Raw genomic sequence first — 144,179 nt, 5'->3', positions numbered from 1 at the left:
CTTGTGGGGAGGACAAAAAGGTCACTTTCCAACAGCCTTTGCTCCCAGGCTCTGATCTGAATAATTCAACTCATCCTTGGAGAGAGCACCAGGCTCTGGGATGATCTCAAGCCACTGGACAGGCACGGTGCTGATTTAGGCTAACAAGGGGTCATTGTCTGAGCACAAGAATGGCATCCTTGCTTCTTGGTGAGCAGAACCAGGTATGGGAAGATAGAACAAGTCCAAATGACTCATCATCACAACTTAACCGGCGGCAGTCAAGTGCCTTCCCAAATTCCCTTTTTTAGCAGGACCAAACCCTTGAGGAGGAGGAGGCATTTATTGGGGATTGCTACAAATTCGGCTTTCCTGCCACTGCATTTATAACCACCATATAAAGTAACGCCCACAACACAGGGAAGATAAGCTCTTTAAAGAAAATATAAAAGCATTAGCTTGGCAATTCACCCAAACCTCATCGTGCACCATAGACATTTTTGAAGTTTAACAAAGAAAAGCACATCATTAAAGAATACTGCTCTATCACCATTCTTATGCAAATCCTTCCAGATAGTTGGGTGGAAAATTCCATCTAACACACAGTAAGAAATAAGTGTTGCAGGGTAGAAATTTCAGCTATACTGAGTGCATCTATCACTTGTATAATCCAAACTACTGTATGTGCACTGACTACAGAATTAGTATTGATCCATTCACCATGTAAACATCAAGTACTTTCTATTATTACTTGAAATAGCATGCTATCACAATTTCTATTTCCTCCTTCTATCTTAAATAGAAGTATTGCACATTAGCCCTTTCCTTCATGTACTTTTTTGCACAGCTATCTAACTACAGTGTTCAGTGTGGTGCTGAGTTTCCTGCAGACATCTGCAGTATTAACATTAAAGCACTTTATTTTCAAGTCATCTCTGATGGAAGACAGTACAACTTTCATTTACCCAAGAAACCTGTTACCAGAGCTTCTCTTAGAAACAAGCACATTCTCCTCTCTCTCTCTCTCTCTCTCTCTCTCTCTCTCACACACACACACACACACACATCATCATCCTTTGTTTGCTACTCATCCCCATGCTGAGATCACCACCATCAGTATGTACCTCCAGCCCCACCCCCCAAGAGGACAGGATCACCAGGTCTCTGGAGCCCTGAGGTAGTGGGAAAATATTTGCCAAGGCTGAGAATGGTACTCGATTTCAGGATGACTTGCTATGGAAGCTCAAGATTTGACTCTGGGTTGCATCGTTCAAATGTCTGGATGCATAAAGAAAAATTACTTTGGAGAATCAGTTCTGATGTTTGAAAGCATATAAAAACATATCAAGGGGTGAGCCTTCTCTTTTCCCTTTCCTGCATACCACAGCATGACAGCAGGAGGAAATTTGGACTGGGTCCTGGACCCTGGAGGGTCAGTTTTCACTCAAATAGCTCGGAGCCACACGTGGCATAAATTCGTGTCCTCCGGTGCCTGGGGCATTCCCTGGGTACTACAAGCATCCTGACCCAGTGCACAATGCTTCTTGTTACCTTTGCCATGAGGGGAATGACACACACTGCGTGTGACTTAACTCGATTTCCAGTGTCTTCAGAGCCCAGCAAGCAGCCCTAGTCAGGACACATACAATTTCATTTCTGTCAGTGGGAATCTATACATTGCAACCCTCACCTGCCACAGAGCCAACTTTGACGAACGCATGTAATACCCCTTTAGCATGATCCAAGTTGGACAACACCGTTGTTCTCTTTTACCAACATGTGAAACCTGCAAATTTTCTCCTGAAAAAAACAAAAGCTGTGGCTTCGTTTAATGGAGAGAAAATATCCAGAACCAGCTGAGCACTATTCAGCCACCGGCCTCATGTCCAAACTCCTCTCAACTAATCTAAAAAGTAATAATAATTAACTAATTAATTGAAATTCTTCTTAGTAAATGGCAGCTTTGTTGCCAAAGTCAACGGATGTAAACTCAAACAGATGAAATTGTGAAATTGGATGGTGTGTGTTAAATATTCAAAGAGTGTGAGGACATTATAAAGGAACTGTGCACCTACTTCTGCCTCTCATAAATCTCCATCTTTATTTCTTAACACCAACTATTCAGTCTCTTGAATGCCAAACTGTGTTCAGAGCAACAGAGTTTTATTCACCGCCCTACGAAGTACCCCTTCCAGAAGTGGGACCAGATTTAAGATATGCACATGTGCACTCTCTCATTTGAAGTGAACTGTAAAACCTCACAATAGTGAGTGGGTCAGGTTGCTCCAACAATAATCATGTTAACGTTTGGGGAAAATAAAATTAATTAATTAATTAATTAACGGAGTGGTTAAAATAAAAGCAGTATCCTAGCAACCACTGTTGGTTGCCTCTCCATTCCTTCTTCCTTGTTAACAACACCCTCTCTGATTTTGACCAGGTAACCACCCCTCTAGAGAAGGTGACCCTCTCCACTTCTCAGGGTAAAATCGTGAACAGGCAGTCACTGCTTGAACTAATCCCATTCTCTCGGCAGTGACTGGTCCAGGAGCAGACATGGGCCTCACCTCTGACAAACAAGACACGAGGGAATCGGGCTGGGGCCTTCAAGAGAAGGTTTCTTCACTCTTAAAAAAGAGGTTTGAGGGAGAGTCCACCAGCAGTAAAAGCACTGTGCAGTGCTGGATCTGCACATGACCCCTGAACCCCAACAGTCATATTATGCAAGAGGCAAAAAGTCATCGTCCTTGTTGAGCTGCTGAGTTAAGCAAGCCTAAAGCAGCCCTACCTTGGGCTTCTTGTTTTAAAAAAAAGATACAATAGTCCCCCCAGCCCTTATCAGAAGGGGATTTCAAGACCCCTGGTGGATACCTGAAACTGTGGATAGATAGTACCAAATCCTGTGCATACTATGCTTTTTCCTTTCCATGCATATCTATAATAAAGTTTAATTTCTAAATTGGAATTTAGAATTCGAATTGGAATTTAGGCACAGTAAGAGATGAACAACAATAACTAATAATAAAATAGAACAATTATAACAAGAGACTGTAATAAAAGTTATGTGAATGTGGTCTCTCTCTCTCTCTCTCTCTCTCTGTCATTGCACTCACCCTTCTCCGTGTGATGATGTGAGGTGACAGAATACTTCCATGATGAGATGACATGAGGTGAGTGGCTTGATAGATGTTTGGCTACTATTGGCCTTCTGAGGATATGTCAGAAGAAGGATCGTCTCTTTCCAGCCTGCAGCTGACGGTGGGTAACTGAAAATGAGGAAAGCAAAACTGTTCAGGGGGTGGGGGGCACTACTGTCATCATTTTCCTCGTGGCTAGGGTTCCCATTACTATAATCAAAAGCAGCATTTCTGCTACAGGTCATTATCATCCTTATAGATTGGTATGTTGAGAAACGACCCTGCACTCACTTCCTCTCTTGCTGCACCCTTGCCCCAGATGAACTTCTTGGTTGAAATGGGCACATTTATGTATTTGAGAAGACACGGGTTAATGTTGCTCTAAAAAAAATAAGAGATACTAATGAATCTTACCACTGAGTACCTTCACCAAAGAAAGAAAAATTTCATGATGGCCTATTAACCGAAATCTGCCCAGCACACCCAAGAGCATCCAGCTGTATGTTGCTACAAGAGTTCCAAGATGGCTTCATTATTAAGAGGTGAGGGACTGATTACAATAAAAAAGAAATGCATTCTTTGAAAGCCCTGGAGCTTCACAGCTTTTAGAAAATAAAGGCCTCACTTGACAGTAGCATTTTCCAGGATTGCTTAGGCACAGAAGCACATGGCTTTCTTCACCAAGAAGGTCATGCAGAAGTACTCAGGTTGAAGAGGGGCCGGGCCTCTCCTCCACCCTCTCAGTCCACACCCCATGACCACCCCTGAGTCATTTCCCCTGAATCGCTAGGACTCCCTGGAGTTGTTTCAGAAATGATGATCTAAACCTAGGATGAGGGGCCATCCGTGTTTTGAGTAATAGAATATTTTAACCAAGAGAAAGACATGAAGTCCTAAAGTTTACACAAACAAAAATGCTTTTGTTTGTAGGACAATGTGCGAAGCAATGATGAAGTGCTCTATCAACAAAGGAGAAATGGCCACAGCAAGGCCAGTGAAGGATGACTCCTCACCTCTCGGTCAGGATTCACCTGCAGTCCCCCAGACTAGGATCACCTAAGACTCTTGGCTGGAAAGAAACAGAAGAGGTAGCTAAACATAGTTTGAGACATCTACAAAAAGACATTAGGGAACTATGGTCTACACAGGAATTGTAGTATACCTTGGGGTCAAAAAGTTGGGGTTATACCATAAACAACGTTAAAAGACTAAAGACAGCTTGGGAGAAAATATTTGCAGCACATGTAACAGACAAAGCTTAAATATTCATACTATATGGAATCTACAAGTCAATTTAAATCTTTTAAAAAGACAACTCAATATAAAAAATGAGGAAAGAATATGGACAATTTATAGAAAAAAATACAGGTGACCAATAAATATATGAAAGGATTCTCAGTTTCACGGCTAATTAGGAAAATGCAAAATGAAACAATGCAACACCACTCTCAGCCTTATGTTTGCAAAAATTTAAAAGACATAATAGCCAGCGTTGCAAATAAAGTAGAGAAATGGGCACTCTCACACATCTGATGGAAGTGTGAATTGAAACACAGTTTTGGAGGACAATTTGGCAATGTCTATCAAACTTAAAATGCAATTCCATTTTAGGAGTCTGCCCTACAGATATATTTGCACATGGCTGTAAAGATATAGCTACCAGGATACTTGCTCTAACATTGTTTGTAACTGCAAACATACAGGAAACAATGTAAATGTCCATCAGTAAGGACCAAATTAAATATGTTCCGATCTATGCATAAAATAGAACCATGAGCAAACATTAACAACAATGAGGTAGATATGGATGTGTTATTATAGAAGCATCTGAAATGTAAAAAAAAAAAAAAAAAAAAAAAAATGAATAAAGAAAAGCACATGTTCCAAGAAAAATTTTAAATAAAAGATAATGTGCATATATCCTCTTTTTAATATACCTAGTATGATGCCAGGAATAAAGTAAATACCCAATACATATTGGAAGTATAAATGGCTTATAATTATTTGCTAGAAGAATGAATGGCTGATGAATAAATGATGAATATACATGTAAACATGAAAAATTTGAAAAGATACCCAAGGTTAGCTCAGTGTAATGGGAGGGAGAATCACTTTTCACGTAATATCTTTTTATAGGTTGTTTTAAAATTTTTGCAGTTGCAATTTTCACATTAACAGAAATAGAAAAGTTAAAGATCCATCTCTGTTTTTGTTTAAAGATGTTAATTTCTCAATACTGAAAGATAAAGGAAAGACATAAGGAAAACATTTGCAACATACGTAACAAAATTAACTCCACTAAACATAAAGAGATCTTACCAATTAATAAGATAGAGACAAACAGCAGACAAAATAATAAATAGCCAAATGCTACGTGGCCGACATTGGTAATTGTCTACCTATAATCTATTCTTTCTTACAAATAGAACCATATTAGAGGGTGGGGCCAGCACTGTGTTTATTACCCCCCCAAAAAAGTACAAATGACCAAAAATCTTGTGAAAAGATATTCAATCTCATATAATCAGAGAAATACAAATTAAACAAAGTAAAATACTTGGTTTTTGCTCATAACATAGGCCAAAACAAGAAAAAGATTTTTATTATCCAGTGTCGTCAAGGACTTGGAGAAAGGCATTCTCAAAGTCAATGGGAGTGTAAATTGGCACAATAATTTGGGCAGTAACTTGATATATCTATCAAATTTGAAATATACCATCTTCAAGCTAGAAATTCCACTTCTAGGAATCTGTCCCACAGAATCCCTTACACAATTACCCAAAGATCTATGTGCAAGAATGTTCACTAGAGGCTTGTTCATTAGCAACAATCTGGAAACACTTTCATATATCCATCAGTCGAGCTGTGAACACGAACAGGAGTCAGAATCTTTGCCCTGAGAGAGCCTTTGTTCAGTCGGGGGCAGAGACAGACGATAAACAAGGACAGACCATAAACAAGGAAACAAATAAGCAAGATACGTTCCAATGACATAAGTACTACATAAAGGAAATAAAACTAGGTGATATGATAGAGCATGTTTGGGGGTACAGAGGTGGACAGGGCAGAAGGGAGACTATTGTACATGAAGCCATTAAGGGATGTCTCCCTGGAGGGCGACACTGAGTTAAGATCAGAACGATGACAAAGAACTAGCCCAGCACGTAGAAGGCCCAGAGACACCGCAGGAGGGAGACAAAGGATAACCAATAGGAAGGAGAAAGGGACAAGCTGAGACCAGAGAGGAGAGTTTGGGAAGCCACTGGGGTGTTAAGCAAGGAGGGACATGACCAGGTTTGCCATTTTTAGAAGATCATTCTGGCTGCCAGGTGAAGAATGTATTGTAGGCAATACATTGATGGATGGAGAGCAGTTAGGAGGTCCTGGCAGGATGGACTGGTGGCTGAGAACAGCAGAGTGCGAGAAGTGTCCAGATAAGGGCATACTTAGGAGGTAGAGCCAACAGGATTTGCTAGCGGATTGCCCTTGGCGTCTGACAGTAAGTAAAGAAGGAATTGAGGATGGCACCAAATCTTGGGGCCTGAACAACTGGGTGGGCTGGTGGTGTTATTTACTAAGATGAGAAAGCCCAGGGGGAGAAAGAAGTTTGGTGGAGAAAGTCCAGAGTCCATTTGGACTTGTGAAGCTTGAACGTTCTATGAGACAGGCAAGTAGAGATAAAGTGGGAAATTAACATATATATTTGCAAATGCACAGAGAAAAATCTGGGAGGTTATCCACCTAACTGAGAAAGGGATTCTCTCCCGAAGTGCAGTTGGGGGTGGGGGGAGGGGAATGAAGAGGAAAGAAGCTACTTCTACATTTGACTTTATATACATTAATAAGGTTTGAAATCATTACAATGGATATGTGTTACCTTTGAAATTTAAATAAAGGAATATAAATAAAAGACTGAGTGATTTTCAAATTTTTCCGCAGAGCTTTTTCTTCAAACAAAGTCTTATCCAGAATGCCCTTCCCATTGTCATCATTCAGGCCTCAGCTCAAATATCACCTCACAGAGGCCATCCTTAACACAGGATCTAAAGTAGCTCCACTGCTTCCTTCCCCCAAGTCCCTCTGTTGCATGCCCTGTTTTATTGTGTTCGTATCACTTACAACCCAAAACTGACTTGTCTGTTTGTTTACTTGTCTTCTATAGTGGTCAAGAACAGGGATGTTGTATGTCCTGGTCTCCAAATAGCTCTAGAATCTGGAACAGTGAGTTGCACCCAGTAGGCACTCAATAAATACTCCTTTGATTAAAAAAAAAATGAACTCCAATTTGTCCTCAGGATAGAAAGCTGAGCTGCTTCAATTGAACCAAGGCTAGGGGTCCAGAGTCTTCTCTCTCCCTCTCTCTCTCTCTCCACTCCCTTCCCACCATCACTGGCTGCCCTAAGGTATGTCCCAGGAACCCCCAGGGCCCTGAAGGAAACTGTAGAAACCACAGGACTGTCTGATGGCTCAGATCTTTTCCAGTTCAGACAATCTACAAAGGTCTGCCCTGCGCGCTCCTTCTCAGGAACTCCACCTCCTCAGTTTCTACCCAAGGTCACCAGAGCAGGTCTGGTCCAGACTCAGCTGGAAGCCCCACCCATCTCCACGTCACCTCCACTAGCCCCCGTGCCCTCACACAGGCCGCCCTCCTACCAGGTGCTCCAGGCTGTGCCCACCGGCCCCGCACCGCACCTGCTCACGGAGTCACCTGTGAGTGCGGGCCCCGGCTTGGCCCTGGCTCAGTTCTGCACTGGGTACGGTGGACCCAGAGACAGGCAGACCAGGGGCCTGTCCTGCAGGAGCTGCACGTGGGAGATAACCCAGGCCATCGTCAATTCCCTGGCATCCTAGTGGCTCTCACAGGAATGTGGTCAAATCCAACTCGGTCCCTAGTTCTTTCTCAAGCCTCCCCGATTGTCCTGAGGCCACACGGTCAAAATTAAATAAAGACTGGCTGTCTTTGTTCATGCACCGGGTTGCTGTCTTTATGAGATATGGGTGATGGAACTACCCCGCCTCCAAGAAAGGGAAATGCCATCTGTCTGCCTTGCTTGGCCTCAATGCCACTTCAAGCAGAGGTTAGCAAGCATCCCTAGGCATTGTCTTCTGTCCCTTCTGTGGCCCAGAGGGAATAGTTCTCACCCTCAGATTGCACTGCTCCCCACCCTCAGCCAAGGCCAGGGGCTTGCCTAAGCATCTGCTCTCTGCCTTGGTCTAGGGCCAGCAAGAGTCCCGTGCAGAACCAAGAGCAGTTACTCATTCACTCTACATAAAGGTTGAGTCCCTGCCATTCTCCAGACCTTGCCACACGTCAGAACCATCTTCCTTATGCTCCCTTGACTACTGGATGTGTCTCTGCTTCCAGGTGGGCTGAGGGTGGAACTTAGGGTAGGCAGAGCCTCAGGGATAAAGCCTGAGACACCAGAGCAGTGAGGAGGATTCTTGCGGTGCTCACTGCAGTGATTCTCAGGAAGGAGAGGGCTGGAGGAACACTGCTGGCCCCCTTCCCCAGAGCCCAGCACACGGTGCTCAGGGGCCACCTGCTGGCAGCTGGGGGCATGTGTGACTCTGGGGAGAGGGTTGCATAGACCCAGGGCTCCTACAGGGACACACACACAGAGGCACCCCAGTACATGGTGTGCACGCATGCGCCCACACAAAAACATACATCCCACATGCCCCAGCACACGTGTGCATACACAGAGAGCCACGCGTACATACACACGCACATGCAGACGTGAGCGCAAGCATGCAAGCCGACAGACGTAACAGAATTACATGTTGCTCGTCAGCGTGCACCTGCACACCCCTACAGGACACAGGTTGCATATACATTAAAGTGCATATATATTAGTGCATATACATTAAAGCCCCTGACTGGCCCCTGACTGAGCCCCTCGTCCCCAGGGCCCTTTTTGCAATTCCCTTCCTCCCAGCCATCACCTAGGGAAAGACAGAAACCCACATGGCTTCCACCCCTCTGCTCTCCTGCTCTTAGCGGGTAGGCAGTGCTCACTCCATGGTTCCATTACCAGGGGCCCCTCAGAGGACCACAGCCCCACCTCTGCACAGGATTAACCTGCCAGCTGTCAGCTCTCCTCACCTGGGGCCTGCGAGTGTGGACAGCAAGCATGTGGTGACAGAGGTGTGCCTCAACAGCATGAGAACAAAGATTCCAGGGCCCTGGTTGACCGTGATGGCAAGACGGGGTGCAGAGCAAGGTGGGCCGCAGCTGCACAGGCACGGGGTCTACAAGGGTGGGGGGTGATGCTCTGGAACTGTCTGAGAAGCTGAAGCTGTAGGCAGACACCTCCAAGGGTTGGTTCAAGGGCTGACAGAGCCTCGGAAGCCCAGGTTCAAGGACGAGGAGGGCAACGCACATTCACTGACGGCCTGCTGCCTGATGAGTGCGGGCACCGTTCCCACGCTCATTCCGCTCTTCCTTCTCTGCGAAACAGAGAGGCGCATGGGTCTTCCCATAACAAGACATCACCAGGTCCCATTCTTTTCCTTCTTAAATATCCCTCCGTTTGTCCCAGGGATGCACCAACAGGTCCAAGCTCCCCTTAGCTCTCGTCTGGGCCAGCGGCACAGCCTCCTCCCTGCGCCCCTTCCCTACTCTCGGCCCATCCAATCTGCCCTCCATAATCCAAACAGATCAGTTTTAACAACACAAAGCTGGAAGTCTCTTACTGGCTTCGATGACTTCTTGTTCTAAGGACCAAGAACCAAATCCGAATCTCTGCTTTGCACCCTCACCTACTTCTTGCCTCTCGTGCCTGCCATTCCGCACCGGTCATTTTCATCCCCTCAAACGCCCGCTGCCTCCTCCCATACCAGGCACTTTGCACATGCTCTTCCCTCTACTGCCCCATCCTCACGCCCTCGCCTGAGAAAATCCGCCTTCCACTCTCTCCTCAAACATCAGTTCCTCCTGATGCCTTTCTTGCCCCCTGATCTTCTCTCTCTGCTAAACACTCATAACTCCCCGTGGTTCCATTACAACACACAGCAGCACTTGCTGTGACCTATTCGTGCTGTTATGTGGCTTCCCTCGGTCTGCTCCGTCCCCTAGGCTCCGAGCTCTGCCAGGGAAGAGACCTCGTCTCTTGCTCATTCTTTTATACCCAAGTTCCCAGGAACTGCACATGCTGGAGAAGATGATATTCAAGCCAGGTCCCTCTGCCTCCAAATGGTGTCCCCTAATTCAACAAGCGTCTCTGTGTCTTGGAGGAACAGAGTTGGCAGGGCTATGCCAGGAAGGGGGACTCGTCCTTTCTGGATCCTAGGACCCCTGACCTTATAGGTTAGTCCCTGGTTGGAATGATCCAAGCCAGCCCATCCTTCCATCAGCCCTGGCTACTCAGCAGAAGAGACTGTGCATTTGTCTCTACCTTGGCAGGCCTGTAATATTCTCGTTCTTGAGCAAAATGATAACGATCCGATTGGCAAAAGGCAGTGCTTACGTGCAATCCTGGATAAATGGAAATAAACCCACTAACTGAAGAAAAAGCCCAGCAGATATGAATGTCTTCTCGGGAAGGCAGGGGAAGCATTTTAACGTGTGGTACCAAGGGCATACATAATAAAGCACTGACCAAGTGAAACTCAAACTGCAGTACATCTTTTTAGATATTCACCACCCAAAGGACAAATCAGGCCCTCGGAGCTCCTGAGGGCTTGTGGTCAGAGAACTCTGGGGTAGACAAGCCTCCCTCATCAGAGCAGCCCTACAACCCGTGGAGCCTCTTCAAAAACTATTAAGAATTTCAAGGCAGTGATGGCAGAGCGTCAGCCAAGTTCAGGGCCTACAGCGGCGGTACATCCATGCAGCTGGTCCTGCTCCCTCACCCTGGAAAACTGGGCAGCCCAGAACCACCCACACACAACTGAATTCTGGAGACATTCACTTCCTAAACACCTCACCTGTGCCCTGTTCCTGCCTTCATGGAGCTCAGAGCCTGAGAGCGGAAAAGCAGTCGGGGCATAGCTGCTAAAATAACTCAGTGGATCTTTACTCCCCCGGAGGCAGGCGAGGAGGATGGGCTCCCTTCCAGGTCCCAGAATCTCAGGGGTGAACAATGACCTGCTAAAGTGAAAACATGCCCTGGAGATTGTCTCACGCACGGTGCCCTGAAAATTACTTTACTCACTCTGCAAAAGCCTGGCTGCATTTTGGTGGGGGGTGTTAGAGAAAATCTGGCTAACAACAGCTAGCCCCAGTGCTGTAAGGAAGGAAGTTTCTTTAGAGAGCCAGACGTCCCCTTGACTGTTTCATGACAGTAAAGTACACTCCTTTAACAGGAATTTTGACTGATGCAAAACTGCCTCCCTGAAAATCACCCAAGATGATTCTGCTTCTCTGTGCCAACGGGAGTGGGAAGCTTGAGGGCTTCCTCTTCCAGAACACTGGCTGCAGTATTTTTGCCAAAGAAGGGCCAGGGAAGAGATCAAGGCAAACTTCAACTCCCCACATGCAATGAAAATAAAAGCCCCCACTGGTTGTCTAGCAGCCTACAGCAAGCCTGTGTCGTGAGCTTTTGTGTTTCGCCCTCACATGAGTGTCCTAAGGTATGTGTCATCCTGTCTTGAGACGCTAGGAAGGCTGATGATTTTATTTGTGTTTTAATTTAACGCTCACAGAGTACTAGCCATGTACCAGGCACCGTTCCAAAAGCTTGACAGGTATTAACTCATTAACCCATGTAGCCACCCCATAAAGTAGGTACAATGGATATCACTTCCACTTTACTGATGGGGAAACTGAGACAACCACAGAGCGAAGTTCCTTCAATGCCGTGTAGACAGTCATTGGTAGAACAAGGATTCAAACCTAGACTGGCTCCAGAATCCATGCCCTTCGCCGTTATGTCCTTTTGTCTCTCTCGGTTCAAAGGCAGACAGATGAGAGTGCAAGCTTAATTCCATAATCTGGACTTTGGGTTTTAATTCCATAGGTATTTGCAGATGCCAAGTCACTACGTCATTCTTTCAAGGAAGTAGCTAACGTGGATTAAGACTTTGAGCTTTGGATTGAGACAGACCTGGATTCAAATCCTAGCTCTGCCATTTGCCAAGCTGGGAAGCTTGGATGACTGATGTCATCTATCTGTGCCTCAGTTTCTTTGACTGTAGAATGGACATAATAATGGCACCAGCCTTTGGAGTCGCAGTGAGGATAAAATGAGTTAGTGCAAATAAAACTCTTGGCACAGGACCAGGGCCAGAGTGAGCATCCAATACAGGTTTGTAGTGACTTTTCTTAACACTATCATCTTCATTTCATCAACAGCGATTGAGAGATGGTGGGGCACAGTCAGAAGAAGGTGGAATTTGGAGACAGGAAATCCTGGATGAAAATGCAGCCACATAGTATCCAAAATCTGTAAAAAACTTATCAAACTCAACATCCAAATAATCCAATCAAGAAATGGGCAGAAGACATGAACAGACACTTCTGCAAAAGAAGACATCCAAATGGCCAACAGACACATGAAAAAGTGCTCAACATCACTCAGCATCAGGGAAATACAAATCAAAATCACAATGAGATACCCTCACACCAGTCAGAATGACTAAAATTAGCAAGTCAGATGTTGGCGAGGATGCGGAGAAAGGGGAACCCTCCTACACTATTGGTGGGAATGCAAGCTGGTGCAGCCACTCTGGAAAACAGTATGGAGGTTCCTCAAAAAGTTGAAAATAGAGCTATCCTATGACCCAGCAATTGCACTACTGAGTACTTACCCCAAAGATACAAATGTAGTGATCCGAAGGGGCACGTGCGCCCCAGTGTTTATAGCAGGAATGTCCCCAGTTGCCAAACTATGGAAAGAGCCCAGATGTCCATTAACAGATAAATGGCTAAAAAAGATGTGGTACACACACGCACATGCACACACACACACAATGGAATATTACTCAGCCATCAAAAAGAATGAAATCTTGCCATTTGCAACAACATGGATGGAACTAGAGGGTATTATGCTAAGCGAAAATAAGTCAATCAGAGAAAGACAATTATCATATGATCTCTCTGATATGAGGAATTTGAGAAAAAAGACAGAGGATCATAGGGGAAGGGAGGGAAAAATGAAAAAAGATGAAACCAGAGAGGGAGACATACCAGAAGGGACTCTTAATCTCAGGAAACAAACTGAGGGTTGCTGGAGTGGAGGGGGGCGGGAGGGATGGGGTGGCTGGTGATGGACACTGGTGAGGGTATGTGCTATGGTGAGCGCTGTGTATTGTGTAAGACTGATGAAGCACAGACTTGTGCCCCTGAAACAAATAATATATTATATGTTAATTAAAAAAAAAAGAAGTACTTCAAATGGTGGAGCCTATTAGGTGGAAAACTAGGCGGACAACAAAATGAAAATACAGCCACATAATTTGTCCCCGGTGTGGCCTTGCACGAGTCACTTCTAGCTTCCTTTCCTCCCGCGTAAATGGAGATTGTAATAGAGCTACCTCGCCCAGCATTTATCAAGAACACACAAGCTCATATGTATCAAAAGGGTATGGTTATCTATCAAGAAACGTACATACGGTGGTCATCATTTGTGTGACATAAAATAGCCTATGTATAGTGGATTGAATATAGTGGACTGGAAAACATATATCCACATCCTAACCCACAGAATCTGGGAATGTGTCCTTTTTTGGAAAAAGCGTCTTTGCCAATGTAATCCAATTATGGCTCTCAGGATGAGACCATCCTGGATTATCTGGGGGAGCCCTAGACAAGCGTTCCTATAAGCAGCAGGAGAAGACCCCGAGAGAAGCGGGAGGAGCCACGCGGGGAAGATGTGAGGGGCCCAGCCAGAGGCCAAGGACCAGCTTGGAGCCACCAGAAAGGGGAAGGGGCCAGGAAGGGCCCTTCACAGAAACTTCGGAGGCAGCGTGGCCCTGCCAACACCTTGATTTCAGACTTCTAACCTCTGAGACTTGGACAGAATACCTTTCTGCCGCTTTAATAAAGCCACCAAGTTTACAGTCTTTTGTTGCTGGAGCCCTAGGAAACGAATGTGTCGTCCCTGGGGGAAGAAAAGGAAAAACAAAAATCCACAAGGAGGCTGTATTCGTTTGTTTGAGCTGCCATCACGAAATGCCTCAGACTGGGTGGGCTTCAACGGTCGACCTTTGTTTCTCACAGTCCCGGAGGCTGGAAGTCCACGGTCAACGTGCGAGCAGACTGCACGTCTAGTGAGGACGTCTTCCCGGCGGGTAGACACCCACCTTCTCACCGGGTCCCCACACGGCCTCCCCTGCGTGCATGCTCAGAGAACGCGGGTGTCTCTTCCTCTTCCCATGAAGACACCGGTCCTCCTGGATTAGAGCTCTACCTTCATTACCTCCATAAAAGCCTTCTCTCCAGATACAGCTATGTTGGGGGTTGGGGCTTCACCATAGGAATTTTGAGGGGGACACAATTCAGAGGCCATGTGAAGAGTGTGTTCGAGCCCAGAGCAAATAGCTACAGCTCCGCCATGGCAAGTGTTTTGGAGCCCAAGCTAGTGCCCTGGAGTGGGGACCCCCAGAGCAGGTGGCAGCAGAGGGAGGCCCGGGCGGACAGCCTCCTACACCCTCCGCCACCTTTGCAAGCCTGCCTCACGTGCAACTGATGCCAGGCCACTCTTATTCCCCTTCATTTTATTAGTAACGTGGTTGGTCCCCACAGCGAAACAACCATGAATTTTCATTTCTGAAAAAAGTTAATTCTTCGATTTGAAATACCTCCAAAGAGTATGTGAATCTCTTCAACATGTATGAGGGGTTGCGTTTATAAGTAAATATCTGGATAGATTTGGGTCTGAACAGCAAAGATGGCTGGAGTCATTTTCTTACAGAATTATGAAAAAGGAGTTTATCCCCAAGTGGGTGGGAATACACATCAAATCCAAATGGCAGAATTGTGAACAGGATTTGGGATTACACAGCAGGAGCACATGGGGTAACTGCTCTGAAAGTTGAAGAGGTTCAGCATGTTAAATTAAGTCCGCTGACATCTTTTAAAACCTGAGGAAATCAGTCTTAAGTTTCTCTAACAGGTTAGGTTTTGATGAAATAAGCAGTTCAAATGTTTCAAATCATCCCGGCTTTGAAAACAAACAGCTGATCACCATCCATTCCTGCAGAGCGGTTTCCCTTGAATGTTTACAATGTATTTTTTTTAAAAGATTTTATTTATTTATTTGACAGAGAGAGAGACAGCGAGAGAGGGAACACAAGCAGGGGGAGTGGGAGAGGGAGAAGCAGGCTTCCCGCTGAGCAGGGAGCCCGATGCGGGGCTCGATCCCAGGACCCCGGGACCATGACCCGAGCTGAAGGCATTTGTTCAAGAAGTATGTATTCAGTTCCTACTCCATGCCAGGCATAAGGCTGGATGTAACCATGAACAGAAATAGGCAAGGCCCAGCCAGAAGGTGGGTCCACAGTTGGCACTGGGGGCTCAGGAGCGGGGGTAACAGGAGACAGCCTTACAAACAGGGAGGTCCCAGCACAAGAACTTAGAAAGGGAGGCAGAACACAGGCCAATTACAGGGGACCCAGCAAGGTTTCTGCAAACTTAGGAATAGTAAGTGGTTATCCTGACTGAGGGATGGGGAGGCGTGGAGTGGGGCACATCTCAGGCCACATTTAGGGGGGTCCCAGTAGCCCAAGCCAGGTGCCCCTTCCCTGCTCTACCAAGGGGGTGGCTACCACACACACCCACCTGGGAGGAGGAGAGGTGCCTGACACAGATGCCCCAGATGGTCCCTGCTCCAGCCGGGATGGGACAGGAGCAAAGGAGTCCTGATACGGGAAGACCAGCACATCCGGCTGCAAGTTGACAAAGAGAAAAACAGCCCAGAAAGTGAGGCTGGAACAGACTCAAACCTACCTGGTGAAAACTGGGTGGTCAGCAATTCCCTCAAGCATTGGGATTTTAAAGCCCCCAAACCAAATGCACACGAAGGGCCCAAGCTCCCAGTGAGTTTGGACACCACCTCCAGACTTTCCTGCACTGTCAGTCTCTCACTAACGAACAGCCTCTAGGCTTCGATCATTGTCTAGCGTGTCTCCCTGACCTGCAGCTCATGCAAGACTGGCAGAGGAGGTGAGAAAAGAGGAAGTGCAGGGAGAGGGGAGCCCCCCACCCCGAATCATCACATAGACTTTAAGTCAATTCCTTTTCTCTTTGGATTTTTTTTCTACCTGATCTTATCTCTTCTGGAAACTTGCACTGGTTTCCAAACTTAAACGATGTCCAAAAAAAAAGGTAGGGGGCAAATAATCAGGCTTATTTGCCCTATATTAAAGAGATCCTGGAGTGGTGATCTCGGAAAAGCCATGGCCTCCCTCAGCCTCACTTTTCATCTTTGAAGAACAGGAATGAATGAGGATAAAAGCCCAGCTCACAGAGCTAATGTGAGGATGAGAGAATTTCCACGATTTGCACACGTGGGTGCATGAGTAATTGCTAGTACAGACACGCCAAGCCACAGAAGAGAAGAGACCCGAAGCTCCCTCCCTGATGCCTGAGTGTCGTCCCCTGCACTAGACCATGAGGTTGTCACCCCAGGTACCTGTCCCAGAGATAAGGAATCCATCAAGAACAAGAGTATCTGCCGTTTCCTGAGTGCACCCTAGGCCCTTGGCATTGCACTAAAGGTTTCCCCTGCACGGCTCACTGTCCCTTCAAAATCAGCCAGTGAGGGGGCGATGGTTATGTAATTCTGTGAACTTCCCAAAAACCACTGAATCGTATGCCTTAAATGGGTGAATGGTGTGGTATGTAAACTGTATCTCATTAAGCTGTTCTTTTTTTTTTTTTTTTTTTTTTAAAGATTTTATTTATTTATTTGAGAGAGAGAGAGCACATGAGAGGGGGGAGGGTCAGAGGGAGAAGCAGACTCCCTGCTGAGCAGGGAGCCCGATGCGGGACTCGATCCTGGGTCTCCAGGACCATGACCTGAGCCGAAGGCAGTCGCTTAACCAACTGAGCCACCCAGGCGCCCTCTCATTAAGCTGTTCTAAAAACAAAAAACAAACCCTCCATAAAAAAGGAGCTACTACTCTCCTCATTGTATCGATGAAGTAACCGAGGCTCAGACAGGGACCAGAGCACCCAGAAGTCACATAGCTCGCAAGGAGCAGAGCCAAGATACCTGCCTCCCAGGCTGCTCCCTGCCCCTGGGAGGGTACCTTACAGACGGCTTGCTCTCTGGGAGGGCTGGGGCCAAGCATGGTTGCGCCAGTTCTCCCCACAGCCTCTGAGGCAGCCTGCCCCTGTGTTGGATAATGTGGGTCCTCGGAGAGTTGCCACAGCTGCTGAGAAATCCACCTCTGTGGAGTTTCCATGCCTTCGTGCTGCTTCTCCCGCTGGAACCACGTGGAGTGAGGATGCTCTGCGCTCTAGGAGATGCCTTCGAGTATCAGAACACAGCAGTGGATTCCTCTTTCTTCTTTTCTCCTCGGCCTGAGAGATACATGGGCCCAACAGAAGCTCGCACACTACAGAGCTGGGAGACCAGTGATCCCCAAAAATCAGCCTGTGGATCCTGGCTGCACTACAATCACCAGAGGCTCTAAAAATCCCCAATTCCATGGAGAGAGCCCAAATCAGTGGGTGTAAACCCGGGAGTCCGTATTTTTTTTTAGTAGCTACCAAGTGATTTCTGTCAGGGGCAAGGTAAAAAACCCAAAACCAAAAACCAAAACAAAACAAACGTATTATTTTTAAGAAAGAAACTGAGGGTGCCTAGGTGGCGCAGTCAGTTAAGTGTCCACTCTTGGTTTCAGCTCAGATTGTGATCTTGGGGTCGTGAAATCGAGCCCCGCGTGGGGGTCTGTGCTCAGCATGGAGTCTGCTTGCGACTCTCTCTCCCTCCGCCCCTCCCCTACCTCCCTCTCTCTCACATGTGCTCTCTCTCTCAAATAAATAAATAAATAAATCTTTACAAAAAGAAAGAAAGAAAGAAACTGAAGCTCATAGAGGGACATAACTATCTCAAAATCACATAGTCATATTCAAACCAGCTCACTTTTGGACAAGCTCACTTCAGTGTCAATGATTCTAAGTCCAGAAACTGATATGAGACTGTAGATTATAATGCAAAGGGTAAAGGACAAGAATAGGTGATCCATACAAGAAGAGGTGCTATTGGGCACCTGGGTGGCTCAGCTGGTTGGGTGACTGCCTTCGGTTGAGGTCATGATTCTGGACTCCCGGGATCGAGTCCCGAGTCAGGCTTCCTGCTCGGCAGGGAGTCTGCTTCTCCCTCTGACCCTCTCCCCTCTTGTGCTCTCTCTCTCTCTCTCTCTCATTCTCTCTCTCTCTCAAATAAATAAATAAAATCTTTTTTAAAAAAAAGAAGAGGCACTATTAATCAGCAACTTAATCCTAATATCTATTTTTTAAAATGCAGTCAAAACAATGTAGGACATTTTATAGCCATCAAATTTAAGATGAACAACACCCAATTTGGGTGAGGTTATACTGAAACTGATTCATTTGCACATTGCATGTAACAATTTAAATTAATATAATACCTTGCAAACCACTGCAGCATGATAAATGAAGAGCATCAGGCTGAGTCCTTTACTGAGGGCCTACTTTGTGCCGGTGTTGGAAATACAGGTACAAGTAAGAATTGCTCGCTGCCTTCAAAGAGCTCACTATGCACTGGACAAATGAGAGAAGTGAATGCTTGTTTCAACATTAAAGGTAAATGGTAAGCACTGGGGATCATGACACCTTCCAAGGAGGACCTATTGGCCTTACCTGGAGGTGCAGGAAAAGGAGTCTTAAAAATGCTTGAGCAGAGGCACCTGGGTGGCTCAGTCGGTTAAGCATCTGACTTTGGCTCAGGTCACGATCTCAGGGTCCTGGGATCAGCTGCATCAGGCTCTGTGCTCAGCAGGGAGGCTGCTTATCTCTCTCCCTCTGCCCCCCCCCCCCCCCCCGCCCCGCCATGCGCTCACTCTCTCTCTCAAATAAAAAAATAAAATCTCAAAAAAATAGAAAAATACTTGAGCCAAGGCTTGGAAGCTTGCAAGAGGGAAGCCAGAGCTGCAGGTACTTGGAGACAGGTGGGTCTCTGCCACAGAGCCTTCATGGTTCTGCTAAGAGTCTAGGCTTTGTCCTATAGGTTATAAGGAAGCATTGAAGACTTTAGGCAAGGGAATGACATGCACATATGTCAGCTTTGAAAGGGTCCCTCAGGCCGCAGTGTAGAGTACAGCGGATGCACAAGAGCAGACAGGGAGGCCAGTTAGGGGGATGTAGCCACGGTCTGAGGGAGGAACAGACAATGGAGGCTCCCACAGAGCAGAGACAGTAGGAGGAGAGGAAGAGAGGGATGGGAGAGAAGGAAGGGCAGGAGACTTTCTGCATATTCTAATCACCCAGTCACCAGAATTTAGTAATTCTTTGTGGAGATTTAAGGGGGAAAGAAGAATCGAAAACAATCTCAGAGGAAGAACTGGAAACTGAGCTCACCAGAGGCCAGTGATGCCCCAAGTGTCACTGAAGGCAGTCCTGTGACTCAGGGGAGTGGGGACGTCCCACCTGCATTAGCATCCCAGGCACTGACCAGCTGCTGTGGGGAGAGCGGGGTCCAGGCAGTAGGGACCAGGAAGGCGTCACAGGTTTTCCCAGGAAGCCAACTCTGAGATGGAGATGAGTGCGCAGGAAGTTTATTAGGGATCTTGGGATTGTTGCCCGTGGAAGGAAGGAGCAGGGCAAGGAAGCCAAATGAGCAGAGGGAGCGGTAGGGCTGTGATGGCGCCCTGATAGAGGTCTCAGCCTGGAGGCTGGGATGGCCCCTCAGAGCTGTCCCAGGCTGCATAGAGACGGCCAGGTCTTTACATCCCTGCATCCGTCACGGAACTGGCTCAGGGAAGGGGCTTTGGCAAGGCACTGTCTTCAGCAGAGGCCATCCTGTACAACAGTGTGCAGAGAACAGTCCCGGAAGCTGGGGGGCCATGTCCTGCACTTTTAAAGAGGGATCTGTGTGGCCAGCACAGGGGCCACTGAGGCTCCACTAGTGAGGATGCCAGAGTTAAGCACAAGGGCTGGTGCCAGTCTCCCGGTGAGGGGACTGGAAACCAGAACAAAAGCCCAGGTGTAAGATGGAGCCACTCGGTGGGGGTTTGGGGGGCATGAAGGAGCCAAGCCTTCCTCCAGCTCTGTGGATACCAGTCCAAGGGCAGCAGGACTCTTTTCAGACCCACTGGAGTGTTCAAAGCCCCACAAACTATTGCCCTCAAACATGACAGACTCTGTCCAGGCCAGGGTCCCTGGCACCTGCTGCTGGCCTGTGGGAATGGGAGGGGTTGGCACTCAGTGGTACTCTAACCACAGATGCCAGAATCTGGAAACAACGTGCCTATCCAACACTAGGGAACCAACGAGTCAATCATCGTGTTTCTATATCCTTTCAAATAATTCAGGCAACTCTTAAATCACATGAAAAATAGTTAGGATTCATTCAGCAAAGAAAAGAACGTGAAATATCCACCTCATCGGTATAACTATAAAAAATGAGCTCTGCATATGGACAGACACGGGCAGCAAAAACAGAAAATAAAACCACTGTTTTTTATGACTGAGGGAGTAGGGATGGGTTTTAATTCCTATTACCATAGTTTGTCATAAATACTTTTTTCCAGCCTTGACCACCTCCCACAAGACGAGGCTACAGATGCGTTCATATTGGCGTGCGGCTGGCCCACATCGTATCCCATTTCGTCCTTACAAAGACATCTGTGCACAGCCCATACTTGCAGGCAGACCTCCAAGCCTGCTAAGAGATTGTCCAGAGGCAGCCATTAGCTATGTCTCTGAGCAAAAGGGGTTCAAAAATTGGCAATGAGGAAAATATTTCTAGGAGGCAAGAAAGAGGGTTTTATGCCTCCCAGTCCGAACAACTAGTAAGTGGGACATTAAAAGAGGCGGAGTATAGATCGATATTTAAGCGAAGTGTTTGTAAGAACAACTGATAGGCAGTTTTCAGAATAGTAAGCCCACTAGATTCAAGCAATGCTAAAAACTATAAAAATAAATAAAGGAAACCTCATGTACAATGGAGTCATGAAACCCTGCAAGGGGAGTTCTCACACACTACCACTTGTAGCAAGAAGAGTATCTCCCCTCATCCAACTGGAAGAAGACTTACTTTCCATAGCCCAGCAGGGGGAAGGAAGAATTTCTCCTTGCCCAGCAACAGCTCAGCCAATGAGAACTCAGCAAAACAGCTGCTCCCAGCTTCCTCCTTTCCCCTACAAAAGCAAGCTCATCTCCTCTGTTCTCTGGACTTGCCTATGGTTCACCATAGTTTGCTTGTCCCAAATTGCAATTCCTCTGCTATTCCCAAATAAACTCATTTTGTGGATAAAATAAGTTTTTTTAAGGTCAACAAGATCATTAGTCAAGAATGCTGTAGAAGAGTTTCAGGAGGTCAAAGACCCTGCCTTGATTTGTCTAATCAGAAGATTTTATAGATGGTAATTTAAATAACTCAAAATTTAACTCAAAGAAGGTTGGGTAGAGACCAGCTAAGTCAGATCCTCATAGATTCCTGGAGAGCCAAGTGAGATGGCCCAAGGTAGCCCACAGAGAAGGATGTCAAGAGAGCTTGTGGTGATCCACTGATCTGCATTTGGGCTGCAAAACAACTCAGACCTTTCAAAGCTGAGTCATTCAAGAAGCCACAAACTTCCGTCTCTTCCTCATGCTCAAAAGAGTATGGTGAAGAAAAACCCCAAGGTTAACCAAGTGTCCCTTATTTCAATCATTTTTCCCTAAAAGTACTTTTTTTTTTTTTTAACACCATGGTCAATGGTTTTTGAATGCAGGCTTTCAAGGTTTTTTTTTCCCCAAGGAGTTTTTATTACAAATGGTCAAGTAGCCCTAAACCCCATTTCACACATGAACTGGGCTTTGATTCACCCTACAATTCCGGAAGACATTTCTTTGTACCTTCCCTGAAGCCATATAGCAAGCATTTAGTGAACTTACTGTGTGCCAAGGAATTGTGTTAGCCATTGAAGACACAAAGATGAACTAAGCCAGGAGCAACAGGTGAAAGAAAGTAAAATCGCATATCACATGTGAGAAGAGCCGAGATGGAAGCACGGAGCATCATCCATGGGATTCTGCGGTCTTCAGAGTCAAGTGATATCTCACCTGGAAAGAAAAGGTTAGGAGAATTGCTCCAGATGGAGAAGGTGGCACAAGATATAACAGAAGCTGACATTTGTAGGGAAAAATGACAAAGCTGAGTTTCCCAAATGGCAGTAGGTGAAGGTGCGGAGAAAGGTGAACCTGCATAGGTAAAGAGGCTCCTGATGGAAAAAGATTTTGCATGCCAAGCCCAAGAGTTTGGATTTTATCCTGAGAGTCATGGAGAGCAATGAGGGTTTTCAGGCAAGGATCCAGTGGAATTTGTGATTTTCATTTTTATCTTTCTAGAGCAGCAAGAGGATGGACCTGAGGAGAAAGGGACACGGCAGGAAATTTGAACTCTCTGTTGTAATTTAATCTGTCTCATTTAACTCTGACATCACCACCACGATTACCCATCCCTCACCTGGCAGATGATCTACTGTGATATAGATCTGCTTCTGTAATGGAAAGATTCCGTGGTGTGGTTGAAAGAGCACCAGGTCTAGAAGTGGAAACCCAGGTTAGAATTATGACTTCTTTACTGACCAGCTGTAACCTTGTAAGAGACACTTCACGTCTCTGATTCCTAGCTCTCTCAACTATGGAGAAGGAACACCTGCCTCCCAGAGATGCTGTGAAGACCCTGAGGCAGGGATGTGACAGCTCTTGGCAAATCACAGAGCTCCGTGAAAATGCTAATTCCATTGTCCTCCTGCTATATTGGGATAGAAGGGGTTCTCATTTCCCCCAGCATTAGCTTTTTCCATGGGGGTCCACCCAGATTTGGATTCCAGTTTTGCACTGTATTGAGATAGTCTCAATAACGTATCTTTAGACAAAATTGTACTGCATAAAAGAGAGGGCCCATCTTTCTTTACGTTCCAGTATGCCCAAGAAACTGAGGTTGCACCAAACCATACTCTGTCACTAGAGGGAGCTCATCCTTTAGCATCAAAGTCATTTAAGCTCAACTTCTCAAGAGGTCATCTGTTAGAGGACACAGAAAGCTGGGGAAGGTTAGTTGGTTGGTTGGGGGGCGGGGGCAGAATTTTAATCATTATTCATCATTAGTTCAGATCTCTGCAGTTAGGCTAGAGTTCCATCCCAGGGCCACCATTTCCTAGTGTACAAATTTGGACAAGTGACTTCATTTCTCTGAACCTGTTTCTTCATCATTCCTATTCTTCATCATTCCTATCCTATCCATCATTCCTATCTTCATCATTCCTATCCAATGGACATGATTATTATGTGAGATACTGGACACAGAGTGTCCAGCAAGTACCAAGCACAGAACAGGAACTCCATAAATTCTAGAATCCTCTCCTTTTCCCATTTTGCTACAAATAACAATAATTGAGAAATACATTTAAATGAAATTGAAAGGCAAACAGGAGAAAACAGAGTGGAAAGAGGCACGAAGGGCTGGTGACTGCTCTTGCTGTCAGATGTGGGCATCCCTCATTCTCACATCTGTTGAGCAAAGGCATCCATAGATGTAGATGCTGTTTTATAAGCCCCATGGCTAGACGAGGCAGTCACAAACAGATGGGCAGCTAGAAGTAGCTGCAAAATGAAGCAGGCATATGGACCACAGACGAGGGCTCCCTCTCCTTCTGTTGGGGCCATTGCCTTCAATTCCAGAGTCAATACCCTGAGGTGGGAGGGGAAAAATGTTATTTAATCGATTTCATGTCACCCTACCTTAAATTTCTGAAATCACCATATTAATCCTGCCTTGTATTTCCACAGAGCCTTCTCTTGGTTTTCCAGCAAGTGGCTCTGACGAAGGCTGGGCCGAAACCATGCCAACACAACTGGTGGAAAAAGAAGATTCGAGTCAAACAACCAGGTTCCCTTGACCGAATTCCAAATCTCAGATGGGGTGATTCTTCCTCTCTGTATTAACCCTTTTGTTACTAAACCAACAGAATCAACTAGATCTTCTGATTTCTTTTAGACAAAGGGAAGTGGGAATTCACATTTGTAAAGTACCCGTCGTGTGCCAGGCTCTGTGCTGGGCACGTCACTAACACTCCCACATAATGCTCACAATCCTATACTGGGCAGGTGCTCGTCTCTGCTTTACTGATGAGGTGCCTGAGGCTCAGAGAGGTTGAGTAACTTGCTGGAGGCCACACAGTGAAGTGTGTGGGACAGCCGGGTCTGGAACTCTTTTGTGTGAGACACCAAAGTCAGCTTTCACAAATACGATAAAAGTCTCTCTGAAATCTCCCTCTTTAAAGTGTTCCTATGTGGGCGCCTGGGTGGCTCAGTCGTTAAGCGTCTGCCTTCTGCTCAGGTCATGGTCCCAGGGTCCTGGGATCAAGTCCCACATCAGGCTCCCTGCTCAGCGGGAAGCCTGCTTCTCCCTCTCCCACTCCTTCTGCTTGTGTTCCCTCTCTCGCTGTGTCTCTCTGTGTCAAATAAATAAATAAATAAATAAAATCTTTAAAAAAAAAAGTGTTCCTATGTGATGTGCCCCCTTTTTAGATCTCAGCCATCTCAATTTCTAAGTCTTTCTTGAGTTTTCCTTGTTATAAAATGGTTTCCATTTAATTCACCCTCAAACAACCTTACCCTCTTTATTCGCCATCACTATGCCCCACAAAAGGTAAGAATAGCCTGTTTCACACGTAGGGAAACTGAGGCTGGGAGTGACTTAACTATCTAAGGTCACTCAGTTGGCAAGTGAGGCTTCCGGGTGCAGAAAAACAACCTTCTCTCATGTAGACACCGCCTCTAGACTGAGCTGGAAGGGGTACCACAGTGCTCTGGCCCTCTGAATACAGAACTCCGGAGCATTATCCTCAGTGCTCTCCTGAGCTCTCATCTCAATACTGATTAAACATACCTTAGGTTAGTCGCCTTATCTCTGTCCCCACTGCCAGTGCCCTGGGTCAGGCCTCCACTGGCTCTCACCAGGATCCTTGAGAAAGTCAGGCACCTGCTGTCCAAATCTCCAAATCTCCTGCCTCATCAACCCAGCTCCTTGCTGTCAACAGAGGGTTCTTTTCAAAAAATTAATTCCGTGGACTCACATAGCTGATGAAAATGTTACAGAGACACTCCCATCATCTCCCAGAGAAAGCCAGAATCCTTTAACCTGCAAAACAGCCTCCTTTATGTGCTGACCCAGGCCGCCTCTGTAATCTCACTGATGCCACCCCAAGACCACGCCCTCCCTTACTCAATCACTTAACAAGGCAGTGTAGTATTGGGTCTATAATTAATGCTAATTCATTCGCCTAATGGCACCGCAGAGCTCTTGCTGAGCACAAGGACTCCCTTGCAGCTAGGTGTGACCATAAAACTAGGTTCTAGCCAATGGGATGTAAGGGAAAGTGACGTTGGCTACTTATGGGATGTAGCATTGAAAGAAAGCTTCTTGTGGGGCACCTGGGTGGCTCAGTTGGTTAAGCGTCCAACTCTTGATTTCGGCTCAGGTCATGATCTCAAGGTCATGATCTCAAGGTTGTGAGGATGGACTCCATGCTCAACAGGAAGTCTGCTTAAGATTCTTTCTTTCCCTCTCCCTCTGCCCCTCCTCCCTGCTCATGCTCTCTCTCTCTCTCTCTCTTAAATAAATAAATAAATCTTTAAAAAAAAAAGATAGAAGGAACTTGGGTCCCTGAGGGTTTACAGAATATGCCACCATTGTGCTTGGTTTGGCATCCTTGAAGATAAGGATTTGAGTGCATTTATTACAGAGGTGATGCCAAGGCAACACCAGGAGGGAGTGGGGGAGTAAAACAGAGAAGGGAAAGGAACAATAAAGTGTACATTACTAAGCCATTACCACCATGGGCAGCTGGCCCTCAATCACAGTGGGAATACTGGGAGAATGTGGAACATGACCCAGAATTATCCTGCCCAGGGGCAAGGATGCTGAGGGATTTATACGGCAACACCTGCAGAAATTGATGGGAATTTTGGAGGAAGGGGACATTCCTCTGCTGCCACCTTGGGCCCGCTTCACTCCAGGCAGAGAGTGCTCTGGGGGCAGAGAGGGCCCTCAGGGAGGCACGGGTGCCGGAAGATGGATGGATGGTCCAAGTGCATACAAATGGTGACTGTGCGGGGGTTTGGCCACCCCACAGTACAGACGTGTCTGCGACACTCACCCACCTCTCCATTCCTTCATTCCAGCTTAGACTTTTATGAAAGAGAAAAGGAAAACTTCCATTTCCTTAAGTGACCGTTATTCAGTCTCTTAATGCATGTATTTCGTTAACCAAGAGCGTGACATTGCCGGCGTGCAGAGCCCTTCTCGGCCACTTACCAGATGCAAGGGACTGAACCTCTCTGCCCTCAGTTTCTTCTTCTGGAAAATGGGTCTACTCATACTGCCTCAGAGGGCTGTTTTTTTAGGGTGCCTGGGATGCCACTTGCAAAGCACCCAGCACACTGCCCGCCACAGAGAGAAAGAGTTGCTATACTTATTTCACTGCTAAGAGCGCTTTTCAAAAGCTACCCTTGAATTTGCCTTCCTAGTCCGCAGAGTCTCCAGGACGGGCCCCTACAAAAGGCAGAACATGATGCACTGTCCCAGAGCAGTGCTAAAGAACGCTGTTAGCAAAGGTTCACTCTGCAGAGATGCTGCCCACCCCCCAACAATGAAATTGGGACCTGAAGCCAGAGCCAAAGATCAAAGCCAAGAAAAGACAGCCAATCTCTGACGAAAATGACCGGAAATGAGACCAGCCCCCCAGGGAAGCCAGGAGAGGAGGGAGAAGATACCAGCACTCCCAAAGCTTTCAGCAGAGGTTCCCTAGTCACCGAGCTCCTCTGGCCCCAGCATCCAGCCAAGCTACAGGGAGCCAGTGCCCCATCGGCGTCTGTGAATGAGCAGGGACAGGTCACCCAGGCGGTGGCCTGGCTCAGTTCCCAGCTCTGCTCAGTTGGCAACACCGAGGAAAGCAGCTCCCCCAGCAGGCACCCTGGATGTCTGCAGACTGTTCGCCCTCACCTCCTCCTCCCTCCCCGCCCCAGCCCCCCAAGTGCCGTAGGGAGCAGAGAACACACCCCAGAGCCAGAAAGCAGCAGCTCCTCCCTTTCAAAGATCAGTCTATGGGAACCTGGAATCCTTAACAATTGCAGGGCTGCCCAAGGTAAATATCTGTTGACTCCTGATGGATAGCAAGTGCTCAGTCATTAAGATTAGTTGAAATTGAACCTAGGGGGTTATTGTTTTAACTGTTACTCTCCCCGGGTGCTATCACACGCACAGAACCGGTCGTTAATATTAATTATTCAGTTGGCTTCTATGGAGTACTTCCCTGAGCCAGGCTCTCTTATTAGCCAGGGTCTCAGAAACTAGGAGACGGGCTCCATGACTTTGATTAAATCATGTCTAGCTGGGGAAGCCACTGAGCAACCAAGTAACTTTACGAGTGTGATCGTCAGCGATCTTTAAATGTTGACTGATAGGAATTAAGCTGACTCTCAGTTTGTAGCTTGCTGGGCCCCACTCTCAGGGACTTAACCCAGGGCCTGCATTTTTTTAAACAGGCTTTATTTGTTAGAACAGTTTTAAATTGACAGAAGAATTGAGAAGAAGTACCATGAGTCCCCATATACCCTCTCTCCCAGTTTCCTTGATTATTGACATCCTAGATTTGTATGGTTCATTTATTAAAATTTATGAACTAATACTGATACATTTTTACTTACCAAAGTCCATCAATTACTCAGATTTCCTTAGTTTTTTTTTTTAAGATTTTATTTATTTGACAGAGAGAGACACAGCGAGAGAGGGAACACAAGCAGGGGGAGAGGGAGAGGGAGAAGCAGGCTCCCCACCGAGCAGGGAGCCCTATGCGGGGCTCTATCCCAGGACCCTGAGATCAGCACCTGAGCTGAAGGCAGCCGCTTAACGATTGAGCCACCCAAGCACCCCCAGATCTCCTTAGTTTTTACCTAATGCCTCTTTCTGTTCCAGAATCCCGTTCAGGACACCACATTACATTTAGTGCATCTCCTTCGGTGGCTCCCCCTGGTTGAGACAGTTCCTCAGAGTTTCCTTGTTTTGCGTGACCTTCACAGTTTTGAGGAGGTCAGGTGATTTGCGGGGTGCCCCTCGACTGCATGTTTTTCTCATGATTGGACTGGGGCTGTGGGTTTGGGGAGGGCAACCAACAGAAGGAGCATGCCATTTTCATCACCTATATCAAGGGTACGTACAATCGGCAGGACTTACCACTGTTGATACTAACTTCAGTCACGGACTGAGGTTGTGTTTGTCAGTTTTCTCCACTCTAAATCTACTCTTTTTTTTTTTTTTTTTTTTTTAATCGCTTCCATACTCTACTTTTTGGAAGGAAGTCACGGTGCACAGTCTGCACTTAAGAAATGGGAAGCTGCCCTCCCCATCCTCGAGGCCAGAGTACCTACACAAACTATTTAGAAAACTTCTGCATGGGATATTTGTCTCTTCTCCCTATTGATTTATTCAGTCATTTTTATGTCAGTATGAACTAATGGCTATTTATTTTACACTTCAGGTTATAATCCAACGCTGTTGTATTTGGTTGCACAAACCGTTCCAGTGTTGGCCATTGGAAGCTCTGTTATTGAAGAGTGGTTTTAGTAACAAAGACTTGGGTGCTGGGTGGAGGGCCTGCATTTTATGTAACTTCTTGTTTGAATATAATTTCAAACTTACAGGAAAGTTACAATAAACCATTGCGTTTTGTGCCATTTGCTGTGTCATTTGCTCTTTCTCTCTGTATATAATTTTTCTAAGCCGTTTGGGACATCATGGCTCTCTACCTCTAAACACCTCAGTGTGTATTTGCTAAAAAGAATAAGGATGTTCTCTTACATAACCACAAAGAGTTACTGATTTCTATAAATTCAACATAGATGTAGAATTCTTTTTTCTAAACTACCACCCATTTTCCAATTTTGTCAATGGACCCAACAATATCCTTTATGGAATTTTTTTCTGCTGGTACAGAACTCAGTCTAAGATTAGGTATTGCATTTACTTGTCATGACCCTTTAACCCCCCCTGTAATCTGGAACAGTTTCCCAGCCTTGCTTTGTCTTTTATGACACTGACATTTTGTGAACAATATCATCTGCTTTTTGAAACAGAAAGTTCCTCACTGGGGATTTGTCCAACTGCCCAGAGTTGACCAAATTATGAAGTTTGAAGGCATAGTCCCCAAGTCTATCCTCACATCTGATACCAACTGCAAATTCAGGAAATTACCCAAACTACCCTCAGACTCGATAATCTGCTAGAAGGGCTCATGGAACTCACGGAAGGCTGTTTTACTTACAGTTGTGGTTTATTGCAGGGAAAGGACACAGATTAAAATCAGCCAAAGGAATATGTGCACAGGGCAGAGTCTTGGAGGGTTCCAAGCAGGAATTTTCGGTTTTCCTCTCCGTGGGTAGTTAGCACACATTGGCCTCCCAAGAATTGATAGGTGACAATACTCACAAGTGTTGGGTGAGGGAAGCCCACTCAAGCCTCGATGCATAGAGCTGATATTGGAGTTTCATCACATGGGCATGACTGACTGATTGACTGATCACCCACGTGGTTGAACACAGTCCCCAGGTCAACCTGTGTCACATGACCCAAGTTCCCCATTCTCTTCACAAGATTGGTCTTTCTGGTGTGGCCAGCCTCCACTGCTGTCAGTGATGACACAGAGCTTAGGGCAACAGCCAGATTTCTTTGGGCAAGGCCAAATTCTTTACTGTGTGCTAATGTTTTTTCCTAAATAGATCCAGGTTAGGCATTCCCAGCTGGGATAGCATCGAAGCCATGTTGTAGCCTTCTCAAAGTATCATATCTAAAGGCACACACTGTCACCCTGTCCATCTGCCTCATGCTGGTGATGTTAATTGTAAACATCCAGTCGAGGTACAATCTTCCTCTGCTGTAGAGAACCTATATTTTCCTTTGCTTCTAATAACCCATCTATTAAAAGGGGGGATTCAATTTAAGATCAAGCAAATATCCTACACCTAATCCCCTAGATTTAGCATCTATTGATGTGTCTTGCCTGAACCAATCTTTACAATGACGGTTGCCGAATGTTGCTGGGCCATCCCCAGCACCCCTCCGACTTCACCGGTAAGCACTTGTCAGCTACCATAAGCAAGGAGGACCTGCAGCTTCAATAAGCATCCCCAAGTGATTCTGATGCAGGAAGTTTCCTTAACATTCTCTGAGAAATACCCTGACAAGCTAATCTAATTTAGGAACAAAAACTAGAGTAAGTCTCTACTTAGTGGATGAGGACACATTCATCTGTAGGAGAAACACTTGCAATGGCCAGGGGTGTGGAAGAGTCTAGCTCATTTGGGAAAAGGCCAGGCTTGGGGCCTGGAAGAAAGAGGTCTTTCTTTCTTTCTTTCTTTCTTTCTTTCTTTCTTTAAGATTTTATTCATTTATTTGAGAGAGAAAGCAAGAGAGAGAGCACAAGCAGGGGGAGCGGCAGAGGGAGAGGGAGAAGAAGCAGGCTCCCCCCCACTGAGCAGGGAGCCCGACGCAGGACTCAATCCCAAAACCCCGAGATCATGAGCTGAGCTGAAGGCAGACGCTTAAGCAACTGAACCACCCGGGCGCCCTGAAAGAGGTCTTCTTTCGATTTTCTTTGCTTATTTTCCTTATCTTCTTTCCAACAGCTTCATGCTCCTGCCTAAAACCGTTCATTTTTACAGAATATAACCAAATCCTCTTCAATATCATACCCCCTTACTAGTCAAACTGATTCAGCAGCACCTGCTGCACTTGGGGGCTTGTGAGAAATGCAGAACCTCAGACCTCATCGCTGACTCACTGACTCGGAATCTGCATTGGATCAAAATCTCCACATGGTTTGTTACCACATAACATTTTGGAAAACATTGACCTTCAGGACCCCTTTAGATCTAGCCCCTGACTCTTCAGCCCTATCTCAGGCCATCCTTGCACCAGAAACCAAACTCCAACCATACTGAAGCATGTGCACTCCTCTGAAAATGCCTCCTACTCTCTCCAGCCTCCAGATAGCCTTGTTACCAGCTAGTCCCTTGCTGGAATGCCCTGACCCATCCCCAACCACAACACATTGAATGCTTGCTTCTTGCTCAACATTCTGGACTCCGCTTAGAATCATTTCCTGCAGTCTTCCCTGATTCCACCAACCAGGTGAGAAGCCCCCGTCATGTGCTTCCAAGGCACCCTCAACCTCCATTCTCCCAGCTTATATCCACTGTACAATAAGTGCCCATTCTCCTATCTTTCCCTCCACTGAATACTGCAAGCAATTTAAGGGCAGTGACTGTGTCTTATTCATTCATTCACTCATTCATTCCCAGAACGAAGTGCCTGAGCCCTAATGGGCGCTAGTAAAATTTGTTTAATTAAATAATAGATATACGCTTGATTGTAGTAATAATTAACATTTATTTCATGTTTACTGTGTGCCGGCACTGTTCCATGTGAGATACACACACCCACACCCATACTAATTATGCAAATATAATTATTATGTCCATTTTGCTGATGAGAACATTGAGGCACAGAGAAGTTTGGTTTCTGAAGCAGGATTACAGTTAGCAATTGCTGGAACTAGGATTTGAATCCAGACAGTCTGCAAGTTTCACACAATGTGTTTCTTGATTCAAAAGTATACTGGGAGGAATGCAAGCCAGTTTTTCTCTCAAAGTTCTCTGTGGATGGGTAAGTTCTAGCAGACAGACCCTCCCATGCACAGAACTTAACACCCCATCACCATCAGGGCAATGTGCCACTATTGTTGTCAAGGTATCTGCCAGATGGGCCACCGCTTGTGAGTGCTGAACTTGCAAACCCCAAAAAGGAGAAGAAAGGAATAAGGAAGTTCAAATGAGCTTTTAAGTGAAAAGGATAGAACTGTCATAGTCTGGCACAGTCTTTGGGACAGGGACGGGCCTTCTAACCATCTCAAAAGGTAAAATGCTCAAGGAAGTTTATCATAAAGAAAGGGACACGTTTACAAAAGTTGCTAAATTGAACTTATTCATTCCATACATGTGCAGAGTTCCTATTGCTATTAGCCAGGCATTGTACTGGTATAGATGATGAAACAGCAATGAAAGGGACAGACACGGCCCTGCCCTCAAGGGACTTCCAGCCCCTACAGATGTGCATAATAATGGATTATTACCATATACGTGCTGTGTCTGAGTCGTAACTGAAGAGAATAATGTCTCCTTGTAAGAACACATGCTTCAGGATGATACAGAGGCAAGAGTCAAGCCTGGCCTTTACTCTTACTGGCTATGTGAGCCCAAGAAAGTCGTCTCAGCCTGTGTCCTCTTTTGCAGATGCTAATAATCCCTTCCTTATGGGCACTGAGCCATTCCTTGATTCAACAAACATTACTGGTTATCTGCTAAGGGCAGGAACTGGGGGCAGAAATAGGAAGAATACAGTCTCTGGCCTTCTGGTGCTCATCGCAGGTGGGGGATAGATATATAACGCACTGAGAAATTCCCCGCTCGACCCCCAGGGCCTATCTGGCAGGTAACAGGCATGCACGAGGAATGCTACATGTTAAATGGATACATGTAAATTAAAATACCACAAGGCTATGTGGTAAGTGTATGACAGGCCCGCATAGCCATTCATTTATTCAATTTTCCATTCAAAGTTATTTACTGAGCATCTATTATGTGCCAGCTACTCTATTAAACCCTAGGAATATGGCAGTAGACAAAACGAAGATTCCATGGAACTTGACCCTGACGCAGTGTTCACTGTACTAGAGAAAAATAGATGATAAACAAATCAATCAATCAATGCGTAACTTCATACCAGGTAGTATGAAGTGCTATGAAGAACAACAGAGCAGAATAAGGAATCAGAGAAGGGGGGGAGGTGCTCTTGGACCTGTCAGGATACACTGAGCTTGCACGGTGGAAACAGACAATGCAACATCTCAGGGGCTTCGCACAACATGGGTTTACAGTTTGCTCTCATGACGCTTGAATGCTTCGTTCCTGCTCAGCCTTCCAGACGCAGCTGAGAAATCATTTCCTGTCCCTCCGTCCAGTTTAGAAGCCCCCACTGCGCACTTGCACACGGTGCTGCTTCGGGCCGGCCCACTACAGTGCTGCCACCTCAGCTCGAGGCTTCCCCGTCCCCCACGGCAGGTGCCGGGAGAAGCAAGAGGCAAGCACCTACAACCCCAGGTGATAAACAGCACTTCGGCTCCCACACCATGGGCCGGAGCTAGTCAGTGGCTCGACCTAAATTCCAGAACTCAGGGAAACGTTGAGTCCTCTGCACCACAGAACTTGAGAAGAAATCAATATTCTTTTCTTTCTTTTTTTTTCTTTCAGCTTCATCGAGGTATAATTGAAACCAGTATTCGTGCACATTAGTAATGGGCTAATGTCTACCAAAGACTTATTTTTTTTTTTAAAGATTTATTTATTTATTTTAGAGAGAGCAAGAATTGTGGGTGGGGGGAGGGGCAGAGGAAAAAAACCTTCCAGCCGACTCCCCGCGGAGCACGGAGTCCTGAGGCAGAGCTCCATCTCACGAGCCAGAGGCTTAACAGACAGAGCTTCCAAAGACTTATTTTTAAACACATGGTCATGAAGGCTTCTTGGAGGAGGTGATTTTTGAGCGAAGTCTGAACTGAAACGATGTCATGAATAAATCTGGGGAAAAAAGTGTTCCAACCTGAGACAACAGCTAATGCAAAAGTCCTGAAGCTGGATGTGCTTGGCATGTTCAAGAGCAGCAAGGCTGTCTGAGCCGCAGAATGCTGGGAAGTTCATAGGCCTCAAACAGAGGATAGCTGATCTGGGCTTCAGAGGATGAATCGGAATTGGCCAGACCTAAAAGGGGTGTTGCAGATAGAAGGCAGAGCAGGGCCAATGATGTAATGTGGACAAAATGAGATGATATAGGTGAAAGTACTTTACAAAGAAGACAGGGCTCCATTCACACTCGCTGTCATTACCCACCATATGTAAAGAAGAGGTAGCAAAAAGTATTAGGGCAAATGGTGAAGGAAGGTGAAGAATCTGGGAGGTAGCTTTGTCGGGAAAAAGAACCTTTATAAGAGAAGACAAGAAATCAGTGAGAAAACATTGGCATTAATAAACATTGGCAGCCTTTTTCTGATGAGCCCTTTTGGTATTCTGCAAACACTGGATGAAGTTATAGAATCTGCAAATACTTCATCAAAACCATTCTGTTGCTGGTTCTGCTACCATCACTATTACTGCCACTTAGGAAACTCACAAGAAAACTCCAAGAAAAATCATGATAGTAGATTACGCATCATACTAGAAATTAGCCTGATTAGATACGTATTAGTCAGGGTCCTCCAAAGACAGAGAACTTCCCAGAGGAGAGATGGATAGATAACGAAGATTGGCTCATGTGATTACAGAAGCCAAGAAGCCCCACGATCTGCCATCTGCGAGCTGGGGCCTGGGAAACCTGGTGGCATCAGTCCCTGTCGGATCCAAAGGTATGAGAACCAGGAGCACTGATGGTACAAATTCCAGCCTGAGAGTAAAATACAGATGTCCTAGCTCAGTCAGGCAGAGAAAGGATCTCCTCCTTGCTCTGCCTTTTCATTCTATGCAGGCCCTCAATGGATTGGCCGATGCCCACCCAAATTAGGGAAGGCAATCTGCTTTACCAAGTCCACTAATTCTAATGCTAATTGCATCCAAGACACCCTTATAGAAATTATTGTTTAATCTAGGCACCTCATGGTCTAGCCAAGTTGACACACAAAATTAACCCTCCCAAGATGCCAGTTTCCAAAGAAAGACATCACCAACTCGACCCATCCTTCAGAACCAAAGTTGGCAGTCTTGGTCTCAGGAAAGCCAGAGAACCTAGGTTGTCCCTCTAGGAACCCATCTCACCACACATGGAAAAAAACAGTAAGTGGTTATTTTTTTTTTTTTTAAAGATTTTATTTATTTATTTGAGAGAGAGAGAGAATGAGAGAGAGTGAGTACATGAGAGGGGGGAGGGTCAGAGGGAGAAGCAGACTCCCTGCCGAGCAGGGAGCCCGAAGCGGGACTCGATCCAGGGACTCCAGGATCATGACCTGAGCCGAAGGCAGTCGCTTAACCAACTGAGCCACCCAGGCACCCCGCAAGTGGTTATTTTTATGGAAGCAATAGAACATGGTAGTTAAGAATACATGGCGGATCTGGTTCTCATCTCATCTCTACCATGTGCAGTAAATATATATAGTATATGTGTGTCCTTGGGCAACCACATCCTTCTCTCTGCCTCTTCCTCATCTATAAATTAAAACAATAATAATAATAATAATATCTTCCTCAAAAAGTTGTGGTGAGAATTCAAGGAGAGAATGCATATAAAACACACAATAAATGTTAGTTCTTGTCTATACATTTAAATATTAGGAATCCTACTACAGTTAGAGAAGCGTTCGTGGAAAGCTTGAGAGGAAAATGTATAATGACAAGGTTAAATTGCAGATATTCACATTGCGACCAGAAGGAGAAAGGAAGAAAGAACTCAACTTTATTAAGCCTTAACCATGTGACAGACACTCTTAGACCTTAAATCCTTTGTCTCATTCATTTCTCACGACCTTCTCTGAAGAGTGAATTGGGCAGTATTGTCTTCATTTTTCAGAGACTGAGCTTCAGATAAGTTTAGTATCTTGCTCAAGGTCACTTAGTTCCTAAGTGGTATTTTTTTTTATAGCTGCAAAAACCTGTTCTCTTTCCATTACAGGAAAAATGTTTCTGCATGTTACCAATATCCTTGCTATTATTCTCAATACTAATGTTAATCATTAATCTCCCAAAGAAGCACATCTAAAGTCAACTCTCCAGATTCAATATCAATTCATTTTAGTTATAAAAGTGATTCTTATTAAGGGGGTTTTCAAGAAAGTCACAGCACTTACTAGTGTTATAACATGGGGTCAATTCCCTAAACCCTCAGCCTTTATTTGCTCACCAGCAAAATGGAGAGAACAATGCCTTGCAAAATCACGATGAAATTATATATGGGAAATCACCCAGCAAAGTGCCCAGTTTTTTAATCTAAATCTTCAAATCAGCCCTATAGAGATAGTTTGGAAATCCATTACTGTCAAAAACCATTGAAGTGATAATCTAACTTCTAATAGCCATGGTTACTTTTGTAGATGTAAGGAAATATTTCTTTGGGCAAATTCTTTTGTGGAATTAAAAAAGCAAGGGAGTTCATCTTTTTCTAGATTAAGAATAAACAGGAAGAAAGTAGACACTGACTGAACTTTATAACCCAATATTATAAATTTTTTATTTTTACCTACCAGGGAATATATTTCACTTTTGCTGTATATGAGGGGATATGCAAAAACAAAAAACAAAAAAACAAAAAAAACAAAAAAACAAAAAACACCCGCACACACTGGATTTGTTAAAATAATCTATAGGTTGAGCTTATTAGCTTTTAAAATTGACTTATTATTTGGGATTAAGAAAGGAATCCTAATACGAGTATTAAAAATATCTCCCAGATGTACAAAATCAGTGCATTCCAAAGTTGCCTGCTGATTCATTGGCTCCAGGAAGGGGACAAGAAAGCTGTGCTTTCACAGATCATTCCAGGTTATTCTTAAAACCGGGCAAATCTGGAAAATACTATTCAAACCCACCTTGCAAATTTCAAAATGTTTCACCTCCCCACGAGGCTACTAATTTGGCCTCAAGTATTTTTGGCCAATGCAACTACCAAATCATTAAACAATTCCCTAATGTGACTGACAATTAACCTTTAATAAAGTACTGCTATAATTAATTTCAGAAAAGAAAGCACTGCTACAAATGAAACCTGTCGGCCCATCTGAGCAATGAAGAAAGTATCAGACTGCATTAGAACGGAGTAGCCCACTTTGAGTAGGAAAGAGAAGGTGCTCCAATGGATCTCTTTGATCAAGTGATTGAAATCAGGTCCTACCTGACTTCCAGGAGCCCAGGAGCCCACACACAATCCCACCTGCTTGTGCGCTTGAGAAACTCCTGTCTCTGAGCATCACCGCACAGCCAGGCAGAAGATGATGAAGGGCGAAGAAATTATGAACAACCAGGGCACCTGGGTGGCTCAGACAGTTGGGCATCTTCCTTCGGTTTGGGTCCTGATCTCAGGGTCCTGGGATCTAGTCCCATATCGGGCTCCCTGCTCAGCAGGGACTCTGCTTCTCCCTCTCCCTTGCCCCTTCCCCCACTCATGCTCACTCTTTCTCTTTCAAATAAATAAATAAATAATCTTTAAAAAAAAGAAATTATGAACAACCGAACTTAATGAAAGCTAATGAACATTTACATAAGGCCACGGGATTGACAGAGCCCTTTCACAAACACCTTCTCATTTACCCTTCAGAACAACTCTGTGAGGTAAGTTACCTTCACTTTACAGTCGAGGACATCAGGGCTCAAGCTAATTATCAAATTGTCCGTGGACACTGCGATTTCCAGATTCTAGGTTCCTGGCTCTTTCAACACTCGGTGCTGCTTTGACAGACAATATTGAACTCGAGGGAAGGGGTTTCTGGGATGGAATGGAATGAAGAAGGCAACTGTTATAAATCAGGCAGAATAAAATATAAGTGGAAGAAAAGGATGAGGACTCTATCACAGAAGTCAAGAGGGCATTCGAGAGTTCAGAAAGCAATCGAGACCAATGACAGCAAATCAACCTCATAAATTTCCAAAGCTGTGCTAGAGTGAAAGCTTGTCAGGGCAGACCCAACATGGAAAGGTCCTTTGCAAGAGGGAGAATATTTCCGTTATTCGTCCCCAGGTGCCAGCCCCAAGAGCACGAGGAGTACAGCCAACCTACAGGGTCACTAGGGGCTCATCATGCTGAACTTGATGCCCTAGGCCTTAAGACCACACATCAGAGACAGGCATCCAAGCCTGCGGAGCCAGAAGTCCTTGGCTCTGAGATCGGATGTCTCCTCCAGGGTCTCCGCTCCAAGCCCCTGGCCATTGGCCCCATCTAGATGACTTCGCCTCTCCCCTGGTCTCCTGATTGTTCTCCCTGCTCCCAGCCTCCTTCACGCTCTGCAAAGTGCCATTTCAAACGGCAACCTTAGTCGACCCAGCCTCATTCCTCTAGCAAAAGACATTCAGCAACTCCCAGGATGCCTGAGATATGGGTAAGTGTTGCAGGTAATAATTTCAGCACTTGAGTCACGCTGCCTGGGTTTGAATCCCAGCTCCCCTCCCACCAGCTGTGGATCCGTAAGAAGTTACTCCTCTTCTCTGAGCTTCCTCAATAGTACCTGCCTCACCAACTATAGTGAACACTCACCACAGTGCCTTCCAAGGGGTAAGTGACCAGCAAACAGTGGCTATTATTGCTCTATAAAACACCAACCCGAGGAGGTATAATTGGAGTGCTTGACCAGCTCATCCTTTGCTAGGAGTTGTCCCAGTGTAGGATGGACTCCCAGCTATCGCAAAATAACTCCGTGTCTCCAAATACTAGTTTTCCATTTGTTCAACAGTTGCTAAGGGCCTACTCTGAGCCAGAAACTGTTGTCAGTGCTGGGGAACCTCCATCTTTTTTTCTATAAAAATTGTATATATTTAAGATGTTAAAAGGTTCTGTACCAAATTCCACTGTGTTCATGGGGTCTGGGGACCAATAAGCATTGCTCTGACACCAGCTGAGTATCCCATGATTCAGCTCAATTCTGACACTGTCTACCTGGAGATAGCATCACATCCCACAGGTTAAGGGCTCAGTCCTACAAGACTGCCCCCCTCCACATACACACTTCAGATGCCAGTCCCAGGCCCTCATTGTCACCTGGAGTTCCAACAACCCCCTCCTTGGATTTGATTAATCTGCTAGAGCAGCTCACAGAGCTCAGAGAAACATTTTACCTGTTAGATTACCAGTTAGTTATAAAAGAATGTAACTCAGGAACAGACAGATGGATGAGATGCACAGGGCAAATGTGGGGAAAGGGCACAGAGCTTCCATGCCCTCTCAGAGCACACCACTCACCCCAAATTTCCATGTATATTCACCAACCTGGAAACTCTCTGAATCCTCTGCATTTAGGATTTTATGGAGGCTTCACCACATAGGCATGATAGAATATTGACTCCATTTCCAGCCCTTCTCCCCTCTCAAGAGAATAGTGGGTGGGGCTGAAAATTCCAAGCTTCCAATCACGGCTTGGTTTTCCCAGGGACCAGCCCTCATCCAGGAGCCCAGGAGCCCACCCAAAGCTGTCTCATTAGAACAAACTGACACTCCTACCACCCAGGAAATTATAAGGTGGAACTCTGTGCCAGGAACTGAGGACAGAGACCAATATATATTTTCTACTATCTCCCTGGTATACAATATGATGTTCTGATATACATAGACATTGTGAAATGATTATTACTGCAGCCAGGTTAATTAACCTCACACAGTTACCTCGTGTGTGTGTGTGTGTGTGTGTGTGTGTGTGTGTGGTGTATATAATGAGAACACTTAAGGTCAACTCTCTTAACAAGTTTCAAGTATACAATACAGTATTATTAACTCTAGTCACCATGCTATATCTTAAATCTCTAGAACTTATTCATCTTGCATAAACTGAAACTTTGTACCCTTTGACCAACATCTCCCCATTTTCCCACACTTCCCCACTCCAGTAACCACCATTCCACTCTAAGCTTCTGTGAATTTGACTTTTTCAGATTCCATATATAAGTGAGATTGTGCAGTATTTTCCTTTCTGTACTTAATTCGTTTAGCATAATGTCCTCTAGGTTCATCCAAGTTGTCAAAAATGGCAAGATTTCCTTCTTTTTTCAGGCTGAGTAACATATATACTATACACATAAAAATATAAAACAACATTTATATTATTTATATAATAATATAAAGTAACATATTACATATAATGTTATATACTATCATATATATATTCTCACAATTTCTTTATCCATTCATCCATTGAAAGACACTTAGGTTGTTTCCACATCTTGGCTATTGTGAATAATGCTGCAATGAACACGAAGTGTGGCTCTCTATTCAGGATATTGATTTTATTTCCTTTGGATATATACTCAGAAGTGTATGGGCTTGTTTGGGTCATATGGTAGGTTTATTTTTAATTTTTAGGAACTTCCATACTGTATTCCATAATGGCTGTGCCAATTTACATTCCCACCAACAGTGCCCCTTTCTCCATATTCTCGCCAACAATTGTTAACTTTTTTTTTTGTAATACCATCCCAAAAGGTATGAGGGGATATCTCATTGTAGTTTTGATTTGCATTGCCCTGATGCTGAGTGATATTGAACACCTTCTCAACTACCTGTTGGCCGTTTGTATGTCTTCTACATGCCAGACGTCTATTCAAGTTCTTTGCCTATTTTTCAATTTGGTTGTTTGTTTTTATACTATTGAGTTGTATGAGTTCCTCATATATTTTGGATATTAACCCCTTATCAGATGTATGGTTTGCAAATATTTATTCCCAACCTGTAGGTTGCCTTTTCATTTTTTGGATCATTTCCTTTGCTGTGCAGAAGCTTTTTAGTTTGATATAGTCCTACTTGTTTATTTTTGCTTTTGCTGCCTATTCTTCTGGTGTCATATCCAAAAAATCATTGACAAGACCAATGTCAAGGAGATTTTCCCCTTTGTTTTCTTCTAGGAGTTCTATGGTTTCACATCTTAGGTTTGTCTTTAATGCATTTTGAGCTGATTTTTGTTTGGTGTAAGGTAAAGGTCCAATTTCATTCTTTTGCATGTGGATATCCAGTTTTCCCAGCACCATTTATTGAAGAAACTATCCTTTCCCCTTTGAGTATTCTTGGTGCCCTTGCTGAAGACTGACTCTGTATGGCTAGGTTTCTATCTGGGCTCTCTATTCTGTTCCATTGATCTGTGTGTCTGTTTTTATGCTAGTACCATACTGTCTTGATTACTGTAGTTTCATAATATAATTTGAAATCAGGAAGTAGGGTGCCTCCAATTTTGTTCTTTTTCAAAATTCCTTCAGCTACTGTGCGTTGTTTGTAGTTCCATACACATTTTAGAATTGATTTTTCTATTTCTGTGAGAAATACTGGGATTTTGACAGGTATTGCATTGAATATGTAGATCACCTTGAGTAGTATGGATATTTTAACAACATTAATTCTTCCAATTCATGGCAGCAATTTTGTATATCTGGGAGACAGATGCTAAGTAATTAAAATGCCATCTATGTCCTCTCAGAGCTTACGTTCTAGTAAAGTGGACGGAGCCCTCCTCCCCAAGACTTTCGACTTTGGTGTGTTCTGGCTGACCTCTTAGAAAACCTCTAGCAGCAGAAGGAACCAGAGTAGGATGGTCTGAAGGAGGAGAGAAGAATAAAGCAGTGGCCCCAAGAGGAGCCATCCTAAAGGGCAGACCTAAAGGGTAGGACTCCTGAGGTCTAACTGCACACTCCAGCCTCCATGCTCATGAGAAACTTTTGCACTATTACAACAGGTTCCTCCCTGGGCATAAGACAGGTCCAATACATTGATGTTTACATGAATCCAACCAGAAAAAAAGTCTGTGCATGGATGCAGGGTTGTCACAGCTAGGGACCAGTCTACATATATTACCTTAATGAACATTCTCATAGCCCTGTAGCTCTGTCAAAAATGTCACTTCATTTAATCCTCAAAACAAGCATATCAAGGAGGAGTTTTCAGGCTCATGTTACAGATAATGAAGCAGGTTCACAGAGGTGGTAAAATTGCCTGCTTTATCAGTAGCAGAGTGGCAATCTGGACTCAAGTAAATCTGGCTCCAAACCTGTGCTTTCGATAGTATATCATCTCACCATGAGAGATGATGGACTCTGAAAAACAAACTGAGGGTTCTAGAGGGGAGGGGGGTGGGAGGATGGGTTAGCCTGGTGATGGGTATTAAAGAGGGCACGTTCTGCATGGAGCACTGGGTGTTATGCACAAACAATGAATCATGGAACACTACATCAAAAACTAATGATGTAATGTAAAAAAAAAAAAAAAAAGTATATCATCTCATCCAAAGAACAGAGTTTCATCAGTTCTGCTTTAGTGGCCGGAGTATTCATGACTTCTCCCCTTCCTCCACCTAGAGTATGTTCACCTCCATGTCTTCAACTCCAGGCCCTGTCTCCAGCTATGGAGACCATAGAGATGAACGGGACATCAATTTCCATCACAAAATTTCCAGTCTATAGGGATGTATTAACCATGATAACAACCCTAAAATCTCAGTAGTGTATTTCTCACTGTTCTCACAGTCCCATGCAGGTCTGTGAGGTTTTTGTTCATGCCAGGATCCGGGATCTGGATCCTTCCATGTGTCATTCCACCAAATCAGAGTCCTTCACCTCCAATTGGTTGGACAAGAGAAAGAGAGCCAAGAATATTGCAGAGAAACTGTAGTGCCCAGGTGTAGATGTGGAAAACATCATTTCCAACCACAGGATACCTAGGAAGAGCATACACAATTGTAACCATCCAGCCAGGCTCTGCAAGAGAAGTAACTGGAAAACAAAGTAGCCGGTGTCCTGTTCTCTAAGAGGTGAGTTGAGTATGATACAAGTTAAGAGGAGGGCCAGTTGCCTCCAGCCCAGCTGTCCAGGAGAAGAAGAGGCATTATTTCTGTCTCAATGGTCAGGCTATATATTCTGGAGCAGTGAGGTTAGTTCTCTATCCACTAGGGAGAGGAAGGACTGGACAAGCTCTCCTTCTGTGGCAAGCTGAAGCCCACCTTGCCCAAAGGATTCTGTTCTTCACCAGACTCCTTCTCCCACAGGCAGGAGCCCCTGCCTTTAGCAACAGAAGTGAACAGTTCTCGCCGTCCTTCCCTGTCTTCATGCTTTCAGTGCCCCGGACCTCAGGTGCGGATGCTGCAGAATGGAGCTGTTAATCTTCAGGTGGAGAGCGACAGGAAGGTCAGCCTCCTCAGTGCAAAGGTTCCTGACTCTGATTCACAACCAGGACTAAAAATGATAACTCTAATACCCAATACTTAAAAAATAAGGCTTCGGCACTCACCTCTAATAAATTATTGAGTGCTTCTCTTTTCTCACCCTCAACCTCCATTTCTCACTCTTACTGCCTCTACTGGATTCCCATCCCCTGAGTATTACATAACATCATAGCGTCGATTTCCCAAACTTGACTGCTGATGTGAATTATCTGGAATACTTGCTAAATATACAGATCATCAGGCCTGTCCCCTAGAAATGCTAATTCTGGGAAGGAGCTCCCCAGTCTGGATTTTCTAAGAAGAGCTTCATGTAATTCTTACCTTCATAAAAGGCTGGGAAAACACTGATATAATGTATATGCCGTGGTGCATTACTTAACAGTGATTTCATACAGGTCTCACGGTCACCAAGGGGACTAAGTGGAAACTGGAAACAGGAAGGTAAGTGACTTGCCCAAACTCGTCCACAAGGAAATGATAAAGTTCAGATCAAGCCCAGGCTTCCCAACATCAAAGTTACACTCTTGCCCCTTCATTATCCTTCATTCCATCGTTGGACGAATCTTCATCCTGGGCCTCCCATCTGCCTGTGGCTATGACCGGGGTGGGAAGGCAGGCCGTGCTGACTAAAAAAGCCACAAAGCTTCTCTGACATCTCTTCCACCTGTGGCAGGTGCGGTGGGGAGGCAAGGATGCGGCTGCCGGAAGTTGGCTGAGGAGCCCGGCCGATATGGGAAGCAGGCAGGGGTGATGATGCATTCCTTTCACTGCAGGAAACTAGCACTGGGGGGCTACTCAGGAGGGGCCAGGACCTGGACTCCCACTAAACTAAACTGGAAATCATGAAAGGTCAGAGAAGGCAAGGAACCAAGTCTGCAGTGGTCAGCCAAAGTAGTGGTGAGCCCTGAGCCCTTGCCCACTCTTGGCCTTGGTCCGGTCTCCTCTCCTGCGGGACGGGAGGGGCTCTATTCCCAGGGCAACACCCTTTGTGGTTGTCATTGCTTCCTCCTCCTGAAACACTCTTCTCCAGGCACCGCATTTCCTAATCCCTTTTCGTGGAGCCCCAGGACAAATACCTGCTCCTCTAGGAAGCCCTTGTCAGTAGGTCCCAGGACCCCCAGTCGGCACTTCCTTGGAAGTAATTGGCACCGAACCCCTCATATTAGTGTTCTTTGGGACATAGACTGAGTCGCATGTGGTTGGGCAGGAGCCCAGACACAACGCTGCAGCTCAGCACTGAATGACCCACTGACGTGGCCCAGATGTGCCCTGGATACCCACAGCGAGGCGGCCGGCTCTGGGAGGCTGCCTTCCACCCAGCCGCTGGGGGCTGGCCGGAACTCACACCTCTTCACCTCCTTCTGGCTCTCTTGCTCTGAGTTGCATTCTCTTTCTCCTTCTCTCTCTTACTTTCTCTTTTTCTCGCTTTCTCTTTCCCTCCCTTTTCCTCTCTCTCTATCCCCCACCTCCCCTCCCAGACTCAAATGCTCTTCCAGTGGGGTTTGTCTTTCTGTTTCTCTCTTTCTTTCTCTCTCTCTCCCTCCCTCCCTCCCTCTCTCTCCAACACACGCACTCTCCATCATCACAGGTGGGGCTCAGGTGAGAGATGAGTCACACCTGCTGCTTCAGCACACTTGAGCACCAAGCTGTCTCCCGGTGGTACACACTTCCCAGTCACCGGGACTCGCTTTTGCCAATGAGCTTGTTTCCTCTTTATTCCGTGTCTGTGGCCCCACCATGGGCAGCCTTTCTTTTCAGTTTCTGCTCCCAGCTGGCTTCCCTCCAGAGCCCATGGGTTTAGAATGTGCTGGTGGAGACTCACAGAGCTTGGGTGAGCAGGGCCCACTACAACATCAGCTGCAGCTACTGGAGCTTCTCTGGGGAGTGAGGGAGTCTCAGTTCACAAATCCATGAAGTTCAACTTGAAGTTCAAGTCCCCTCCCGCAAGTTTGGATGATTCTTGGCTGGTACATTTTCTCAGTAGAACACCCCACAGGGTGTCTCTGTTAAATGGGCATTTCCATGGTATCTCCGAATTTTCATGGAAGCCCAAAGCTGACAGGTCCTGGATCTCCTAATTCGTCACCCACCTTCCAAGCTTTTAAGAGTCAGAGTAAGGGTGTCTTTGAAGAGAGTTGCCCATCTGGCAGGAAGCATCTGACATTTCCGTCCCCTCCCTACAAAGGAAGGAAGTGGGCAGGAGAGAGGGTACTCACCCCACCTCGGCCCACAGAGAGCTACCTGTGACTGCAGAGTGGAGAGCCGTGCAGGGCTGAGCTCCACCTCCTCAGAAGGTGAAGCAAGGCTGACGTGGGTTTTCCCATGGGTTAAGTGGACTTCCCCCAGAGTAGCTAAGCTGGAGCCATCTTCAAAGAAGCCCCACGCAGAAGGATGGGGCAGGCTGAAGAGATGCCAGCAGGAAGAGTCTGGAGGTATTCCTTCTGAGCCAGAGCTGAGGAGGGGTTGTTGGCTGCCAGCCGGAGAATGCATCGCCCACACCAGAGATCCCTGGGAGGGCCAGGGCTGGGGCTTCAAGGACTCACAGAGTCTCTCCTTGAGCAGTTGGGCATCTGCCACACAGACAACACCAAGGCCAATTATGCCAACAGCTGTCAAATAAGAATTAAGATTTCCCTCTCATTCCTCCTTCCCACTCATCCAGAAGCAGTAGAAAGGGAGCTAGCTGGGAGGCGAGGTAAAAGAACAGACCACGTCTGTCTCTCTTCTCCAAGGCCAGAAGATGAGTCCAACCTAATCTAAATCAAACTGAGCTTTTTAATACTCCAGAAATGAGTCTGGGGGCGCCTGGGTGGCTCAGTCATTAAGCGTCTGCCTTCAGCTCAGGTCATGATCCCAGGGTCCTGGGATCGAGCCCCGCATCGGGCTCCCTGCTCCGCGGGAAGCCTGCTTCTCCCTCTCCCGCTCCCCCTGCTTGTGTTCCCTCTCTCGCTGTGTCTCTCTCTGTCAAATCAATAAAATCTTAAAAAAAAAAAAAAAAAAAGAAATGAGTCTGTTCTGATACGAGAAATTGCCAGAAAAGCTAGCACTTCTGAGGTATTACCTAGGAATAGGAAAGAGATTCCCAACAGAGCTGGTTTAAAGAGCAGTGGTTGATAAAAAAAAATAAAGTAAAATTATTTTTGGATTTTACGCTACCAAGTCCAACCCATTCAGCTTATAGATCAGTTGTACTTGTAATTCAGATATGCTCAGGTGTAAGGCATATTAGACTCTTAGCGGAGGCGGGCATTCAGTGTGGACTCTGAGATGGGAAGAGAAGCCAACTGAAGGGATCTAGGGAAGCTAACCTGGCTCAAGACCAGGCTGGTGTGGACCAGTATGTAGGTCCCAGCCTAGCTCCCAAAGTCTGATCATCCACATGCCTGTGTTGGGCAACCTGCTCCGGAGGATGTTGCAGTAATGGGGGTCCAAGGCTCAGAGGGCAAACACTCAGAAATCAAGAGGCGGTGGACCTGGTTCTGGAAGATTCAGAAAATTGACAGGGGACCAGGCATATTCCATCACCCAGAGGGCAGGGTAGTGTCCAGAGGAGTTAAGCAGGGTACCTGGATTCTAGCCAAATTTACTGAATTTCAGGAGGCTGACTTCCACCCAAAGATGGAAGTGAAAAATTAGAAAGTACAACTGATAAAGCACAAGGCAGAGAACTAAGGCAGAAACTAGTCCCATAGAGGGAGGCAGAAGTGCTCCTTATGCGCAGGGACTCAGTTCCACGAGTTTGCTTCTTAGGAAATGTTCCCCGACAGCCGCCCCCCTGCTCCCCCCACCTCCTCTCTGCTCAGCCCCTGACTGGGTTAAAACTTCCTCCTTGTTTTCATAGCATTCTGTGCTTCCCTCTAATTTGGTCCCTATACTGTACTATACTATACTACATATAGTATAATTGTCCCCTTTTCTATTCCCATCACAGGGCCTGAGGAGAGCCTATCTAGGAGCAGGGATTCATTAAATGTGTCCTGAGTGAATGCATAAGTGAATGAATGCATGAGTGAGTGAATGAATGGATGAATGAAAAGCTACACAGGTGACTTGGACTAGGTCCTAGTGGCATACAAGTCTAAAAGTTAGTTAGCACGGAACAGACGTTAGCAGGTAGGTTAGAGTGTGGGTAAAGAAGAGACTAATGAAAAAAAACTAAAAAAATAAAAAAAAGACTAATGGTGGTGGCTAACTGGTGGGGCCTGGATCTAGGGTAGATGCTGAATTCCTTTTAAGGACCATAGTGTTAAGGGAAAGGAGTACAAGAGCTTTCCCAATAATGATGTGCTCAGGACTTGAGGAAGGAGAGGTCCTACCAGGCAAAGATATTGGAAAATCCAGTGGGACGTTGCTGAGGAAGGCAGAGCTCTGGGAAACAGGATGGCAGCTGATATCAAGATGGCAGCTGATACTGTGGTCTTTCTAGAGTGTTTCACAACTGACCCTGGAGTGTTTGTAACATAGGGGCCATAACAATGGGAGTCCATCTTCTGTATTAAATAACTCAAGCACAACCATTTGTCAGCAGTGCCCGGCACTGTGGTACTATGACTTGTAGGCAGAGGAATCCTATCCAGGGGGCAGTGATGCAGCTCCTACTGAATGCGGTTCCCACTGAGTTACAGCTAAGGGAGAATAATGTCATTTGGGAACATATGCTAAGAACACCTTCCCAATAAAATTCTTTAAATTAAAAGGCAGTGTTTAAATCAGAGTGAGCGTTATCAATATCAATGAGAACCAACTGACTCCAACTACCAGAGAAATACATCAAAACTCATATTACCATGTACATCCATATTACCACAAAAAGTAAAGCTGGACAGACAAGGGGAGAATGGTCAGACATCACACCCAACATAATTTCAGATCTCTGAGCCCCATGCCAAGATTCTGCCAAACCTTATGGCATCCAAGAGATGGGAGTTAGATAGAAAAAGCATATGGCTAGGGTGGGAGGGGGTTGAGGAGGAATTGCACAAGAAACAGACTTGCTTTTCCAGAGGTCTGCTTCAGCATCAGACTGTTGAGACAAAAATATGCTGTTTGAAACACACAAAAAAATGTCCTTAGTATTGCCTTTTAATACAAGGAATCATGTCCCTGGGGGCGGGCCACATCCAGCCTCCACCTTGCACACACACAAAGTGCAGACATGTGGAGGGCTACACACAGGAAATGTAATTCCCAGGAATCTAGACCTTTTGGGGTGCTGTCAAAGGCATCTGGCAGAAGTAACTTGATTACTTGATTCAAGACCCACACTACATGTTTTGCAAGTATAATTTTTTTATTATTTCTTAGGGGGTAAAAAAAAAAGTACACACATAAAATTAAGTTTTGGCATATTTTTAGTGTTTTTGCCAACTGTTACATGGGGGAGGGGTGTCAGCTTTGGTTCTTTAAATTATGTATAAAAAACAAGTGGTCATAAGTAATTTGAAAAGAAAAAAGGAAAAGAAAGCTATCACAGAAAGCCAAAAGGCTATTTCCACTGGGCGAGGAAAAGCCACACCAGGAATTTCAAAAGTGGATGGATATGGAGCTTAGAGAAAAATGGGTCAAGTCGAGCATATCCAAGCAACAGCCTGTCCTTCCGTATTTAACGTGAGACTGGGCCACAAATCTAACAATAGTTAGACACTGTGCCCAAAGGGCATTCCTTGGTTCAATAAGATGTGTGACACCAAGCAAGTTGCCGTCTCTAAATTAATTAAGAGTTTTGGGGGACCTACAATATCTGCTGCTATGCTAGTTTTCACAATTATGTCCTTTCAAAAATTCTCATCACATCCGTGAGGATGTAGGGATTGTTATTCCCAACTTCCAAGTGAGGAAACTGGGAGAAAGAAAAGTTTTAGAAACTGTCCAATGTTACACAGTGTCCTGGAACATCAAAATGGGCCAGGGGATGGAGTGTCTGAATTAGGGAGAATAATGCCAAACCAGGAAACCAGCAGAGGGAAGAAAGGAACCAGAGCAGATCAACAGCAGGGACCTGTGACGTTCTGCCCTATCTGGCCTCATTTTCATTTCATCCACCTGTTGCACTGACTTCCAAGGTAACTTGAAGGCTCCAAAAAGCTTCTGATGCTCAGAAATGCTGATTCAGGATCCAAACACAGGTAGGGATGAGGATAAGGATGACGAGAATGGTAATGACCGATGATGAAGATGACGAGTAACATGAAGGCAGTGGTGATAAATAAAGCAATACCACCTGTGGTGCTCTTTCCATGTGCTAGACACTCTTAGGTACCTCAATGCTTTATCTCATTTTATTCTTACTGCAACCTGTGAGATAGAGATTACCATTCTCCTCCATGTTACAGATGAAGAAGCTGAGGCTCAGAGAGAAATGAGTTTCCCAAAGTAACAGAGCTAGTAGTTGAAACCCAAGTCCGCCCGACAGATTCCCAAGGCCATCCTCTTCACCAGCACACCTGGTGGTCTTCACATAGCCCGTTAGTCACAGGTCCAGTATGGACCTAATACCCCACCTCACCTTGGAAAAAATTTAACCAAAGTAATTCCTAAGGTTCCATGTAGATATGCAATTCTATTACCATGACTTTGTCATTATCGTTACAAATACATCCAAAGTATGTTTACCTTCTAAATTTGGTTCTTTTTGTTGTTGAACAGAAGTTTTTCATTTTGGGGGTCCAAACTTGGAACCCTGTCTCTTATTTTTCTGTGACTTCAGTGCTTGGTAAAGTATTCTTTGGGGAAAAAATGATAACAACTCCATTTTACATTAGTCTGTTTTCGACTGTACATTCTTTTAACTCTTGAATCCATCTGGAATTCATTTTGATGTATGGTAGTAATCAGATTTTATATCCACTGGTCTAGCTAACACTATTTCTGACAAAAGCCTCCTTATTGCCTTTTCCTGCAATTACTAACACAAGATAAGTTGTTCTTTTCTCAAAGTTTAAGTTTCCAAATGATTTTCCAATTATTTGAATTCCTACCAATATGATTCTTAATCTCCCTAAGCTATGTATAGGTAATGCAACATTAAACTTTTTAGCAAATAAATTTGACCAGAAAGAAGAAGAGAGCGACTGGGGTCCCAAGTCCCAAGCCGACCCATAGCAAAAAGGAAGACTTCTGAAGGGTTTATTGACTTAAAAAAAAAAATCACCTTTATTTGAAATTTCCAAATAAACCAAGTGTATGCTTAAAAAATCTTTTTTTTTTTTTGACCAGAAAAAGATGGCTAAGATGGCAACTTAGAAAAGACATTTGAATGTCTCCACTCCCAAATTTCCATGAAAATGGCAAACATATTGAGTCAGCAATCCATTAACAATTTGTAGACTGACCCCAGTGAAGATTACTAACATCGGCATCACCCCAGGGCATGTACTACATTTAGCAAACAGCTAAGTTTATTTTCTAGAGGACAAGCAAAGTGCTGAGTCTTGGAGGTGAGATGCCCCAAGTCTTCAAACAGAGTAAAATCACCCCATCTATGAAGTAAGAATACTGCAGGTCAGAAGAAGAGGAAATCCTTTTTTAAAAAATTGCATTTATGAAATAGATTTACTCCAAGAAGCAGCAGAAATTTTAAAGCATTTATGAGTCATATGCTCAGCAAGATTCAAGAATATATTGAATCTATGAAACTAAAACAGAGTCATGAAAAAGTAACAATTTGACATCAAGAAAGATTGGGTGAACATGAAAATAAAACTGGAATTAAAACTGTAATGGAAGCAGACAGATACTGCAGAAAATTGGATTACCACAGTGGAAGAGACACGAGAAGTTTAAAACTCTAAGCAGGAAAAATAAACATTTTTTAAATGTAAGAAGATATGGAGCATACAGTGAGGAGATTCAGTCTATGTATGACCCCGATGTCCACAATATTCTAGTCTTTATAATAGCTTTATTGAGATATAATTTACATACTGTATAATTTATCCATTAAAGTGCACAATTCAGTGGTTTTTAGTATATGCACAGAAATGTGCAACCATTATTACCATCAATTTTAGAACGTTTTCATCACCCTAAAGAGAACTCCATACCCTTTAGCTCCTAAACTCCTCATCCTAGTATAGGCAACCACTAGAATACTTCCTATCTCCATGAATTTGCCTATTCAGGACATTTCATATAAATGGAATACTACAATATGTGATCCTCTGTGACTAGCTTCTTCCACGTAGCATAATATTTTTAAGATTTATTCACTTAGCATGTATCGATATTCCTTTTTATGACCCAATAATGGACATTTGGGTTGTTTTCACCTTTTGGCTATCGTGAATAATGCTGCTGTGAACATTCACATACAAGTTTGTTTGGCAGACATATGTTTCCATTTCTCTTGGGTATATACCTAGGAGTGGAATTGTCACTGGGTCATAGGGTAATTCTACGTTTAAATTTTTGAATAATTGACAGACCGTTTTCCAAAGCAATGCACCATTTTACATTCCCACCAGCAGTATATGAGTGTTCTAATTTCTCCACATCCTCGAAAATACTTGTTATCTGTCCTTTTAATTAGAGCCACCCTAGTGGGTATAAAGCGGTGCCTCATTGTGGGGTTGATTTGCATTTCTCGGATGACTAATGATGTTGAGCAGCTTTTCATGTGCTTATTGGCTATTTGTAGATCTTCCACAGAGAAATATCTATTCAGATCCTGTGCCCATTTTTAATTTTGTTGTCTTTTTATTATTGAATTGTAAGAGTTCCTTAAATATTCCAGAGATAAGTCCTTTATCAGATATATGATTTGCAAATATTTACTCCCATTCTGTGAATTATCTTTTCATTTTATTGATGAAATAAAAGCTGAAATACAATCTACAGAGGAATCAAGAGAGGGGAGACTGGATACTATTAAAAAAAGCAATTAAGTGAGGTAGAAGACAAACTTTAGGTGTTCTCAGAATGCAGAGGAAAAGGGCAAAGATATTAAAGCAGTATCAAAGAAGATGGCAACTGTCAGCAATAGAAAGCAGAAATTAGCTTCATGATTAATATGCATTCTAGAAAACGAATCCAGAACGAATCCGGAAGGCCCCAAGCCTTTTGAAGCACCAAAGTTTTTAAATTTGATGAAGTCCAATTTATCTATATTTTCTTTGGATACTTGTGCTTTTATTGCCATATTTAAGGAACAATTGCCAAATCTGGGATCATGAAGATTTATGCCTATGTTTACTTTAAGAATCCTTAGGGGAATACCTCTTACTTTTAGGTGATTAATCCATCTTGATTTTCTTATATTGTGTGCAATAGGGGTTCAAGTTCATTCTTTTGCATTTGGATATCCAGTTGTCCCAGCCCCACTTCTGGCCCTTTGAGTCACTGTGTTCTTTAATATCCAAGAGAAATAATTCAAAATCTCAGCCCACTTAGGTGTAGAAAGTTCAGTGTCATTGCCAATATTTGTTACGATTCCTTTATGAAGAAATGTCATGTTCCATCATCCTTCCTTCTGAACTCTTTTCTATCACAGATGCTGTATGGCTCAGAAAGATGCCCATGAACTGTCCACATTGCAAAAGAAGTCCTGGGAATGCCTTCCAGGTCACTTTCCTCCTGAAGAAGCATGCCCCGGCTGGAGTCATATGTGTCACATACATAATCTGCCACTTGAGCCATAGCTGATGGCACCAGGGAGCAGTTGCAAAGGTCTGAAGAAGGCCAGGAACTTATAAGATCGCTTGATAAAGACACTAGTTAAGAGGTATTCCATATAAATGGGGGGAAACTGACCCAATCAAGTCCTCTATTTTGAGAACTATAAATGTTCTCACTAATGTCATGAGATTAATGGGAACTCTAGATCACCATAATTGATCACCACCAAGGATGATTTGGGTTTACATAGAAACTCTTAATAATGCTAAGTTTTCTAGTAAATGGGTGTAATATGTTCTCTTTTTTTTTTTTTTTTTTTTAGGGATCTCTATGAATATAATGTTTTATTGTAATAAATTCCTAAAAATAATCCTTTCCTTTATGGGATAAACCTTCCTTGGTTCTAGTGTGTCATTTTCCACTCACTTTTTTTTGTTAAGACTTAAGATTCCTGAGAATGGTCTATGGGTTTCCTTTTCATCCATCTCTCTTGAGAATATTTAGATTATGCTACTTTTTGATTGGCTTTAAACTCATCAGGTTCCCTATTCTAGAACAGTACAAATGATAGTGAAATTTTTTACAATTCTTGTCAATTGAGGAAGAATTATCCATAATCACCTCTAGCCTGGACTGTGTTTTCCTTTTTTTTTTTTTGAGATTTAATAATTTTATTTTTATTTTAAAAAATATGTTGAAATTTGTTATTCTCTTATCTTCTTATATTTCCAATGGTTTTTGCTATGTATATTTTGATGCTATTCCTTAGCACATACATTTGCATTCCCATTAAATCTCCACTCTCAATCGGTGTTTCTCGGTGACTGGCAGCATCAGCCTCACCTGGAAATTTGTTAGCCGTGTAAATCCTCACGCCCCATCCCAGACTTAATGAATCAGAAACTCTGTGGGTGGGGCCCAGGGATCTCTTTGTTGACAGACCCTCCAGGTGATTCTGATGTACCAGTTAGAGAACCACCGATCTATATCAGCACTTCCAGCAGCATAAAATGATTCTAAAATGAGTTATTAGTGATTCCTATAACCATTCTCTTTTTTTGTTTCCATTTTCCTAATACATCCTTGCCTTTTATTTTATAGGTGAACATAGCAAACCACTGAATTTTATGATCAAATTGGAGGAAGTTTAATTTTTTTTAAACAGGAAATTTTAAACTACTTATATTTATTCTCAGACTTGTTATGCTCGTCTTTCTAATGCCATTTTATATTTTCTGTTTTTCGTTTCTTTGATATTCCTTTCTGTTCCAGTTTTCTTTATAGGTTAATCTTTGTTTCACTCTTCTACAAAAATTTGGAATTCCAATAATGAATTCCATGGAAAACTTTCAAAAGCACTCTCAAATCTATTTTTATCAAATACAGACTGTAATTTTTACTGTAATCTATTGAAAATATGAAAATTAGCACTTACATTTTCTCTTGCCTCTATTCCTTCCATTCTGCTTTCTTCTATTTTGAATTCAGATAATATTATTTTCTCTTTTAAATGTATATATAACATGTATAATTTCTTTACATATAGTCTTTTGCCTTCTGTCACCATTACTTAAATTATATCTGTGTATTTAACATAGTCAATGCTCACTGCAGTGTATGTCATCTCAAGGATCTGGGACACCTTGTGACCAATTTGTTAAGCAATATTATGTGGGTGGGATATTTCTCCAGACACCAAACATCTCTGAAGGTATCTTCCTATTTCCTTCACATAGGAACCATAGCCTTCTCCACTAAGTTCTACAGACATCGCTACATTGTTTCCTGGCATTCAGTGTTGCCAAGAATTCTAATATCAATCTGCTTTCTGCTCACTTGTCAGAAACAGGTTTTTTACTTTCTTTTCAGGATGCTTGCAGGGTTATTTCTTTTCTTTGAAATCCAATTTTTAAAAATTTTTAAAAGATATTTTAAAGTCAGAAATCCTGTTTTTATTTTTTCCCACATTTATTGCCTCCACTCCATTCATTCTGGATTCGTTTTCTAGAATGCATATTAATCATGAAGCTAATTTCTGCTTTCTATTGCTGACAGTTGCCATCTTCTTTGATACTGCTTTAATATCTTTGCCCTTTTCCTCTGCATTCTGAGAACACCTAAAGTTTGTCTTCTACCTCACTTAATTACTTTTTTTAATAGTATCCAGTCTCCCCTCTCTTGATTCCTCTGTAGATTGTATTTCAGCTACTATATTTGCTCATTTCTGTGCATCCTTTTGTTTTCTTACTCCCTTCCCTCCCAAGAACAGCCCAGTCAGTTTAATAGAAGCAAGTATCTTTGCATGTCTTTTTAGGAATTGATATTTTTTTTAAATGTGTTTTCAGTTTCTTATAAGAAATATATCTCAGAGGAAAGTGAATTTGCTTAGTCACAGTACATTACCATGCTTCTCTTGCGCAACAGAATTTTTCCATAAACCTTATATTGATTTTGTTCCATTATGAAGGACATATACACTCATCTTTATGAAGGAGATATACACTCATCCAAGACTGAGGCATTACCAAGAAAGAATTGCTTCAGGACTGATCAGAGTTTGGGCGAAGGGGTAGTAGAAGAGGGTGTCCTCCCAACTCCTTCACATTCCCAGGTGCAGATCGAAAGGAGAGAAAAGTAAAAAAAAAAAAAAAAAAAAAGGAGAGAAAAGTTGCAACAGGTTATAAATGCAGAGATTATTAAATGACCGTGAGAGGGGCAGGACCACCTGGGGGAGTCTCTTAACATCTGTCGGAACCAAAGGCAGGAAGAGGCCTCCTTCCTTGAATATATTCCTAATCCCACAATCTTTCGGGGCCAGAAGGAACCTAAAGCCCAGGGAAGTCAAGCTCTCTCCCCAGCTGTGAGATAGTCTGCACTTAAATTGAGGTGCCTGACCTCCAAACTCAAGCCATTGCACGTGGCCACACAGGCTCTACACGACACCATCCAGAGAACTCCATTCACACAGCTACAGCCCTGGAGCTATGCACCGCGGCAGCCCTGATTTAAGAATTACATTTTTTAAAATGCTTGGAATTTTCTTTGGTCACTAATCCAAGGCAATTGCCTCTTTATTATAATATACTCTTTTCATTTTATGAAAATATCATCTTGACTAATTCATGTCTTCAATAATCCTTCTAAAGTTTTCTTCTTTTCCCTGAATTATCTATATATGCTCTGAAGTCAGTTGCGTTAGTTCATTTTCATTTTCTCTTTCTTATTCTCTTCATGAGTTTGGCGATCATTGGTTATCCAACCCCTCATCAATATGTCATTTGCAAATACCCTCTCCCATTCAGTAGGCTGCCTTTTTGTTTTGTTGATGATTTCCTTCACTGTGCAAAAGCTTTTTACTTTGGTATAGTCCCAATAGTTTATTTTTGTTCTTGTTTCCTTTGCCTGAGGAGATCTACCTAAAAAAATGTTGCTATGGCCAATGTCAAAGAAACAACTGCCTATGTTTTTTTCTAGGATTTTTATGGTTTCAGGTCTCACATTTAGGTCTTTAATCCAATTTGAGTTTATTTTTCTGTATGGTATAATCAAGTTTCATTCTTCTGCATGTGGCTGACCAGTTTTCCCAGCAGCATTTATTGAAGAGACTGTCTTTTCCCCATTGTATATTCTTGCTTCCTTTGTCATAGATTAATTGACCATATAAGTATAGGATTTGTTTCTGGGCTCTCTATTCTGTTCCATTGAGCTATGTGTCTATTTCTGTGCCAGTACCACACTGTTTTGATTATTATAGCTTTGTAGTATATCTTAAAATCTGGGATTGTGATGCCTCCAGCTTTGTTCTTCTTTCTCAAGATTGCTTTAGCTATTTGGGGTCTTTGTGGTTCCATACAAATTTTAGGATTATTTGTTCTAGTTCTGTGAAATCATGTTGATACTTTTTTTTTCCTTTTTTTAATTAACATATAATGTATTATTTGTTTCAGAGGTACAGGTCTGTGATTCACCAGTCTTACACAATTCACAGCACTCACCATAGCACATACCCTCCCCAATGTCCATCACTCAACCACTGCATCCCTCCCACCCCCCACTCCAGCAACCCTCAGTTTGTTTCCTGAGATTAAGAGTCTCTTATGTTTTGTCTCCCTCTTTGGTTTCATCTTGTTTCATTTTTCCCTCCCTTCCCCTATGATCCTCTGCCTTGTTTCTCAAATTCCTCATATCAGTGAGATCATATGATAATTGTCTTTCTCTGATTGACTTATTTCACTTAGCATGATACTTTTAAGGGTGAAAGGGGTTGAAATGTTTGTGCTCAGTCTGCTCTTGGACTGAAAGCTAAATAGAAGTTTTCCAACAATTAAAATAAAGGTTGAAAGCAGCTGGGAATATTAAGAATATTGTTTTAAGAAACTTTCCTGAAGTGCCCTAAAATGTTTTTATTCTAAAATTTAAAAATTTATATTTATATGTTCTAATTCTGGGTAGAGTTTATAAGAATTCTATGTTTATATATTCCGTAAGTTTTATAAATTTTTAAACATTTTATTTTTAAGCAATTTTGACATCCAACATGGGGTTCAAACCTATAACCCTGAGACCAAGAATTGTATACTCCACTGACTGCGCCAGCCAGGCACCCCAAATTCTATAAATTTATATTTATATACATTTTATCTCTTCATGATTTATATTTTATATATACTTTAAAACTCTTTTTAAAGACTACTATGTATTTTTTCATAATGATAAAAGGATGTTTTAAGAGGGTGTTGGGAAAATATACTTATAAGAACGGTGGTTTAAAACTCTGTCCCTAGGGGCGCCTGGGTGGCTCAGTCGTTAGGCATCTGCCTTCGGCTCAGGTCATGATCCCGGGGTCCTGGGATCAAGCCCTGCATCGGGCTCTCTGTTCACTGGGGGGCCTGATTCTCCCTCTACCACTCCCCCTGCTTGTGTTCCCTCTCCCCCTGTCTCTCTCTCTGTCAAAATGAATAAATAAAATCTTTAAAAATAAATAAATAAATAAAACTCTGTCCCTAGGGCACCTGGGTGGATCAGTAGGTTAAGCGTCTGACCCTTGACTCTTGATTTCGGCTCAGGTGATGATCTCAGGCTTGTGAGATCGAGCCCCTCCCCACCCCCCCACCCCCCGTCGGGCTCCATGCCCAGCATGGAGCCTGCTTAAGATTCTCTCTCTCTCCCTCTCCCTCTACCCCTCTCCCTCCTCCCCACCCCAGTTGCTCTCTCTCTTTAAAAAACAAAACAAACAAAACAACTCTATCCCCCAAATTCTGTAACTATGTATGGTGACAGATGTTCACTAGACTTATTGTGGTCATCATTTTGCATTATATACAAATATTGAATCATTATGTTGTACACTGAAATTAATATAATGCTGTATGTCAACTATACCTCAATAAAATAAATTCAAAAATATAATAATAAAACTATGTCCCATTAAGATCTGAGGTCTGGCAGAGTTGGCTCAAGAATAAAGGAGGAGGTTGAGGGAACAGATTCCCAGTGTCCTTGCCATTTTTATCTATTTTATATATTTGGAATTTTGTATAAGATTTCATCTGGAAAATGATCACCATTGCCTTAAAAAATGAAACACATTATATTACAGACTTTATTTTTGGTTTATTTAGGTTTGCTGTGATTTATAAATAAGCTTTTTTATTTAACAATCATTGAAGAGTTGTCTGCCTTTAACAATCAGAATTTATTTTAGCTCTTAGAACAGCGCCTTCCTTGATTGCATCACAGGTTTCTCCTGCCACCTGGTGGCAACATATGTCTATTGCAGGGGCAATTTCTAAATTTAGTTGGCATGTGCTGAAGTTGCAAATACAACTTACTAAACAATGATTTGTAGAGGGCTTTTTTTTTTGAGTATAGTTGAAACACAATGTTAATTAGTTTCAGGTGTACAACATAGTGATTCAACTTCTCTTATTCCCCTGACCTATTCATTCCATAACTAGAAGCCTATATCTCCCCCCTCCCCTTCACACTTAGCTCATCCTCCAACCAACACCTTCTTCCCTCTGGCAACCATCAGTTTGTTCTCTGTATTATAGGTCTGATTCTGCTTTTTGTTTTTTATGTATTCATTTGTTTTGTTTTTCAGATTCCACATGTGAGTAAAATCATAATATTTGTCTTTTTCAATCTGACTTATTTTACTTAGCATAATGCCCTCTAGGTCCATCCACCTTGCAAATGGCAAGATCTCAACCTTTTTATGACTGTGTAATATTCCACTGTGTGTGTGTGTGTCTGTGTGTCACATCTTTTTTATCTATTCGTCTATCAATAAACACTTAGATTGCTTCTATATCTTGGCTATTGTAAATAATGCTGCAGTAAACACAGGGGTGAATATATCTTTAAAATTAGTGTTTTTGTTTTCTTTTGGTAAATTCCCAATAGTGGAATTATTGAATCATATAGTATTCTTATTTTTAATTTTTGGGGGAACCTCCATGCTATTTTCCACCATGGCTGCACCAATTTACATTCCCACCAACAGTGCATGAGGGTTCCTTTTCCTCCACATTCTTATCAACACTTGTTATTTCTTGTCTTTTTCATGCAATCTTGCCATTCTGACAGGTGTCAGGTGATATCTCATTGTGGTTTTGATTTGCATTTCCCTTATGATTAGTGATGCTGAGAACATCTTTTCATGTGTCTGTTGGCCATCTATGCAAAGGGTTTTTTTTTAACATCCATTATAAATTACAAGACAATTCTACATCCATTATCTCATTTTATCCTCCCACCAGCTTTGACAAGTGGATATTCATATTTTCTCCATTTTCCACAGAGGAAAAAGCAGCCTAAAAGCTAAGGAACTTACCTTAGGTGATAATCAAAAAATTATGAGATTGGGACTCACCCCCAAACTTGTAACAGTTATAAGAGAATGATGTGATTATCTAAAGAGTCCTAAATCTAGAGAGATATATGGGCTGGAAATACAAAATTGATAGCCATCCGAATAGAGGTGATATTTGAAGTTATAGATTGATAGACTTGGAGCCATGAAAATGACAAAAAGGGATTCCAGTACACAAACTAAGATCGTATGGCTTAGTAATGGCAGGTAAAAGGAAGATAAGGGAGCTCACACTCTTGGCAGTCTAAAGTCACAATCTGAAGGATGAGCAGGAAGAGGATGAGGAAGGAGAGGAGACATAATAGTTCTACTCTACACAGTCCAGATCAAACCTAAAATTCGAACTTGTTACGAGACACAGATGTGACACAAAAAATAATAAAGTATGACTATTCATAGCCTCTTTCCCTCCTTACCACTCAGTCCCAAAAGGATTCTTTCTTGCCCAATTATCTAATCAGTCCCTAGATGTTTTTGTGACTAGTGGGGTAATCAAGAAGAAAAATAATACAAGAAGAGGGAGAAGATATCAGGATTTAAAACAGAAAGGGAGGGCGCCTGGGTAGCTCAGTTGTTAAGCGTCTGCCTTCAGCTCAGGTCATGATCCCAGGGTCTGGGATCGAGCCCCCCATTGGGCTCCCTGCTCCGTGGGAAGCCTGCTTCTCCCTCTCCCCCTGCTTGTTTTCCCTCTCTTGCTGTGTCTCTGTCAAATAAATAAATAAAACCTTTAAAAAAAAAAAAAACAGAAAGGTAGAGAACTAAGGACAAGAGAAAAAGAATTAATACAGAGATGAAGAGACCTTACAGGCTGGGTTTAGAAGAGAATATTTTAGACTTTGGGATGGGAGAGAAATGAGACTTTGTTGTAGTTGCCTTGTATGAGAGATTAGTAGAGATAGAGAGAACAGAACTGGGCACAGCCTCAGATGGGTCATCAGGTAGAGATGAGCTGTCATAGAAGAAAGAGATTATAGAGCAAGTCACAAGTCCCAACAGATGAAAGAGGTGAGAAAGGGCCACAGGTCAAAACTCCTGAGAAAAAGCCCAAGACCAGTGTGATTCCAAGCCAACATCTATACCACCCATGACTGGCCTACAAGACAGAAACCAGAACCTCGGCATGCGTGGGTCCTGACCAGTAAATGCCAGAGAGAAAGGGCCACATGCCAGTGAATAAAGGAGACAAAGAAAAGACTGAAAAACACCTCTGGCATACTCAGGTGCAATAAGAGAGAACTCTGCCCAGGCTCAAGAGCCCACTCTGCCATTTTCTAACTGGTGACTTTGGAAAATTCCTCCCCTCTCTGGGCTTCCACACCATCCTCTAGATAGTGAGTGGATGTTGACCTCTAGGTGAGTGGGTAATCTCTGGGGGCTCTTCTGGCTTGGCCTGCCTCTGCCTCAGCATCCCATTTGGTTGCAGACACCCTACCTGTCTCCCTAGAGACAGAACAGGTGGGACTGAGGGAAGCAGATCTTCTTGTACTGCTGTGGCTGTTGCCGAGGGGATTTCCGACCCCCGACCCCCTTCTCACCACCGTGCCCTTCACAGTGGCTTCCCACCTGCCCTTGGGGCACAACCTCCAGCCACCCTCCTTCATACATTTGGCACCAAACACATTCGGCTTCCCCCTTGCTTGGCTCTGGGCCTCTCCCCCTGCCCCGTCCACCGTCCATATGGAATGTGCATGGCATCTGCCATACACTTCTTGTTTATGTTTGTCAAAAGATTCTATGATGGAAAGTTCCCTTTCTCAGTAGATTCTATGATGGAAAAGTGCGAGTTCCTTCCTTCTCTGGTTCCTTAGACTCTCCTAGAATTCTGGAGCTGGATGGGCTTCTGATAATTAACTATTTGTCTTCCATTTCAGATTGTCATCTCTGTGAGGGCTCAGTAAATATTCATTAAATCGTTTATTAAATGATTTATTAAATTAATTAGTGAATGAATGGATGCATAATGCTAACAAATCCACAGACTTCTAGTGAACAGGCCTCTGCGCTCATCCACCCGCCTCACTCTCTACACTATGGCCATAAGGCCTCCTTGCTGTTCCACAAACATGTCCTGGCACCAAATCTTCTGAGACTTAGCCTCAGATATCTGGCCTGGCTCACACCCTCGCACACCTCAAAGCTTTGCTCCCATGTCACTCTCTCGGAGGCTTTCCCAGACAACCATATTTAAAATTTTCAACATGTCCCCCACCCCCAATCTTGAAACTCCCTATCTCTCTCTCCTCTTTATTTTTTCCATAGTATTTACCACTTTACAATATATGACATAATTTACTTATTTTATTTACTTTCTATCTCTTCCAGTAAGTTTCATGAGTAAAAGGGCTTGGATCTGTTTTATTCACTGCTATATGCCTGGTAGTTGGCAGTGAATTATTTGTTGAATGAAATCCCTGGTTCTCAAGTCGTTGGATTCCAGCATGGTGTCTCACCCAAGTAAACTAATTCAATAGCCAAAAATAATTCAGACCTTTTATTGTGTTCTTAAAAGCCGCTAAAGGAGGTGATAATCATAACCCAAGTGAGCCTTCTCAAAATTGTCTTTCCATCCTTTTGCATTTCTTAGATTCCAGCAGCTGTTTCCTCTAAAAACTTCACTTCCATGTCTCTTGGTGAACTTTCCCCAAGTGCCTTGTCCATGCGGGTTCTCCACTTTTCCTTCCTCATAGGCCAGCACCCCCCCTCCACCCCCCAGCCTCACCAAAATTCACTGCCAGTACTTCTGCTTCTACCATCATGGAGCCACAGTAGGATGAGACTCTCCCTCACTCACTATGGAGGGAAATGGGCCAAATCCCCCAAGAAGCAAGGTTCTCTCACTCTGAGTGCTTTTCCTAAGGTAATTATAAGAAAGGAGTTTTTGGGTAGTAATTTTGTCCATTTGTTACAAATGCAACCTCAGAGAGCAAAGAGGTCAAGGGCCCCAGTATTTTCCCAAAGAGTCACTATATGTGTTTGTTAGCTGAGGCACGTGATATTGTTAACTTACCTATGACCACTTGGGGAGAGGTTAAAGATGTCCCTTCCCTCTAGTTTGAGAACCTTGGCCTTTGTGCAGAAGAGAGGCTAGAGGATTGGAGCATATGGGTGACTCTAGAAGAGAAACTGAGTCCCACCCTGACAGCCTCGCCCCCATACTCATGTGCTCAGCTCAGCTCCGAGAGGGAGGTCTTACCAGCTAGAGAAGCATATTCCAGGGAGCAGTCAGGCTACAGAGCTGTTGGTTCCAGGAACCTGATCATCTCAGCTGGTGGCCAAGACTCTGGAGTTAGAATAGGCATTTACCTGGAGAAAAACTCAAAGGGGACAGGAGCCTGGAGCTCTTGCCCTTGAATCAAGGGGACTAGAGAGCAAAGACCAGAATTACCCCCGAGCCATCGCTGGAGGGGAGAGAGAAGAGCTGGGACTGGAGGTGAGCCACGCCACCAGGATCTCCCCTAGCGGCAAGTGTTGTGCAGCGAAGGAGACATGGGGAGCAATGATGGGATCAGCCAGTAGGTCACAGTGGGGTCCCCCAGTCCCAGTCGGGCCTGAGGATCCTGACTCTAAGCATGTGATGCACATAGAGCAAAGCTGCTGGTAAAATTCCTCCCTTGGTCAGAATGGACACAAGATCTAGGAGCAGGAGGAAGCCTGCAATAAGGGCTATCAGAGGACATGGAGCAACCAGAAAATTCATTCACTCGACAAATGTTTACTGAGTGTCCACTACTGCCAGGTAGTCTTCCTCTTGGAGCTGACACCCTTCTATCTGGGAGGAATCACAACCATGGAAGGCCCCCAGCAGCCATTCTTGCCTGGCTCCTCCAAACACCCTTGATCCACACCTGTGGTTCACTCTTACAAACTTCAGGGAGTACAGTCTGTTTGCACGAGATACACATTTTAACCCCAGAAAAAGTTTAACAACCACACCAAAATCATAGTGCCTTGAAAAATAATTTTTAAAAAAATATGCCCATGCTGATTTTATTACTGGTATTTCCTAGAACTCTTAGCAGCCTACTCAGGATTCCAGGATTCCACAGAGCACAAGTTAAAGTCTTTGTCCTCAGTCAGGCTGACCTTCCAAAAAAAGAGGTGGGCACACTCTCTATCCCCCAAACAGCAGTAATGGTGAGATATATCAAAGTAGAGTGAGCCAGGCTTCATTACTGGAGCTCTGAGGCCTGAAATGGGCTCCCAGAGGGCCAAGTGGACTTGTAAATAGATGCAGTAAAAGAGTAAATAAATGAATTTGTGCGATTGGAGGGAAAAGCTCCAAAGCAGTTCTGGTGATGCAGAGACAACCATTTAAACGAGAGTGCCTGGGCATGCATCTCACCCAGCAGATGTAATGGCTTCATATACATTCATGAGCTTTGGTCTCCCAACTCTGCCTCTTTTTCAATCACAATCATAAAAGACAAAGGAAAAGTGAGAGGGGAGAGAAAGATAGATAAACTTCAAGGGTCCGAACTGCAAACACAACCTACAGTTTGTAAATTGCTTGGAGACCTTTGGAGGGAGAATCAAGGAAATGAAAAGTAGAACGTACAGGAATATTACTGTTTAGGGGAAAGTCCCTGCTCTGGGCATAAAATCTTGTCTGGAGAATGGTTGAGTGGCACAATACTGACTAAACGTGAGATTGCTTTGTATAAAGACGTGCCTTGTTCTTTACTCTGCATTCTTCTGCCTGTCTCCTGTGGCCACCTCCAAGGTCATTTCCTTGTGGAAACTCCAAGGCTCTATGATTTTAGTTATATTAAAACCAAGAGCCCAGGAGTCCTGGCTATGTTTTTTGGCCTCTGCTACCTGCCGCCCCTCCCAGGTGGATCCTCTGAGAATCCAACCTGCCACAAAGTCAGGTGGCCTCACAGCTCGGACGCCGCAGACGCCAGTGTCGGAGTTTGTGCTTAAATACCAGCTCAGCCACTTTTTGTGTAACCTGCACCCCCTTCCAGGAAGGACTTAAAGTCATCCGCTGCAAAAAGGCTTTTCAATTGTGTGTACTTGTGCACGTGTTGCCTAGTAATTTGAATAGGGGGATTTATTGTTTCTAGAAATAAACATAAACGCACAAACACACACACAAGGTGAGGGAATTGGCTGCCAGTAACTTGAGGTCAAGCTATTGTTGCATGCTGGGGTCTTGTGTCCTCAAAGGCAAGTGCATGTTGCTAACTTCAGCTGGGAGGAATGCAGCAGTGCAGCCCCAAAGAATGAAAGATCACAGGCCAGCTTCTGTTTTCCACACCGGGCTGGGTTTAGACCAAAGGCAGCCGAGCGCCAAGCAGCCAGCTCAGCTGGGTCACGGGGCCCTGCTGCCCCTTCCCTGTGAGTGAGACTGACCCCAGGCCCCGGCAAGCTGTTAGGGGGCTCCGCGCTGCCGGAGGAGCAGCTCTTCAGAAGGGATGAGAGACGAAGGTCGTACCCATTCGTGTTTAGCCCTGGCCTCTCGGTGGCTCTGAGAATCCTTGGCCCAGGGCCAGCTTGGATAATTACATTTCACCTGCCCAAACCCTTCCATGGTTTCCCCCGAGAGATGTATTCCTCTTCCACGGCTGCCGTGATCCAGAACATAAATACTCTCTCAAAGGCAGTATTCTGTGCCTGGGAAGCTGAGGTTTTGTTCCTTCAAAGGAAAATTCTCTGTAACAATGCACTTACTTTCATTCCTTCATTCCATCAGCAAACATTTATTAAGCATCTACTTAATGAGTCCTAAGCACTGTGCTGAGTGCTGGGTGTGCAAAGAGGAATAAGAGGATATATTTTGGGGCCCTTAAGAAGTTCACAGTCTAGTAGGAAAACCATCAATAGGAGTAGTAAATGCTTTTGAAAATGGAGAATGACTGGTGAAATGAAAAAGAGAGATTCTAAATCTCCTCAGAAGAGTCAAAGAAGGTTCCAGGACCAGTGAGGTTAAAGCTGAACTTTTAAATAGAACCTCAATGAGCAGATAATGAAGAAGAACATGCAAGGCAGGGGACAAATACATATGCAGAGCAAAGAGCTTGGAGTTGACAGAATAGAAGGTAAGGTGGCTGGAGTATACGGTATGAGAGAAATGGGCAGGAAGGACAGGCTGGAAATGTAATCTCTGGTTAAGCTGTGAAGAGCCTGGAATAGCATCTGAAGATTTTCAAGATGTGGAATAAGATCATACTTTAGTACAGTCCCTCTATGGCAGTGTGGAGAGAAGAACTGGGAAACTAAAGAAAAAGAGGCGAGAACAAAAATGTGGCTCTGTCATCCTAAAGCAATGAGAAGTAGTGGGAGTTGAATGAAGGCAGAGGCAGTGGGAGAGACGAGCAGACAGATACACACTCTCGGGAAAGGAAATCAACAGGTTCTTAGAGCCGGTCTGGATGACACGTGAGAGAACAGAAGGATCCAGAAGAGTGGGCACATGGATGGCAGGACTATTAAGCAAGATGTCACGGGAGGCAGAGTAGGGGCAGGAAGGGCTCAGGTGGAGATTACAGAAGGTACTGGAAGTGAAGGCCCAGGCTCATTAACTTCCACAAGTTCTCTGCAATGACTGCAGGATGAGTTTTGTCAACAGATTTACCTCTGGTAGCTTATGCCAGTGGTCCCCAAATCTGAGCTTAAGAATCACCTAGAGTGCTTGTTAAAACACAGATTCCTGGTTTTCAGATTTAGTAGGTCTAGTTTACCTAACCCAAGAATTTGTATTTCTAGCAAGTTCCCTGTGATGCTGACATGACTGACCTGGGGCCCACAATATAAGAATCTCTGCTCTAGACTTTTTTGGGGGCTATTCTCCTATTTGGTCTGATACTTTCTCTGAGAGGGTAACTAAAAGGGCTGATACAGGTGGAAATGATCAAAGATGTTCCCTATTACCAGCAGAATTTCAAGGGTTCAGTTCTAACCATTAAGAACAAGTGTTTGAATTTGGTGGCTGCTTAGTATCTCATTTTTTCTTACTCAAATGATAGGTTTTAAAAAAATTTAGCCTATAATAATAGGTAGCCTATTTTTCGAGGGCCTACTATATGCCAGCCTTCATGATATGCATCTTCTATGCATTGTCTCATTTAGCTCTATCAGTAACTCTGTGGAGGTGAGTACTATTATAATCCCCATTTCTCAATTGAGGAAACTGAGGCACTGAGTGGTTAAAATCAGCCCAAGATCAAGTTGCCATTAAATGGTAGATTTACTTCAATCTGTGCTCAAATACTAGCATATATATTGTCTCCTTTACTATCCTGTATTTTGTTCCATGAAATAGGCTAGCTTACTCCAAGACCAGAATCTTCCATATCCTGTCATTAACCTACAGTGGTTTCCTGAATCTGTTTTCAAAAATCTGCCAGTATAGATGTAGTATAACAATCATGTTTCAGCTTCTTAATAACCCTTGTGCATTGAACAATCAAGAGAATGGAAGGGTCAAGTGGAAGGCAACGCCCTGTAGTGCTATGAATGTGTTTGAGGACTTTCTGTGAAAACGCCTGGGGGATACACAGGCATTCTTAGCATATTACAGTGTAAGAGCCTCACAACATCTGTTCCAACAACATCTCTAGACAGTACATGCAGTATCATCCTTAAAAGACAATTTTCAGAAAGCCCTAAACAATTAAGATTTTTTTGGCCACCTCCAAAGAAAGCAAACAGAGCAAGTAATTCATGCAAGTTTTCCATAAAGAATCTATTGGTTATTTAAAATCTAGTAGTTATTTAGCCTCTAGGTTACATGCCTAAACTGTGAGACAGAATGTGTCCTATGAAACCACAGGACATCAGAAATTCTGACCGGTGTCCCAGCATTATTCTAAGGTAAATTCCTAAAAGCTAGGGAGTATGAATATTATGGCTGATTAAAGAAGCCAAAGGTAGCAGGACAACTCTCTTTTAAGGAGAGTAAGCTCTTTGAAGAGCACAGATGAGTGCCCATCTGGAAAAGACAATGTTAAAAGAAAATTTCAGGAGGACCATCCTCAAACTATCCCAGAGCCATGCCTGACTCAAACACTCCCAGACCCACCAGCAGGGGTGTGACCTGGGATTAAGTCTTGCAGTCAAGGGCAAAGAATCTTCAAGGCAGACCCTCACATGTAAGCCTTCTCCCAAATCTCTGTCCATACTACTGGTCTTTAATATCACCACTAGAGCTTGGACTTAAAATCTTATTTCTTGGCTCGGGTCCTAAAATGCCACCCTCTTGGAGGCCCTTTTCCCAGGGTCTACCATCAATTAACACTTCCACCACCAAAACCATCTCCACACCTGCAGCTGGATAACGCCTTACTTCAAATTGGCCAGAAGAGTTCAGAGAGAATGCTGCCTTCTGCCTGAATTCTAGCAAACTCTTGGCTTTAGCTCCTGCTACCCTGTTCCAGACACACATCCCTATCCCTTGGAAATAGAGGCTATATATCCGACATTGCTAGTCCTCACAAATTGATTTCCTCTTCTTCCTGGGCTCATAGCCCAGTTTCTCTTGCAGTGAGATGTGGCCATATGATTCAGTTCTACCAAAGGAAAGTAAGAAATGGTATTCCAGGTCTGGCCCATAAAAACCTTGGATGTGCCTCTTTCCCTTTCCAGTGACTGGGTATTAATTTACAGGGCAAAGTTGGAAGCCATATATTAAAGATGGCAGAGTTTATCAACCTGGATCACTGAATGTCTGTGCAGAACATAGTTCCACCACCTGAAGGTATTAGACGGCTCATGTGAGTGAAAATAAACTTGACTGTATTTGAGCCATTATATATTCTGGGAACTTTGGTTACTGCAGTTGCCTATCCAACTAATACAAGTGGATCAAGTACCAATCCACTAATACCCTTTAGAGAATCCTCCACAAGGACCTTTCTCACTGATGAGTTAACCTCTCTGGCCACGTGCTCAGTCCCAATTTGCAGGTTTTTCCTACCATGTATGGCTGAGATCCCAGCATCTTATCTGCCAATCCCATCAAGGAAGCACATACGGTACCTTATGGGTTCAAGGATGGAAAAAAGCCTAGATTTATGGCAAGGAAATAGGGGATTATACACATACATGCACAGCCCTGAACCTATTTCTCCCAGTCTACTCATCCAGAGATGGCTTGACTGGCATCCCTCAGCAAGGAAGAATCTAAGTCTTTAACTTCAGTGTCCCTCTATGAAAGATGAGAGGATCCAAAAGAACGCCAATATATATCACTGACTTCCCTTACTTTCCTGGAATAGATTCTTTTAATTGGTTCTTGTGATAGTAGATGTGAAAAGTGCTTTCCTTAGGGTAATTGGGAAATCCTGAAACCAGATAAAACTTCAATTAATCCAGTTTAAAAACATTGTTAGCATGCCAATGCTTATGAGACTTAGAACTTGAGCCCTTGAAACAGCACAGGGAAGAGATGAGACACAAGAAACATAGGGAACATGGTAAAACCAGTGAATTAGCATGAGCATGGACCCATGCCTGCACTTCATTTGCTGTGAGGGGGAATTCTTTGATTAGAAGCAATGCTTTTTGGGATATTATAATGGTAGGTAGGTAGGTAAGTAGGTAGGCAGATAGATAGATAGATAGATAGATAGATAGATAGATAGATAGGTAGATAGACAGATAGATAGGTAGGTTCTGTAAGCCCAAGAATGATAGCTTTGGCAGAGGCATTGTGTATAGGGAAGTCAAATCTGTGTCCAAAGTGTCAATTCCAGTAAGAACAAAGCAATTCCCCTTCCATGTTAGAAGCAGTCCAATGTAATCATACTGGTACCATATTGAGGGCTCAGTGTTGGTCTCTATTGCTGGTAGACTGGGCATCAGCAGCAGCTGTAGCCAGGTTGGCCTTGGTGAGTAGATGTCCATTTGTTGACAGTAGATTCATAACCTCCATATAAGTTAAGATCAGTCTTTCCATTTTTGCAAAAAGAAATTATTGAAATCTGAATCTATAGATTGCTTTGGGACATACTGCCATCTTAACAATATTGTCTTCTAATGCATGAACATGGGATATCTTTCCATTTATTTGGTTCTCCTTTCATTTCTTTCAGCAATGTTTTGTACTTTCTTAAATTTGCTGAAATTTGTTTTGTGGCCTAACATATGATCTATCCTGGAGAATATTACATGTACACTTGAGAGGAATGTGTATTCTGTTGCTGTCAGATGGAATATTCTGTATACGTCTGTTAGGTCCATTTGGTCTATGGTGTTCTTCAGATCCACTGTTTTCTTACTGATTTTCTGTCTGGATGATCTATGCATTGTTGAAAGTGGAAGACTGAAGTTCCCTACTATTATTGTATTGTCCATTTCTCCCTTCAGATCTATTAGCATTTGCTTAATATATTTAGGTGCTCCAATGTTGAGTTCATATATATTTACAATTGTTGTATCTTCTCGATATATTGACCTCTTATCATTATATGATGATCTTGTCTCTTGTTACTGTTTTTGGCTTAAAGTCTGTTTTGTCTGATATATAGCTAGCCTTGCTCTCTCTTGGTTTCCACTTACATGGAATATCTTTATCTCTTTTAGCCTATGTGTATCCTTAAAACTTAAGTGAGTCTCCTGTAGAAAGGATATAGTTGGGTCTTGTTTTTTAATCCATCCAGCCACTCCATGACTTTACACTGGAGAATTTAATCCATTTATACTTAGAATAATTGTTGATAGGTAAGGACTTATTAATGACATCTTATTATTTTCTGGCTGTTTTGTAGTTCCCTTATTCTTCTCCTTCTGCCTTCTTTTGTGAACTAATGATTTTTCTTATTGGCATGCTTTGATTCTCTTCTCTTTATCTTTTGTGTATCTACTGTAGGTTTTTGCTTTGTGGTTACCATGAGGTTTACATAAAACATTTTATAGATATAACAGCCTATTTTATGTTGATAATAACTTACGTTCAATTACGTACAAAAACGCTACCCTTTTACTCCTCACCTTTTATGTTATCAATGTCACAATTTACCTCTTTTTATATTGTGTATTCAAAACAAATTATTCTAACTAGTTATTTTTAATACTATTGTTCTTTAACATCTATACTAACGTGATTAACATACCACAGTATTATAGTATTAGAGTACTCTGATTTTGACTACATACTTATCCTTACAAATCCTTCTCACACTTTTCAAAAAAACTACAGAGTGGGGGAACAATTCCTAACTCATTCTACGAGGCCTGGATTACCCTAATACCAAAGCTAGACCACAACACTATGGGGGCGGGGGGGCACCAACTACAGACCAATATCCCTTAGGAACTTTGATGCAAAAGTCCTTAACAAAACACTCCCAAACCAAATTCAACAGCATATTAAAATGATTATACAGCATTACCAACTGAGATTTATTCTCAGAATGCAAGGATGGCCCAACATATGAAAATTGATCAATTTAATACACCACATAACAGAAGGAAGGGGAAAAAAAACACATAATCATCTCAATAGACACAGAAAAAGCACTTGACTAAATTCAACACATTTTTTTTTTAAGATGTTATTTAATTAGAGCACGCATGCACGCGTGAGCAAGAAGGGAGCAGAGGGAGAGAGAGAAGGACAGTGGGGGTTAGGAGAGGGACAGGCAGACTCTGTGCTGAGCACAGAGCCAACTCAGGGCTCCATCCCAGGACCCTGAGATCATGACCTGAACTGAAATCAAGAGTTGGATGCTTAACCGACTGAGCCACCTAGGCGCCCCTAACACCTTTTCATGACAAAAATATTCAATAAACTAGGATTAGAAGGAAACTACCTCAACAAAATAAAAGCCATATATAAAACCCACAGAGATCATGCTCCATGATGAAAGACTAAAAGCTTTTCCTCAAAGATCAGGAACAAGACAAAGATGCCCACTTCTATTCAACATAGTACTGGAAGCCCTAGCAAAACCAATTAGGCAAGAAAAAGAAAAGGCATTCAAATTGGAAAGAATGAAGTAAAATTATCTCTGTTCTCAGGTGATCTTAAATGTAGAAAACCTTAAATATTGCACACAAAAAAACATTAAAAATAATAAATGAATTCATCTAAGTAGCAGAATACAAAGTAAACACACAAAAATCAAATAGCATTTCTATACATTAACAATGAACAATCTGAAAAGGAAATTATGAAAACAATTCCATTTACAATAGCATGAAAAAGAGTAAAATACTTAGGAACTAACCATGAAGTTGAAAGACTTCACAATAAAAACTACAATATATTGCTGAAAGAAGTGAAAGAAGACATAAATAAATGGAAACATATCTCATGTTCACGGATTGGAAGTCTTACTATCGTTAATTAAGATGGCAACACTACCTAAAATGATCTAAAGACTCAGTGCAATCCCTATCAAAATCCCAATGGCTTTTTTGCAGGAAAACCCATCCTAAAGTTTATATGGAAGCTCAAGCAACCCCAAACAGCTAAAAGAATCTTGAACAAACCTGGGACACACACTTTGTAACTTCAAAACTTCCTACGAAGTTACAATAATTAAAATGGAGTGGTATTCATTAATAAAAGAAAGGATAAGAACCATATGATCCTCAGGGTGCCTGGGTGGCACAGTCAGTTAGGCGTCTGCCTTCAGCTCAGGTCATGATCTTGGGGTCCCGCGATTGAGCCTCGTGTCACGCTCCCTGCTCAGTGAGGAGTCTGCTTCTCCCTCTCCCTCTACCCCTCCTACTTGTGCTCACTCGCTCTCTCTCTCAAATAAAAATAAAATCTTTAAAATAAAAGAACCATATGATCCTCTCAGTAGATTCAGAAAAAGCATTTCACAAAATACAGCATCCCTTCTTGATGAAAACCCTCAACAAAGTAGGGATAGAAGGAACATACCTTTATATCATAAAGGCCATACACGAAAACCCCACAGCTAATATCATCCTCAATGGAGAAAAACTGAGAGCTTTTCCCTTAAGGTCAGGAACAGGGATGTCCACTCTCACCACTATTGTTCAACATAGCCCTGGAAGTCCTAGCCTCAGCAATCAGACAACAAAAAGAAATAAAAGGCATCCAAATCAGCAAGGAAGAAGTCAAACTCTCACTCTTCGCAGATGACATGATACTGTACGTAGAAAACCCGAAAGACTCCACCAAAAAATTGCTAGAACTAATACATGAATTCAGCAGTCACAGGATATAAAATCAACATACAGAAACCAGTTGCATTTCTACACACCAATAATGAAGCAGCAGAAAAAGAAATCAAGGAATCAATCCCATTTACAATTGCACCAAAAACCATAAGATACCTAGGAATAAACCTAACCAAAGAGGTAAAAGATCTGTACTCTGGAAACTATTGATCACTTATAAAAGAAATTGAAGACACAAAGAAATAGAAAAGCTTCCAAATGGATTGGAAGAATATTGTTAAAATGTCTATACAACCCAAAGCATTCTACACATTCAAAGCAATCTCTATCAAAATACCACCAGCGTTTTTCACAAAGCTAGAACAAACAATTCTAAAATTTGAACGGAACCAGAAAAGACCCTAAATAGCCTAAGTAATGTCAAAAAACAAAAGCAAAGTGGAAGGCATCACAATTCCAGACTCAAGCTATATTACAATCAATTATTGTAATCATCAAGACAGTATGTACCAGCTCAAAAATGGACACACAGATCAATGGAACAGAACAGAGAACCCCGAAATGGACCCACAACTATATGGTCAACTAATCTTCAACAAAGCTAGAAAGAATATCCAATGGAAAAGAGACGGTCTCTTCAATAAGTGGTTTTGGGAGAACTGGACAGCGACATGCAGAAGAATGAAACTGGACCACTTTCTTACACCATACACAAAAATAAATTCAAAATGGAAGCAAGACCTAAATGTAAGACAGAAAGCCATCAAAATCCTAGAGGAGAACACAGGCAGTAACCTCTTTGACATCGGCCAGAGCAACTTCTTACTAGACACATCTCTGGAGGCAAGGGAAAAAAAAGCAAAAATGAACTACTGGAACTTCGTCAAGATAAAAAGCTTCTGCACAGCAAAAGAAACAATCAACAGAACTATAAGACAGCCTATGGAATGGAAGAAGATATTTGCAAATATCTGATAAAGGGTTAGTATCCAAAATCTATAAAGAACTTATCAAACTCAACACCCAAAAAACAAATCCAGTTAAGAAATGGGCAGAAGACATGAATAGACACTTTTCCAAAGAAGACATCCAGATGGCTAACAGACACATGAAAAGATGCTCAATATCACTCATCATCAGGACAATACAAATCAAAACCACGATGAGATACCACCTCACACCTGTCAGAATGGCTAAAATTAACAACACAGGAAACCACAGATGTTGGCGAGGATGCGGGAAAAGGGGAAATTTCATGCACTCTTGGTGGGAATGCAAACTGGTGCAGCCACTCTGTGTAACAGTATGGAGTTTCCTCAAGTTAAAAATAGAACTACCCTACAACCCAGCAATGGCACTACTAGGTATTTACCCAAAGGATACAAAAATAAAGATTCAAATGCACCCTGATGTTTATAACAGCATTATCAACAATAGCCAAACTATGGAAAGAGCCCATAAGCGTCCATCGACAGATAAATGGATAAAGAAGAGGTAGTATGTATGTATGTATGTATTATATATATATATACATACATACACACACACAATGGAATATTACTCAGCCATCAAAAAGAATGAAATCCTGCCGTTTGCAATGACGTGGATGGAACTAGAGTGTATTATGCTAAGTGAAATAAGTCAGTCAAAGAAAGATAACTACCATATGATTTCACAGATGAACATAGGGGAAGGGAAGGAAAAATAAAATAAGATAAAAACAGAGAGAGAGGTAAATCAGAAGAGACTATTAACTACAGAGAACAATGTAAGGGTTGCGGGAGGGGGGTGGGTGGGACATGGACTAAATGGATGATGGGTATTAAGGGGGGTACTTGTTGTGATGAGCACTGGGTATTATATGTAAATGATGAATCACTAAACTCTACTCCTGGAACCAATACTACACTATATGTTAACTAACTTGAATTTAAATAAAAACTTAGGGAAAAAAACTAAATAAATAAATAAAATAATAAATACCTCTAAGTATATTTTTTTAAAGATTTATTTATTTGAGAAAGAAAGAGACCGGGAGAGAGAGACAGCACAGGAGGGAGGAGCAGAGAAAGTCTTAAGCAGACTCTGTGTTGAGCACAGAGCCCAACGCGGGGCTCAATCACACAGCCCTGAGATCACGACCTGAGCCGAAACCAAGACTCAGATGCCTAAGCAACTGCACCACCCAGGCACCATACTGTAAATATTTTTTAAAAAATCTTCACCTAGCCCCCCCAAAAAAACTATGGTACTGGCATGAAGACAAACATACAGATCAATTGGATAGAAGAGAGAGCCCCAAAATAAAACTTCACATATATTTTTGGCGAGGGTGCTAAGACCATTAAATGGGGAAAGGACAATCTTTTCAACCTAAATGGCCACATGCAAAAGAAAAAAGCTGTACCCTTTCCTAACACTGTATACTCAAAATAGATCAAAGACCTAAATATAACACCTAAAACTGTAACATTCTTAGAAGAAAACAGAGGGCAAAAACTTCATGACACTGGATTTGGCAATGATTTCTTAGATATGATACCAAAGGCAAAGGTAACAAAAGAAAAAAGAAACAAATTGGGCTTTGTGATTATTTAAAAACTGTGTGCATCAAAAGACAATAGCAACAGAATGGGATAAAATATTTGTAGGTCATATGCCAAATAAAGGATTAATATCCAGAATATGGAAAGAATTCCTAAAACTCAATGAAGAAAAAAAATTCAATGGACAAAGGACTTGAACAGGTATTTCTCCAAAGGAGGTTTTCAAATGGTCAATAAGCTCATGAAAAGATTCTCAACATCACTAGTCATTTGGGAAATGCAAATCAAAAGTACAATGAGATATCACCTCACACTGGTTATAAAAAAAAAAAAATTAAAAACAGAAAATAGTAGGTGTTGGAGAGGATGTGGAAAAACTGGAACCCTTATGCACCACTATCAGGAATATAAAATGGTACAGCTGCTGTGGAAAACAGTATGGCAGATCCTCATAAAACTAAAAATAGAACTACCATATGATCCAGCAATTTCATTTCTGGGTATATACCTAAAAGAATTAAGAGCAGGGTCTCAAAGAGATATCTATACACCCATGTTCATAGTAGCATTATTTACAATAGTGAAAATGTGAAAGAAACCAAAGTGTCCACTGAGAGATGAATGGATAAACACAATGTGGTATATGCACCCAATGGAATATTATTCAGCCTTTAAAAGGACAGAAATGTTAAAATATGCTTCAACATGGATGAATCTGGAGGACATTATGCTAAGTAAAATAAACCAGTCACAAAAAGATACATACTGTATGATTCCACCTATATAAGGTAGAGTAGTCAAAACCATAGAGACATAAAGTAGACTGGTGGTTGCCAGAGGCTGGGGAAGGGGGAAATAGGGAGTTATTGCTTAATGGATACAGAGTTTTGGTTGTATAAGATTAAAAGTTATGGATATGAATGGTTGTGACAGTTGCACAACATTTTAGATCGATTTAATACCACTGAACTGTATAATTAAAAAGGGTTAAAATGGTAAATATTATGTTTCACTTATTTTACACAGTAAAAAAATGAGAGAGTTCCAATTTCTAGTTCCACATGTAAGAAGCTTGGAAGTCACCATTCTGTCCTAACAAGGAAAAGCTGAACAAAAATTAACGCTTCTTGGATCCATAAGAAAGGAGAAGACAAAGAATAAACCACTGCCCCCAAGATCGCAGAAATAAACAGGCAAATAGAGGGAGTCACAGTTTACCAGAGCAGAGACTCACCAGTAGAAACTGCCAAAAAATCAGTGCTAGGTAGGAAAACCTAAACTGTACTTGATGAATTGCTGAAGGCTCAGTGTGGACAACTCTGAGAGTTAAAAACTTCAGGGGGACCCAGTCATAAGTGGGCCCCAACAATATTGTGAGACTTACCTGCAGAAGCTCAACTAGATTCCCACAGTAAATATAGGAGAAAAATCTCCTTGAGCTTCCAGCAGGGGAAAAGAACCATTTTGAAATAAGTCAGAGAACTCTGTTCTTAACAAGGCCTGCCCTAAGGAGTATCTAGTTAACCAGAGCCTGAACTGCTGGGATATTATCAGAGCCTAACTGATCTGGAGAAGGGAAATACCTAACATCAGCCCATGCCAGCCATTCTGTCTCATTTAAAGGGGCAGGAAAACAAAACAAAACAAAACAACCTGAAACACTTGTGATGCTCACAGTCCAGAGGCAGAGGCTCACTGAAAGACGGAGACCTAATCACAAGGCTATAAAATGCCTCCCGTCTCCCCACAGCTCACCATCGTATTACTAAAGACCTATTTCCAGTAGTTTCTTCCTCCTGATACATCATGTCTCACTATCAAGAAAAAATTAGACAAAAGTCAAAACACAATTTGAAGAGACAGAGCAAGCATCAGAACCAAACATGGCAGGGATGTTGGAATTCTAGGCCAGAATTTAAAATAACTGTGATTAATATGCTAAGGGCTATTATAACGGATAAAGCAGACAGCATGCAAGAAGAGATGGGGGCAAGCAGTGTAAGCAGGAAGACGGAAATCATAAATGAGAACCAGAAGAAATGCTAGGGATCAAAAACACTAACAGAAATGAAGAATGCCTTTGACGAGCTTTTTTAGTAGAATGGGCATGACTGAGGAAAGAATCTCTGAGCTAGAGGACATATCAATAAATCCCTGGAAACCAAAAAGCAAAGAGAATAAAGACTGAAAAAAGGAACAGAATAGTCAAATACTGTGGGAATACCACAAAAAGTATAACATACATGTATACAAACACCAGAAGGAGAATAGAGAGGGAAAGAAACAGAAGAAAAATCTGAAATGATAATGACTGAGAATCTCACCCCCAAACCAATGTTAGACAACAAACCAGAGATCCAGGAAGGTCAGAGAACACCAAGCCAGATAAATACCGCCCCCCCTCCCCAAAAAACAACCTACAAGCAAGCATATCATTTTCAAATTACAGAAAATCAAAGACAAAGAATCCTGAAAGAAACCAGAGTGGGAGAAAAACACCTTACTTGTAAGAGGAACAAAGATAAGAATTATATCCAATTTCTCATAAAGTATGGAAGCAAGAAGAGAATGGAATGAAATATTTAAATGCTGAGAGAAAAAAACCAACAACCTGGACTTCTGCACCCTGCAAAATTATTCTTCAAAAGTGAAAGAGAAATAATTTCTCAGATAAACGAATATTGAGGGAATTTGTTACCAGTAGATTTGCCTTGCAAGAAATGTTAAAAGAACTTCTTTAGAGAGAAAGAAAGAAAATAGGTCAGAACTCAGATCTACATGAAGAAAGGAAGAGCATTCAAGAAGGAATAAGTGAAAGGGGCACCTGGGTGGCTCAACTGGTTGAGCAACTGACTCTTAGTTTCTGTTCAGGTTGTGATCTCAGGGTTGTGAGACTGAGCCCCGGGGCATCAAGCCCCACATCAGGCTCGGAGCTGGGGGTGGAGCCTGCTTAAGATTCTCTCTCTCTCTCTAAAATAAAAAAAAAAGAAGTGAAAGTAAAATGAAAAAATACTAACAATTGTTTTTTAAATCCCAATTTAAAAAATCTCAAAAGACCTCAAGCAAGTTATTTTTGTGGAAGTTGACAATTCCAAAATTGATATAGAAGCAAAGGGGGCCAAGGATAGACAAGAAAACTTTGAAGAAGGAAAAGATCAAAATGGGAGGATTTATTCTACTGGATATGAAGATTTATCCAGCTACCATAGTTAACATAATCAATATATAGTATACATGCAATATAGCATAAGGATAGACAAAGAAAACAATGCAACAGAGTCCTGAACATTTTAATGCATATATGTCCAATTTATGACAAAGTGGCACTTTTCAATAAACGATGGTGCATGAACTGGATATCCATATAGACAAAGAAAAAAAAGGAAAATTGACCCCATGTTCACACCATACAAAAATAATAAATTCCAGGTGGAATTTTAGAATCTTTTAAGATAAAAGATACAATGACATAGCTTCCAGAAGATAATATAGGAGAATATCTTCATGACCGTGGCATAGGGAAAGATTTCTTAAAAACAAAAAAATCATTAATCATTAATCAATTATAGTGAGAATATTGTTAAACTGGACAACATTAACATTAATAACTTCTGTTCATGTTACTTAACTATTATGAGTGAAAATGAAAGCTGACAGAGTGGAAGAATGTATTTGCAATGCATGAAACTGCGAAACAGCTCATATCCAAAGTGTATGTACGTACACGTACACACACACACACACACACACACACTACCCTATACACAAATGAAAGGACATACAACCCAATTGAAAATAATGGGCAAGAAACTAGAACAGACACTTCACAAAAGAGGATATCCAAATGGCCAATAAACTTGTCTGAAACATGTTCAACTTCACTAGTCATCAGGGAAATACAAATTTTTTAAATTTTATTTATTTTTAAGATTTTATTTATCTGAGAGAGAGAAAGAGAGATCATGAGCAGGGGGGAGGGAAAGAGGGAGAAGCAGGCTCCCTACTGAGCAGGGAGCCCAACTCAGGACTCAATCCCAGGACCCTGGGATCATGACCTGAGCTGAAGGTAGACGCTTAACCGACTGAGCCACCTAGGCACCCAAAATATAAATTTTAAAACATGAGGTACTGTTCTAACTTCACCAGAATTATTAAATGTAAAAGATGGAGAATACCTAGTATTGGTAAGGAAGCAGAACTCTCAAACACTGCTCACAAGAGTGCAAATTAAGCCAACTATTTTGTAAAACTTTTGGGAACTATCTACAAAAGCTGAGTATGTTCATATTCCATGATCCCCAGCACTTTCACTCCTAAGAACATACAGAACAAAAATGTATACACATGTGCATCAAAAAATATGCAAAGGAATATTTTTATAGCAGCAATATTTGCAATAGCCCTAAACTAAAAACAATCTAAATTCACACCAACATAATAGACTGGATACACAAATTGAGGTATAGTCATACAATGGAATACTAGCAATGGAAGATGAGTGAACTACAAGCTACACAAAGTAACATAAATGAATCTCACAAACATATGCAGAAGTCAGGCACATCAGGACAAATATGGTGTAATTCCATTCATATAAAATTCAAAAAGAGTTAAAACAAACATCTGATATTAGAAGTCAGGATACTAGTTACCTATGAGAGGTTAAGAGTGGTGATTAGAAAACAAAGAGGTATTAATAATGTTTCATTTCTTGGCCTGGGATTTAGTTCCATGGGTATGTTCTCTTTGTGATAATTTAACAAGAAAACACAATTTGTACACTTTTCTGAATGTTATACATCAATTAAAATTCTTAAATGCAAATCTGATAAATGTCCTTTTGAAGAAATGTTCCTGTTTCTAATGGAGATTACTTGCCTTGCCAGTTTCCTCTCATCCTTGCCTGAATTGAACTCATTTGTCTCCTTTAGGTAGTAAGGTGCTTTGAGGGGAGTGCCCTGTCAGAACTGAAATGTGTTTTAATTTCTCTTCCACGTGAGATGTCAACTGCATTTTGATACAAAGACTAAAAGTAACCTTGAAGCAGATATTCCCTTTCCTGCAAAGAATCTCTTGAGTGGGTTCCTGTCCTCAGAGAAAGGCTTAGCAAAACAACAAAACTAACAGTATTTGAATGGCTTTAAGTATGATCTCTTGTGGAAGTAGCTGCTGAGGAGGAAGGAGGAAAAAGTTCTAGGTTTGTGTACTGGAAGGCAGTGTTTCTACGAGGTCTATTAGGATATTAAGACCCAGGATGATTGTCCTTTAAATAACTGCTGTGAAAGAACTTGACCTTAGCAACTTTAATAAACAGCTAGCTCAGAATTTAGCCTCTCTGCCACCTTATTTCAGGCCTAATATTTGGGGATAACTGTTGCAGCACAGAAGTCACTTGCCCTCCCTGGAGCCTTTCCAATGAGCCTCAGATCTTTCTAGAAAATTCTCCACCTTGATCCGACTGCCCACAGCTCTCACACATTTACCAACTGCTTCATCCATTCCCACTGTCCTGGGGCAGCCTAGAATTCCACAGATTTGGCTCAGAGAGGGACTGGAAAGTACTTTAAAGATGCCGGACAGTTTGGCTTTAAGTCTCCTTTAAGAAGAGTAACATTAATAACATTGCTCACAATAAAGAGTCAGGACCAAACCTGAAGCCCCTTGAACACACACACAGAGTAAAAGATTGGAGGGAGAGAGAAGGGACTTTTAAAAGACTGTATTCAAATGGATTTAATTACCACAAAGTTTATAATACTACATAATCTGCAAATACAGGGAAGAATAATGTAAGCTTTTGAGGGCATGTATCCAACTGAGAATACTGAAAGATCAGACACATTGAATGTGAATGTGATAACTGACATAGTAGTGGAGCGACAGAAATGAGAGATTTAAATATAAGAGTCAGAATGCCATACATAGTGACTCAGCTCCTTCATACTATTACGTCACCACAGCATCATAACAATAAAACATAGTAACAGTATAATAAGAATGGACTTCTGAAGTTCAAGTCTTACTGACTTGTGGGATTCAAATATTACACATGAGAAATGAATGACTGGGGCACATTATTTGCCCTGCAAACTGTATAGAACTCTGGTTTCACCTATAAATTAACTAGACTCTTCTCTGTGAAATAACATTTTAAAAACATTTTCAGATACATTATTTTCAAGACAGTCTTTTTAGGTGAGCAGTCTTGGCAAAGACTGCTGTATGTCCTCTAACATGAACTTCTCTCTCTTCCTCAGTTAGGTAACCCTCAAAATACTTTGTCAGGCTGCTCAAAACAAAGACTATAACATGTTAATGTTTCATTAATTCTTGTCAATCACAGTTTATTACAAAATACATGTATATTTCCTTAGGTTTCGGTCTTATATAATTCTTCCTGGCTACATACTTGTATTTTTTAAGCCAAATCATTTCCCAAACATAACTATTAGACCTTTGAATTTTTCCTGTCATTATGGGCTTTCATAACATCTAATGTCCTTTGCAAATTTAATTAAGATACTATGTACTTCCTCTCACAGCTAAGATGTCAAAATATAAAAATGCTATTTATAAGCCACGGACAGAATCATTTCATTTTGTATTATTTTCAAGGAAGGTTTCAGTACAGTCTATTTTTATTGATTAGAATGGATTTGTAAGTCATGATTGCATGATTACACAAAATGTTTATAAAAAATACAAATGTCCATTATCAACTTTATTCTCTTTACTAATACTATAATTCTACAGGGGTAAAAATACATATGAAGCTACTAAATTTGTGAGGCAGGAGGCCCTCCAATCCTCTGCCTCCCTAACCAAACTACTGTTTGCTGATAATAATCCCACCAAATGAATTGACTTCTTCTTGATCCCAATTAAATCTTAAGTATCTTTATTAAACATAGAAGAAAGTAATACTTATCTTCAGTTAAGCATGCCACATAAATGTACTGTGATGGGTGACCTGACAATCTGCCATGTAAATTAATCTAAGGTCTACTGATTTTCATACCAGATCACTGATCCACATGCTGTCACCACAAATATGCACTAAGATTATATATTCCAATATGGACCACTACCTTTCCAACCAGTCCCATACGTACGCTGAGCTTAGAGATTTATTTCATTTTTAAAATATTTTCTATTATCACATTCTTATTTACCATCTCTTCTATATTTTCAGGATTATGATGAAACAAGGTCAAGCCTGCCCACAGTCCCTAAACAGACACCTTGAGAAAAGCACTAAATTCCTGTAATATACGAACTGTAACACAAGCACAGAAAAAGTGACCACACATATAAGGTGTACAATGATTTTCAAGAAGCAGAACTAAAAATTAGGCCTGAGTGACTTGCTGAATAACAAAATTATGACTTTACATAATAGCATGAAGTATTTCTCTAAGTATTTCTTAGAATAAAAGCTAGGTACTACTTTATTTGGAGTTCCTCAGGCAAATATCTTCATAACCTGGAGGTAGGCAAAAGTTTCTTAAGACACAGAAAACAGTAACTGTAAAATAAAATATTGAGAAATTAGACTTCTACAATATTAAAAACCTCTGCTCATTTAAAGACATCATTATAAAAAGTAGTAGGTAAGCCACAAACCAGAAAGGAAATATATGCAAAATACGTATTTGACAAAGGATCAATATCCACAATACATAAAAACCCCTACAACTTAATAATAAAAAGGTAAACCCAATAAAGCATGGACAGAAGGTCTGAACAGATGCTTCACAGAAGGAAATAAACAAATGGCCAATAAGCACACAAAAAAAGTGCTCTATATCATCAGTCATCAGCGAAATACATATTTACAACATAAAAACCACAAAAAACTCATTGGAAAGGGGCAAAATTAAAATGTTTAACAACGCTAATCCTTGGTAAGGATGTAGAACACTGGAATTCTCATACAATGTTATGGAGTATAAAATGGTACAACCACTTTGTAAAAAAAAAGGTCTACCAGGTTTGTTTGGTTTTTTTATAAAATTAAACATAATTCTATTCCTAGGTATTTTCCCAAAAGAAATAAAAACATATGCTCATCAAAAGACTTACACAAAAATGGTCATAGTAGCTTATTCAGAACACCGCAAACCAGAAATAGCCCATCAAAAGGATAAACAAAACGTGGTATAAGAAATTAAAAAGGGATGAACTACTGATAAATGCAACAAGATTAATGAGTCTCAAAAACATTATGCTGAGTATGAAAGCAGTCTTATGAAAAAGAGAATATATTGCCTGATTCTATTTATTCTATTCAGAATAGTTTGGGGTGGTGAGGCAGATTTAACTGGGAAGGATCTTCCCAAGGTGCTGGTAATGTTCTATATCTTGAAAGAAGTTTAGGAAATCTAGTTGTATGCATTTGTCAGAACAATTTAAATGTACACTTAATTTTGTGCATTTCATCGTATGCAAATTTCACCTCAAGGGAAAAAAGGTAAAAATAGAAACAAATTAAAGAAATATCTCAGGGTGCCTGGGTGGCTCAGTCGGTTAAGCATCTGTCTTCGGCTCAGGTCATGATCCCAGGGTCCTGGGATCGAGCCCCACAATGGGCTCTCTGCTTGGTGGGGAGCCTGCTTCTCCCTTTCCCTCTGGCTGCCGCTCCCCTTGCTTGTGCTCTCTCTAATAAATAAATAAAATCTTAAAAAAAAAAATATCTCTGTTAAAAACCAGAAGAGTGAAATCGTACTTATTAAGAAAAATAAATTCAATAATTTTTCGGAAAAAATACATAATCTAACTCAAGTATGTAAAGAAACCGAATGACCCTTGCACTTACCTGGATGTCTGCCTGGCCTGCTCCCTCATGTGTTCTTCAGGTCTCGCTAAAATGCAATTTTAACAGAAAGGCCTTCTCTAAAAATGCTATTTCAACAAACACCCCCGAGTCCCTCACTTTCTATCCTTGTGTCCTGCTTAATATTTATTCACAACCTTTGGTATCACCACAAGAACACATCTGTTTGTTTACTGTAAGACTCTCCACCAGTGGAATGTAAACTCCAAGAGAACAGTGGGGAGAAGGAACAATAATGAACACATTATTCCATTTCCAACATATCACTCAACTGCAATCCACTTGAGCTTTAAGGTAGATTTAAATGAAGTGTCTGGCCTCAAAGAAATGGCAAAGAACTACAGTAAACGAGGAATCTCTCCCTTCTTCTCTCATTTCCACCTTTTGGTCTCTGCCTAGAGGGAAGCTGGAATTTCCACTGAAATCCACCTCCTCCACATATCTGGGCCCTCTCCAGCCTTTACTCCCTCAGCAAAGAAGAGTGACTAATTCGATAAATCAGAGTTTGATATTAATTTGGCCACATTTCACTAGAGGGTGAAACCACTGGGCTAAGCCAGCCCATGTTCTTACCAGCATCTTGCCTCCTCTTACTTAAGGAGACCTACCAGCTCTTGACTTTCTCACTGCTGCCTATGACTGGTCGTGTGAAACAGGCCCATAGGCCTCTCTCATGCTACATGTTGGGAAAGAAGTCTAAACAATCTGCTTTGCAAACCTAGTGAAGTCTCTAGTCTAGGCAACATGAGCAGATTTGGAGTGGGAGTTTTCAAGCCTAAGCCATGTTCTCCAGTGGCTTTTTCCTAAGAACCTCAAATTGAAGGTTATAGGATGCACATTTAAATTAATAAAGTTTGTACCAATACTCCATTTGGACAGCAATCATTGGATATATACTGTGTAACAGTCAAAATGCCAGAGGAGTTCTGAACTCCTAACTCAAGGAAAATATAAAACAAAAAACATTAAAATAACGTAATACTCCATTGGTGCTAAATAACTTATTTTAATAAATTTGTCTTTAATACAAGTGCAAAACAACACTCCTACCATTTCCGCTAGAGTTAAACCCACACTTCAAAGCTAAATCAATAATTAGTAACATGTTAATTCTGAAAAGTCTTTAACTACAAGAGTATCAAATATAATACAAAACCCAAATGTTTAATGCTTTCTGTTACAATATTGAAAGTAAACTTCTTAGCATCCCAAGGCTATCAAAGGTCCTCGCCCCACCAAAATCTTTTTTTATTTAACAAGTAAAAGTATAGTATCCTGCTGGTGTTTATATTAAAAAATTTTAAAAACAAAAAATTTCTAATTTCAGTGTAATTTGAGTACTTCTATGCCATCCCCAAATGCTTTATGTACATGTACATACTAACTCTTTGCAGGTAGGTTCATGGTCTTGGTAGAAAAAAATCATGTTAGTCACAGTATTTTAAAACTATAACTAGATTTTTAAGCTAGAAATAAAGCAAGAAAGTCTAACATTATTATCCTTTCTTCTTCTCTCTTTTTTCTCCAATAAGGACAGATTTAACATCATTCTTCATTCAAATGGACTATTGTATGAGGTTTTAGTTTATGCTTCTTCTTGGTTAGCTGGTTAATATCAAAGGCCCAAGAACAATTCTCATTAGAACCGTGCATTTCTACATAAGGGTAATTAGTTTTAATTTAAAATAAAATAATATATGTATATGTAGATTAAAATATAACACAAACATATGCAAACTAGTAAGAGACATTCAACTAGAAAACTGAAAAGTACCCATTAGAAAGGAAACAACACAAGGGAAAATTTTTAAACTGAAGTGCCGAATCATTAAAGATACTATCATCACCGTATCCAGACCAGCTAAGATAAGAATGAAGTTAAGAATATGTGAAATGCTGACAAGAATTGCTTCTACAGTTAAAATGAATGTGTTTTAAGAGAGAAAAAAGTAAGCTCCTAAAATGAAACTTACAAAGCAAAACATGGGCTTAGTAATTTATTAAAAATTATACCCCTAATTTTCTCTGGAGAAAAAGGAACATTATAAACAAGGGCATGAAATAGACTTCAGATCGTGACTCATACCAATACTCTGTTCTTGCTGAAAAATACTATTTAAAAAATTAAATAAAATTTCAAGTATTTTCCATTTAATGTGGGTTAAAAAATACAATGTTTATATATGAAATATAAACTAGTCTTTTATTTTCATTCACAATATAAAGTGGTTTAGATAACGTTTACTTTTCCCAGTGCTCAAAGTTAAATAGGAATTGTATTTCATATCTAGGAATTATAATAGTAATGTTATAGTATAAGTTTAATTTTGCTGAACTAAAGCTCAGATTCAATTAAAAATGTGTATGAAGATATCTAAATAAAACAAAGGCTTTAATTTTTATTATTTTGCAATGATAGTAAGTTTACTTTTTCTAACATTAGGAAAAAATCTAGCCTCCTTTATCAATATAAAACTATGAAAATAATCACAACAGAATCTTTTATATATAACTTAGGAAAACAATTTCACATGATACACTCAAAACACTCAAGAATTACAATCCAGAAAGAGACAATCTCCCTGAAACAGAAAGAAGTTCTTTCTTTTTGTCACCTCCATTCCTTATATGTAATCTTTATTTCACATCATTTACATAGAAATATTTATCACAATCAGACAGGTAGATAAGAAAAAAATTTCTGCCTTTAGAGCTCATAAAGTAAATTTACTCTGTCTTCTTAGTATGTTTCTTTTTAACAGTATCTGAAGCAACAGCTATAGGTTTTGAGGTCGATGAACCAGTACCATTAAAAGATGATTTTGTTTCACTTTTCTTTTCACATGATGAAAACTGCTGCTGCCAGCCAAACAGCATCCGACTCAATGTATCCTCAAAAGGAGCGAAAGGCACATTAGCAGTCTCTGTAATCATCATGGTTATCTGGAAAAAAAAGTTCAGTTTTGAATTGAAATTCAAATGTTTCCTACTTCTCAAAACTGAGAAGAGAAGTAAATTTAAAAGGAAAGAAAGATTAAAAACACATTCTTATTTTTTACTCTTAAAAAAAATTTTTTTATTCAGGTATAATTGACACAGTTTCACATATAAAACATGATTCAATATTTGTATATATTGCAAGGTGATCATCACAATAGGTCACCATATAGTTACAAATCTTTTGTGTGATGAGCACTTTTAAAATTTACTCTTAGCAGCTTTCAAATATGCAATACACTATTAACTATAGTCACTATGCTGCACATTACATCCCATGACTTATAACCAGAAGTTTGTACCTTTTGAGTCCCTTTGTCCATTTCATTCCCCCAAACCCCTACCTCTGGCAGCCACCAATCTATTCCTTATATTTAGAAGTTTTGTTTTGTTTGCTCATTTGTTTTGTTTTTTAGATTTCACATGTAAGTGAAATCATGTAGTATTTGCTTTTCTCTGAGTTATTTCACTTAGCATAACGTCCTCAAGATCCATCCATGTTGTTGCAAATGGCAAGATTTCATTCTTTTTATTGAATATTCCATTGTATAAATATATATATACACATACACACACATATATTACATCTTCTTCCTCCGTTCATCCAACAACTGACACGTTGTTTCTATTATCCTGGCTATTGTAAATAATGCTGGAATGAACATGGGGGTGCATCTATCTTTTTTAATTAGTGTCTTCATTTTCTTCAAATAAATATCCAGAGTGGAACTGCTAGATCATATGGCAGTTCTATTAATTTTCTGAGGAACTTCCATACTGTTTTGCATAGCGGTTGCACCAACTTACATTCCCACCAACAGTGCACAGGGTTCTATTTTCTCCACATCCTCACCAACACTTGTTACTTCTTGTCTTTTTGATAACAGCCATTCTGACAGGTGTGAGGCGGTTATCTCTTTGTGGTTTTGATTTGCATTTCCTGATTATCAGTGATGCTGAGCATCTTTTCATGTACCTGTTGGCCATCTGTATGTCTTTGGAAAATTATCTATTCAGAGCTATCCATTTTTTAATTGGGTTGTTCAGTTTTTTGCTATTCAGTTGTATGAGTCCTTTATGTATTCTGGATATTACCCACTTATCAGATACATGATTTGCTAATATTTTCTCCCATTCAGTAAGTTGCCCTTTCATACTGCTAACAGTTTCCTTTGCTGTGCAGTTTTTTTTTTCTTTGCTGTGCAGTTTTTTAGTTTAATGTACTTCCACTTGTTTATTTTTGCTTCTGATGTCCTTTGCTTTAGGTGTCAGATCCAAAAAATAGCCAAGACTGATGTCAAGGAGCTTACCACCTATATTTTCTTCCAGGAGTTTTATGGTTTTGGTTCTTCAATCCATTTTGAGTTAATTTTTGTGTATAGTGTAAGATAGTGGTCCAGTTTCATCCTTTTGCATGTGGCTCTCCAGTTTTCCCTGCACCATTTATTGAAGAAACCATCCTTCCCCCATGGTATATTCTTGGCCCCTTTATCATAAATTAATTGACTATATACGCATGGGTTTACTTCTGAGCTAAAATGCATTCCTTAATCTTTAGAAGAAGCAAACTCAGCTAGGTTCTAGAAAATCTCTGGTCTCTACAAGTTTACACTTAACCAAAGCAAAAGAACATAACTCATTAATAATAATAATACAAGTTACCATATTTTTGGGACCAAATGAGTAGTATAACCACAAAAATACAGTTACTATTCAAAGGAAATAGGAAGATAAAATATCATCTATGGTCTATACCAAACAACCAATAACAGCTACCATTACTATGCTCTTAACACGTGGCAGAACTTTGATAAGTGTTCTATATGATCTTCTCCTCTTTAAATTTAACCCAACAATTACGCCACTATTACTCTCAGCATAGAGATGTGAACCAAGACTGATAGGTTCAGTAACTTGCCCAAAGTCACAGAACTAATAAGCAATAAAGCAGTTTGGAACACCCAGATTTTGAGCTCAATCACTAAATACACTGCATTCTATCATTATCTAAAGTCACAGACTTTCAGAAAATTGCAGAATACTACCCTTAGGAGGGAGAGTAGAAAGTCTCTAATTCATCCAATTTTTCCCACATGTATATTTATATACAAAGCACCAAGACATTAAGAGGTGGAATATAAAGTGCTACCAATTCTTTATCTGGCAAATGCACAGTGTTCAGAGATATTCAGATTTACTCAAAAAATTAGATTGGTACCAAAATGGACCTGAGAGGAGAATGTTAAAGACTAGAACGGTTCCAAAAAGCCCAAGAATTTCCAAAAGACAATTCCTCTAGCAGATCGAAGATAATGAATCAAATTAGAAATTTTTGGAATCAAATCTCCACAAGAGGCCCCTACCTAATCTATTTGTTTGAGGAAAATGGAATCAAGAATAAAATTCTTACTAACTGCAATGTTGTCTAGGAAGTGAGGAGTTGGGAGACAGAATAGGTGTCCATCAAGAAGAACGCATAAGTGAAATGCATACCGTGCAACTGTTAATAGTAATAGAAAAGTAATATGGAAAAATTCTTAAAAATACAGTTAGGTGAAAATGAGACAAAGAACAAGAGCTATAGTGTACTATCGTTTAGATAAATTAAAAATGCATGCACACACATTATGAATGTACAAAATGTCACAGAATTGTATACTATGAAATAGTTGATTGTTTTGTGACTTTGACCTCAATAAAAATAAACAAAATAACAAACTTTTTAAAAAATGCATGCACATGGGCTCCAAGCCAGTCATGACTAAAAAAGATGCCTTATATCAAACCCAGTCTCTCACCAAAATCAATATAAAAAAACAAATACATAAAACAACCATTAAAAAGTACTGGAGAATAACAAATCAGGCTGAACCTAATAGGGCTATGATCCCTAAGAGAAAGTTAACTGAGTAAGGTGAGCTCCACATTCAACTTGGCTTTTTTCTTTTAATGATAATGTGTCAATTCATAGCAAACACAAGTCCCAATGGGCTAAGGAGACAAAGGCTGCAGTGTGAGAAGGCCAAAGCATCTGAGACTTGAGGGCAATACAACTCAAAGAGGAGAGAATCACAAAAAAGTAAGCCCAAAGATCCACACATAACTTGCTCTTGAGAAGTTTACCAACCCAAAACTGTGCAAAAGAGATTTCAAAAACCTAGCAGAGCAACAGCTGGAAGGCTAAAAGCTGATCAGATACTTCAGCAGCCAGCTGAAGGCTGGAGTTCAAGGCCAGCCAAAGTGGAACTGCCTAGGCATATACCTCAGGCTTAAACTGAGACCCAAAACGGTCACATTCTAAAAGGGCAAACCCAAAACAGAACAGCATGAACAAAACCTAAAAGCAACTATCAAGAGGATTAAAATAATCTGCTTGTGCATTACACCTGGCTGCCAGAAAAAAGTTGAATGTAGTCCGTGCCCTGAAAGTCCTTACAGACTGGTCAGAGACAGGCTGGTCAGAGACAGAGTAAATCAGTAATTACAGAACAGTAAAAGAGTAAATGCAGTAATGGAGGTCTGGTCACAAATATTTAAGTATGAGATACAGATTTGGAAGTCATTACCATACAAGTAAAAGGGAAAGGCATGAATATGAATGTGGTCACCTGGAGAGAGAATACAGAGTAAGAAGAGTCTAAATATAATGTTAATCTACAAGTTTATGTCATTATTGGGTAAGATCTAAGAAGAACTTCTTTATATTAAATTATTCTTTAGAATAAATAGTTACAATAAGGTGTACTAGCATAATTACCTTGATCATAGCTTGACATCATGGACTGCCAATAACAAATAAAAGAATTCAGTTAAAAACAATGGTCCACTGTCAGGAAAACAGCAATGTCTTTTTACAAACACTAAAAGAGAAGACTGTCAGGATCTAAAGTATTTCCTGAGTACATGAACTATAGTATTTTTCAAAGTCGAGTGTTTTAATAGAATCTCCACTCCCAGTAGACTCATCACTCAGCTGAGAAGTATTGCTGGCATCAGAAATTACTGCTGAGATAGACTTATGAGGTTCAAGGACAAACTTCTGTGAATTCAGCCTCTTACCAGGTCTTGATTCAGTAAGGTGACACAAATATAATGGTGACAAATGGAATGAACCCTTATTCTTTTACAAATAAAATATAAAACTGTCTCCTTATTTAGCAAACTATTAACAGAAAAAGCATAATACCTAAATTAAATAGCATTTGACTTCCCAGTCTCTTGCTTAAAAAGGAAAGAAAGAAAAGAAAGTAGAAACCCTAAAGACAATCTGGTATTTACAACATATCCTATAATTCAGGTAAAGAAACTGTTTAAAGCTCCACCACAGTCTTTATGTAATATCTCATGTTATAGCATGTCAAAGATGCCCAGAAAAATGTGACATACAATCTAAGTTCTTTAAGGGCACAAACGGTACTTCATGTATTTAGATCCTCTACAGAGCCTAGCAAAGAGAGTACAATGAATAAACATAGTTTCTACCTCACATGAACAACTGAAAGAATCTATTTAAGCAAAATTTGCATTATTGCTCTCTTTCCACCCAGAACATACTTCCTGTCTTTAAGTCCCCAGATCCAAACAATCCTTTGCAGGGCAACTCATGTGTCTACTCCATTAAGCCCTTTGGACAACCTCCAATGAAAATCTCCTTGCCTTTGAATGATCTCCCAAAGGCAAGTGGCATATTCAACCATGTTTTCTGGTCATCTATGCTTTCTTCATTGGTGATGTCACTCACTCAGGCATCAGTAATTATTAACCTGATGACTGTCAAATAAATTAAAAATTTAAGATTTCCATTTTTATAAATGTCCTTTTCAATAAACTGGGTAAATGAATTGTTCATTTCTGATAGTATAGTCTTAGATAATTAAGTATCAAAGAATTCAATACAGAGAGACCTCTAAAAGAGGCTTTTGACCATTTATCAGTCAACAAATACATATTTAAAAGCTACCACAAATACCAGACACACTGCCAGGGATGCAATGATAAATAAAACAAACCTAGTCCCTATCCTCATAAAGTTTAAAAGTAGAGTGTACATGTCTTATATTTCTCTTTCTCATATTTCTCTTCATAACATCTTAAGGACAGAGTCTGGGTCTTATTCAAAGTTTACATGCCCATATGTACCCCTCAAAGGGCCTAATAACACTGTCCCTCATTCATGTTTTCAATAACATAATATCTGAATATACCTCTCAACAGCATTCAGCACAACTCCCCAGTCCATCCTTCGTAAAACCATATCTTGGTTTTCCCCTTGCTTGACTAACAACTTTCCAGTTTCCCATTCTGAATCTTCTTTCTCTAAGTATTAAACAATCTCATAGCTCTGTCCTCACTCTTGTCTCACTCTGTTTCTCTATGTAATATAACTGCATCAAGTTAATTTATAAATTTAACACTAGCTCAATAAAAAAATACCAACAAGTTTTTTTATGGAGTTAAGACAAATTGCTATTAAAGTTCATATCAATATGAAAAAATAGCTGGAAAAAACTGAACAGAAAAACAAACATGCAAGAATATCCAAAAAAAACACTGAAAATGAAAAATTCCAAGAGTGCCTGATTCTCCATAGCCTTGCAGAGAGAACACAGAGCCAGACTTTTTAAATTTTGCCAGCCAGATAAATGAGAAATGATATCTGAGTGTTATTTTAATTAATATTTCTCAAATGATGAGTGTTGCGCATCTTTTCACATGTTTGAAAGACATCATATCTGCTCTGTGTGAATTGTCTGTTGACAGCTTCCTTTTAATTTTTCTATCAGGTTTTTGGCCCAGTATCCCTTAATTTTTAAGAGGTTGTTATGTATTACAAATATACGCCTCTGTGATATATGTTGCAAGTACTTCCATCACAGTTTGACAGCTGTATTTCTACTTTGTCCATGGTGCTTTCATCCATGCAACTTTTTAAAAAAAGTGTTATAGAGTCAAACTTATCAAACTTTTCTTTATAGAAAAAGAATAAAGAAAGCCCAGAGTAAGTACAAGGAAGGACATAGTATAGGCCTGAAATTAGTGAAATATCAAACAGAAAACAATGACACTAAAGGCTGGGTCTTTCCAACAAATCAATGATATTGATAAACATCTAGCAGGACGGATTTAAAAAGAGAGAGAGAAGATACAAATGACTAGTACCAGGAACTAAAGTGGAGACATTACTACAAATTCTACAGACATCAAAAGGGTAACAAAGAACTGCCATGAAAAATTTCATGCCAATAAAATAAAAAATTTAAGCAAAATGGCAAATTCCTTGAAAAATACAATTTACCAAAATGAATACAAGTAAAATAGAAAATCTGAAGTCTTATATCAAACACTTAACCAAGAAATAATATCAAACCTACACAAATGCTTTCAGAGAATAGAGAATCAAACACTTCTCAACTTATTTAATGAGCCAAGTGTTATGCTGATACAAAAACCAGAGAAGGAAACGACAAAGAAAACTGCAAACCAATATCCTTCATGAACACACTGGAAAAAAATCTTTTCAAAATATCAGCAAATTGAATCTAGCAATATACAAAAAGGATACATCATAACCAAATGGGGTTTGTCACAGAAATGAAAGGTTGATACAACATTTTTTAAAATCAATGTAATCTACTATATTAACAGAATACAGGAGGAAAAAAACCGTATGATCACCTCAACCAATACAGAACAAAGCATTTAACAAAATTCCAAACCAATTCGTGATAAAAATTCTCACCAAATCAGGAATATAAGGGAATTTGCTCAACCTGATAAAGTATACTGATAAGAACTTACAGCTCACATCATACTTAATGTATGATGAATGTTTTCCCACTAAGGTTAGGAACAAGACAAAGATGTCCACTCTCACTCACCATTTCTATTCACCGTTGTACTAGAGGTTCTAGCCAGAACAAAAAGGCAATAAAAAGAAATAAACAGCATCCATATTAAAAAAGAAAAAATAAAAAATTATAGACAAGATTGTATATGTAGACAATGCTAAGAAATCTACACAAAATATACCAGAATAAGTAAATTTAGAAGGGTCATAGAAAACAAGAAAAACATGCAAGAATCAACTATATATCTACATACAAGCAATGTAAACTATATAATTAAAAATTTTTAAATTACTATTTATAAAGGCATCCAAAAATATGAACTACTTCAGGATAAATTTAAATTTAACAAAATATATGTAAAACAATGAAAACACAAAAATTTAAGACCTAAATAGAGAAATATATCATATTGATAGATTGGCAGGTTCAATATTTTTAAGATATTATTTCTCCCAAATGGATCTATGAACACAACATAATCTCAATCACAATCCTAGAAGCCGTGTTGGGGTTTTTTTGTAGAAAGTGATTTTTGTAGAAGTTTATATGAAAATGTAAAACACCTAAAACATCCAAAGAAATCTTGAGAAAGAATAAATTTGAAGTACTTACACTATTTGATTTCAAGACTCATTATAAAATTATAGTTACATAAAACAATTTGGTATTGGTTAAAGATAGACATATAAATCAACGAAACAGAACATAGTCCAGAAATAGACCCATACATATAAGGGCAACTGATATTCAACAAAGGTGCCAATGTAATTCAATGAAGGAAAAGACAGTCTTTTCAACAAATAGTGCTGGAACAAACTCGTGTTCATATGGAAAAAATAAATCTGACCCTTATTTTATGCCAATCATAAAACTTAATTTGAAATGGATCACATACCTAAATATAAAGGCAAAAATTGTAAGAGGAAAATACAGGCGAAAAATCCTCACAACCCTGGGGTATGGAAGGATTACTTACATAGTACACAAAAAGCAGGACCACAAAAGGAAAATTTCATAAATTGAACTTCATCAAAACTAAAAACTTCTCTTCTAACAACAATACTAACGAAACAAAAAAGAAAGCCACCAACTAGGAGAAAAACATTTGCAATTCATATATCTCACAAAGGATTGGTATCCTGAATATACAGAAAACTGTTACAACTCAGTAAGAAGACAAGCCATCCAATTTTCAAAAATGGGCAAAGATTGGAACAAACACGGCTTAACAATAATATAAATAGCCAATAAGCACAGGAAAAGATGCTCAAGTCTCTAGCTTATCAGAGAAATGCAAAAAAAACACAAAAAACAAAAACCTACAGTGAGATACCACTACATATACAGAAAATGGCTAAGGACTGACAATAACAAATATTGGCAAGGATGTAGAACAACTGGAACTCTCATACATTGCTGATAGTAATGTTGATGGGTATAACCATTTTGAAAAACAGTGTGCCAGTTTTTTTAAACATTAAACATATGCTTTCCATATGACCCAGTAATTCCACTCCTGGTCATTTACCCAAGAGAAATGAAAATATATGTCCACACGAAGTACATGTGTTCACAGCAACTTTATTCATAATAACCTTACTGGAAAAATAAAAAACTAGAAACAATCCAAAATCTGTCAACAGATAACTGGATAAACAAACTGGGGTGTATAATGCTACTCAGCAATAAAAAGGAATATGCAACAGCATGGGTAAATCTCAAAAACATTACGTTGAACAGGGGCACCTGGGTGGCTCAGTTGGTTAAGCGGCCAACTCTTGATTTTGGCTAGGTCATGATCTCAGGGTCCTGGAATCGAGCCCCACGTTGGGCTCCCCACTCAGCGGGGAGTCTGCTTGTCCCTCTGCCCCTCCCCCCACTCGTGCTTGTGCTCTCTCTCTAAAATAAAATCTTAAAAAAAAAACACATTATGCTGAACAAAAGAAGCCAGACACAAAAGATACATAGTTTACGATTCCATTTATATGAAACTTGAAAAAAGATTACTCTATAGTGACAGAAACAGGGTAAGTGGTACGATGGAGCTATAAACAATAGTTGGGATTTATTGGAGTAGTACACAGGACCTTTCTGAAGTAATGGAAATATTCCATATCTTGATTATGATAATTAAGCATGTACATAAATTTGTCAAAACTCATCAAAATGTAATCTTAGAATGAGTATATTTTATTGTATGAAAATTAAATTTAATAAGTTAGGTATTTAAAAATTTTTTAAAGAGCTTGTTCCTAAGTTTTTTGTAAATGTAACAGCCCTTTGAAGTTATCCTTTGTATTTCTGGAAAATGTACCATCAATCAGTCAGATTAACTTTCTGTATAAGATCTTTTAGTCCAATTTTTCAGATCTGAGACCCTTAATAAAAGACCACATAAAATAATAATAAGAAATCAGAGTACACGAAAGAATAAGTCGGTGGCCTGGGTATTAGAGGGATCTAAAAGAAAAAATGCTACTTTGTTAAAACATTTTTAAAAAGAGATACTGATGAAGTCGGGCTCTGTACCACACACTGGGAGACTGCCTGCTGTAGGCTATACCTAGAAAAGGAATTAACAGGTCACAAGATATGTGACTCTTCAACTTTGTCAAATATTGCCAAACTGCTTTCCCAAGCTATTTCTATTTATACTCTCTCCAAATCCCTTTAAATAGTTTGTATGCTTAGTCTTCAATTCCTCTTATTTACCTCAGTCTATTATAATCATTTTTCTATTCTCTACCAGTCCACTGAAACTGCTTTTACTAAGGTCACCAAATACCTCTTCATTTCAAAGTCCAACAGCCTCTTTTCAGTTTTAATCACTCTAAACCACTCAAGTCTCCCTGTATTTTATTTCACAATAACACTATTTCACCATAACTCCTTATACCAAGGAGCCAAAAGATAATCCATGCTTCTCAAACTTTTCTCAAATCATCTCTGATGAAAGAAAGTGAACTTGGCAGAGCTCAAAACAAAGGCATGCCAAATATAAAATGTCATATTTTATCTTATCTTAAAAAAATGTGAATTTTGAATTCTATCCCATAATATATCCCTGTTTAACTTAAAAATGTTATTAACACTGAGATCAACCAATGGTACATAATACATCACACTTATAATGTGACTTTGTACAGCTAGTGCCAAAAAAGAGCCATTCACCCCTTAGGGTATGTGTAACTCTAGGTTAAGAAACATAAATGACTTGCTCAAAATTGTGAAGCCTGGATTTCACATTCTCACTCCAAAGCCCATGTGCTTTTCTTTATACCAACAGTCTTAGTCGGCACCTATTTCTTTCCTCTGAGACTTGGATTTTAACAATCATAAATGACTTGCGAAAGCTGGAGAAGTAGTGAGTCCTCCTTGAATGAAACTAGGACCCTAAAAGGGCTGAACATCACTGAATGTTCAGTTGCTTGGGCTATGGAAGAAAGGAAGAAAGGAAAGGAAGATAAGAGGGAGGAAAAGAGACAAGAAGAGAAGGAGGGAGAAGTTTAACACACTTCTCTCAGGAAGAAAGAAAATTAATAGATCAGACAGAAAAAATTAGTAGCTATATATTTGAAACATAATGAGCAAGCCTATGTATAGATATATGCAGACTCCTTACGCCTCCAAAATAAAGAATATACTTACTTTTCATATATACAAGTAATTATAAAATCTAATCAATACTTGTATAGAAATGAAGTCTCAACAAACACCAGAGAATAACAGACAGACCACATATCCTGTCTATAATGCAGTTAAAGAAAAGTTTTTAAAAGTTTAAAAGATTTTTTTAATGTCTGAAATTTTAAAACACACTCTTAAACATTTTTTATCAAAGAAATTTTAAGTTAAAAGGAATTTAAACTGGGGTGCCTGAGTGATGCAGTCAGTTAAGCGTCTGACTCTCGGTTTTGGTTCAGGTCATGATCTCAGGATCCTAGATGTGAGCCCTGCATCCAGCTCCCCACTCAGCGAGGAGTCTGCTGAAGTTTCTCTCTCCCTCTCCCTCTGCCCCTCCCTGCACTCGCTTGCATGCTCTTTCTCTCTCTAAAATGAATGGCTAAATCTTAAAAAAAAAGAAAAAAAAAGAGGAATTTAAACTGAATGACAGTAAAAGCATATACATGAAAACATGTGACCTGAGACACAGCAATGTAAAACAGTATGATTGAGAGGAACAACAAAACCAAAAGTTGGTCCTCTGAAAAGATTGATAATATACAAAAACCTCTGACAAGACTGATCAAGTAAGATCCTTGACTATAGAATAACTAGTTCTAGACTCCAGGCATAAAAACCATAAACTTGACCAAAAAAAGAGGTAACTACTTTTGGGCACTGACAACAGAGAGTGTAAGACTGATCATGAGAAGAGAGGAACTGATAAAGTGATTCACACATGTACCCTCACTTCTGCCTCAGGACAATTTCTCAAACAGAAAGCTAGAACTTGAAATTGAGGTGGCAGAGACTGAGGTCAGTGAAGCTAAATGGACTTGGATCTGCAGGGCAGGGTATCAAATAGGAGGAAACTGAGTAGGCACAGGGGGCAGGGGAGGAGACTCCAGATGTCTGTATGAGATGGTGCCACAAGTCCTTGGCTTAGGGCTAGCCTGCACATGTCGAGAGAGAGACCTCCCGTGGCTTACCACAGAGTGGGGGCTAGTGGGTTGAGATATCAAAAGAGATACTACAGATTGAGCAATGGTAGGGGCATTTACTTTCTGTTTCTCTTACAGAACTCACAATTTTTATACTTGTATTATAGCTTTCTATGTACTTGTTTTACTTTTGGGGAGTTATTCTCTTTGAAAAGACAAATCATATTTATTAGCATCTCTGTATACGCCAAAACACTAGATTATTATCCAAAACAAAGAGACAATGCACATTTCCTGACTATATACATAATACAGGAAAATAGCAAAGAAAAATAAATAAAATAATTACTGCCAAATTTTTCCCTATATATTCTGTCAATATAAAAAAATCCGTTTTTCATATCTAAGAAATGAAAAACTATAGTAGCTACTCAGAAACAAATGACAAGCCATTTAAAAATCAATATAAATCTAAATGGAATTTAGGCAAAAAATATGGGTTAAAATGCACATTCTATTTGGAAGTTGGTGGAAAATTAGGAAAATGCTGGGAAATATTATGAGACAAGTTCAATACTCTATGTTATTATGCAATATGGTGCTTAAGTTTAGGTATTATAATAAAGAACTATATGTCCAGCAAATACTGTAAGAAAAACTCTTTTTTATTAATTAGGTCTTCAACAAAAACTGATCCTCGTAATTAAAAAATTCAAGATACTGGTCCTACTTATTCTTACTAATAAACCCACAACACACGTTCATTTTTTTTAAAGATTAAAGTTAGAAAATCTCAGAAATTATAGAGCTCCCAACACTCCTTCATGATGAAAACACTCAACAAACTAGAAGGGATCTAACTAACTTCCTCAATCTGATAAAGGGCATCAATGAAAGCGCCACAGTTAATATCATACTTAATAGTGAAAGACTAAATGACTTCTCCCTAAGATCCAGGAAAAAGACAAGGATGTTTGTTCTATTTCTATTAAACACTGTATTAGATTGTTTAGCCAGGGCAATTGCACAAGAAAATTAGATAGAAAACATGTAGATTGGAAAGAAAGAAGTAGGGGCACCTGGGTGGCTCAGTTGGTTAGGTGGCCAACTCTTGATTTTGGCTCGGGTCATGAACTCAACGTTCTGGAATCAAGCCCTGCGTCGGGCTCTGTGTTCAGCAGGGAGCCTGCTTGAGGATTCTCTCTCTCCCTCTCCTCCTCCCTCTGCCTCTCTCTCTCAAATAAATAAGTCTTTAAAAAAAAAAAAAGTAAAACCATCTCTATTTGAGGTTGACATGATTTTAAATACATAAAATCCTAAGGAATCCACACCAAAAAAACCCATGACAACCTATTAGAGCTAACAAGTTTATTAGCAAGGTTACAGGATACAAGATCAAAAATCAATTTTATTTCTACACATTTACAATGTACAACCTGGAAATAAAACTAAATTACATTTACTACTTCATCAAATAGAAATAGGAAGAAATTTAACAAAAGGAGTATACAACTCGTACACTGAAAACATCATGAAAAAATATTTTAAAAGACCTAATAAATGGAAAGACATCTGTCTTGACAGAGTGATAGCCTTAAAAGTGTTAGGGTGATAATACTCCCAAACTTATTTGCAGATTCAATACAATCTCTAAGAAAATATGAGCTGGCCTCATTTGCAGAAATTGTGAAGTTAAACCTAAAATTTATATGGAAATGCAAGTGACCCAGAATGGTCAAAACAATCCTTAGAAAGGACAAATTCAGAGGATTCGCACTTCTCAATTTCAAAACTAACTACAAAGCTAAAATAATTAAGACAGTGTGGTACTAGCAGAATGATAATATCCTCACATTTACAGTTGATTTTCAGCAAGGTTGCCAAGACAATTCAATGAAGGAAAGAATAGTCTTTTCAACACATAATACTAATGACTAGATATCCACAGAATCTACAAGAATGTAAAAATACATATCCACAGAATGTAAAAGAATGAAGTTGAACTGAATCCTTCCTCATACCATACCCAAAAATTAACTCAAAATAGATCATAGAGCTAAATATTAGAGCTAAAACTATAAAACTAGTACAAGAAAACATAGAGGTAATCTAATTTTAACCTTAGATTTAGCAATAGTTTCTTAGATATGACACCAAAAGCATATACAACAAAAGAGAAAATAGGTAAATTGGACTTCATCAAAATTTTAGAAATCAGTGCTTCTAAAATCGTTACCAAGAAAGTGAAAGACAATCCACAGAATGGGAAAAAATATCTGCAAATCAGATATATGAGGAATTCTTACAACTCAACATTAAAGAGACAAATGAAACAATTAAAAATGGGCAAGTGATCTAAAGAGACATTTTTTCCAAAGAAGATCTACAGACAAGCACATGAAAAGCTGCTCAACATCATCAGTCATCAGGGAAATCTAAATAAAAATCACAATAAGATGCCACTTCACACCCACTAGGATGGCTCTAATAAAAAAGACAAGCAGTGATGATGGTATGAGAAATGAGAATTTTCATACACTGCTGGTGGGAATGTAAAATGATGAAACCACCATGGAGAACAGTCTATTAGTTCCCCAAAGGCTAAACACAGAATTACTATATTATCTAGTCCATTTCTATATGACATACCCCAAAGAAATGAAATACATATCCACACCAAAAAAGTACAATAATGTTCATAGTTCATTATTCCTACTAACCAAAAAATAAAACCCAAATATCCATCAAATGATGGATAAACAAAATGTGGTATATCCATATGATGGACTATTATTTGGCAATAAAAAAGGAATAATACACTGATACATACTACAACATGTATGAACCTCAAAAACATCACACTAAATGAAAGAAACAAGTCACAAGGCCACATATTTATGATACCAATTACATGAAATGTCAGAATAGGCAAATTTATAGTGACAAAAACATTAGAGAATAGAACAGTGGTTGCCTACAGTTGGAGGGCCTGAGGAAAAATGTGAAGACTGCTAATGGGCATGATAATTTTTTTTGGAGTACTGAAAATGTTTTAATATTGATTATGGTGACAGCCGCACAATTCTGTGACTACACAAAAACAAAACATTGAAATGTACACTTAAATGGATGAATTGTATGGTATTTAACATATATCTCCATCAGCTGTTACAAAAAAATATATACAGCTCAAAATGTGAGGACTGGAAGAGAAGGACACATATGAAGAGACTGCCTCAGATACCTGAAGTACTTGAATTACAGCCACAGATCAGCTCCACTGCAGAGACTACTGAAACAAAAGTAAATGATCCCTATAGCAACTTGGCTCTTTCTAAGATATAAATTTATATAATATATATGGTTTTCCTTTTAAGAATTTCATAGGTAAGTTTTTAACCAAAAATACCTAGGCTAAGACAGAATTAGCTATACAATTCCTCTACACTTCAATAATAATCTTATTTTAAAACCAACTGTCTACTTTTGAATAGGGAACAATATCTAATAATGGTTAAGAATAACAATAATCAGAATTAGCCTCATGGTCCAAATAAAATTCGTAAGATGCGTCACAGTGATAGAAGGATATGCACCATCCCCAAATCCTTTCAACAATCACACAACGAAGACGAGGAAATCAGGATTCAGAGACATTAGGTGACTTGCCTACTCAGGAATTAAATAGCAAAGCTAGGATTTGCACTTAAGACTGCCTGTCGACAAAACCTGTGATCTTACACCACATATCTCCTATCTTCAAGATATAATAAAGCTTCCAACGAGGCAATTATAATACAAGAGACTAAGCACAAATATGACCTACTAGAAAAATTTTGTAATGTTAAAGCTTAAAGGAACCTCAGAGAACACCTACCACAAGTACCTAATTTTACAAATGAGACAATGCTGTCTGCAGTCTCTGATCAGCTATAGCTATTTCCACTACTCTCTGGCGTCCGATATACTATTAGACTATCTATAAATCTTTCCTGATAGCCTCGAAATAAGTCAAATGAGGAATCAAACAAGAGCTCTGTTTCAGAAAGTCATGGATGTGCTGAATAAACAATCCCAAAATTTACCTTTTTAGACTGTAATAAGAATAAAAAATAAATGTTCCTGTTACCTGCCCAGTATGCAGAATTCTGATCATACAGAATACTGATTTACAGCTACTTTGAATTCTTACCTTTGTGGCCACAAGAAACATGGTATAAAGGAACATGAGGTTATGCCTTGATACTGCCAGCTGCTTCGTGTGCTGGAAAGTGAAGATCACCGACCCCAGTAGGGTTACCTTGGCAGGGCTGAAAATAAAACACATTTTAAGTCAGTAAGTAATAAACATGATCCATCTCTATATTTCTCAAAGAATACTCTGGAAAATACTAATTTAATGAGCTATTAATAGACAAAAATAAGTTAATGTAAACATACTTATAAAGTTCTAGAAGTGCTAAGTTATATAAAGTGTAATTTCACTCTGATAAAATACCAGAGATCTTAGAATGTTCATACATATATTGTGACTCTCTGATAAAGTTCATTTCTATATACAGTATTTCTGAAACACATCTGACCATATAATACTTTTTCACAAAGATTTGAAAGTCCCATGTTCCACAATATGACTTGGAAAAAGATTAGTCATTATAGGACAAAACAAGCTCCTTCAGTAAGGTGGGAAAAGGAAAAGAAAGCCCTGATTTATAGTATTTTCCCATTTCCATGGTGTAAATACTCCCATCACAGTAAATTCCAGGGTGCTATGCAGAACAGAGAAGAGACAGATGCGCACAATCCCATGTAACAGTAGGAGCCAGATCCAGCACATTACTTTGCTAAGCCCAACACAGAATATTAGTGTTTGCTAGTATCTTAACAAATTAAGGCTGAAATTTTAACATCTACAGTAAGATCTACAAAAAGAAGCATTACTTTCATATTATATATTTGCCACATATTTAAAGTATATCTTAGTAACAGATCATTATCTAGCTTTGTGCTTACAACTACAGAAAGATAAATGATAAACTCTTAGAATGCCACACTGCAAAATATGACAAATTTCATTTCATGAAAAATTACCTATTTATTTATTATAAGCTGAGGACTGAGTTCAAAACAGGATTAGGTTTGGGCACCAGGGGTTTAGACCTTGCGTAACAGCTGACTGGGCAGCACTCATGTTTTGGAACAATGGTCTCTAAAACTTTTTAACTGTGAATCTTTATTGGTACCCAAAAAGAAAAAAGTGTTTTAAGACACTAATGTGTGTTTATCAATTAATTTATAAGTTATATATATACACGACTGTATTATAAAATGTACACCAAATTGACATTTTTAAAGGATGAGATCAAAAGAAAAAGGAACTAGGTTTATCTTTTTTTTTTTTTCCTTAAGATTTTATTTATTTATTTGACAGAGAGAGAGACAGCGAGAGAGGGAACACAAGCTGGGGGAGTAGGAGAGGGAGAAGCAGGCTTCCCGCCAAGTAGGGAGCCCAACACAGGACCCGATCCCAGGACCCCGGGATCATGACCTGAGCCGAAGGCAGTCACTTAACCAACTGAGCCACACAGGCGCCCCAGGAATTAGGTTTATCTTAACCTCATTTTGCTATTCTTGGTTTCTAACAGTTTGGGTTCTGTACCACAGTACCTCATCATGGATTCTTCTTAGCATATGCTCTAAGGGACTGCACTCCCTTAGAGCATAAACAGAGGCACTGAATCTGAAAAGCAAGGATTCTGCAGACAATAAAATGGGACAGGGAATTGAAGGGTTGAGATTTAGTCAATGAGACTGGTTTGGAAGATCAGGATGCATTTAGAAAATATTCTTATATTAGTTTCCTATGAAATTAGAAAATGAGCTTATCTGCATCCAAAATACAATAGTAGAATAGGTATATGGTAATAGAGACACTTCCATTCCAAAAGGGAGAAAACAAAAGGAAAGGAAGAAAGAGGTCACTGGTCCTATGCGATTTCTAAATCCAGCAGGGCAAATTCCATTAGGTTTCAAGGTTTCAAGGCTTGGGAATAATCCTCTGTGACATTAGGCTCCATCCTCTGAGTCCACAGCTCCAGCTTCTGCACTCATGGCTCTGGCCTTTGCACCTGGACTCCAACCTGTGGGCCTGGCCTCAGACCTCTAGGCCCATGGCTTCAGGCCAAAATCCATTTTTCCTTTTCTTTGAAGGGTAACACATGTTTGCAGCTGAGCAGTTTTATCAGCCTGTTTCCTGCCTATAGATTTCTGGGAGTCTGACAGCCTCCTTTTATTTCACCTTATCTCTGTCCCTTTTAGTGCAAGCTGGCAGTGTTTCTACTGATAGAACATTTTCAAAAACCTTGTGGGTCTCCAGCATACAACACAGGGATCCATGACATTAGTTAAGATGGTCCTCCACATATCTTTTCTGGATAATCTCATGTCTATTCCTGGCTTGTGCTGTGATGGCTGAATGGATCCATGAGTCACACACCTAATTTCTTTAACACTAGCAAAAGTTTTCCAGCCGCACCCTTTACCTTTAATCCTTACCTTTAGAGTAAGACTTAGAAACAACAGAGTTTCCTAAAAATGTATCTCCTAATTTAATCATCTTTTGCAATCTGGATAGGCTGAGAATTTTCCAAATCATCATCTTGGTTTCTTTGTTCAGCAGTTATTCCCTCAATTCAACTTTTCCTCTCTCACTTTACTAAAAGCAGCAAGGAGAAACAAGTCCAGACCTTTAACACTGCTTTAAAATCTCCTCAGCTAATACCCAAGTTCACTGCTCACAAATTATGCTTTCCACGTAACTGTAGCACACAACTCAACTAAGTTTTCTCCCACTATATAACTATATCACATCTCCTCCAATTGCCAGCATCATGCTCCTCATTTTCTTCTGAGCCCTCACCGGCACCTCTAACATTCATAGTTCTACCAACATTGTGTTTATGACAATATATGTATTCTCTAAGACCATATAGGCTTTCTCTACTATGCAAAAGTATTTGGTAATAGATAAATGAAAATTTCTGTATATACACACATACACAAAATATCATAATGAACCAGTGATCAATCTCATCTGACCAACTGATAATTCTTTCATTCATTTAATATTTATTGAGTATCTACTACTTGGTAGATTTGTTCAAGGATACAAGCAAAAGAGAGAATAGTAAGAAATGAAGTCAAAGCAAATAGGGTGTGGAAGTAAGGCAGATCTTGGAGGGTTTACAGACCATCTGGGGAGTCATTCCAAGGTTTTGAACAAAGGAGAAACAATTTGATTTTGGTTATAACAGTCCAAGAAATGTTTTATGAAAGACATTTCAAGGCATATGCTCAAAATGAGAAAAATTTCCCTTGAATCTCATTAATGCCTTATTTATAACTTATCAATCAAAACCTAGCTTGTTCTATTCCTAAACTACCTCATTCACACTTTAAGGGGTACTTTCCAAGTTAAGTATCCTAGAATTTGTTGCTTCACACAAACATACACTTCATCATATAGACTGCTTCTCAACTTCATTTTTAATCTATTCTAATGAGCTTATTTTCACATGGAGTCTTTCCTCAGCTTGCTTACTATGGCCACTATTCCTTAAGTCTTTTCCTTCTTGAACTGTGGAAATAGTAACTACATCTCTCTATTTCATTCTCAGGAGCATCAGGGATACATCTGTGAACTTATTTAAGAATGAGTAAGTGTCTTTACATAACATTTAATGATCAGATTCTCTTAAATGGATGCAAAAGGTAGTCTGCACCCTACAATCATAGAGTGGTTTATTTCCTCTAATCTTCTCTTATTTTTATGTGTAATTAAGCTCAACTCTCATTTTTAAAGCAACAAGGCATTATAACAGACTGATTTGTTCCCATAAGCTTAACATTTTACTACTATGTGAATTTGAAATCTGAGTAATGTTGTAGTCATTAATGAAAATGCCAAGAACCTGCAACTGATTCACTTACATCCAGGAAGTGTGTTCCTATGTAGTTTTCTCTCCATAAATACACACTCTTCCCACAATTCTTTAACAATCCAGGAGCTTTGGTTTGGTTTATTTTCTAAGGGGAGGAACCCACAGAGAAAAGAATCATATATTAAAAACTACATTTGAGGGCGCCTGGGTGGCTCAGTTGGTTAAGCGACTGCCTTCGGCTCAGGTCATGATCCTGGAGTCCCTGGATCGAGTCCCGCATCGGGCTCCCTGCTCAGCAGGGAGTCTGCTTCTCCCTCTGACCCTCCCCCCTCTCATGTACTCATTCTCTCTCTCTCTCAAATAAATAAGTAAAATCTTTAAAAAAAAAAAAAATAAAAATAAAAACTACATTTGAGAGAACAGACTTTTTGAAAGAGTAACTCTCCTGATTCTCCTCCCATTATCATGACTATTTTTTCAGCTCCTTTGCATCCATATTTAGAAATCTGGTAAGATCTAAGAATAAAAAGCTGGTCTCAGTATAGTTTACACCAACTCACTAGGACATCTTCAGCCATTCATCAGCTTCTGGTTTCCAACCTCCTTTTACCAACTGCTCAAAATTCGTGATAACAGTACCACCTGCACCTAAAAATAAAATGAAACAAGAATATTTAGCCAAATTTTATGGAGAAAATATTTGAAACAACCCAAGAAGATCCCCAAAATATAACTTTGAGGAGGAAGAAAAAAAGTTTTCTTGTACATTTATGGTACTGAGACAATTGTAATTCCTCCCTTTCATCAGTGTTGCCAACTGTCTATGGTACCATAATTAAGGTTAAGGAGCCTCAAGCACAGAGATGTTCCTAAAGGCTTATTTCAGGCCTGAAAAATAAAAATTTCTGTTTTATCATTTCATTCCCTGATACTAGTTTTAGGTGCAGTACAATACAACAAGAGATTAGAGAAATTTGCTCAATTTCTACATACAAAAGAACTCAACAATAAAGGTAAGTGATATAGAGTAAAGATGAATCCATAATCAATCATATTTACTACTTCTAGTTATCTAGGGTGAAAAAAACACAAAAAAGAGCAATTTTTAATATAATCTTTTTACATAATTTCTTAAGTTAACTTGTTTTATTTATGGTGGCACTATACCTTAATTAACCATGAATCCCTCCGGTTCTGAGCTACTAATCAAATCAATCAGAAGAATTTTATACTCTAAGGTAGTCAGGCTCAAGATAATGGCTGATGACGAGTACTAGTGAAAGTGCTAGTTATGAATTAACTTTACTAGCCAAGAGAAGACTTCCTTCTTCCAAAAATACTGTTACCGAAGTATGCGATCCTCATTAATGTAACTAGACAATCATTCAGTAGCAGTTGTATATCAATAACAGAATATTTACAAACACATGTTAATATTACCTCGAGCCCATCCAATAGCTATCATGACTATCCAGCCATTTTTGTAATAGCTATTAGCATGTGTGACTCCACCTACTATTTTCCAAGTTCTGGTCACTTCTTTCATTCCCGCAGCCAAGAGTTGAACAGGTAGGAAAGAATAGCCCTGGGAAACTAGGTCACATGGGCAAAAAAATATAATATACCTGAAATTAAAATTTAAATATTTTAACATATAAAGTATATTTATAATAAAAATATCTTAATATTTTATAAAATGTTAAATATAAAGTATAATGTGTGTTAATATAATTATAAATTATTTAATGAATATTTAATATACACTCAATTTAGTTGAGTTAGCTTAGATTTTTAAACAATTAAATCACAAGAACAGCAATAAAAAGAAATAAAAACCCAGCATACTGGCAAAAACAATCTGGCAAAGCACAACTGAATTATCCATATAAACCAAGAATCTGACTTCAAGAAGACCAGAGATTGGGTAGTCAATTTTTCTAAATCACAGGAGGCATATATAATAACCTGCCCAAAAGACATGATCAAAGGGGAATTTCATCTTGTTTGGACTTCGGAATACTCTATATATGAGGAAAGTGTTTACGAGTTCCTAATTTGTGCCTATACTCTTCTAGAAGGTAAGTGCTGAATCCACTAACTAAATAAGGCAAATGTATAATCACTTCTAGGATAGGGACTTCTCTAACTGGAGTGTGTTTGTCCTCTGGGAAAAGGAATTAGAGAAGAGTCCTCAGTAGCTGAGAAGGGCTTCAACCCTATTAACATCTTTACCTGTGCCCTTTTGTGCAGCACAGAAACTAGGACCGATACAAAAAAAGATCGTAACTCTCAAGGAGACAGATTTGTGTTGAGGAAAAATATTTTTACATACAGGTAAAAGAATACGAAAATTGTTCTCTAATTAAATTGTGATACTAGTTTAAGAATAACTCACTCCTCCTCGGGTAAATTATTTTTTGAAGCTTAATTTTTTCTAAGCACCTGTTCAAACAGTTTACCAATAGCATTAACTGGAAAACACACTAGTTTTTTTTTCCTCCCATTTCTAAAATACTCTGGCAGACAATTTCATGCTTAAACAGAACATAATCTTCTTTCTAAGGTAGTGATATAGAATACACCACATGAAAGAAGTATTATATGGTCTTCCAAAAGAACTGCAATTCATGATTCATAAAGTCAGAATTCCCAAAAGTATTCATGCAATATGAAATTTATTTGTTAAAATACTACTTCAGAGGTCCAATGCAAGATGCAATGGTTTGTTCAGGCTGAAGCACCCTTTCTTCATCTCCACTCACCAATTCCTTCTTATTCTTCAAGGTCCCACTCAAATACTACCAGGTACATCTCACTTTGGGAGTTTCATTTTAATATTCTCAGTTCAGACTAAATTTTGATGGCTCTGTACAACTAAAACAATCAATTCTTATGCCTCAACAGATCTCTTTACATATTTTTCTCTGTAACATATAAAGAGTGTAAAGCTCATAATAAATTATAATAGTCCTTAGATGGCAGTAATCATTCATTTTGTTATCCCCTCACCTAAAACTCAGCATGATGAAAAGTAGCTCTGAATTAAATAATTATTAGCAGCTAATGAAGAGACAAATATATCAAATCAAAGAATCAGTTGATAATTAAAGAGTTTGAGAGAAAGGAATAAATTATCTGAGAGTAATAAAAAGCATTTTGAAAACAACTCATATCATTTAAAAATATTACATGTTCATATATTTTGAGAGCCTCTATACATCTCTCTCTTTAAATATAGAATAAGGAAGTCGATTAAGGATTGGGGGGAAAAGTTACACTTAAAATAAGCAATTTTTAAAAATATTTTTAAATATAATAAAAATACTTCAGTATCCACCACAGATCAGATTAAGAAAGGGGCATTAGGTTTCCCTTTAGCAGTAATAAGTGCTCAAAAGTAAAATACTCGGGGCGCCTGGGTGGCTCAGTCATTAAGTGTCTGCCTTCAGCTCGAGTCATGATCCCAGGGTCCTGGGTTCGAGCCCTGAATCGGGCTCCCTGCTCAGCGGGAAGTCTGCTTCTCCCTCTCCCACTTCCCCTGCTTGTGTTCCCTCTCTCGCTGTGTCTCTCTCTGTCAAATAAATAAAATCTTAAAAAAGTAAAATACTCAAAGAAACAACAAAAACTAAAAGAATACAGTATTATGACCCCATTTTCATTCTCTACGCCAAGACTATCTTTAACATTAGTTAAAAACCTAAACTATTAGCAACTCGGGACTTTTTATTTTTTAAGATATTTATGTATTTGACAGAGAGAGACACAGCGAGAGAGGGAACACAAGCAGGGGGAGTGGGAGAGGAAGAAGCAGGCTTCCCGCTGAGCAGGGAGCCCGATGTGGGGCTCGATCCCAGGACCCTGGGATCATGACCTGAGCCGAAGACAGATGCTTAAACGACTGAGCCACCCAGGCGCCCCAGCAACTTGGACTTTCTAAATTCAACTATGTGACATTATGGCATATGGTCTAAAATCTGTTTATTGCTATTTTTAAATAAACAAGTCTTTATTTTATTTAATCAGATATTGCTAAAGTATACCTACAATAAGCTAACATTTTAATAATTTATTTTTATTTATTTATTTACTTGACAGAGAGATAGCACAAGTAGGTAGAGAGGAAGGCAGAGAAAGAGAGGGAGAAGCAGGCTCTCTGCTGAGCAGGGAGCCTGATGCGGGACTCGATCCCAGGACCCTGGGATCATGACCTGAGCCGAAGGCAGCCGCTTAACCAACTGAGCCACCCAGGTGCCCCTAAGCTAACATTTTAAACAGAAAGCAGCTCTCATTTCAAGTGTTAAATAGCCACAGGGCAAAAAAAACAATTGTTTATTGTTCTCAGTAGATTCACAAGTAAACATATCAGACCAATGGTTCCCTAAACAGCCATTCTTGCTCTATAATGTAAGCTAGCTTTTTAAAATTCCCTTAATGAATCACTCAACCAACACTCATTAAGCAATCACCATGTCCCTCCTTTTATAAAGATTATATTTCACCTCTTACTAACGTCACATCTAGGGCAACTTTAACTTGTAAAGTGTCTTTAAGAAAACATATTGGGGGGCGGCTGGGTGGCTCAGTTGTTAAGCGTCTGCCTTCGGCTCGGGTCATGATCCTGGGGTCCTGGGATGGATCCCCGCGTCGGGCTCCCTGCTTGGCGGGAGGCCTGCTTCTCCCTCTCCCACTCCCCCTGCTTGTGTTCCCTCTCTTGCTGTGTCTCTGTCAAATAAATAAATAAAATCTTAAAAAAAAAAAAAAGAAAACATATTGGAAAAGAAGAAGAAATGGAATATATCAGCCAAGAAATTGAATGAGAAGGCAAATGATTTCTCATACATTTTTAAGTCACATGAGTTAAAAGAGAGAAAAAAATAGCAAAGAATAGTTCAAAATAATAGAAGTTAGTCTAAAATAGTATACAAACAAGATACCAGGCCACTGACAAATGAAAGCTAAAGCAGTTTAAGTAGGAAAGATGAAAGTAGAATTTAGGTTAATACCAAGAGCTGAGCAGAGAGAAGCTTCCCACGGTTAGTCAGAGAACCCTTGTTTTCACTCTATTATTAATTCTACTCCTCTGACTACAAAAGACAGTATTACTTAACTAAGCCAAAACAGAATGACAAATTAAATACAGTTCATATTGGTCCAATATGACAGCTTTGCTCTTATTACTCTAACAAATTAATAAGTTTATGTATTTTATGTATGCTTTGAAAAAGACTGCTGGAGGATGACAGACCTGTAAAACTATACCCTTTCTGGTATTTTTCCTCAAAGCAATAGTCTCGATTATGCAAATGTGCAATATTTAATAGTCGATACTTGGAAGTTTAAGGAAACTAAACTGGGGCACAAAACCCACTACATAGAAAAATTACAAAATATTAATTTCCCCAGGAACAGTTTTCAAAAAGAAAAAAACTATGAAGGTATATACACTGTCCTCCAAACAATACTATATACACACCAAGCTATTGTTTCCCGTTGCCAGTAGATGGTGCTAATATCCACATGTGAGCACTATGAGCTAGTGTACTAAATAAAAATGGCCTTTCCAGTAAGTGCATTCACAGAATCCCATAGTTTAGCTTGCTAGAGTTTGAAGTACATTCCAAACATAATTTTATCTCTCAAATTAAAATCAAATAAAGCAAAGATTACAAATTTTTTCTCAACATTAAAACCTTAAAAATAAAACAGTAAAATATACTGGGTCTTTAAACAAGTATCATTTTTTGTATTTAAGGGTCTGAGAGGACAGAAATATTGTCTATATTTCCAGAATCCAAAACAACACAGTGCATAAGAGCCGACTAAAGACAGTCTAGATTTGAATCCTGGCCCCAACTACTAGATATCTGATACCTTGGGCAAGTTACTTAACCCATCTTGCTCAGTTACATCATCTGCTAAATGAGAATAAAACAGTACCTACCTCACACAGTTCTTGTAAGGTTTAAGGGAGATAATATATATAAAACACAAAAAAATGTCTAGGACATAGTGAATACTCTACCAGTGGTTGCTATTATTATTGTTTTGTAACCAATAATGATCAGCACAATAAATAAAATATAGATATTAATAAATTATAGAGCATGAGAAGGAATGTACTACAACCATATGCAAAGACACAGGTAACTCTTACTAATATAATGTTGAGTGAAAAAAACAAGTCCCAGGGGTGCCTGGGTAGCTCAGCAGGCTAAGTGCCTTTGGCTCAGATCATGATCCCAGGGTACTGGGATCAAGCCCCGCATCAGACTCCCTGCTCAGCGGGGAGGCTGCTTCTCCCTCTAACTCTGCCCCTGCACCCCCCATCCTGCTCATTCTCTCTCTCAAATAAATAAAATTAAAAAAAAACACATCCCAGAGAACTATATACAGTGTAATACTCCATTTTAAAATAGGGCCCAAAACAAGTAAAACTAAAAACTTACTGTGTAGATATTCATATATATTATTATGCCTTCTTTTTTTCGAAAGGTAAGATAAACACAAACAGTAAAGAAGTTATCTGTAGGAAAAGTGCAGAGAAATGGGGCAGGGGAAAAGAAATATAGGTAAGTTATTGGTAAAGTCCAGTTTTTAGTTTGGGTGTAATACAATGGAAATGGAAATTAGTTAACCACTTTGAGAAATGATTTGGCCACTATGTAGTATAGTTTAAAAATCACTTTCTCTGTAACTCAATAAATCTACTCTTAACCAAATACCAAGAGAAAATCTTGCTCGTGTACACCAGTTTAAGTATATACAAGAATGTTCTTAGCAACACTGTTTGTAACAGAAAAAAACTAGAAACAACTCTGTCAACAGAAGAATGGATGAATAAACTATGACAATTAATTCTAGTATGCTGTAAGGGAAAATTAATAAATTACAACCATACACAATAAGACTGAATCTCAAGAACACAGACTGGCCAAAAACAGCAAGTCACAGAAAAATACATACACATGATGCCATATGTAATACTTCAAAAACTATATTGTTTAGGGATATAAACATATGCTAAAACTACACAGAAAAGTAAAGGAGTGGGTAAGCACAAAATTAAGAATAATGGTTACCCCTGAGAAAGGAAGAAAGGAGATCAGATCAAGCAGGCAGCGGAGTGGTAGCTTACAAGGGACATCGAAACTAAAGGCAAGGGTTTAGGGAAGATGGTGGCAGCACTGGCCGCACAGACTTTGATCTCTTCAAATCCCATCATAAAAACAGGGCAACTAGAAAGCAAAACCAAAATCCATCCACAACACACTTAAAATAAAATTATGTGACAAGGTATCCCTTCAAACCCCAAAAGGCAAATGGGCAGAGACAATTCACCAATACCCACAAGACCTATACTTTTTGGAAGGAAGAAGAAGGCAACAAGGTGGCAACTAATGGACCTAAAAACAAAACAACTCCAAAATAGCAAATGGCTAATCACTAGAAAGCACAACAGGCCAATTTGGAAACAATAACAACAGCTGAAACTGGGAGAAACTCTGACATTCTCCAATACCAGGTGAGACAAAGGGTCCATAGTAAAAAGCTCCTAAGGGGTTGAAGCAATTTAGTCCCCATGAACTTTCAAAACAGATCCACCCAAGCTGTCTCCCAGAACAAGCCCCATGTGAAGAAAACACTGGTATAGAATCAAAACTGAGCAGTACAGAGGGTTCAGACCAAACTGGGTTAAGGGGAAAGAGACACAGAAAATCCGAGAACAGTATGGTCCTCATCTTTTGAACACTATAAAAACAACAGAAGCAGGAGCTCTATGAAGTCAGAACATCTCTCCTGAATTACCCTAAAAGTTCAAGAAACCTAATTCAACATAAAAATGACCAACAGAAAAGTATCAAGGTCAAATCCCACACAAATTTATTATAAGAAAAAAAAGCAGAATAAATCCCTACAGACAATGAAAGCACTCAGGAAAATGTGTCCACCAAACAGATCAAAACTTCGACCTACTATTTCAAAATAAGCTAAAGACATTAAGAAAAGTGATATAACACATAAAAGAACAACAGACATCAGAATTAAAAAAACTGAGAACTGAAGATACAATTCTCAGGAAAAAAGAAAATTAAAGGAAAAGAAATCACTTCAGTAATGAAAACCAAACTAGAATGAAAACAAAGAGAAATAAATATAACAATACCTTGGAAGAAATAGAAGGGGAAAGGGGAAAATATTTTAAATTTAAAAAAAGAGATTTAAAAAGTCCACTGAAGAAAGACAAAGAGCCATATACCAACCATACAAGTTCCTGAAGAATACAAATACTAAAATGATTTGGTCTCAATTAAAAAAAAAAAAAAAGTACCTGCTAAAAAGAACATACCACCTACCTAAAAATACCCAGAAGGACCAACACCAAGACTTATTTTATTTAAATTATTAGGCTTTAACAGGAAAAAAAAAAATATTTGGGGCATCTAGAAGAATGTGAAAATTAAATGATCATCAGACTTTTTCACAGCAATGCTTTATGACATAAGAAATGGAGTAACATTTTAAAATCCTCAAAGATACAAAGTATAATCCAATTATTTTATACCCAGTAAAACTGACTTTCAAGTACAAAAGACACAGACAAACATCAACATATGGGAATTCAGTGATGAATCTCCTAGAGCATAAGCTTCAAACAAACAAAATTACTAAAGAGACACAGACATAAGGACTGGTGATAAGCATTAAACATATTATTAGCTGTAAAACTAAGACTGAGGATTAGGAAAGGAAAAGTAATCAAATGTAATAGTTGTAATTATGACAATGTAGAATAGTACATCTATTTTAAAAACGGGAAGAGAACAAGAAGTACATATGCAAAAAAATTAATGTTCTCAGTAATCACATCAGTGGTAGTATTAGTACTGTTACTCCAAAGCTATTGTGTATTGTGTGTATAACAAAGAATAAAAGAAATGAATAATGTTGGAATATTCTAATTCTATTATGTCTTGTGCTCTCAAGAAAGAAAATTCTTAGTGTGGAAGAAAGGAGATATATATATATAATATATGTCACAGAAAAGTTTAATGAAGGCTCTGTGGTCGTGAATTTGAATTAGAAATATCAATATGAACTCATGAGTAATTTTCATCCTTATTTTTCCTAGCTCTGTCCACTGAAAAGGCTTAGAAACAGTATCAAACCAGTAATAATGAACATCTCTAGTGCTCAAATTTTGGTCTTGAAATGCCATTTCTGACTAAGAGAAACCAGAGCTTCTTACAGAAATGAGTGATTCCAGAGGAAAAGTACAAGATGAATCTTATATTAAGTAGCAAGGAGCTAATCAGTCTGAAGAACCAATCTGAAGAAGCTCCCACCAAAGATAAAACAATTTGAGCTTCAATAATGACAACTGCAATACATTGAAACCTATAAAATATGCTTAAATCTGTAAGTTCATTATTACTCAAAAATAAAAAAAAACTGGTCACCTTTGGATGATGACAGAGGACCAATTAACTATCATGAAAACTGGTACATAAAGATAAAGAATCAAGGATTTATCCTGCTGTTCCTATATGTTCCTACAACTGGGTCACCAAATAATAGATGACTAGGGGGAAGTATTTATTTATACTATTCCATCTAATACATAAGAAAAGATAGAATTAGACTATTACCATTTTGCAATTCCTAGTTAATTAATTCAGTCACTAAGTGTAAGAGTGCTAATGTCAATTAATTCAGTCATTAAGTGTAAGAGTGCTAATGTCAACAAAAAAGAAAGCAAATCAGATATTTGGGGCCTCTTATGGTCTTGCCAAAGGGATCTAACCTGAATCTGATTTGTATTCTGAAACAAACTACCAATTTTCAGGAAACTCAGAGAATACAGAAATATAATGATCTGCATGATGAGTATGCAATCAGCACATTCCAGACTATGAGAAACTCTACATGTCAAATGGCTCTGGTTCTTCAAGAGATAGGACCACAGGGAAAAGATGGCAGAGGAGTAGGGGACCCTATTCCAACCGGTCCCTGGAATTCAGAATTCAGACCATTCTGAACACCCACAAAATCAGCCTGAGATGTAAGAAGATAGATCTGGATCTCCACAAACAGAATATCGCAGGTGGTTGGTTTCAAGGTACGAAGCGGGGAGCTGGGATTCCGCAGGCAGATATCAAAGGATAAATGGCAGGGGGAGGGAGCCCGGCGGTAGGGATCCTACACCGCCGGTGAGCAACAGCCTCCCGCACTGGGGAGGGGGCACAGATTCGCAGACCGGTACCGAGGGGTAAAGGACTTTAAGGCAGCCCCTGTAGGGAAACCCAGAGCGCTGGGCAGCGCATGCGAACTGGGGGTGGCTGGCGGTTTTAGAAGCACAAAGGGCAGAGATGTGCCCCGACCTGGAGGTGAGGACTGGGAGTGCTGTGGAGGGGCACACAACCCAGGACTGCAGTTTATAGCGGCAGAGACAGAAATGGAGATAGTGTGGCCTGGAGAGCTCACTGAAGAACAGACTGCGATCTCTCTGCTCTGAGGCAGAGGGTGGGAAACAGTCTCTTCTGCGCTGACTCTCTAAGAGACGCGGAAAGCTGCCAAGGAAAGCCGCCAGAGAACAAAAGCCCCCCCAAACCGGTTTTCACTGAGCCCATTCCCCACCACAGGGGGCAGGGCAACTCTGCCCAAACAGGGTTTCCTGAGTAACAGCGCGGCAGGTCCCTCCCCCAGAAGACAGACTGGGAAAACAAGAGGCCAGCAACCCTAAGGTCCCTGGAAAACAGGTGCATCTTGCTTGGGTTGTGGTCAATAATTTGGACTCTATACATTCCCTCAACCATCCCTCAACAGAATGACTACTAGGAGGAGGAACTTAAAAATGCTATCAATGAGATCCAGTCTAATCTAGATAATCTAAAGCTTGGGTGAGCGAGGCAGAAGAACGAGTTAGTGACCTAGAAGACCAAATAATAGAGAAAAAGGGAAAAGAGGAGGCCAGGGAAAAACAACTCAGAATACATGAAAAGAGAATCAGAGAAATAAGTGACACCATGAAATGTTCCAATTTCAGGATTATTGGAATCCCTGAGGGGGTGGAGAGAGAGAGAAAGAGAGGACTAGAAGATATATTTGAGCAAATCGTAGCTGAGAACTTCCCTAATCTGTGGAATGAAACAAACATTTGTGTCCTAGAGGCAGAGAGGACCCCTCCCAAGATCAAGGAAAACAGGCAAACACCCCGGCATGTAACAGTAAAATTCTCAAGTCTTAGAACCAAGGAAGCCATCCTAAGGGCAGTTAGGGGGAAGAGATTCCTTACGTACAGAGGGAGGAACATCAGAATAACGTCAGACCTATCCAGAAAGACCTGGCAAGCCAGAAAGGGCTGGCAAGACATATTCAGGGTACTAAACGAGAAGAACATGCAGCCAAGAATACTTTATCCGGCAAGGCTGTCATTTAGAATGGATGGAGAGATGCAGAGCTTCTCAAGACCGGCAGAAACTGAAAGAATATGTGACCACTAAGCCGGCCCTGCAAGAATATTAAGGGGGGGTCCTATAAATAGAGAAAGACCCCAAGAGTGATACAGAAAAGAAATTTACAGGGACAATCTATAAAAACAAGGTCTTCACAGGCAACATGATGACAATTAAGTCATATCTTTCAATAATCACTCTCAACGTCAATGGCCTAAATGCTCCCATAAAACGGCACAGGGCTGCAGAGTGGATAAAAAGACAGGACCCAACTATATGCTGTCTACAAGAGACTCATTTTGAACCTAAAGATACATCCAGACTGAAAGTGAAGGGATGGAGATCCATCTTCCATGCCAACGGACCTCAAAAGAAAGCTGGGGTAGCAATTCTTACATCAGACAAATTAGATTTTAAACTAAAGACTGTAGTTAGAGACACAGAAGGACACTGTATCATTCTTAGAGGGTCTATCCAACAAGAAGATCTAACAATTGTAAATATCTATGCCCCCAACATGGGAGCAGCCATCTACATAAGCCAACTGTTAACCAAAATAAAGGGTCATATTGATAATAATGTTAATTGTAGGAGACCTCAATACTCCACTCTCAGCAATAGACAGATCATCTAAGGAGAAAATCAACAAAGAAACAAGAGCTTTGAATGACACACTGGACCAGATGGACCTCATAGATATATACAGAACATTCCACCCTAGAATAACAGAATACTCATTCTTCTTGAGCGCACATGGAACCTTCTCCAGAATAGACCACGTACTGGGTCATAAATCAGGCCTCAACCGATACCAGAAGACTGAGATTATTCCCTGCATATTCTCAGACCATAATGCTTTAAAACTGGAACTCAATCACAAGAAAAAATTTGGAAGAAATTCAAACACTTGGAAGCTAAAGACCACTCTGCTCAAGAACGTTTGGGTCAACCAGGAAATCAAAGAAGAACTTAAACAATTCATGGAAATCAATGAGAATGAAAACACATCGGTCCAAAACCTATGGGATACTGCAAAGGCGGTCCTAAGGGGGAAATACATAGCCATCCAAGCCTCACTCAAAAAAATAGAAAAATCCTGAATTCACCATCTAACTCTACACCTTAAAGAACTAGAGAAAAAGCAACAAACGATGCCTAAGCCACGCATCAGAAGAGAAATAATTAAGATTAGAGCAGAGATTAATGAATTAGAAACCAGAAACACAGTAGATCAGATCAACGAAACTAGAAGCTGATTCTTTGAAAGAATTAATAAGATTGATAAGCCACTGGCCAGACTTATCCAAAAGAAAAGAGAAAGGACCCAAATTAATAAAATTATGAATGAAAGGGGAGAGATCACGACTAACACCAAGGAAATAGAAACAATTATTAGAAATTATTATCAACTATATGCCAATATGCTGACCAACCTGGATGAAATGGATGCCTTCCTGGAAACCTATAAACTCCCAAGACTGAAACAGGAAGAAACTGACAACTTGAATAGGCCAATAACCAGGAACGAGATTGAAGCAGTGATTAAAAGCCACCCAAAAAACAAGAGTCCAGGGTCTGGTGGATTCCCTGGGGAATTCTACCAAACATTCAAAGGAGAAATAATACCTATTCTACTGAAGCTGTTTCAAAAAACTGGAACAGAAGGAAAGCTTCCAAACTCATTCTATGAGGCCAACATTACCTTGATCCCCAAACCAGGCAAAGACCCCATCAAAAAGGACAATTTCAGGGGCACCTGGGTGGCTCAGTCATTAAGCGTCTGCCTTCGGCTCAGTTCATGATCCCAGGGTCCTGGGATCGAGCCCCACATTGGGCTCTCTGCTCAGTGGGAAGCCTGTTTCTCCCTCCCCCACTTCCCCTGTTTGTGTTCCCTTTCTCGCTGTGTCTCTCTCTGTCAAATAAATAAATAAAATCTTTAAAAAAAAAAATATAAGGAGAATTTCCGACTGATATCCCTGATGAATATGGATTCCAAAATCCTCAACAAAATCCTAGCTGATAGGATCCAACAATACATTAAAAGGATCATCCACCACGACCAAGTGGGATTTATCCCTGGGATGCAAGGGTGGTTCAACATTCGCAAATCAATCAATGTGATAGAACACATTAATAAGAGGAGAGAGGAGAACCATATGGTCCTCTCAATTGATGCAGAAAAAGCATTTGACAAAATACAGCATCCTTTCCTGATTAAAACTCTTCAGAGTATAGGGATAGAAGGAACATTCCTCAAGTTCATAAAATCCATCTATGAAAAACCCACAGCAAATATCATCTTCAATGGGGAAAAGATGAGAGCCTTTCCCTTAAGATCAGGAACACGTCAAGGATGCCCACTCTCGCCACTATTGTTCAACATAATACTAGAAGTCCCAGCAACAGCAATCAGACAACAAAAAGAAATAAAAGCTATTCAAATTGGCAAAGAAGAAGTCAAACTCTCTCTTTTCGCAGATGACATGATACTTTATGTGGAAAACCCAAGGACTCCACCCCCAAATTACTAGAACTCATACAGCAATTCAGTAATGTGACAGGATACAAAATCAATGCACAGAAATCAGTTGCTTTCTTATACACTAACAATGCATCTACAGAAAGAGAAATTAGAGAATCGATTCCATTTACAATAGCACCAAAAACCATAAGATACCTCGGAATAAACCTAACCAAAGAGGTAAAGGATCTATACTCTAGGAACTACAGAACACTCATGAAAGAAATTGAAGAAGACACAAAAAGATGGAAAAACCTTCCATGCTCATGGATCGGAATAAACATTGTTAAAATGTCTATGCTACCCAGAGCAATCTATACCTTCAATGCCATCCCGATCAAAATTCCAATGGCATTTTTCAAAGTGCTGGAACAAAGAATCCTAAAATTTGTATGGAATCAGAAAAGACCCCGAATCGCCAAGGAAAGGCTGAAAAAGAAAAACAAAGCTGGGTGCATCACGTTGCCCGATTTCAAGCCATATTACAAAGCTGTGATCACCAAGACAGCATGGTACTGGCACAAAAACAGACATATAGACCAATGAAACAGAACACAGAGCCCAGATATGGACCCTGAACTCTATGGTCAAATAACCTTCGACAAAGCAGGAAGAAATACGCAATGGAAAAAAGACAGTCTCTTCAATAAATGGTGCTGGGAAAATTGGACAGCTATAGACGGAAGAATGAAACTCGACGATTCTCTAACACCATACACAAAGATAAACTCAAAATGGATGAAAGACCTCAATGTGAGACAGGAATCCGTCAAAATCCTAGAGAAGAACATAGGCAGTAACCTCTTCGACATCGGCCACAGCAACTTCTTTCAAGATACATCTCCAAAGGCTAGTGAAACAGAAGCAAAAATGACCTTTTGGGACTTCATCAAGATAAAAAGCTTCTGCACAGCAAAGAAAACAGTCAATAAAACAAAGTGGCAAACCACAGAACGGGAGAAGATATTTGCAAATGACACTATAGACAAAGTGCTGATTTCCAAGATCTATAAAGAACTTCTCAAACTCAACACCCAAAAAACAAATAATCAAGTCAAAAAATGGGCAGAAGACATGAACAGACACTTCTCCAAAGAAGACATACAAATGGCTAACAGACACATGAAAAAATGTTCATCATCATTAGCCATCAGGGAAATTCAAATCAAACCACACTGAGATACCACCTTACACCAGTTAGAAGGCCAAAACTGACAAGGCAAGAAACAACAAATGTTGGAGAGGTTGTGGAGAAAGGGGAACCCTCTTACACTGTTGGTGGGAATGCAAGTTGGTACAGCCACTTTGGAAGACAGTGTGGAGGTGCCTCAGAAAATTAAAAATAGAGCTACCCTATGACCCAGCAATTGTACTGCTGGGTATATGCCCCAAAGACACAGATGTAGTGAAAAGAAGGGCCATATGCACCCCAATGTTCATAGCAGCAATGTCCTCAATAGCCAAACTGTGGAAAGAGCCGAGATGCCCTTCAACAGGTGAATGGATAAAGAAAATGTGGTCCATACATACAATGGAATATTACTCAACCATCAGAAAGGATGAATACCCAACTTTTACACCAACATGGATGGGACTGGAGGAGATTATGCTAAGTGAAATAAGTCAAGCAGAGAAAGTCAATTATCATATGGTTTCACTTATTTGTGGAACATAAGGAATAGCATGGAGGACATTAGGAGAAGGAAGGGAAAAATGAAGGGGGGGAATCGGAGGGAGAGATGAACGAGAGACTATGGACTCTGAGAAACAAACTAAGGATTTTAGAGGGGAGGGAGGTGGGGGGATGGGTTAGCCCAGTGATGGGTATTAAGGAGGGCACGCACTGCATGGAGCACTGGGTGTTATACGAAAACAATGAATCGTGGATCACTACATCAAAAACTAATGATGTACTGTATGGTGACTAACATAACATTAAAAAAAAAAGATAAATTATGAGGGAAAAAAGGAATGGAGGGGGAACCTATAAAAAAACTTAAGAGACATTAATTTTTTTAATAGGCATGACTAAATTATAGTGTCTAGGGATGAACATTTGGAAGATAAAATTATAAAAATATACAAACAATTACCATAAAAGTCAAGATAATGGTGTGCTACTGTAATGGTTATTTAAGGTGGGAAAAGCATTGTGATTGGAATGGGACACACAGAATGGGCTTCTAGGATGAACTGGCAAAGCCTTATCTCCTGACGTGGAGAGTGGTTTCAAGGTTATACTTTATAATAATTCATTAGGCAAAATATTTGTTTTTTGTGGTTTTCTGAATTTTCACTTTATAATAAAAAGATTCTTATTCTAAATGATGGAAATGCAGTTTTCATTATATCACAGTTCTTTATACTTTGCATATATTTTATAAATATTCTTTTGTACCTATTCAATATTAATTGAAAGGTTTTATTTTTTTTATTTTTTTTTAAAGATTTTATTTATTTATTTGACAGACAGAGAGCACAAGCAGGGAGAGTGGCAGGCAGTGGGAGAGGGAGAAGCAGGCTCCCCAGAGAGCAAGCGAAGCCCGATATGGGACTCGAGCCCAGGACCCCGGGATCATGACCCACGCCAAAGGCAGTCGCTTAACCAACTGAGCCACCCAGGTGCCCGGAAAATTTTTAAAGAAAAAAACATACTGTAATAATAAATAAAGACAAAAAGATTTAGTCCCAAAAAAAGAAAACTATTCAAAACGAAAACTCATCTAGGGATGCCTGGGTGGCTCAGTGGGTTAAGCGCGTCTGCCTTCGTCTCAGGTCGAGCCCCACATCAGACCCCCTGCTCAGAGGGGAGTCTGTTTCTCCCCCTTCCTCTGACCCTCTGGGCTGCTTGTGTGTGCTCGCTCTCTCTCTCTCTCTCTCTCTCCAAATAAATAAATATATAAATAAATCTTTAAAAAAAAAATGAAAACTCATCTTGGTTAAGATCATAGTCCAAATGCTAAGTTGAATTCAGACCCTGCCATTCACCAATTCCCTAAGCCTCAATTTCCTATGTAAAACTGGGATAATAAAAGATCTGAGGTTAACAAATAATTAAACACTATACTATTAATTCACCATATAAAAATGCATTTATTTTCCATTTCTAACATACCTTTTAATTTAAGCCAAGAAAGTATCCATTTATAGACAAGCAATTTTTTTTTCATTTAAGGGATCAAATAATCAAGAGCTATAATTCCTTACTACTCAATTACAGAAATCCCTTATAACAATACATAGCAGTTCATTTCTTTAGCAATGTATTTACTGAACCTAGAAAAGTACTTATCACACAGTTCACAAAACAAAGTCCCTGTTCTGATAAGCTATTATTCTAGTAGAATGAGACAGACCAACATAAAAAGAAATAGATAATACGTGAGACAGTAATAAGCCTAAGAAGAAAAATAAAGAAGGATTATGTGATACTCATGGGGGAGGAGGTGCTATTTCAGTCAGGGAGACCTCTCTGAAAAAAAAAAACGAGCTTTCTGGGGAAATAGTATTACAGAGAGAAGACTGCAAGCACAAAAGTACTGAGGTAGAAAAGCACCTTATGTATTCAAGAAATGGTAAAACCAATGGTGGCTAAAACAATGAACAGGAGTACAGTGGAAAGACTACATCAGAAAGAGTGAAAGGGAAGATATCGTAAGGTTTTATAGGCCATGGTAAGAGTTTTAGATCTTGTTCCTAATCAGATAAGAAACTACTGAGCATAGGAGTAATATATTCTAATTTATTTTTATTTTTATATTTTTTAAGCAGGCTCGACACCCAGCGTGCCAGCGTGGAGCCCGACACAGGGCTTGAACTCATGACCCTGAGATCAAGACCTGAGATCAAGAGTTGGACACTTAACCTACTGCGCCACCCAGGCACCCCTCTAACTTATTTTTAAATAATCACTTTGTCCATGCAAGAAAGAGTGGTGGTTAGTATACAGGAGCAGAAGTAAAAGTGACAGTAAGTGTCAGACTCTGGATATCCTACTTTTTATATAGTTTCAGCATTATAAATTTATTTATAATATATAATTATAAAATTATAATAAATTAAATTATAAAAATTATAATAATTACAATAAATGCTAAGCTAGTATCTTTTTAAAATATTGTTATAGAAATAAAAGTGCTTGAGTAAGCCTTTTAAAACACAGCATTATACCCTCTAGGTCCATCCATGTTGTTGTAAATGGCAAGATCTCATTCTTTTTTATGGCTGAATAATATTGCACCATATATATGTGTGTATATATGTGTGTGTGTATATATATATATACACACACCATATTTTTTTATACATTCATCTATGGATGGACACTTGGGTTCCTTCCATATCTTGACTATTGTAAATGACGCTGCAATAAACACAGAGGTGCATGTATATTTTCAAATTAGAATTTTCATTTTCATTTTACCCAGTAGTGGAATTACTAGATCATATAGTAATTCTATTTTTAATTTTTAAGGAGCCCTCATTCTGTTTGCCACAGTGGCTGCACCAACTTGCATTCCTACCAACAGTGAAAGAGGGTTCCTCTTTCTCCACATCCAGGCCAACACTTGTTTCTTGTGTTTTTCATTTTAGACATTCTGACAGGGTGTGAGGTGATATTTCATTGTACTTTTGATTTGCATTTTCCTGATAATTAGTGATGTTAAACATGGACCTAGATGGTATAATGCTATATAAAATAAGTCAGTCAGAGAAAGACAAATACATTATGATTTCACTTATATGTGGAATTTAAGAACCAAAACAAACGAACAAAGAAAAAAAGAGACCAAAACACTCTTAAATACAGAGAACAAACTGCTGGTTGCCAGAGGGCAGCTGGGTAGGGAGATGGCTGAAATAGATAAAGGGGTTTAAGAGTACACTTATCATTATGAGCACTGAGTAATGAATGTATAGAATTCTTGAAACATTTTACTGTACACCAAAACTAATAAAACACTATATGTTAATTGTACTTACTGAAAGAAAGAAAGAAAGAAAGAAAGAAAGAAAGAAAAAGAAAGAAAGAAAGAGAAAGAAAGAAAGAGAAAGAAAACAAACACATAGCAAGACTATACTTTAAGAGATGGTTAAACAAGTCTATGAGAGATAGGGGCACCTGGCTGGCTCAGCTGGTAAAACATGCACTCTTGACGTCAGGGTCATGAGTTTGAATCCCATACTGGGAGTAGAGTTTACTTAAAAAACAAACAAACAAACAGGGACGCCTGGGTGGCTCAGTCGTTAAGTGTCTGCCTTCAGCTCGAGTCATGATCCCAGCGTCCTGGGATTGAGCCCCACATCGGGCTCCCTGCTCCACGGGAAGCCCTCTCCCACTCCCCGTGCTTGTGTTCCCTCTCTTGCTGTGTCTCTGTGTCAAATAAATAAAACCTTTAAAAAACAAAACTAATTTATGAGAGATAGTGGCTGTTAAATGTCAAGGCTCTAAAGTCAAATTTCCTTGTTTTGATCCTAGTTCAATCACTTACTAAACATGTAAATTTTAGCAAAGTTTCTCGATACCTCGGTTTTCTCATTTGTCAAATGCAAAAAACGGTTACCTTATATGACTCTTATGATTAAATATGAATATAAAGAATTTAGCTGATATACAGTTAACAACTCAGTAAATATTAGCTATCAAATTTATTATTCTACTTCCACTTGTTTCCACTGCCACAGGTTTCCACTATTAACTTTTTCCCATTGCCACTACTATTTATAATATTCCCTTTTAAGACTGGTTACATATTCATTTAAAAAATTATCACAATAAAAATGAACTTTAAGTGCTCCTAACATTATATATTTGATTTTTTTTAAAAGATTTTATTTATTTGACAGAGAGAGAGGGAACACAAGCAGGGGGAGTGGGAGAGGGAGACGCAGGCTTCCCGCTGAGCAGGGAGCCAGATGTGGGGCTTGATCCCAGGACCCTGGGATCATGACCTGAGCCGAAGGCAGATGCTTAATGACTGAGCCACCCAGGCACCCCGATATTGTTTTTAATCAAAAGTATAGTTTCTGCTTCAGAGGTAGCAAAGCACTGATTGTATTATAGTTTTTTTTTTCCCAGCTTGATGGATCAATCTTAAGGATAACTAAATATTTTAATTTGTAAGAATCCAAAGCAATTCCTGCTAACATTTTTTCTTCACTTCAAAACTAAATTAAAAACAAAATTAATGTTAAATCCCATAAGGCTCTGAAAAATCCAACATGGACTATGACAAGAACGATTATTACATATGAATCATAATCACTTGGATTTTTGTGTAGTTGGTCACATTCTTGATTTTATCCTGTTGTATATCTGTGTGTATGAGTTAGATAAACTGTTTGGGGCCAAATATTTGGTGCCCTGTATCACATTTGACAAGCTTCCAACTAAAGATACATACGATGGTAACAATACTTGCCTCTGGGACAGGATAAAAGCCAAGGGTGAGAAAGAGACAAACTTTGCACTTAAAAACATTGGCTTTATCTAGGTTCCTTCCTTTGCACATGCATTCACTTTTCAAGAACATAAAATAGGTTTTAAAGAAAAAAATTCATTTACTAATAATTTACAAAACAATTTTTAAAATGTCTCACAGTTCATCATAATGGCAGCTTACCAGATTGAAGATGCCAGTAATATATTAGTGGTGTTTGCAAGAAACCTCAACGGAGGCTCTGCAAGCAATACACAGGATAAAATTCCTCCACCAAAGCAATGGAGCATAGCAGTAAACCAGCTTGAAAGAGGATTCTTCCGTGCCACTGCCGCGGCTCCTGAAATGGTAAAGTAAAAATGTGGTCTGAGATAATTGTATACTAAACAAATCCTAAAGTCCCAGTGGCACTAAAGAAATAAACTTAATTTCTTAACTTTCAAAAGCTTACTATTACTCATAGGTGTGACAATCACAATCATCATAAACTCTATCTTTTGTTCTTTAAAGCAAGACTGGAAACATTTTAAGACATGTGATTTGGGGCACCTTTAAAATACTCTGTTCAGGCTCTTACTGCCAGTTTCCTAGTAGCACATTATTATAAACAATCTCCCTACTTACTCTCTCCTTTTATTCCCAGCCTTATTTAAGTACTTCCAGTTGATATGTCACAGCAAATTTTAAGAAAAATTTATTATCTTAAGTACTTTAGAAAATAAAAGCTGAAATAAACAAACTAAGCTTTTAACATGACAGGCTAGAAACAGAGTAACAAAATAAACCCAGAGGTGAAAGGTTGATGAGGAACAGATATATACATAATCTTAAAATGCCTCCTAACAATTTATTAATTACAGAGGGAAATAATAATTTTAGAGTGGAGAAACCTTGCAGACATCACTGTAAACAAACATCAGATGACTTCTGTTATGATTCACTAAGAACACATCTTTATTTCTATAGTATTGCTACCAAAAACATACAACCTGAACTAATCTAATCAGATACACCCAAACTGAGGGCACTTCTGGAAAAAAAACATGGCCTAAACTTTAGCAATGTCAAAGTCAAGAAATTAAAAAAAAAAAAAAAATGCTCCAGATTAAATAACATTAAAGAGACAACTACATGCAACGTATATTCTAGATCATATCCTGGAGTCGGAAAGAATATTTATAAATGACCTTTTTGGATGACTGATGAAATCTAAATATGGACCCTGGCTTAATAATGGTGTTGTATCACTGTTAAACTTTCTGATTTTAGTAACAGTTCTGTGGTTCTTAAATATTAACACACTTAAGTAATTTGAAGTAACTGGGCAAATGCTTCCAATTTACATTCAAGTAGTTCTGAAAAAATAATATGCATAAATAAAAACGTTCAAAGAGATGTTAAATTACAAACTTCTAGTTATAAAATGAGTAAGTTCTGGGGATCTAATGTACAGCATAGTGACTACAGTTATTAATACTGTATTGTACACTTGAAATTTGCTAAGACAGTCAATCATAAGTCACCACCACCAATTTAAAAAAAGGTAACTATGTGAGATGATGGATGTGCTAATTAACTTGACTGTTTAATCATTTAGCAATTCATATGCATATCAAACCACCAAATTGTTCATTTTAAATATATATATAATTTTGTTAATTATACCTCAATAAAGCTGGAAAAAAAATAAATGGGGCAAAATGTAAATGGTTGGTGAATCTACGTATACAAGAATTCCTTGACCTATTCTGGTAACTTTTCTGTAAGTATGAAATATCAAAGGGAAAGTACAAAAAAAAATAAACTCAGCCAGAGAAATAGAAATAATTTATAAAAATAAAAGTAGAAACCCACTAAAGAGAAACTAGAATAGGGAGATGGGCAATCAATAAAGCCAACCCAAAGGTGTTCTTGAAAAGACCAATAAAACCAACCATTGTTCAACAAGTCTGAGAAAGGGTAGGAACAAAAATAATGCAAAACATTAGAAGGAAAATTAAGGAAATAGTTTTATAGAGTTTTTTTAATTATAGGAAAACAACATGCATTTAATCTAATAAATGTGAAGATGTAGTTGAAATGGACAATTAGCAAAATTCCCTTAGAATAGATAGAAACTTGTACATATAACTATGGAAAAAAAACTACAGGGCAAAGATCTATCTTAAGAAAGGTGTTAACCGGGGCGCCTGGGTGGCTCAGTCGTTAAGCGTCTGCCTTCGGCTCAGGTCATGATCCCAGGGTCCTGGGATCGAGCCCCGCATTGGGCTCCCTGCTCAGCGGGGAGCCTGCTTCTCCCTCTGCAGCTCCCCCCGTTTGTGTTCCCTCTCTTGCTGTGTCTCTCTCTGTCAAATAAATAAATAAAATCTTAAAAAAAAAAAAAAAAAAGAAAGGTGTTAACCCCAATAAATTAATGGAAAACATTCACCAAATATTTTTGGATTACTCATTTTTATGCTATATAACCATTATGGAATATAGCAAAGGAGAAAAACTTAAATCATTCTATGAAACAACATAATCCTAACATCAAAAATTATAAATAAAGAAAAAAGAGAGTGAGAGAGGAAGGAGGAAAGGAAAGAGATAGGAAGGGAGGGAGGAAGGAAAGGAAAAAGATACACTATAATTCTAACTTATGAGTATAATGCACAAATATATTAATAACAAATTGAAATCAGTAGTTCTTTGAAAAGATAATAAATCATGACCAAGTAGATTTTATCCAAAGAATTAAAAAAGGATTCAATATTTAAAAATTCATTTAAATCACTCACTATGCTAACAAATTATCATCTCCCCTTTAGACAGCTAAAGACTTAAAAATTCAATATTCCTGATTTTTTAAAAAATCTAGCAATCTAAGAACAGAAAGAAAAGTACTTAACCTGAATAAAGCTATAAAGGAAAAGACTTTTTTGACCTCACCAAAATTTTTTTTAAATTTTATTTTATTATGTTATGTTAATCACCATACATTACATCATTAGTTTTTGATGTAGTGTTCCATGATTCATTGTTTGCATATAACACCCAGTGCTCCATGCAGTACGTGCCCTCTTTAATACCCATCACCAGGCTAACCCATCCCCCCACCCTCCTCCCCTCTAGAACCCTCAGTTTGTTTCTCAGAATCCATAGTCTCTCATGGTTCATCTCCCCTCACTAAAATTTAAAACTTCTATATGACAAAAGTCTGGCATAGTGTTTTTCAACTTACATAAGGCAAATTCCAATAAATCAACAGAAAAAGACAACAAACACAAGAGAAAAATGAGCAAGTCACAAAGTGGGAAATATAAATGACTAATAAACATATCAAAAAAAGAAAGTCCTCCCTCAAGTCATCAGTAAGCAAGGAAAAACAAAATTTAAAAAGATGTTATATTTCTCACACATCCAACTGGCAAAAAAAATTTACAGCTTAATATTTATTAATATTAACTTATTAGCTGGAAAAGGTGTGAAGAAATCCATATACTCCTGTAACAGTATTAAAAAGTCATTTTAAGGAATAATTTGGGAGTATAAATTAAAATTTTTAATTTAAAACTGACTCAAGTGCCCAAGAAATTTCATACAAGAATATTAAAGCAGTGTTGTTTATAATGCTGTGAAAAAAATGAAAAAAATCTAAACAACCATCATCAGAGAACAGTTAAACCATAATCATTTGTTCTATGGAATACTATACAGGAGCAATCAAGAGTGTGATAAAGCAACATCAACATGAGAAGATCCCTAAGACATCCTATTGAGTAAAAACAAAGAACAAATACAATGATGTTGAACACCAATATTACAGCATGGAGTCATTTATTTTTTTTATTTTTTGGAATCATTTATGAGCAAAAATGCAAACACTATACATTTCTATAGGTACATGCATCTACATGAAATGCACAGAAAAGGGTCTGCAATACACCAAAATGTTAACTGTTATTATCTCTTGAGAAAGCCTAGGATATGGGAGGATGGTCAAAGGAGATTTAAATTTATTTAATTATACTGATTATATTGTTTAATCATATTTGAACTTTTTAAATAAAATGTTCATTTACTAATTGTATAATTAAACAAAATTTTAACAAATTATGTCACTCCCAATCTGTGGAATACAATGCATCTATTTAAAAGAATGTAGCAGCTTTACATGCACTAATATGACAAAAAATTCATATGTATATAAATAATATGTACAGTAAGAAATCATTTACAGGAGGAAAACAGAAAACCATGTATTTCTATCAGTACATATATAAGTAATACATAAAATAAGGTCTGCAAGAATATATAACCAAACTATTAACTGTTGTTATCTCTTAGGAAAAGGCACATTTATGCAAAAACAAAACAAACTACATAAATGTATGTGTGAGTTCAGTAAAGTAACATCATCATACTTGGAAATTCATCTGTAGGTGCTCAGGAAAAAAAAAGGAGATAAAAGTCAAATAGTACAACCCACCATTCCACACAACAAAACGTGCCCAGGAGTGAACATGAGTTGGCAGATGTGCATTTTCTGTGGTGTACACATCCTGTCAAATGAAGTGATGCCAAGGTTTAATGATATGCATCTGGTGATAACTCAAGAAATGGTGACCTGTTCCAATCTGGAAGAAAAATCAGTTATGAGAAATGTACTAAAAGGCAGGACATCAATCTTCAGTGTAGCAATTTCCCCTAAACCTAAGAATTTTCAAGAATTATTTTGATAATACATGATCATGCTCTCTTTAAAGCCAAACGCCCACATAAAATGTGATACCACTATGTCTCTACCTAAATATTATGATCTACCTAAATATGTGTATGGGCAATAGAGCACCATGCAGTGGTGACTAATTATAACATTGGTCAGTCAGCCTAATAAATGAGTATAATCTTTTCTTTAGGTAATGGTCACTAACTCCCATACTACACCATATTCATGTTGAAAAGCAATACAGAGGGGCACCTGGGTGGCTCAGTCAGTTAAGCATCTGTCAACCTTCAGCTCAGGTCATGTTCCCAGAGTCCTGGAATAGAGCCCCAGGCCTGGCTCCCTGCTCAGTGGGGAGTCCACTTCTCTCTCTCCCTCTGCCCCTCCCCCCATTTGCCTGCACCTGTCTCTCTCTCTCTCAAATAAATAAAATCTTAAAAGAAAAAAAAAAAAGCAATATAGAGTGCTTAAGGGTATAAATCCTGGCACCAGCCTGTACTCTATGTGAACTCAACAAGCTAATTGTTAGCTTTCCCACAACTTAAAAAAAATAAATAAATAATACACATACACACAGAAGAGGTAAAGAAAAAAGTAACCTACATCACAGGGTTGTTATAAGGATCAACTAAGGATCAATTACAAGTGAGTACTTTGAAATCATTTAGAATGGGGGCCTAGCACATAGTAAGCAACTGAGTATTAGCTTATCACTATTATTACATAAGTAAATAAAAATAAAAAGCAAAATTACCCTCTCCTATTTCTGCCATTCTATCACACTCCTATTCTGAGTTGTCTGAGACAACTTTCAGACTTCCCTATGCTTATTTACACACACTTTTTCCCCCTTACTCTTAACTCTCTCCCAACCCTACCGTGTGTGTGTGTGTGTGTGTGTGTGTGTCTCTCTCTCTCTCTCTCTCTCTCTCTGTCTCAGGCATACCCTGGTTAGCTCTGGGAATGCATTCTGAAAATGGAAGTTCTAACTGCATGAGAGCCATAATGGGCCTATCATAGCACAGTCACTATGAAGAACACATTTGAAGGTAACTGATTACTTTGAATAAACATACAATTAGGAATACTCACTGGTGTCCGTCCTCTGTGTTCCTTGGTATTACTCTAATGGAGATTTAGCATTACCTTCATCCATCTGATACTCACCACTCACTGACTCAGCCAAATTCAAATGTACCCAGGTTTTCCTTTGACCATTAAAACAACCTGAATCAAATTTACTAAATGATTTCATACAAATGATTTGCTCATGTAATATTCATTTCTGATTAAGTCTGTCAAAATAGCTCTTTTTCCTCAACTTGCACATTTTATTCTTTCCTCTTAAGACATATCACATTCTAGATTTTGTTTTTAAGTGTTAGCTCCATTATAAAGTTCTTACCTATTAAAATTCTAAGAGACTTTAGTACAGAGTAGGTGCTCTATAAATGTACTGAATGACAGAAAAATATATGGAAGTATTTCAAGAGCTCAAATATTATGATTTTACTACCATGAATTTCCCTTTGTATTGTCACAAATCAAAGAGGCATCTGTAATTACATACCAGTTTTGTGACGTCTTTGTAGGACCACTAAACCCTCTTGGCTTAAGTTTCAACTTTCATAAAATAAGGATTAAAATAAGGAAATACACATAAAAACATACTTATTACCTAGTACATGGGAGACACTTTGTTGATTTATTTACTGATCACAACCTGCAGAAAAAGTAGGCAAAACGCAACCCTTGGATGTTTTTATTCTGAGCCCAAGATCTAATTCTTTTGAGTTCTTATTGCAAGGATGGGATGAAAACAACACACCACAGCTCTAAAAAAGTACTCATAGCCCTAAGAGACTTAATCAGTGATACTAAGATTTTATTAGAGAAAAAAAGAAAGGAAAAGTACAGAATTGAAGGGTCCCCCTCACATGAATCTTTTTTGCCTAATTTTCAAAATTATGTCAGCTAGAAAAATTTCCCTAACTCAAATTGGCCTTTCTATAAAGTTCTCTTCAGTACACACACTGTGGTAACACATTTTACAGTATGAGGCAATCTTATGACAAATTTCTTTAGGTGTTATGTTCCTTTGTATATATCATACCAGTACCAGAATTAGTTTATCGTGAAGTTAAACTGTGAAAATACAGATAGTTAACCAGAAACAGCTTGTATATCTTTCCAGCATATAAATAATTTTCAGTAGGAAAAAATAGTTAATATGATAGCTTTAATTTTTTTCTCAGTTTTAAAACAAAGATGTATTCCTTTAGCTAAGGAACAAGCTGTGTTAAGATATGTTATTTTATTTTTAACATGCTGATATTTAGAAGACAAAAAATTCTCTGTCCTACCTTAACATATTTGTGATATGCTAGCAATAGAATTATTTTCCCCAAAACTCTAAGCAAAATTTGTCACATTGAGGCCTTACTCTAATGCAAAGTATATGAGTTTTGAAGCACTCATAAGCACCTATGGACTTTAACATCAAAATATTTTCATTATGAAATGAAAGCTAGAAAACAAAGTCATATTCTACTTCCAGTTTTGGATCAAGTCTGAATCATAGTGGGCCAAGTAAATCCACAGACCCACCTTGTGGTTATTTCCCCAGTTCCTTAATGTATAACTAGAACAGACATAGTTGGCAACTGACACAAAGCCCATACTGATCCTCTGATCTATGGAGTAAGGATCAGTATGGTAGAAACATTCAAGTAGAAGCTCCTAGAGTTTCTTCTCCTCCTCAAGGTATTTTTATTTTATTATTTTTTTTTTTAAAGATTTTATTTATTTATTTGACAGAGAAAGACACAGCGAGAGAGGGAACCCAAGCAGGGGGAGTGGGAGAGGGAGAAGCGGGCCTCCCGCCGAGCAGGGAGCCCAATGCGGGGCTCGATCCCGGGACTCCGGGGTCATGACCTGAGCTGAAGGCAGACGCTTAATGACTGAGCCACCCAGGCGCCCCCTTCTCAAGGTATTTTTAAAAAGCAATACCACAGAGATGGGTGCCATAACCAAAAATATCAAAGATGAAAAGGTGGTGATAACTATCACATCCCATTTAACTTGCTTATTTGGTCTATACGTAAAGCAGATGGATCTTGGAAAATGTGGATTATCATAAATGTAGACAGGTAGTGACTCTGATTGCAGCTGGTATTCAAGATGCAGTATTTTTACTGGAACAAAGGAACATAACCCCTATAACCTGAGAGGCAAATCCTTTTTCTCCATATTAATTTGCAAGGAACCCCAGAAACACTTTACTTTTACCTGGCTAGGTGAACAGTACACTATTGCAGTCCTGCCTTAGGTCTATGTCAACTCTCCTGCTCTCCAACAAAGTCCACAGAGATTTTGATCATATTGGGAATCCATACATCACACTGGTCCACTACACTGATGACATTGTACTTACTGGATCTACAGGCAGGAAGTAGCCAGTACTTTAGATATCCTAACATGACATACGCAAACCAGAAAGTAGGAAATTAAACTTCACTGCCAGGATTATGTACCAGTCAGAGTCCAGTTAGGAAAGAGAAAATACATGGTTATTTTAACAGAGAGAATTTACTATAAAGACGTTAAGTATAAAATTGTTAACTATATTGTTGAAAAGGTAAAAAGTCAATACTATGGTATCACAGCAGTTATCAACTACAGACAGGAGTTTACCACCGCTGGGGAAACAAAGGATGGGTTGAAATTATTTAAACTTAGAAACTTGTGAACAAACATCTCTTTAGAACCAAAACTGAGACTCCTAAGGAGGGAACACTGCTCATCTGTTGTTCTAGTCCAGCCCACTCACTCTACAAATAAAATATTGAGTTTTAAGTTCTTATCCCAAACTACCCAGTTAGTGATAGAGTCTTAACAGTGGTCTCCTGATTTTATGAGCTCTTTCTACCACACCACACTCCCTGACCAATATTTTATGTCATGTCAATCAAATATTCTTTCACTTAAAAGTTAAAGATATTCAAGTAAGATTCTCTAAATTAACAGAAGTATTGTGAGCTGTCATTTCTGAGACATCCTTTTCCACCCTACAGTGGGCAGGAAAAACTGTCACTTTTTAACATATCACATAACATAAGGGGCTTTTAGGGTTTCATGAATGTTCTATTTTTATCCGGATGTTGATTAAATAGATGTGCTCGTTTTTAAAATTCACTGATCTATACATTTACAATTTTTGTACTTTTCTGTATGCTTTTATGTGTGGATTCATAAAGACAGCAAAACTATGCTGCCACCTTTACAGAATCATCAGAACTGACAAATTCTTGACATATTAATCCTTTCATTTCCCACAAATTAGAAGGGGGAAAAATAATAAGCTTTATTCCTGGATTTAATTCCTAAAAGCAAAGGAAAAACTCACTGGTGATAAAGAAATGACAGAAATCATGGGAGAAAATAACCATGTCAAATGAAAGCTTATTGAGAAATTGCTAAATATTGAGAAACCAGAAACATTAAATGGACCTGCAAAAAGAGAGCACAGAATATTTGAGAACTTTGGAATTAGCCGAAGACCAAGCTCCATAATTTATTAACGGATGTGACTTAAATACAGTTATTTTATTCCTGTAAGGCTATTCCTCATCTGTAAAATGAGTTCAATGATACCTACCCTAAAGAGATGTGAATTAAGGGGCGCCTGGGTGGCTCAGTTGGTTAAGCGACTGCCTTCGGCTCAGGTCATGATCCTGGAGTCCCAGGATCGAGTCCCGCATCGGGCTCCCTGCTCAGCGGGGAGTCTGCTTCTCCCTCTGACCCTCCCCCCTCTCATGTGCTCTCTCTCTCAAATAAATAAATAAAATCTTTAAAAAAAAAAAAAAAAGAGATGTGAATTAAGATACTACAATGTTTCTGCATGTATCTGAAATGAATACTATTATTGTATAGGAAAGGTAGCAAAACCTTATGTGATACTATCAAAAAAAGAAGAGGACAAAAGCACAGCTGAGTTCCTTCAGGGCTACAACAGCATCTTTCATCTTGGTATCCTCAGTATCTAATATAGTGCCTGATATGCAGTGGAGTTTCAATAAATATTTGCTTAACTGAACTCCCTGCGATTCGAGAAAGGTTAGCAAAATAGTGATGGGAGAATTAAGGAGAAAAATAGATTTTGTGTATAAAAATCAAGTAGAAATAACTGTAGATTAAATTTTCAGGAAGTCTTACAGAAAATAGCAACTGGATTATGAATGTATGACTGAAGAAATGTGTTTATTTTAATGAAGATTTAAATAAGAAAAGAGAGAAGGCAGATTAAAAATGTAAGATAAGAGAGATTAAAGTTGATGATATAAACTTTCTGTTAAATGGTTTCTGACTAACAGCCCTCAAGGCAGCATTTTCCAACCTCCTAATAAAATACCCAGGAAAATGGAAAACAAACAAGCAAAACCTATCCTACTAACTAAAACTACAAACTATAGATAATCAGATGCCAAGGTTTAGGAGGAACTAAAGTTAATTATTTACAAATGGAGGTAAATTAAGAAATAAAAAACAGGGGCACCTGCGTGGCTCAGTCAGTTAAGCATCTGCCTTCAGCTCAGGTCAGGATACCAGGGTCCTGGGAGGAGCCCGACATCCGGCTCCCCGCTCAGCTGGGAGCCTGCTTCTCCCTCTCCCTCTGCCTGCCACTCTGCCTACTTCTGCTCTCTCTCTTTGTCAAATAAATAAACAAAACCTTAAAATAAATAAATAAATAAATAACAACCCAGTTTATTAAGTACCCTGATGTCTTTGCTTGAAGCACAAGTCATATGGAAAAGGAGGGGAAAACCATAATCTTTATATGGATTTGAAGGCCTACAGCCTGAACCAAACAAAAAAGGGATGCTGTCCTTATCCACACCACAGAAAGAAAGAGTTAATCCCCTTTACCCTCTTGTTTCCACTAGCATTTTTTAAGATCTACGTAGAGACATATAAGATGTAAATAGTAGGAAAGTGAGGAATGAGGTATTGGCAGTGGTAGAGCACATTCCAAAAGTCAAGAGACTCAAGGAATAACATGCTTGAGAGGATAAAAAGAAGAATCCTGGTACTACATGGATGAATTGTAGCTTTATTGTACTATTGGTCTAAGTTCTACAGAATCAGTCAACGGGGGTTAAGGAAAAGTTGCCAATTAAGTAAAAATTTATATAAAGTATTGGCAAATCAAAATCCCTATGCTTAAAATAATACTGCAAACAAAAATAATACCTCAAACAAATAGAGTTTATCCCAAGAATGTAAAGATGATTCATCATTTTTTTTAAGTTTTAATTTTTATTTATTTTTTTAGTAATCTCTACACCCAACACGGGGCTTGAATTCACAACCATGAGATCAAGAGTCGCATGCTCTTCTGACTGAGCCAGCCAAGCACCCCGATTTATCATCTTAAAAAATGTACTACATTACAATTTAAATAGGAAAAACAATATGATCAACTCAGTAAGAAGTGGAAATACAAATTGCCAATAAACTTAAGCAGCACACATTCAGTAACCATGACAGATGGAAATGAAAACTATTTTTCTTATCATCAGAATAACAAGATATTTACGAACGGTAACAAAGGGGGTAAAAACAAATACTGTGGAAGAAAAAGGCAGTCTAAGACATTCCTGGCAAAAGCTTAAAAAGGTACACACTCTTTTGTATGAATTCTATCATTTTTACCTGTTTACAAGCACTGCTACTGGAATGTAAAATATTTTTCACACCATGTGTAATTATGTTTTAGCATTCAATTAGTCCAGTGCTTCTCAAATTTTTTGGTCTCAGGACTCCTTGCGCCCCTAAAAATTAGTGAGCAGATGAGTGCTTGCGGGGACAGGGGGAGGGCTGACTACAAAGGGGCAGGAAGGAATCTGGAGTGAGTGATGAAACTATTGTATATCTTGATAGTGGTGGTAATCACATATCTGTATGTGTTTTCCAAAATCATAAACTTTATTATTAAAAAGGGTGAATATAATATATGTAAATTAAACCGTTAAAAAGTCAGACCTGAAAAAAATTCTTGAAGACCCCAAAGAGCTTTTATTTGAGTTATAGGCAGCAATATTTAGCATATTAGAAATTGTCAACTGAGAAAATTTTATAGTACTTAATGTTTTCATTTTAAAAATAGTAACTGTACTAAATGTTAACATAAATTATGTATTCTTTATGAAAAATAACTTTTCCAAAGCAAAAAACATTTAGTGAGAAAAGTCCCACTGTTTTATATGTTAGCAAATCCTTTTAATGTCTGGCTTCAAAGAGAAAACAGCTGGACTCTCATATCTGTTTCTGTATTCAGTCTGTTACAGTGTCACAGGTCATGTAGCCTCTGGAAAACTCCACTGTACCCTTGTGAGAAGATCAGTGTAAAAAAGACAAATAACATCGGCATATTATTATGAAAATAACTTTGACCTGGAACTGTCAGGAACCCCAAGGGTTCCTGGACCACACTTTGAGAACCTGATGTAGCCTATACAAGAAAATTTCAAATATTGAATACGGCATGATGACGTACTTCTTTTCAAATCAGGGAAACACTTTCTTACGCAGATTATCTGTCCTGATTTAATACAATAGTCACCTTTTCCAGGTCAAAACTTTTACCAAACAATGCTTTAGACTGGGCTACAAACATCAACGTAAATGAAAAATATTTCCGAGACCAAACAGTTTAAAAACAAAACAAAACAAACAACAGTCCATAAGAGGTACAGCACCTCCTCAAGCCCTCACTCCTTACTCTCTCTATAGCACCAGGCAGCATGAACAGGGAGAAAGTAGAAAAAGAAAATAAATGACTCAAAGAAAGAAGAGATCCATAAAACCAAAAGGCAAACAGAGTAACCGCAAAAATAAAGCAGTACAGGAGCAAACATACCCTGAATGTAAAATACAAGAAAATACAAATATTGCTCCCTGGCCCTATACTAAAAAAAACAAACAAACTCAAAATGCTGTATTCAGACTCTACCCCCAGGCTACAGACAGGGACTCTTGGACGGTGTCACTCATAAGACGGAAAATGGGGATCCACTCTCTTCCAACAATCACTTTATCCAGCATGCTAAGCAAGATGACAGAGCGCTGCATTAAGGGGAATCTGGTGTGCCTGCTTGAGGCTTTTTAACTATTGATACAACTTTCAGAACTACTCATTCCAAGCGACCAAGTCCCACTTGCTGTCCCCGGGAGCTCTGTCCCACGGTGACTTTTAAATACTGTACTTTCCAAGGAAGTGGTGGCACCACCGGGAGACGGCGCACATCCTGGGCGGGCGCAGGCAGGACCCGGGCTCCCAAATACCGCGGCGGCTTCCCTGTCACCTGTCCCTGACCCGGCGTCGCGGACCCAAGGTCGCGCCTCCTTTGACGAATACCGGGGCCACCGCGCTTCCCTGCCTCAGTTTCCCCACCTGCGCTTGAGGGGTCGGAAGGGTCGGCTCGCGGCGCCCCTCCAGCTCGACTACAGGACTCTGGGACACTGGCAGCTTGGCCGTTCAGGCGGCTCAGGCTGCCCTCTCGGTGAGGGGGCCGGTCTGCGGCTCCCGGCACTCACCTGGCTGACGCTTCAGCGCCATCACGGACACCAGGTAGTGGGCGATGTCAAAAAAGGGGAACATAGACGTGCGAGAAAAGGCAAGGGTCAGATCATCCCACGGAGAATCCATGACGACGACCGACCACAGCAGGCGAAGCAGCCCGGGCGACGGGTTCCTGCCGTGCGCAGCGAAAAGTGGGGGAGGGGGCCTCCGCGGCCGCGCGCCCTTCCGCGCGGCCTGGAGGAGCCCCGCGCGTGCGCCCTGCGACCGGCGCCGGAGCGCTTTGGGGCGGGGCCGTGTGTCCCGGGAGTGGGCGGAGCGAGCGGCTTCCCTGCTGTGCCGGCGGGGCTGGGCCTGGTTCTCCAAGTAAGGGTCTGGCATCTTCGTGCCGGAAGCTGTGCCAGATCCAGGAGAACGGGCAGATGAACGTAACATACATAATGATTTAAAAAATACATTACTTATGTTAAATTTAGTACATTTATTATTTTAAAGCGAATACGTAAAGAACTATTTTAAGTTTTTCTGTTATAACTTCCATTATGCTAAGTATTGATCATGTAACCCATGTAAAATCTTGAGGACTCTTTTGGGTCCTCAAGAAATTTTTTTAAGTCAGCTTTAAGGGTTTAATTTACATACATCTTATTCACCCTTTTTAATATAAAGTTCTATGATTTTGGATAAACCTATGCAGTCCAGAAGGGTAGAGGTTCAGAGTGGGATTAATTTCTTTAAACTGATTCACCTAACATTTCTCAAGCAACCATAATGTGCAAGTCACATGATTTAGTGGAGATATAAAAAAGAATACAATCATATCCTGCCCTCAATAAGCTTGTGTTTTCCCAAGAGGTTGAAAAAATTTTTGAGGACACACGTAATTTGTACAAAGCTGGTAGTGAGAAGTGTAGGTGCCATGCTAGGGCAGTTCCGGAGAAGAGGGAAGACTATTTCAGGGAAGTGTAAGGTGAACTGGCCTTTAAAGGCTAGATGAGAGATAAACGCAGGTATTTTGGCTAGACTACAAAGTGAGAAATGAGGTTGGAAATAAAAATCCTTGAATGGCACACCATAAACTATGTTGTTTGGCTTCATCTAAGCTCTTGATCACTACATTATGCTCAGAAAAATCAGAGCCAGAATCCATTCTCTTAGCCGTTATACTAAACGGGGTTTTTCCCTTTTCGTTGGAGGTGGGGGGTAATGTACCATCAACCAGTAAGTTTAAGAATAAATTGGTGAGAAGAGACTAGAGACAAGGAAAACCAAAGGGTATTCACTGATCCAACCAAAAAGTAGTAGAGGCTGAGGACAACAGGAGCAGGGACTGAGATGGGGAAACATACAGTAGAAGCAGAATAAGCTGGATATGGGGAGTAGGTGAGTAGGAGGATTATAGTTACATTCAAAGAAACAGGAAACAAGGAGGAGCAGATTTGGGTAAGAAAAGCACAAGTCTAGTGTGGCACATTTTTTTATTTGATGTGTCAACAGGTCATGCTGGTACCAGGAAATTGGACATACATAATGAGCTGCTAGATAGGTTAGAGCCTCGTGGAGTGTGCACTGCCAAGGGAGACTTAAATCGATTTTTTAAAAATCTGAATATTTGTCTGTTTGTTTAATTCATTTAACAAATGTTTTTGGGGTGTCTGCTATGGACCAGGCATTTTGCTGGATGCTAGAGGCCCCTTCCTAAACACTAAGTGTTCAAAAGGTGGGAAAATTGTAGTAAATCTCTACATTTTATTACTTATCAAAAAAGAACATGGGGCACCTGGGTGGCTCAGTTGGTTAAGTGTCTGCCTTCGGCTCAGGTCATGATTCTGGGGTCCTGGGATCGAGTCCCGCATCGGGCTCCTTGCTCAGCAGGGAGCCTACTTCTCCCTCTCCCTCTGACCCTCCCCCCTGCTGGTGCTGTCTCTCTCCCTCTCTCTCTCTCTCAAATGAATAAATGAAAGATCTTTTAAAAAGAAAAAAAGAACAGACTTGCTAAAAAACTTTTCATATGTGGTTTTCTAAGCAAGTACTTTCCATAGAGAAAGGTCTTTAGATCTCTAGCAAAACTAAAGAAAAAAAGCAATACCTGTGATTATTTATACTTCCATGTTTCAGTTGATTCTTTCCATACTTTTTATACATTCCTTTATCTTTGGAATTGTAGTGTTATGAATTTAGGGGCAGAACTTGGATATTATTTCCCAAAAGGTTTTACATTTGACAGTCTTAAATTTCACAAAATACGTGTTTTGTCATTGGACTTAAAAAAATAGTATATATGAAGAAATCTTTACAACATCTCCAATGACAGCCTATGCCACTATCATTCTGATATATAATTAAATCAATTTTTAATACCAATAGGACAACATAAAAAGCATCAGAGATTTTTTTTAAAAGCAGATAACTCAAACATTTTACTTACCCTAAGCAGACTAATTCCAACAGAAAGAAATGAATCACTTCAGGCTCTCCTAATAATCTGAAAATTGTTTCATTTCAAAAACTGAGAATAAGCTGGGTCTCCATCTGCCTAGAGTCTAAAGAAAAAAAAATTTTTTAATCTAAGGGAAATGAAAGTATAATCCTACAAAAAGATAAGTTCTATCCAAATTTTAAATATGCTCACTATATTTGCTTCTGGTCAGTACTTCAGTTATTTAGTCTAATAAAATAATCCAGAATAGAAGGAAATGAGCAATGAAAGGAAGAAAGGCTTTGAATTGGTAACAGAGAAAGGCAAGATTGGGGGAAATTACGTGTGAAAATTCAAACTTTTCCTGACTTTTGGAAGCAGTTTACAAAGTTAATCATTGCAGATAAAAATGAATCTGTATTATAAAGTATTGCTTATCTATTAGAAAGTAAAGCTGGCCTCATTGTATGAACATCTAGAAGAGTTTTGACTAAAAAGCAAGCATTTGAGTTAAAAAACATGTGAAACCAATTTTTATAAACCAGCTATTTCAACAACAATCCTATTGACAGTTCTTTCTCATGGGGAATGTCTTATGCATTATAGGATGTTTAACAGCATTCCTAACCTCTACCCAATAGATGCCAGTAACACACGCATGCCAAAAATGTCTCCAGATATTGCCAAATGTCCCAGTGGAAGGTTGGGGTGAAAATGTCCCTCCTTCAGTACTACCATTATAAATAAATAAATAATTTTTTTGTTACTTTTTTAAAAGCAGATAACTCAAACATTTTACTTACCCTAAGCAGACTAATTCCAACAGAAAGAAATGAATCACTTCAGGCTCTCCGAGCTAAATTTGCCTCTGTACAAACATTACAGTTATGGCACTAACATTCATCATCAAGTTAATTCTAAAAAAAAAAAAAAAAAGTTAATTCTAGAACAACTCACATAGTCCTTCTTAGTCTCAGCTTGCTCACCCAACCCATCAAGTTGGCAAAATCCCAAAAACTAGTATTTCGAAATGTAATCATAGCTATTTCTTCTCTGCAATACTGCTTTCTATCCACTGAGTGGCATGCCTCTCACTTTGGGAAATCAATAACAGTAAATTTTTTTTCAAGATTGTATTTATTTATTTGACAGAGAGAAAGAGCACAAGCAGGGGCATAGGGAGAGGGAGGGCAGGCTTCCTGTTGAGCAGGGACCCTGATATTGGACTCGATCCCAGGACCCTGGGATCATGACCTGAGCTGAAGGCAGATGCTTAACTGACTGAGCCACCCAGGTGCCCCAATAACAGTAACTTTTTAAAGAACCATAAAGAGTCCATAGTTAGGAGGATTCATATTAAAGGGGCTAATTATGCTTCTAAACCCTTGGTACTCCAGTTAAACATTTTCATTCTAAAGTTCTTTTGATAAGTATTTGATAACTATGCCATATCAAATTATAGTGTAATATTATATGACATTTACAACAAAA

At 39.8% G+C, this 144,179-nt stretch overlaps 1 protein-coding gene across 5 annotated transcripts; it reads right to left on the bottom strand.

The window, feature by feature from the left end:
- Positions 1-85,169: 85,169 nt before the first annotated feature.
- On the bottom strand, positions 85,170-140,549 carry TMEM38B (transmembrane protein 38B). 5 transcript variants are annotated; one of them, XM_078061556.1, is made up of 9 exons: positions 140,287-140,371; positions 139,449-139,476; positions 131,455-131,602; positions 130,307-130,324; positions 127,170-127,327; positions 108,013-108,197; positions 107,133-107,220; positions 102,825-102,942; positions 85,170-87,126 (listed from the first exon to the last, which is right to left on the bottom strand). In XM_078061556.1, exons 3-9 carry the CDS (start codon positions 131,524-131,526, stop codon positions 86,911-86,913), a joined length of 855 nt encoding a protein of 284 aa, XP_077917682.1. In that variant the 5' UTR covers positions 131,527-131,602; positions 139,449-139,476; positions 140,287-140,371; the 3' UTR covers positions 85,170-86,910. The 5 variants fall into 5 exon arrangements, with proteins under 5 accessions (XP_077917682.1, XP_077917681.1, XP_077917683.1 ...); XM_078061555.1 differs by lacking the exon at positions 139,449-139,476 and having other exon boundaries at positions 140,287-140,547; XM_078061557.1 differs by lacking the exons at positions 130,307-130,324; positions 139,449-139,476 and having other exon boundaries at positions 127,170-127,326; positions 140,287-140,546.
- Between the last annotated feature and the right edge of the window lie 3,630 nt (positions 140,550-144,179).

The sequence above is a fragment of the Halichoerus grypus genome, chromosome 14 (assembly GCF_964656455.1).
Source record: "Halichoerus grypus chromosome 14, mHalGry1.hap1.1, whole genome shotgun sequence".
Lineage (NCBI taxonomy): Eukaryota > Metazoa > Chordata > Mammalia > Carnivora > Phocidae > Halichoerus > Halichoerus grypus.
The sequence above is the reverse complement of the archived record's forward strand: the minus strand, read 5'-3'. Positions and strand labels throughout refer to the sequence as shown.

What these genes read in the sequence shown, in the direction of transcription:
- TMEM38B (XM_036089851.2), bottom strand. Translation starts at nt 140,398, where the DNA reads ATGGATTCTCCGTGGGATGATCTGACCCTTGCCTTTTCTCGCACGTCT. An exon ending in GGCGCTGAAGCGTCAGCCAG is followed by an intron (nt 127,327 to 140,286) that starts GTGAGTGCCGGG and finishes TTACCATTTCAG; the next exon opens with GAGCCGCGGCAGTGGCACGG. An exon ending in TTACTGGCATCTTCAATCTG is followed by an intron (nt 108,198 to 127,169) that starts GTAAGCTGCCAT and finishes TTTTAATTTCAG; the next exon opens with GTATATTATATTTTTTTGCC.